Raw genomic sequence first — 121896 nt, forward strand, 5'->3', positions numbered from 1 at the left:
AAGCTTTTATCAGAGTGTTTAAACTCTTCATACCAGCACCTACTTTCTTCTAAATTTCAGGATCAGATCCTGCAAACTTTTATCCTTGCAAATACTGTACAAGTTCGGTTTTGTCAATTTCTCTGGATAATCTCATGTGTGAGAATTTCTCAAGTAAGAATTTTTCGTGTTTCATCTCCATTAGACAATGCTACACAAAACAAAGGAAATCAAGCCCAGAGCACTTTGACACTTGAGCCTTGAAAGGAAATAAAGAAGGAAGTGTATTTTACCTGAGTCTCCACACCTTGCTCAAGTAACCTTTTAGCCTGATTTTCCACCTCAAGCCGAGCTCTTGCAATAAAAAGCAGGTCATTTTCAATTACTTCTATTCCAGACAGGTCTATCCCTTGAGAAAGGTAATCTACAAAGCAACAAAACACTGATAAGCACAGAATAATGGAACATTTTAAACACGCTAAAATATTTTAGAAGTTACAGTTATTTCCAAGGGACATTTTTCCATACAACACTTGACAATACAGTACGTCAAAGTGACGTATTATACAAGAAAAAACTCAAAATCAAAAGATTGCTATTCAAGAAAATCTGGCTATTGAATACATTGAATTCACTGGACTGCACTTCTCTAGACCCAAACGCTGCCAAAGAGGTGCACAGTGTGAGGTTTAGGAACTCCAGAATCTCAGTCACAGGGCAGGAAGGGGCAACAAGTCATCTCCTTGTCCCAAAGGACTGACCAGACAATTAAACTTCTCTAACCTCTAATCTTTGAATAAGCAAAATTTACTCCAAGATCTGAAATTCCAGGTGTATTATGCATTAATAGATTTACATTATACTCCATATATTTAAACTGCACTTCTAAACATTTGGGATCAAACACAGAAGAATGGCAAGAAAACAAAACAATTTTTTTTTTTTTTTTCATTTTTGACCACAGAAACATCACAAAATTTATTATAATCAGGGAAACCACCATCAGAAGGGTATCTACAGATTACTGGGCTGGACTGGAGAACGCAGCTAGAAAAGTTATTCAAACTCAAACTTTTGTCACTAGCTACATAGATTTGGCCAAATCACTTCATCTTTCACTAATAGTCATCTAGTAATAAGAGCAGTCCAGCACGTAGAAAACCCAACATTTCATCTCCCTTTATCAAAGGAGATGTGAATATGTGTCGTCCTTTCTCCCAGACAAAATTAGTTTCTTTTAAAGGGGCCAACATTATAAAGTTTACTCTTCGGATAATTTAGGCTTTTCACAAGAGACAATTTTAGATTTAAGACACAACCCAGGGAGTAAAAATGAGGTTTTCGCCCTCCCTGAGGTCCCTGACATCTAAGTTCTCTCCCGTTGGCTCTTTGCCCAATCTTGGTCTCCTAACCTGACCTGTTAGTGAAAGAAGGGCTGGAGGATGCCTCTTACCAGGTATTTTCAATTTGTTAGTAACACTCACTTGGAATGCAAGAACAGTATATTCAGCTTCCTACAGCTTACATTTGGCTAGAACTCAAATAATTCAAATATTATGCAATTACACCCGTAACTATGGCACATTTTTGCAAATCAAACCAACTATGGCCACTGCTCTGAAATCCATATTACTGGAATTTGAAAGCACAACCTGAGAATATCTAATGCTTTAGGCTCTTCCAAGAACAGATACACCTCTCCACTTAAAACTCTGAATTACAACATAAATTAGGTGGGAACTGGACGATCAAATTTTTAAAACGAACACTTCTGAACATGTCTGGGTGCCTTAGATTAGATCCACAGAGAAATGAAAAGGCAGCCTAGGAAGGTACCCAGCGAACCTGAGGAACATTCAAAGTTAAAATATTCTTCTTTTTTTCCATTCCTTTTTTATCTTTCTAGATTTAAGCCTTCCCAATTCCCCATCTCAATGTAGCCTAGACCTTTACACTACTGCTTATCTCCAAGATAACACAGGACCACTCACTTACACATTTTTCAGGATTCTGCGCAATCAGGCAGGTCTTCCACTGCTGCTTTTGAAACAACCAATAAAACTAACAAAATAATGACCAGGGCATTTCACCTGGTGTCAGACACTTCCACCATCAGACAACATTCCACTATTTCTAAATAGCCCACTACAACTTCCTAATGAAGTTATCTTCCTTTTATGTCCTCCCAGTAAGTTCATTAAGGCATGGACTTAAATTCCACCTAAGCTAACTGAACTTCTAAATCTTTGACAAATAACCTTTCACTTTAGCAGCCTAGTATTTTTGTTTATTCACAAAAAAACTAATCTAAGCCTCAGATTAATTTTAGCAACCACATGTTCACAACTGAACACAATATTCCAAGTGAGTCACTTCACAGCTATGCAGAGAAGATCATCCCTGTACCTGCATACAAAAACCACCACATAAGAAAACAAAACAAAAAGTTTGGAGAAGTACTACATAAAGCTTCGTCAGGCGTAAAGGAAATCAGCTCTCTTAACAGTACAGTATGTCTAATAGGTTTTAGTCTACTAAGAACAGGCCTGCAAATGCTTTTGGCCATATGTGTTTGTTTAAAAATGGATTAGAGAAGTCAGAGGGCAGCCAAGCAGCAGGACAGCACGTCCCCCTACTGCCAGGGGCTGCAGCGGCCCCACTTACCCATCACCTCCTCGCACCTTTACACTGCGACCCAGCTGCATATCTACAAGGGGCCTTGCATATGAACCGATTAAAGCTAATATTAAACTCCCACCAGCTTCAATGAGCAAGTATGTTGAATATGAAGACAAGTCTTCTGACCCCTTCCTCTCAGCTGTACAGGAAAAAAAAAGCGCAAAGAACTACTCACAGAATAAGCCTACTGCCACAATAAATGCTTTCAAATTCTTGGCAACATGTGGTTTAAAAACTTGCAAATATAACCAAAGATCTACATACTCCACAAATACAAGATCTGCTACGGGGTTCATTTATATCATTAAATCATATTCCGCAACCGCAGGCTGCTTAAACAAAATAAAATTAAAATATGGTTCTGATCTCCTAAACACACAGAAAAATTTGTGGAAGAGAACTAAAAAAGAGACTGCTTCTCCCTGCTGTACCTTATCTCAAAATCGAAATTAAGCCATTTTAAATGCTAAAAATCTAATCCTTCTGATGGTTTTAAGAAAGGAACAGAAAGGCCACGCTGCTTCAGCTTATCCAAATACCTCCATCTGCGCCTCAGACTGGCAGCCACCTCCTGCTAAACTGCCAAAATGTGCAGCTTCGCTCCAAATTTCCTGCAATCCTAGCAAAATACTTTGAGACAATGCATTTCAGCAGGACTTCCAAACAGAGGGCCTTTCTGTGGGTCCAGTGGCTAGACATGCTGCTACAGATGCTCTGAGTTGCTATTCTAACCTGTAGGGAAGCCCCAGCAATCGTATTGTACTGTAGTGAAAGCAAAAGCAGTTTTCCTAGGAACAGCAGGTCTGCAGCAGAAACACCTGCAAGTGTTTTCCTGCCATTCCTATGTGAGAGCAGAAGCTGCAACACAGGCAGGAAATGTGCCTTTGGATAGTTTTTGTCATCTAAACAGACAACATAATGTTAGGAATCTCTGCAGTTGCGTATTCTCAGGAGCGATGCTGCCATCGCGGACAGCACAACGACACCCAGCAGAAGGGCAGCTGACACAGGGGCGGTCAGACCATGGCCAGAGCCACGGTGCATCGCAAATATTGCAGGGGAATATTTTAGCTAGTAAAGAAACCGCGCCACATGAAATACAACAATTTTACTACCAGTTATTAACCCAGGGACCAGCAAATGTAGGATTTTGCCTCAGGCTCCTGTGCAATCATTATTCTGTTTCTTGCTGTGCGCAGTCAGTCGATAAGACCATAGTCACGATCAGAGGTGAGGGTGACACGGGCCATAAGCTACTCGTGTCTTCTTCTCAGGAATTAAGCAGACACAGTAGTTCATCTCCCAGATAGCACAGACTCTGGGGACTGGGGCCCAGTTTAAAACTTGCCAGCTTTCCTTCTGCTTTAACCTTACTACGCTAACCATAAGAGATTTAGTGAGTATAGTATTTATAACTGACAGCTCTATCTCAGCAGATTTCAAAAGCACAAATATAACATTTTATTAACTTTGAGAAGACGTGTGCTTTAAATTAATTAGGACCTAAATATCCTGTACCACCACACGGCAGGGCTGGATGCAGCCAGGATGGGCATCTCCCTCACCAGCATGGGACACTGGTCAGTTCTGCTCAGTGGAGCCCAGGAGGAAATTAGGGGAGGGAGATACAGTCCTACAGCCATCCCTCCACCTCCCGTCCCTCTGATAATTCTACCTCTTTATATAGGTTCATAAACATAAAAGACAATCTGTAACTCTCCCATAAGGTGTTGGTATTGCTTCCCTTCTAACTATCACACCTTATTAAGTTTGGAAAGCACAGCTGGAAATGACTTTTTAAGGACTTCAAATACAGACTGCCTGCTGAATCCTCTTCCCGAACAAAAATACTATATGTCAAGGCAGAATAGAGTGAGCTCCAGGAATCAGTGACATTTATAATCTACCTCAGCCTAACAAAGGGTGTGAACTTTATATTTCTTAAACAAAAAAAGATTTTGGTCATTAAAATTCCAAATTTTCTTGATTTACTAAACCTGAACAGTTCTTCTAATCCACTGGCTGAGATGCTACTTAAAAATGCAGTTTTTAAACCAACATTTCCCAGATAGTTAAGTAAAAGAAGTTTACTAGACAAGAGATAAATCCAATATGCATGTGGTACATTAGACAGATAAAAAATACTCTGAGCAAAACAATTAGTATTTCTTAATATAAGTGGCTCAACAACGTAGAATCTTTCTACTACATTATTTCATTTTTTGACCTCAAATATTGCTCTATAATAATATATAATGAAGATAGGATAAAATCTGAATTGAAACTTTCTGTAGGTACTAAAACATGTTTTGGAAAAAAGATAACTATGAAGTTAGCATTCCTATGAGCTTTTTAAAAGCTGTATTATGCTCTTTATTTAGGCTGAGTTGATTTTGAGCTTCTGCTAGAAACTAGGGAAACAACAGAAGTCTACTGAGGACAATCAGGTGCACCAACAAAGAGGAAACCAGGTCAGTAATAAACCAGCGTGATTAGACTGCATCACTCAAGAGGCTACTTGAGCCAAAAGATAAATCCTTCTGTGCTCTGAGAAGTAACCTCAGTGACATTAATAAAGAAGAGGAAAGAAGGAAATCAGAAGAGTTAAAGTGAATTCCCCAGGGGCAAGCACCTCAGATCAGCACCACCCCTCCCAATGCATAAGTAGCAAGAATCCAATGATAAATGAAGAGGTGTTTCATTTGGGGGGAGGGGATTAAATGAAATTAAGCCAAACCTGAAATTCTAAATTAAAAGATAAAAACAAAATCATAGGTTTTTGTTTGCCAGCTTGATGAAGGTTTGTGGCTTTTTTCTTTCGCATGCGTCATTTGTTTCATTTTGCTTCTGCAGTCTTAGTTATAGAAAAACGTTGGTGATATTTGTACTCTAAGGCTGTTCTTTTTCCATAATGAAGAAAAATTACAATTTTGGAAGAAACTAATAATTTAAATTCTAAAAAGTCAACAGGTCCAAATGATACTCAAGAATTCTGCTGAGATTTAAGTATGCAGAAGATGAGAGGCTACCAAAACGTGATTAAGAAATACTGCAGAAGATTGCTACAGCGCAAACATTACAATGCACGCAGCACAGCATTTGTACTGAAAATTTCTCTAGAGGTAATTTAAGCATCAGAACAAATGGGTTGAAAGTGCCCATCAGAAATAGCATATTAAAAATAAAGAATGTCAAGATGGAGTAAAACCACAATGTCATTATTACTTTAAGCTGATCTGAGCACAGGCTGCCCTGAACAGATTTCCAGCTTTGTGCCCCTAACCTGCTGCCCCATTCTTTCGCTCCACCCCAGCCTCCAAGTTTCAGCACTCGTAAGAGTTTTTCTGTTGAGTTAGTTCTCACGTCAAGCCATTCTCTCCTCTGACTCAGGGTGCAGACGGACGAGCACGGGGAGAGGGCAGGAACCCACGTGCAGGACACAAGTTCCCCTCTCCACAGAAGCTCACGGGTGCATTGGTAGAAGATGCTCATGAATCTGCTATTCGCAGTATTTATTTCTGTTACACAAAATTAGAAGGGACTAGACAGATATTGTAAAACCACATAAAATCTTTCCTACGAGGGAGAAGCATTCAGTAATGACAATCAATTTCAGTTTTGAAAGGGGTTATTAAACCCTTAGTCTTTGGTCCTCCAGCAGTGCCTAGATACAAGCACAAAACAAACAAAATGAGTGGATTGATTTGTTAGAACTGCTGAGGACCTATTTGAATTTTTTTTCCATCTGCTTCTAAGAAACCTCAAAGTAATTTACTAATTCAAATGGGCCACAAATCTAATCTAGCATGGAAACTCCCACAGTCCTAATGGGAATGTTAGTTATGGCACTAGCTACTGAAAAGGAAGGAGATCCTGTTTGCCCCAACAACACCGGATGTTAATGCGCCTGAATATGTCAATTTGTTTATTTTTATCAATGCAGGTAATATGAAATGAAAACCAGTCTTAGAAAAGAGCCTGAGATTCCAATACCTCAGCAGAAACCCAATGCTCACCCTTCAGTGAAAGCAACCTAACATTTGATATTACATCTTTTTTCTCTAAGTGGAATAGGCAAACACCCTGAACTTAAAGAACAATAGTCTGGTTCTTAGAGTCACTCAAATTTTTCTTGCAATTGATGCACAGAGCAGATGGAGAACGGCAAGAGCAGACACATTTATAGGTCTTTAGACTGGAAGCTACTGGCTCCAAAAAGAACCTTTCTCCATGCTCTTCTTTAATCAGACTAATTCTCCGCATAGGCTGAAATCACTGCCCCACAGTCTGCATCAGTCACCAAAGCACTTGCTGAAGAAAGGATTATATTAAGCCTTTAAATCAAGTCAAAGAGATTCTACTACAGTTACTATGAAACAATATCTTACAGCCATCTTATGCAACATGAGCTCTTCAGTAAAATATGCTTATTCCTATAAAAACTGCATAGATTATGGTGCTTTTTAAAGTGTTCAAAATAAGAATGTCATTGCTCTATACCACATGCTGTATGCAATATGCAATACATTTTAGATATGCTTTACAAAGTGATTAATTTTTAAAATTTTAAATGATAAATTTTTAAAATTTTCTGCAGATATCAAGAATTCTTTCACAAAGAGGAATACATTTTTATTTTACTAAGATACCAGTTACTTACAAAACTCCTGCAACTTTTCCTTCCTTTTTCTACAGGACAAGATTCTTTCCAACTTTTCTTTTGCTCAGTGAAACAAATGAGAATAAAATCTCTGTCACTAAAACACCATTAAGTTCCTATGAAAACTGATCTTTATTTAGCAAATTTCTACAATCTTAAAAACTAACTGCTTGTATGCATAATATATAAGGTTTCATTTTTCAGCTGTTTGAGCAACATTAATCGAGGTGCAACTGTCCTGCTGGAGCCAGAAGCCGAGTGGGGCCCATGGCGCTGTATTTCAGTTTGCTGGCTCGGACAGCGTGTTAACGTGCTCCTGCTGGCTGAGTCCAGAAAAGGAAATAGGATGTGTTACACAACCAGGTATATAATAGCTTCTTATAGATGTCCCTAGTGAAAGGGGACATTAAAAATAAAAACAAAGCAAAACACTTCTCAGTTTTTTATACCAATCACATGCCAAGACTGGTTTAGTTTTAGAAAAATGAGGTCAACAGTACCAAAACCAAACTGGTGGATAGCACATGATTCGAAGAGAGCAAAACTTGAACCACTCATTCAAATACAGATAATTATCTTGTACTGTAAAACAGACCTATCATCTATATTGTACTATCATAGAATCACGGAATGGTTTGAGTCCGAAGGGGCCTTTAAAGATCATCTAGTCCAATAGACAGGGGCATCTTTCACTGTATCATGTTGCTCAAATCCCTGTCCGACCTGACCTTGAACACTTCCAATGACGAGGCATTATCTTATCTGATTAAAGCTTTACTGCAGAAGAAAATTGAGAATTCAACACTTTAATTTTAGAGATCACATAGGTATGAAAGAATTGAACTTTTTCTAGCATGTTAAAACAAAGGGGAAAATTTTAGGCCTACAGTCAGGTTGGAATAAGAAGGAATGAGTTGTCATCCTGCACTTGGATTCAGCTGTATTTCCTCCAAATTACTGCAGCTGAGTTTTTTAAGGAATATGGTTCGTGGTAAAACATTTAATAGTGCTTTAATTATCATCTATGATCAATCCTATCTACAGAAGAAACTTGCTGTTTCTCTCCAGACTGCATGCATAAAACTCAAAAAACACACCCAAAGTTGATATGAATACTGGAGGAGTAGTGAGGAAGACTGACTAGCTATTTTTAATATTATATTAAAGCTGCATTTAAGTTGTCTTGACGGAAGAGTTAATTCCTACTGCTCTCTGGGCTGGAAATCAGATGCCAGGCAGGATCTGGAATTGATGGAAATGAGTTTGATATCTATTTTTACCATCATCACTGACTTAACAATGAGCACCATATTTTAGAGACATTCCTGTGAAAATGCCATGATTCAGAAAATAGCTTGACACGCCAAGACAAACACTACTTAGGTCTAATCACAAGTTATACCACACGACTCCCACATTCACTTAGGCCTAAAGCAGGAGTTGCTGAACTCCTTTAAGGTTCCCCCACCCACACACCATTAGATCTCCCCCAGGCCTCCCCCTCACCCTTGAGCACAGACTCACAACCTCACTTAACCAAGACCCACTAAAGCTGCTCTGTGCTGTTTTCCCCACTGTCTCCTCAGCTGCCTGGCCTGACAGGCTCAAAGGGGAGCTGATATTGTTTAATATCACTGTTAACAATCTGGGTGATGGGACAAAATTAACCGTCTGTGAGCTTGCGGGTGACAGCAATTTGAGGGAGGTGCTCAGTACGCGGGAGGGCAGGGCTGCCACGCTGGAGAACCTCAGTGACCTTGAGAAATGGACAGACAGAAACATCATAAAGTTCAACAAAAGCAAATTAAGGCCTGTTCACCTGGGATGGCACGACCCTGTGCACCCCAGCAGGTCAGGTGCTCCTCCGCTGGAGAGCAGCTTTGCAGAAACCGAGCCAGTTGAACGTAAACCAGAAGTATGTACTTGCGGCAGAGGCATCCTACCATCTACTGGACCAGGTGTAGCAAGGGTATAGACAGTGGGTTGAAAGAAGCGATTATTCTTATTATTTGGCACTTGAAAGGACACTGTACTCCATACCACCCAGTACAAGAAAGACACTGACAAACTGGATTGAGTCCAACAGGGAACCACCAAGACAGGGGATTGAAGCCCACGAGTAAGAGGAGAGGCTGAAATAACCAAGTCTGTTAACCTAGAAGAGAGACGATTAAGAAGAAATCTAACTGCTGCCTTCTGCTGCCTAACAGGTGGTCAGGAGAAAACAGAGCCAGATCTTTCTCAGAGGTGCACATGGGCAGGACAGGAGGCCAGACACACAACCTACAGCACAGGAAATTCTGATTAGACATCTGGGGAGAATACCATATTTATGGTACCATACACCTTACCCATGGAGGATGTTTACCTGTCCCTTCCAATCCCTAACATTCTGTGATTCTGTGAATGCACACATTAGTTTTGAATATAATTTAAATTGGCAAAGTGTGAAACATTAAGATCTGGAACTCTAAAAATCAGCCTGAGCTTAAGCTTTCCCTCAAATTAAGCTGATTTGAGAACGTTCCTTAAGACCTCTCAAAACATTTTTAGTAACTAAAACTGCATTTTTCCTAAATTCTCTGTGATAACAGACTCCCAAAGAACTGTAACATTCATATCACTCCTCGTCTGCATTTGGATGGATCTGAAACAAACTCCATCCTAAATATCGCATTTGAGCTATGGCCTAGAAATCAGAAAATATTCAAAAGAAAATTTCTTACACTGATACCTATAAATTACAAGTACAGCAGGTCCATAACATGGAGTAAAAGTTACAATCATGAAAACAAAAACAATATCTATATCATTCATAAAGGCTACATTTAATTCTTATAATTAAGATTGTCCATTGAAAATAAACAGAAAATAAAAAACCCTTCACCATAATAAAGTAATTGAAGTTTAATTTAGACACTGCACAGACAAGGAACTGCTCTTCAGATGTACATGGACTTTCAAAATAATATTTATTGTGCCAATAAAGCAATAATACCTTCACAAATCAATACCCCTCGTGGGCTTTTTTTGGAGCTAAGTAAAAATAAAAGAACGTTGCAGTAAAAATCTAGTTGTCCTATTTCTGTTTTGAACAGACTTCATAGCATCACAGATGCGAAGCAATGTGTACAGCATATGTGAAAAAGACAGAAACAGAAAGGAGGACAGAAAGGTATAATACGGAATAGAAGAGAGATGAAGGTCAGGTGGGGGATTACGAATGAAACAAACTTATGGGTTGAAAGCTATGAGAATGATAGCATGCTCAAATATAAGATACAGAAAAATATGAAGGGATGTAACTTGTGAAAGGATAAAAATACAAATCAGTTCATACAGTTTGGTCTTATCAATCTATAAGAGTAATTTAATGCCACCATCTGCATTCCACCTGGGCAGCTTCCTCCCACCCCCACCCAAGCCCATAGCACTGCACCGCCTGCTCGTTACCGATGCCAACCGCGTTTCTGCTCAAATTGCAGTAGAGCGTCCAAAACTGGGAAACAAAGGGGTGAACAGAGCTTGTTTTTAATAAATTTCAAGCAGACATTCATCAGGATTTTTGCTGTCAGGAAAATGTTTCTTAAAACCTCAACAGGTGAACAACAAGCAGTCTTCCTTGAAATGGAGCATCAGATCAGTATCAAAATGAAGCAGGATGAAAAGACATGTACTCTCATATCTGCAAGAGATAATTGCATTGAAAATATATTGCAACTGCATCATAAACCCATGTAAAGGAATTATGCCTTTCCAACTATATTACTGGAGCGGCTGAGGAAATCCCTCTCTTTCCTGAACAAACATGAGGACTCATCTAAACAAAGGTATATGACTTCAGCTCTATCTTATTTACCTAAGTTTGCATCACAATTAAAGCCATGAGAGCAAGCATAATATGAGTAGATGGATGTAAAAGATAACCTACATTTACATGTTGGCCTGAAAATACCAGTATTTTTGGCAGCTTTAGTATTATGAACATGCTATCATTCAATAGCTAGGTAGAATCTCCCAATATAGAACATTATGTAAAGGTACAATGATTCAGTTTCCATCAGTACCATGCCATGTTGCAACAGAGCCATGCAATGATAAAAGAAAATGAAGGAAAATGGATGATGTGTTTCAAAAAATCTTAGTCAAAAATAACTGATTTCCAACATCCCACTGGCTGCTGAGATGGCAAAGATGGCTGAGTCCTCGCTGAATCAGTGCCCTCAAAGGGGGGCAGAAGAGATGTTAGTTCATTTGTGTGTTAATCACCTAATTCTTTAATACTTTTCCATCTAGATAAAGGTATATATGGACAGTCACAGACTTAAGGTGTACAAGTCTACAATTACCTTACTGAGTTAGTCATCAAAAGCTGCACTTCATTTTTTTCATTTTGGTGAGATATATCCTACATTTTTTTGAGTTTTTATCGTACTTGTAAATGTCAGGAGGTATTTTAAGATCAGTAGTGCTAGAGGGCTGCAAAATCAAATTTATAAAAAAAAAAATCATGCTATTAGCTTGGCCCCTGGATAAGGAGGAATACTACTTTTCTCTTTACTACATATATAAGCTGCAAAGATTTCTTTCATATTCCTCTCTCCTTCTGGGTCTCTCCTGCCTCTTTTCAACACCCACTGTTCACCTCTTTCATACTCACACCTTCGGGAAAATATTTCTGCAAAAGCTGAACTGCATTTTCTTTAGTATCAGCTATGTTAACTCCCTCAGTACTTTAGAATATACATAATTTGTATCTTTAATAAATGCATATTTAATTCCTCCCACCTCTACCCTGGCATACCATCAATAACTTCCTGCAATTAGCTGCAGATTTACTTGATTTTTTCATCTTTAGAGTCAACAGATGTTGCATAGGCTATAAATCACACAGGTTTTATGTACCTCAAATACATTGTGGAAGAGCAAACTGAACTTTGTATTATCCAGAGTGCTTCTGTAGACAACTTGAACATAACTGCAAATTTTAAAATATCATCTAATATGTCTTATCTCTAACCGAACAGCCTTTTTAAAATAAAGAGATCAGCCTATGGCAGAAATCTGCTCAGTCTGCCAGAATTCTCACCAATTCTTCTAGCAATAATAAAACTTAGCAACAGTACTAAAAAGATGGGCAAGAAAAGAATGTTGTTTGAAAGCCCCACTGAATGTAAGTGTTCAGATTCCAAGTACTTGCATTTAAATTTACCTTCCACAGGTGCCTGCCTTTCAACTTCCCAATAGAAATATAAAATATCTAACCATGACACAAAGACTGACAGCAGTTACCTCTGATGATGCTTTAATACCTTCTATCTTGTACAATTTGGATAGTGAAATTGAAAAAATAAAACAGCTTTAATACTTTCCTCCCCCTCGCCCAGATTTGTTGCAATTTGGTAAAAAATTACGTAGCTACAAATAAGTAAAATACAAGTCTCACCCTTATCACTTGCTATAATGTTTAGCTGTTCCTGCAGTAACAAGAACTCCAGGAAGCTGAGGGAAATGCCACATCCATCCCAACCCACCCTGTAGCGTCCGCTGGAGTCTCCAGACCCACCAGGTGACAAACCTGAGCCGTCGCTCGCCCCCAGACACCATCAAAAGGGCCTGTAAAGGGCAAACCTGCTCGGCTGCTCCCCAAAGATGAGGCAACAGGGGACAACCCCAACTCCTGCCTCGGGTCTGCCTCCCGACAGCTGCGGCACCACAGCTACCTCCTCAACGACATGAAAGACTAGTACGATTTATCTTTACTAGTCTGGGATCTCTCATGCATACTGGCCATAATTTTTTCCAAGAAAAACATATTCATATTGTTAAAATTAGGAAGTACACACATGAAGGTTGAAAATTACCATGAATTAAGATTTCACATAAAAAGGGACTTGTCTTCTTAATATGATTAAACATCAATGTAAACAGAAACCATAGTTTTCTTCTGTTATTTTGAAACAGGCAAAAAGGAAGAGCTAAGTCTTCTCAAATGTGGTACTGATGACAAGTTTGAGTTCTACTATCATTAATGCCATACAGAGACAAAATTAAAAATTAATGTCTTTGGTAGCAGAGTTCAAAATAATGAGCTAAATGCTAAAAATATCAAGAACATTTTTTTTTTTGAAGACTCAATATCCAAGGAAGCAAACACGTTCAAGCAAGTCTTTCAGTTGTTAAAGACACAAATTGTTAACAGATGGGTGATAACATTTGATTTAGAAAATAATTGTTATTAAATAAATAATGCTGATATTGTCTTTGTAGAATTACATAATTATCTATGAGCCAATTATTACTACCTACATCTGTCAGCCAATTATATCTAATAATTGACACAAAAAGTTGAACAGACAAAAAAAATTGCTGCTTTAAGGATAAAAGATGTTTAGCAATTTAATACTTAAAAATAAAACTGAGAAAACATACAATCATATAACTACACAATGAGTCTGTATCACAATTTTTACTACTCTTCCTCTAATTCTAAACAATATTTAGCCTGACAGCAGATTTTTCTCAAGTCTCACAAAGCATAATTTGTGAAATTCACTGCTGATAGTTATGAATTATTTCAAGATCAGGAAAGAAACAGATTCCTCTCTAAAACGAACCTTACCCTTGTTTAAATTAAACACTTCCTTCAGTGGGGAAAAAACTTAAAATAAAAATTAATTTAAAAATTCAGGGGAAAAACAATTTATCAATAGTATGTACTGAACTTTCTTATAGGAACCCAATCCCAATTGTTACACTGCACCACATTTTTCCAACATCCAGAAAGTGTATTTTGCCAAGAAAAGATAAAAATCAAGAAGTAAAAATAACTATTTATCTTAAGCAGAAAATTAAGTAAAGATTATCAATGATCTTCAAAATTATCGGTATTAATAGACTTATGACCACTTATCAGTTGAATACTGGAAACCAAGCAGCAGTAGCACAGAGTCTGGACTGGAAACATGACAACATCTGCAATTCTAATATGTAAAACTCATTTCTGTCAAATATATGTTGCTGTGAGATCCCTGCAGCATAAAATCTCTAGAACTGGGTAAAACAATCGCCAGCAGATCCTAAGAGACGAGCTCCTGGACTAGCTGTAGTCTCAGATATTGCCTTCCATGACTTGATTTGCCCTCAGGACGGCCAAGCTCATCTTCCAAGCTGGAGTACTGAGCCCCAAGCACACACAACTTGGAAAGAAGAAGCTCTACAGAGTCATAATTTATGGTTTAGCAATATTATGAGCAACAGTACTGCTACCTTTGATAATCCTGAATTTCTGTTTCTTTTCTGTTAACGATAAAATCACTCCTTGAACCCATGGAAACGTTTAGCAATCACTGCTTTCCATGACAACTGAAATGCACGTTGCATGGAGCAGCAACTTTATGTTGTGAACCTGCCACCCGACAGTTTAATTCAACACCTTTTAGTGCCTGTACTGGAAAAGAGAGACTGTAACGTCTCTTTACTTTTCCCACGGCATTCATGATTTTATATAACTCCATCCTATTTCACCCTCAGTCATTTTAAACTAATTTACAGGGGGGGGGGGGGGTGGTGGCCACTGTGGTTGACCTGTCCACCCTCACCCTACTACAGGAGCATTGGCCATGCACTTCTGCATTGGATAATCTTGAGGGCAGCAAGTTAAGTCACAGATTAATCACATGCTATGTAACTACTTCTCTGACGTGAGAATCTCAACAGAGAGTGAGGACAGCTGGCAGGCACACTCACTAACCACAGCAGTGCCAGCGCAGCACTGAGCCCGACCCTGACCCCTCCGGGCTCCCACAGACTCGTTGTACCATGCAAGGAATGAAGTCGCAATTCCTACCAGCTGAGGAAAACAACAAAATATTTGTGAATATCCTTTCAAATAAAACTCTTGATTCACTTAATCGATTTTATTATGTTCTTTGCCATTTTATTTGCAAACTAAGTATGTGAAAGGGTACTCTTTTTTTAAAAAAAGATATACATTGCAACATGAACATTTGTAGAAATATAGGAACTCATAAGTACTTTGGGTATAGTTTAAAATTCCTTTCTGTGTGTTGGAACTTGAAAAAAAAGAAACAAAAAAAAAAAGAAGGTTAAAAAAACAAGTCAGAAATGGCCAGACAGGGAAATGTTAAAAGTTCTAAATTCGGAAGTATGTAACACAGAAATACAGATGAAGCCTCTCAGTTGTGTGGCTCAACATGGCCAGAAAGTAAAGAGCAATAATAGCTGCTCGAGGATACCAAGTCCCCCAACCCAACTTTCAATAAAGCAGCCAGAGCCACCAGTAACTGGTCAGTCTCGATATGAAGGTCTGCCTGATTTCCCAGGGGAAGCAGCTACACTGAGTAACTACTCACTCTGCACAATGCCCTTTGGAAAAGGAAGAAAGATTCGCAATTTGGTTTTGAAGACACTGGTGTACTTACTACACATAGCACTGGATTGCTGAAATGGTGAGAAAGTGGCAAACAGGAGGGCCTTAAGTTCCAACTACTCCCGAGGCACCAGCAAGACAGTGCTACACCGAGGCTCAACACTGGTCAACCATTCTTGGTTCAAAAGTGTTTCAGTGCTTGAGAGCCTGAAATACTGACAAGCGCCAGCTCCCGAACATCGTACATGAACACAGCTGTCCTGGTACTTGCATGGCAGCGGAGTTCTGCACCAGCGCGGCCCGGAGGCTGCGGCAGAGTGGGGAGGCAGGTGACAGCCGCTGCAGATGGAGACAGTCGAGGAACACAGTGTTCTGGCTGCAGCTTACAGCAAGAGTCTTCCCACTGTGCAAGCTCTATTACATTACTACTTTATATGTCTTGCTGTTTTCTGATCCAATTAAGGTCATTGTAAGTAATTAAAAAGGCAGGATTAGCTGACTGCTTTTCAGGAGACATTACACAGATCACATTTGTAAATAAAATGGCATATTAGGACCGACTGAAGTAGAGGAACCTGGCAGAGGCAGCCACGGATCAGCGGCGCTTGGTCCTGCCCATGACGGCCACCACAGCCACCAGTGGGCTCCTGCGATGGCCCTGATGGACCTCAGCTCCTTCCATCACTGAGAACAAGCACTGAAGAGAAAATAAGGCTCTAGGACAAGGGACTACTTGAGTACAAATATAAAAAATTAATATTTAACAGAGTTTCTCTTTCTTCTACACAAAAGAACTAAGAATGAAAACTGCAACCTCTGCAAGGCACTGGCTTTTAATTTTTTAATCCATGTTTGCATGCTGTTACAAATGAGAATTCAAAACTAAAAGCATTGTTTTATAAGATATTTTAATAACTGTTTGGAAGCAGCTATTGCTTCCTAATTAAAAACAAATATTTTACTTTTGTCATATTATGCTATGAAATAATTTGAAGGGGAAAAAACAAGTAAGGCCTATCCAGTTTCAAAGTACACATCTCTTCTGATTTCTGTTTTGCTATAGTTTTAGATTTGTCATGAATTGGCCAAAAAACAGATTTCAAAATGTCAAACCTTCCCAGAAAGCAACAATTTCACGTTTCATTTAACTCCTCCTAAGACTTATTTTCATCCACAAAGTTAATTATGCTTGGTCTGACTTTGGGAAGCAGCATTAGGGATCAAGGCAAATTGCTGGAGTAAGGGAAAGCAGACAGGTCTTCAAAGGCATTCTAGGTAAGACAGAGCACTCCTTAGGAGCATCAGGCTTCAATAATAAAATTTTGTATTTGATAGCAGGAAATGGGAAAATAACTTCATTGTCTTATTTAGAGAATGTCAGGTTTCCATCTTCTCATATACGATTTATTGGCTAGACATGAGGAAGAACTGTTTTTCAATGAGGGTGGTAAAACACTGGAACATGTTGCCCTGAGGTGGTAGATGTCCCATCTCTGGGGACATCCCAGGCCAGGCTGGAGGGGGCTCTGAGCAACCTGATGTGGTTGAAGATGTCCCTGCTCATTGCAGGGGGTTGGACTGGATGAGCTTTGAAGGTCCCTTCCAACCCAAACCATTCTATGGTCCTATGAACCACAACAAGTAGTGGCTTGTTAAGAAAAAAAAAAAAGGCATGGATGGGCATATATTTACAAATCAACCCTCAAAATTCATACACCACAACGGAAGGCAGAAAAGTTTTGTATGAAGCCTGTTGCAGAGGTAAAATGGGCTGAAAAAAATTCCAATTTTAGAAATACAACGAGATGAAAAAAGTGAAATTGACTATCAAAGGCCTTATAGCAACTGAGAGATGGGCATTTGTCTGGGCTCACTGAGGGAATGACATTAATAAAATGCACAAATATTTCTGAGAGGAGAAAAAAAAAAAACCCAGAATAATAAACAAACATTCCTCAGTCTGATAAAGCAGAACATTTGAGAATACTTAGTATAGTCACGCTTCATGTCTTTGTGGACCCACATTTTGAGTGTCTAGGGACTGTTTGCAGGTATGTTCTTCATTATACCTGTACTCTCCAAGTAACCCTTCGAGCTGCTGAGAGTCTCAGCGTCCCTCACAATCTGGCCCAAGCAAAGCCAGAAAATCTGGTGTATGGTCAGGAAAGAGGAAGCAGAAGATGGCAAGATGGAGACAGGCACCTAACCACTGCTTCTTTCCCTGGAAAATGACAGAGAAGGCAAACAGCAGCAGCAAGTGTCAAGAGCTCAAAAAATGAGTCAGCCCTCAAAAAACCACGGCATAGTTCTAACTTGTTTTAAAACAACATTGAGATGTATATTTTACTTGGTTTCTCTGTTTCTAGACTTCTAGCGAACCCTGGCTTTGCATTCCCAAGGTTTTCAGAAGTCCTGAGAACTAAATGGGATCTTTAAAGTTCAGACTCTCCAACATTATCTTGACAGTAGCATCTGAAAATCTGGAAATAGATATATATTACAAGTAGCATGAGATTTTCAGTCCTACATTGCCACAAGCTAGCAACGTACTCGCGGAGGCATAGTACTGCCTTTCCCTTTCCCAGAGAGCGTGTAGCAGCTGGGCCAGATCTTCAAAGCAATTTTCTGAAAGAGGGGCACAGTGTGAGAAGTCTGGGCCTGATAACAAAGGAAGCTGTAGTAGCCCCACTTGCAGGCGATATGCCTTATGGAGAAAGGTTAAGAAGCCGTTTTTCAGCTGCACTTCTCTCACTGCCTCCTCCTGAAAGTGATCCCCCTTTGCTGGCTCCTCAAGCAAAGGCTTGAGAGGAATCAGACGGTTCACCAGTGAGAACGGCATGGAGAGCCTGCAGGCAGAGCTGAGAGAGAAAGCATCTTAACGGTAAAAAAACTGCAGGCCAGAGATTTTTCTTATGTAAGGGAAAACATACTGGAGACACGGCAAGGGCTTGAGAATTACTGGACACTGGAAGAACAAGAAGTCACAGGATTCTGCCACCGCTTTTCACAGTGTGGACACGAAAAAAGATCCCAAAAAATTACATACACGTTTCAGCAGGATTACAGAAAATCACAAATCCAAAAAAAAAGTCCAAATCTCTCTTGTTAGATGGATTTTGCTTTGCAAATGTGTTTAGAAATTGATAACTACCTGACTCATCTCCACCACAGAAGAGTTATTTCATGGTGTATTATTAGTCACCTGTTATCAGCAGTGTCCTTTGAACCCATTTTGAGACTACAGAGCACAACATAAATCTGCCACAGCTTTCTGGCACCTGCTGCCAAGTACTTGCTCATACTCTGAAAAATTATGCAGACTATTAACCTTACATAAATTTTAAGAAGCTGGATCTTCCCAAGGAACACGCAGAGGGCAGACCTTCGCAGTTCGTAATAGCTGTGATCAGGACCAAAACAGATAAGGAAGAACCATTAAAAACCTCCACCTGAATTCAGGCACAGCATTGCTGTGCAATTGCTGGAGAGGAAAATGAACTGAAATAAAGTCTGTGAAAAACAAAGTGTGTTGTGACACCTTAATAACTGTACGAAATGTCTCTTGGAAGGACAGCCATAAACCTTATGACTCTCTGTCTCATAATATCTGAGCACTTACAGGAAAGTGAAAGCACAGCTCATTTTGGATTCAGAAATAAATTTAGCAGACAATCCTAAATATTTTCAGTATGAAACAGCATACCAACCCTGAGAAAGATTTTCTTTATCTTCAGCACAAGGTTCCTAGAAGATTTAAAAGTAGTTATCAGAAAATTTATACTGAGTCAAATATTAATGTAAATATTTCTAAGAACTCTTAGCTTCTAGTTTCAATTTAATTATTTTATAGACTTGCTTAATATGTTATTGCTTAATATACTTAAAATGTTTTGACTAGTTCAGTCAATGTTGAACAAAGAAAAAAAGAGTGCAGATGACTTAAGAAAACTGTTCTTCATTTGGGAACAGTTTTCCAACACACGCTGAAAGGTTTTCTGCCCATCTGTTAAACCAGCCCCATCAAATTGTTTTGAGGACAAAAAAGGGGGATAGAAAAAAATACAGTTCTCATTATGACTCATGCAGTATTTTTCACTAGCTTTGCTTACTAAGTGTAACACAGTTGATTCTATGTTCTATTCTTTACTAAAAGAGTTCTATTAAATCCAGCTCTAGATTACAAACTTCTCCCAGTGCAGTATCATGTTAATGAAGTAAAAGGTCCACAGTATTTTTATACTAGTAAAAAGTGTAGAAAAGTGCTTTTGCTGATGTAGTTTATCCCACGTCACTCAGGACTAAACAGTCTGCACTGGCAAAAACACATTTGCACCACTACACGTATGCTGGAAGAATTCTCTGGAAGAGCCACACCAGCAAAACCTTTCTAGTGCAGATGAGAGCAAAGCTACCCGGGCACCTCCGCACTGCGAGAGCACAACAGCGGAGCACGCACCATCTATTTTGATTTCCAGCTAGTCCCCGGAGCACGCACCGCCAGGCAGACAGCAAGCTGAGAATTAAGAATGATGCTGCCACACGGCAGCGCATGGGCTGCTGCTCAGCAAAAGTCTGTTCTAAGCAAACCCATCTTCAGCACTGCTCACACTGCAATCAAATTGTTCTGCTGTGAATTAGTACTTCCCCGGTTTTCAGAGTAAAAAAAAAAACAACCAAAAAAACCACATTTAAATGAAATATAACAAAACAAACTAATGGACAATACCCGACATTTTGAAGTAGAGACACTGAATCTGTGCAAGTTCCTCAAATAGGGCAGATCGTTTAACCTGAGACACTTGGCTACAGACAGTTACCTGGTTTTGTAGATGAGCTATTTTTATCTTAATGGCAGCTAATAGTACAGACATCCAGTAAATGACCCCGGTATGTTAAAAACAATGTCACAGCAAATGAAAATAATTCAAACTACCCCATTTAATGATTGTACAGGTCTCATAAAATGAAAGCACATTAAATAAGCAGAAAAGATCAATACGACCAAGAGGCACCCGCATATTGATCAAGGAACAAAATAGAAGAGAACTATGCCTGATGCTTTGCCCTAATTCGCTGCTGCTGCTCACGCAGCAGAATTCATCCCCATGAGTCCCTTACACCCCAACCCTGCAACTATACAAACTGCCACTCTTTCTCATTCTTCTCCCATCCTGTGAATTTTTAAAATAGCATTAATACTTATATGAGACATACTACACTTCTACTGTTTTATGAAATTAAGATGTAATTATAAATTCAAAAAAGTAACAATAGGTGCTCGGTGGATGGATGAAGAATGGAATCATAAGTCAGCTTCTGACAGACAGGGGATATTTTGTGCTGAAATAAAAGCTAATGAAGAATTACATAAGAGTTTAAAAAATACATTACAAGGAAAATTACAATAAAAATTAGAGGTGTTAAAAACAAAACAAAAGTTATTTAACATACTATGCACACAAAAGACTTCCAGCTCAAAGATGGAAATGGTTGGAAGGCTTAAGAAGTCTTCAGAACTTAAGATGGAAAAAATTCTACGAAAGAAGACAAAGATGAAACCATTCTTTTTCAAGCCAAAGCTGCTCTGCCATTGATTCTATCTTATTAGTTACTAAGGGTTTGATTGGTTTTAGAATTTACTTGATTTTTTCCTTAAAGTTATTAAAAGGCCTACAGAACTCAATAGTGTTAATAAGTTTAAGCTTTATCAGACTTGTAATCTTACATTAAAAAAAAAAAAGATAGTTTATTACCTTTTATTAAACTCTTTCCACTTGTAGTTGCAGAAATTAAGTGACAAAGGGTGGTAAAAGGATCCTGCAAGCTTTGTTAGCAAAACAGCTGTGTTCAATGCTTGTCTCAGAGTCTATGCAAAATTCATTACTTAATTTTCTCATTCCCATTTAGAAAAAGTATTTAAAACCATAACATAAACCACAGCAATCTCAATCCACAACACACAGGTTACCCCATACCTATGTGCGATGTTAAAAGAATGCTATGACAATAAAGATAAAGCAAAAATTAATTGGCAAAAATTATTTTCAGGAGTATTGATTAGAATTATGATTGCCTCTTTTACTTGTTATGTCCCACATCATTAGTCAGAAACTATTCTGTCAAAGGCAAATGCTAAACTGACCCAGGTTATGAGTCATTGCATTTACCCCTCCTGAGTCGTGCCATAAGGTCAGCTTTCTCCCGCTCCACTGGAATTTACCGAGTGTTCAGAGACCTCTAAGGGAGAAGGGAAGCAGTAATGATTCAGACACTCACTTGTATGTTATATGACCATACTACAGATTTTAAGAAAGGGAAGATACTGAGATCTGGCACCAGACCCAGGTATCTTGTGATGCAGTTTCACATCGATTTGTGCTAACTATCTGAACTTGTGGCTCCCTCCCTCCCTCCCTCCCCATCTCTCAGCCACATTGTCTCCTCCCCTCCTCCGCATCCGCACAACGGTCCTGCTGAACGGGACCCCAAGGGCCAGCAGCCAGGTCAGAGCCTTGGGCCAGTCCCTTGGGTCAGAGCCTTGGGTCAGCTGGACTAGATGATCTCCAGAGGTCCCTTCCAACCCCAACCATTCTGTGATTCTGTCAGCCCCTTGGGTCAGTCCCTCACTCCTCCGGACTTACGTGCACCAGCACCTACACAAGGAACAAGTACTCGTGCATGGCAGAGATGCAAGGAGAAAAATAATCACAGGAGAACAATGTATATCAGTTAACCAGACACAGAAGCCAATCTTTAATCCACTGTGTTTGTGAAGCTCCACAATAAAGCAATAATTTACAGAACCCTGTAAAGTTTTGGTTCATACTGGCATCAACTTTCTACCATCTTATTCAGCAATTACTATATTTGCTCTATTTATTCTACTATATTTATTTCCATTTACTCAGTAACTAATTAACACATGCACAGAACATATAAATAAGCGAATACATAAATTAGTACTGGCAAAATCACTCAAAAATTTCAAAGCTGAAATGCAAATTCTGAAGAGAATGGAGTTGAGCAAAGTAACCAACTTAAGAAGACAAAGGGGCTGAGAGAGCTGGGTCACTTTAACTTGGAGAAGAGGAGACTGAGGAGTGACCTTATTAATGTTTATAAATATGTAAAGGGTGAGTGTCACGAGAATGGAGCCAGGCTCTTCTTGGTGACAACCAATGATAGGACAAGGGGCAATGGGCACAAACTGGAACACAGGAGGTTCCACTTAAATATGAGAAGAAACAACTTCTCAGTGAGGGTGACAGAGCACTGGAAAAGGCTGCTCAGGTAGGTTGTGGAGTCTCCTTCTCTGGAGACATTCAAACCTGCCTGGACACATTCCTGTGTAACCTCATCTGGGTGTTCCTGCTCCGGCAGGGGGATTGGACTGGATGATCTTTTGAGGTCCCTTCCAATCCCTGACATTCTGTGGTTCTGTGATTACTTGGTATTGAAACAAATACCTTCAGTAAATTCCATGTGGAAAAAGTAAAGAAGCTTTTTGAGGGCAATTAGACAAATCCAGATTATTCACATAATACTTACAATCAGTCTTTTTCAAGTGTTCAAACACTGCCCTTCACAAAAGTAGCTTAAGTGGCTCCCCAGTATATTCATAGTAATTTATATATCTAATTCATCTATTTTCTCATGTTTTGGGAAAAGGAGAAGGCTAATGCTATACAGTCTTACAGGCCAGTGAAGAGCAGAAGTCCGTGAGCGCTGGAGCATTCCCAGTGTGCGGAGCGACGATGCAGGGCTGGCTCTGCGGCGGGCAAGCCCCGTTCTCACCAGTCTGTCCCAGTCCCACACTGGGCTCTGTGGATGGACTCACCCTGGTGGGCTTGAAGGTTATTAAACGATTCACATGCACAGGTCTCATCAGGGTTAGGCCTCCTATGTATGTCTAACTGCTCCTAAGAAACTATTGAATACATGTATATTGATCCAAAGTATTGATTCAGTACATATTAACACGCTAGTCGAAGAGTAAAAACGAAATCCAGCACCGCCCCCTTCCCCAGCAACTTGTTGGGTTATTTTTAAATTTTACATGCATAGCTTTATTTCAAACTCAGGTTTCTCCGAGCAGATAAAACCCTTTACTAATCAGTAAGGGCTATGTTTGGTAAATGTGAACGTTACAGACAAGTATTCTGGCAAAATAATCTTCTTAAATTATATAAAAATATATCATTCAACAAAGAGGATTCCCTTCCCTGCTCTAATTACATGTAACCAACACAGGTGACATCTTTTTCACTCCGGTATTTTATTATGGGGGTGGGAGGGAAGAGAGAGAGAGAGACTGCTACAGAGACTGGATTGGGAGTAACACTTCTGGCTGTGAGGGCAAGTGGAAAGGCAAGAGCACAACAAATATGAGGATGCAGCAGAAAGGATGATGACCAGGTAAACAGCAAGCACCATCACCGAGAAACTGAACGAAAAGTTCAAAAATTACAGTACATGCTAATTATGGGATAATTTTAATGAACTTGCAAAGACAGTATTTCAGACTAATTTAACCCAGGAAAACGACATGTAATCTCTCTGAAATAAAATAAGCTATACAGATGGAAGTCTAGTACTGTGGGTTTTACCTCTGGGAGTTGCAGCCTGCAAGATTCTATTCTTTCATTACAAATCTGTTGTGTGGGGGGCGGAGGAGGAGTAACTGTGTTACAAGGATAAAAAGAATAGCACAATTGTTGTAAGAACATCTAGTTTTCTCTATGTATTTCTATCCATCACAATCCATCTCCAACTTCACATCTATTTTTCCTCACTACCTTGCCCTATACTGTGTCAGTAAAGAATATTTTAATGCTGCAGGGAAGCACTCTGTAAAGAGAAGCCCCCAAACAGGACATCACAAATTCATTAGCAATGGTCATTAAACAGTTTTCGTTTTAAGAGAATACAGAAAAACAAAGCAAGCTGATCAAGCTCCGTCAGAAGGACTGGCAGGAATAGCAGCTGCGCTCCAGCTCAGATTGGACTCGTGTTGGCAGAGCTGTGAAATAAAGCCTGCAACATATTGTGCCTTTATCAATCCTGCTTCCCCAATAAAAGACATCCAAGGAATTTAATGCTTATGTTTTGCCTTTCATGGGCTACTTTACTTAGGAGGGTTTGTATATAGCTAAATTTATACAAGTCCAAGTTGCATTTATTTAGATATGCCGCTCCTTCCAACGGTGCCATCCAACACATACACTAATATAGCCTCATTCATCTGAGCATCTCAAAGTGCTTCATAAACACCAATTCAGCAGATGCCATGAATCTCAGAAACATCCCTGCTTGAAAATTTTCTGCTATCTGACTTTGTTACAATCACATGCTTTATTATAAAGTAGAAAAGGTCAGTTCAAGGGGAAAAGTCTAATTTAAGCTATACATTTAACAGCATTTTGTATGTATAATTTTTTTTTCACAATTATGCAAGAGTCAAGTTCCTCCCTTGCCAAGAAAAAAGCCCTAAAAATTAAATATAAAGACTCCTTTTTCTTACAAGTCAAATTAAGTAAATTTGTATGAGATGTCTACCAAAAACCTAAAATTCAGACAAATACAGAGATATATGTTAAGACATAGATGTGAAAAAATCCATTTTCTTTTCAAATAAATGTGAAAGTGAGCACTTGGGATCATATTATATAGAAATTTATGAACAGTTGTACATTGGTTAAATAAAAATATTATTGCCTTATTTCACCGACCCTCTCATTTTTGGGCATAGAACACAAAAGAGGAAAGAGAAAACTAAATAAAGGACAGTAGGAAGATATTGAAGTACACAAATATGGTATTGTTCTTTGTGTTCCCGTATAGAAAGTACAAAAGTAGGTCACTTGTTATGTATTAGAACACAGTGACATAAACCAGCTTCTTCTCTTTAGACTACCTTGAGGGGGGGAATCTTTTTGACTACAAGATTACATAATACGTGGTGCAACTACCTCAACCTGCTTTAAATAAGTAACACTTGAGAATTTGTGAATCTGATGAGCCAAAACTTTCACAGCTCAGACTTTCAGGTCTGAAACTGGGGCTAGAAACAGAAGCTCAAGCCTGGAAACTTCAGGAGTTCAATGACTTGTTATTTTCTGAGCAAGAATTCAGAGAACTTCCCTAGGAATGGGATCACTGCACTCGTGTCTTCTCAAGTGGGATCATTTATCCAGGGAAACTGAGCAGCACAACTATTCTCCTTCTACATGTATGTATATCAGTCTATTTTTCCATCTGCTATCTTTCTGCATCAACCTCATAACCCTGATTTCTGTGCTGCTATAGCACAGTAGACAATTACTTTATAAATAAAGCTTCAGATCAAAAAGACATATGAAGAAAGTCTCATTCACCACCATTCACGGGGGGGTGAAAGGGCTGCAGCATAACATTCCAAGACAGAACTGCCTTTTCTTTGTGCTCTGCTTGTATCTATGCAAGCTGCCAATTTATTTAATCCATCCACAAATGAAGGGAAGAAGGATTTGTCCAAGTAGAAATACAGTTATAATAAACACAAAGTAGAAACTGTAAGATATCTTTGCCTATTGAACTCCCTTCGAGACTAAAAATAAACTTCTCCAGACTTAAAAATGCTCTAATTGGTTCCAAATCCAGCCTGATATGTTCAGCCTGAGAACCAGATCAATCTACACAAAACTCAATGCATAACTATTGTAACTGGAATGGAAGTGTGGTGCAGCAGTGTAACAGAAACTTTAAATACATATACAGAAAACCCTACCATCCATAGATCTGATTTATTCAAAGGTTTTACACTCACCAATATGAGAACTATCTGTAATACTTAGCATTTTACTAGAAAGCTGACATTGTGCTTAAGATTTCACCACAGATAGATGTGTTTGCTTTGGTACTATATCTATAGTACCAAAGTACAAGTAGCTATTTTGTATATCACAATGGCAGAATTATAATTTCATCTCTTATATTACCATGCTAAACGATGAAAGCATCAGCTTAAGGCAGACAGCAGAGAATTCATTCTAATAATTATGGGTGTTAGTGCAACAATTCACATTTTTTGATGCCTCAAAGATCATATCTAGATTAGGAGAGTGTGACTTCAACACCATTTCTTCGCTCATGCCTATTTGAACATGAGATCAAGTAATAAAAGTCTAAAAAGAACTAGAGAAAAATATAATTTGTTCAGTTAATTTTAAACCAATGCACAACTACACAGAATGATTTACACTCAGAGGTTTTCCTCTTCAAGTGTGAATAAAGTGGCCTTCTGTAGGAAAACATAAAGGACAGTCTACAAATCAAACAAGTTCATATTTCATAAATAATGAAAGATAAATTTTCTGTGAGTTTCATGCATTGGTAATTTTTTCAAATCATTGCAATTGGTGCAATTGGCTTCGAGTAATGGAAATTTCCTCCTTGCTGCTATTTTTGCCATTCCAAAGGTGAGGGGCAGACTTGTATATTTCATTATTATTACGGGAGAATTACTTAAGACTACTTATAGGATATTCCATTAAAAATCTTGTCTTGGATTTGCAGTATTTGAGTCTATCCAAAATCTAGTTTTCACAGTAATTATTCCTCGAGTCTTTAAAGCTATCAATATTTACACAGCCATTCATGCTCATCTTCTAAACAGTTAAGGAAAGGAAAGCACCACATTCAGATGCAACTGCTACAGTGCTTTCTCGTGATATTTAAAAAATCGTATTGATGCATGAAGCCTGAAAGTGAAATCCTTTCCCCTACTGCTTTTCATTCATCATGCAAGGTTGTAGTTTGTGAAATTGCTCAAAAATTACAGACTATATTTCTTCGATTACTTTTAGTAGATGGCACTTGCCTACAGTTCCTCTTCAGATCTCACAGCATTTTTGGCTACTGTTTTAAGCATTATTATAAAGGGAAGTTCAACACTGAGTAACTTATCCAGGTAACAAGTTTACATTTAAACCAAAGTTAAAACCCAAGTCCTGTGAACAGCATTATAACAGAAGCATAATTCTTTTTCTCTTAACTCAAACTGCCGTGGGATTTTGTCCAATGCTTCCTCCATTCCCAGCCCATTAATTAATTTTTCCCTGAGTTTTTTTTTCTTTTGACTTACTTCTGCCCATGAGTACAACCAACTTCACTGGAGAGTTATGAAGTCTTCCAAAGTGAGGGAAGGTGAAGAAAAGAACTTCCTTACACCTTCAACTACATATCTCTATTTTTTTAAGAGGTGGTTTGATTGCACAAATGAAAATCTCATATCATGAGAGCCCCTCTTTATTTGAAATTAATTTTTCAGATTAAAAATGTAAGAGAAAACATGAAAACATACTATCCTTTCATTTGTACAAAAATCTAAATTTCAGCAGGGATTGATCCTAGTACTGTAAATAGATCTGTGTTTGTCTTTGCTCCTTCCCAACCCCCACACATATCATGATCCTTCTTCTGATATATTTAAGCAGAAGTAATGCCAAAAGAAAAACTTTGTTAATTGGAAATTGGAATTGGGGAGGGGAGGAATAAACTCTATTGTGAAATAAAATCAGGGTCAAAATGTCCATTCAAACCATGGCTTGAACTGATTTTTCCATTGCCATTGCAGCAGACCCATCCTTGGTGAAAAGCTCGTTTTGGAAAGCCTCTGGGCTGAGGGCACATTATGTCAAATTCAGCATTCTTGGTATCTTTTTGGAAGTAAGATGCCACTTTGGAGAAAGCATGATTGGGTATTTTAGCAAACTGTAGAAGGGAAGTGGGTTTTGGTTCTTTTTTCTGGTTCATTACATTAAGTTGGGTAATGGTAGACATTTATCAGCCAGCAAGAACTGTGAAAATGAAAATGAGCAGAGCTGTGATGCAGCTCCGTGCTGTCCATCTCCTGCACACGGACCAGAACTATTAAGGGGTTCAGCTTTTCACCCCCCTCCAGCACCAGCTAGAACAGCCCGTTTGCCTGTGCCTTCTGCTGCACTCATGGGTGCTCAGCCCTTCCCCCAGTTCAGACAGGGGCTCTCTTGACCTCAAAACTGCTCTACTATCCTCCTCCCACATGCGACACCTCTGCAGAGACTGCATCTGGCGATAAGGTCCTTAAAGAAACATTTACATTAGAGTTCACCAATTTAAAAAGTGTCAGCACCAAAAATTCTACCATTCCCAAAACCTGCTGAAGAATCCAAAATGATCAGCATCTATTCCAAAATGCTATGAGCAGAATTACTTGCAGATGTTTTAATTCTTTGAATGGAATAGTCTTTTCTTTGTTAATATTTGGTTGACAGTAGGATACCTACCTTCTTGTCTGAGCTTGCTTTTTCTTTCTCTAAATATATAATGAAATTTCCCTTAATGAAATCATACTGCAGTGTTAAACACATAAGTCACCAGAAAACAATTTTCATGAGCAAAAGATTTATTCATTGATTCTTGGATGCTGGAAGACCAGGATCAAGACTTCCACAAATCAATTAGAAGCATGAAACAAACAGTTTACTGTTTGTAATTATTTGTAATGTCAACTCTGACAGAAAAATCTGAAGGACGTATGCTAATTCCTGTTAAGTGGGCACTTAAGAGATGTAATAAAGCAATCAAAGCAAGACAATTCACTGCTGTCATAGAACAACTTTGGAACTCTGTTCCAAAGTGTGCAAAGACATTAAAGCTTTTGTCACAATTAAAGACCATAAGAGGAAAAAAACTGTTAGACATCAATTTCTCAGGCTACAGTTGCTACAAAGGCCACAGCATCAGACCAACTGATTAAATGACATCTGTTTCTACAGAAACAATTATAGCGTTTCTGTTGCCAGAAAGAGTGCCATTCACACCACTTCTAGAGAATTAAAGTCAATTTTACAACTAAGATTGAGTTCTTTACATGCAGTCATACAAAATACAAATATGGTCTACGTATCATAGTTATAGGAGTTATAGCATAACTCCTTTGTCCGCACTGTTCAGCCAAGCAGGATGGGCTGAGGGTGAGCACTGCCTGTCAGTGGCAGCAACGACATGAGTTTTAACCAAGTTGAGCAAGCACGGATTTCTTCAAGAGCAACCCAGAGCGCCTGGTTCCAGCTGTGCCAGCACCCGAGTCCTCATGCTGGGCCAAGGGTCTGGGGCAGTGCTGAGAGGACCTCGGGAGCTGGACACAGTCCGCACTTGCAGCAGCCCTATGTTTACCAGAAAAATTGAAGAGCAAAGAGCTGGGTACTGCAATTAAAACTATTTGGATACTACTTTGTCCTCCCAGAAGCAGCGTAACAGGATTTCCTCATTAAAAGTTCAAATATCAAATACCAAAGCAAATAACTAACTTACTAACTCTGTAGGAAACCAAGAGCCAGCAGGCAGAAGAAAAAAAGAAATAGATTTTTCTGTCCAGAGGGTAAAGTAATAGCTGCGCCGCTGCTCTCCTGAGCCTCAAAGAACAGGGTGGCCCAACCTGCGACCTGCTCACAGCGTCAGGCTGCTTTGATATCCAGCAAGCACTTGCTAGATAATAGCAATCAATGGAGATTACAAGCTGTACATTAATCTGGGAATGTGGAATATTTGCCAAAAGAGAAACCAGCATCTTGCATTATTTTGCAGGTGCTAGAATTTTTTAAAAATCATAAATAAAAGCCCAGGCTATAAAATTCAGATAAATTCAGATTTATTTCTAACTACTACTATTATTCCACCATGTCAGTAACCAATAATACTATCCCAGAGTAGAATACTGCTGCCAATTTTACAAGCAAGCAATAAAAATAGTTTTTTGCCAGAATTAAAACTGCATTTCTTTCCATTTATTTATTCATCCGACAGATGCATTTGCCAAGATGCTGCACAAGAACAGAATATTAAATTTTATCAGCTGGATGTGTTTCTAAAAAGAATCTAAAAAATTTAAAAGATTAGTGATTTGGTGAATTTGTTCAGCATCTATGACTTGCAGCTCTCAGCGATCTTAAAACATACTTTGAAAACATAGATGCTTTCAGGCAAGAGCAGAAAGAGAAAACAAACTTTGCATCGTAATCACAGATTTAAACAAAGATTTAAAATTACAGATTAGCGATTTTATGTGGACTCTCTACAGTCCACAGTTCCCTCTGCAGCTGCTGGTCTACGAAATTTTTGGGATCGATCCCATTTCCATTCTCATTTCTTTGTGTTGCGGATGTGCAAATCTACTCAGGGCTATTCTGTGCCCAGCTGATGACAGGATGCTAACCGGCAGATTGCCATACGTGGCAGCCGTACCCAAAGGAATCCTATTGTGGCACTAAAGTGAAGAGGTAGTGATATTGCTGAAAAGCTTTTTAAAAAAAACCCAAAACTTAAAGTAATGGTTACAAGTCAAGCTCTTAGCAGCTTGCTACTAAAGCAACCATGAAATTCAACATTCAGCATCCTCTGTCTACTTATAGCAAAAGATCATTAAGAAAACGAGCAAAGCCTTATTTATAATTCTGAAGAGCAGCTCAGTCACCCTTGCAGCAATTCTCACAACTTCCCTGTCCTCGCATCTGACTTCTTCAGTTCTCATCAAAAATTAATCCTACCAGCTCCACATCTGGCCCATCCTAAATAGACATATCTTTTCTTCTTTCTGCCATGTCACACTTGCACATAGATAATACGTTATACTGGGAAGGATAAGAGAAGGAGAAATGCACCAAAACATGAGGCACCTAATATATAAGCATAAAGTTTTCCAGCATGGCACAATCCAAAGTAGCATACATAAAACACTTTATCCAGTTTGTTCTATTCATAATATTGATTTGTAGAACTGTTAGATCCTATATGATTATGGGTTTTGTTTAGCAAATATCTTCACACTTAATTTAACCTCCTTGCAAACGTTAGAAGCAACAGCTCCTGGATGTCAAAATCCAAATGAAATGTTCTCCAAATGTGGTTCTACATTTTTGTCCTGTGCTTAATAATCTTCTGTGCATGCCGCAAGGCCTGTTTCCTTAGAGATGGGGGGGTTGTTTAATTTTGAAAAGCTGGACAATGAAGTAGAGAGTTCTATAGTGTTTCATCAATATATTTTTTAAATCTCATTAATTATTTGCACGTTCTTTGGGTTTGTTTTGCTTCCTCCCTTCCAATGCCGTTGAGGCCTTAAAGCAATCCAGACAGAAGTCAGGTTAGTGCAAGAAATAATTTATATTCTGGCTTTGCCAATACATGACTTTACAAAAAAAAAATCAATGTCCTGAGAGAAAGATTTAGATACATTAACTATTTTTCCGCTCAAACTTCAATTTGCTTATTATTACTCCAAAGCATAGCCTTGGCTTAACTTTCTTTGTCAAGTCTAGTTAGACATAAAAAAAAAAAAATCTGTGCTTAAAGACCTGAAAAGAGAATAAATGTGGAAAATTTATACACTCCCTGCATTTTTTTAAAAGAGAAATTAGTCTTGTATTATAGAGACTGGACAGATTCATTAAATACAGATGGACCTTCCAGATCCACCTTAGGCTTCTAGCATGTAGCCAAATTGTTTTCCTGCAGAACAGAATGATGCGAAGAGAAACTACGAAGCAGATCCAAGATGTGCAGGTATTGTGGTCACAGACATTGCACAGGCAGCTAAAATCCTTAGCTGAAGTGTTAACCCCCATTATCTCTAACTCTCCATGTAAAATTGTGCTAGATTAAGAGTACTGAATACAAAGTAAAGTTTCTGTGATTAATATCAACCCTTATTGCTCCAAAGCACACAGTAATAGCTGCTTTGCCTACAGGCTTCAAGATTACTGAGAGCGGTTTTTTATACTCTCACAAAATGTATTAAGTACTTGCTATTATCATAGGCTGTAATATTCATCAAGGTCTGCATTTAACTGACATCCAAAGAGCCATACAGTCCTTACATATAGATGTACCGAAACACCCCTAGAAAATTCTCCTTGAGGTACTCTACCCTAGACCAAGGTACGTATTGTGATAATCCTGGCTTAAAGATTTTTGGAGTGGGAGTGTTAAACAGGGTATTATCACGAACTCAATAAACAGGTAGATGACTAGAATTTTTTGATGGTAGTGAACAAAATAAGTTTCTGAAGAATAAATGAAAAATCTGTAGGGGAAAAAAAAATGTTACCCTGGGGGAGAACAGGAAGATCTGGCTGAGTTTTTCTTTCTCGTGTGAGAGCAGGACAGTAGGTATCACAACGTAAAACAACTTTAAAGTAAAACATTTCCAAACTAACCAGTGGCAGGCTCAAAGGAGTAACCACTTTCAAAGGGCAAGCTCTCCCTTCCATTCTTTTCTCACACGAAAACTAATTTGCTTGATTAGTAAGAGAAATAATGTTCTCCACATTCAGTTGTCTCTCAGGGGAAGCCATTTCTCACTGGGCACTGTATCTACTGTGGAAAGAACAAGGGCTAGAAAAGACCTTTATTGTATCAGAACTGCAATTTCTCCTTTAGAAAGCCAGCGTGGTAACAGGCAGAGTCAGTAAGTAATAACTCACGCGGTTTTCCGGTTGATGGGTTGTAGCAGTTGCTATGTCTTCCACATTTCCTCCAGGAGCTCCTAACCGTAGGTATCAATTTGCAGACTTGCCAGCCTACCCAGTAATATTGAAGCTTCTCACTTTGAAAGGTACTGGAAATAATGCAAATAACATTTTTCCTCTTTTCCACTCCAAATACACTTTACAGCTCCTATTGCTACAACTCATTCCACCTATACGTTTTAATTTCTTAAGTAAATCATCAGTGAAGTCTGCTGAAGAATATGGCAAGTTTTTTCTCCATAAACACCTATTTGCTTATCATTCATTGGTGTAACAAAAATGTCTCCACCAACCACTTTCATTTTCTTGAGATTTTATTAGTAAAATAAAACCTAGGCTTCAAGCTAATGACTGTAAAGCCACTTCCAGGCATCGACACATACAAAGCAAATCAGTATTCTCTTCCTCAGACATCCCACTGACGCTTGCTCTCAGCCTTCCCCAAAAAACAGCAAATGAAAGCATTTTTCTAACAAGCTCTGGTTTGCTTTAGTACTACAATAAGTGATTTCAAAGACAGCAATTATGTAGTGAGGTTAAAAATACTTTAGGAGACAGAAAAAACCTCAAACTATGGTTTAGGCAAAAAATCCATGACATTTGAAAGCTTCATAGATAAAATTAGTTCTTCATATGTATGCATTTTAAACACAGTTTAGATACTTATTTTGGACTCTAGAACTAGAGTATGTATGTTTTTAAAACAAAAAATGAGCAAGTATTCAATAATCAATAATCCCAAAGAATAAACTATATTACAGATACAAATGATGGAAACCAGCACACACAAACAACAGAGGAGGGAAGAAAGAAAATAAACTGAATATGACACCAACACAAATATGAATTTAAATTAACATACACATCAATCATATTCTTTTTAGCAGAGGAAATGGTGAATCCAGCACACTGGACTGGCTTAGTTCAGTTTCCTTACTATTATGCATTTATCATTATAGCTTATTACTTTTAAACTTCTCTCACAGATCTTTTTATGGCACTACATAAAGAGATCTTCTATCAGTTTCCTTAAACAACCTCGTAAAAATAATTACTCAAGGGCTAAGGTGGCAAAGAGAGGATGAAAGAGTACTTTACCACTAAAAAAAAAAAACCAGACAAGAAAACACATGGTACTTCATTTAATTTTTCAGATTCTGGTAACTTAATGTGAGGAATATCACCACTATCAGACTGATGTGAATGTCTTCTTATGTTTGAACTGAACACGGGGGCCTGACAGATGGTTTTAACTACTTAGAGCAGTCGTTAACAACTCAGGAGTGAATCTAACTACTGCCCATAGACTTTATGTTATTGTCTGAAGAAGGCAAAATATGCTCCTGTCACCGTAGCTATATGGAAATATGCAGAGTTACTGTGTATGGTCACTGAACTTTGATTCTAAAGGCAGTAAGCCTGCTGGATCCTTTTCACACACTTTATATAGCGCTTCCAAACCAAATGAGCCAAGGGGGTAACTGAATAATAGAATCAAAGAGTGGTTTGGGCTGGAAGGGACCGTCAAAGCTCATCTAGTCCAACCCCCTGCAATGAGCAGGGACATGTTCAACCAGATCAGGTTGCTCAGAGCCCCGTCCAGCCTGGCCTGGGATGTCTCCAGAGATGGGGCACCTACCATGTCTCTGGGCAACCTGGGCCACTGTTTCACCACCCTCATTATAAAATATTTCTTCCTCTTGTCTAGCCTGAATCTCCCCTCTTTTAGTTTAAAACCATCACCCCTTGTCCTACTGCAAGAGGCCCGGCTAAAAATCTCTGTCCCCATCTTTCTCATAGGCCCCTTTTAAGTACTGAAAGGCCACAATAAGGTCTCCCTGGTGCCTCCTCTTCCCCTGGCTGAACAACCCCAACTCTCTCAGTCTGTCCCCACAGCTGTTCCAGCCCTCTGATCATTTTTGTGGCCTCTTCCAAATGAGGCTTCAATGTATAAACTCAACCCTTACACTGTGAGCGATCTTAACAAAACAAAAAGGACACAGTTTATGTTGCGATATCTATTCACTTTGTGTTTGCTCTTTACTCACAGGGCAATTAAGATCATAAGACTTTTGTTTCTTAATTTCAAGTAGAAGAATACTCACTACCAGGCACAGCACATGAATTCCTTGTTCTAATCAAGAAAAACTCATGTTGCCTTCCTGTTTTTTAAAATGACTAGAAATAAAGTCTCTCCAAGGTCTCTGTTGAATCAACAACTCTAAAGGAAATCTTCCTGGTTTCTTGTTTTGTTTAACATTCACAATTCGACTGCATCGGGAGGTTGCACGGGGGTAGCCGGTGCAGCTCCTGCTGCTGCCCATCCCGTGTACTCTGCCAGACACAGTGCCCACAGCGCCGAGTATACAGAACCAGATCCTGACGTTTAAACGCTACACGTTAAGTTCAGCCGCCTGTGAATCCAATTCAGTGTTCTAAGCCAGCCAGAAAGCTAACTAAACATTTCTGTCGGTGTCGCTCTGCTGTGTACCCAGCACAGCACCATCACGAGCAAGGCCCTGGAGATGCCAGGCGACGCAGCAACCCCAGCAGCAGGGAAGAGCACTGAAAACTTCTTCCAACATCCAAAATATTTTGATGACAGCAAGGTAAGCAACCACCTGGGGCTTGAAAACACGAGGTACTATTTCCTCATTCTACAGCCACACAGTGCCAGCACTCCAGCTCCAGCAGCCTTCAACCACTGCGCTGAACTGCTTCCCAAGTCACAGAATCAATGTTCTTGCAGGCACTTCCACAAGCTAGAACAATGCAAGCAGGTGGCTTTTTTCTCTTTATGTTTGAAAAAAACCAGAAGATATGATGTCAGAACTCCAAACGCCTTTCCATAATAATGAAAACCCTCACTGAAATCCAGTAGCAATTGCCATCTTACTTCTAAGGATACTTTATAAAAGCAGGAACCTCTCAAATTCTCAGAGTACTCAAAGTACAACATTAATGAAGGAAAAACTAAATTCACAGGAATATTGCAATTTGTATAGAAAAATAAAAACTTCATCTTGAAATTTACAGTGACTATTTAAAATTTTACCAATAACTGCTACAAGATAGAGCATCATTCATCATGAATGCTTATACTAGAGGACAAACCACTTCCATGCAGAAAAGCTTCAGTCAGACTGATGTTATTCAAATTGCTATTAAATTTAGCAGTCATACTTCCTTCCTGAAGATAACTGATATTCCTTTTTTTCTTTACTAAAATGCTTAATTAATTGTGCAATAATGCACCGGGATCATGATTTAACTACATCACTAAACCAAATTTACTGTTATAATATGAAAAGGACACCTTCTCTGTATATGAGTGATATTCAGTACTGATTCTGTAATTCTTCTTTGACATCACCTCAATGAGCAAAACTACAAGATTTCAGTATTAATTGTATTAATTGCTAAAGGGCATTCCATAACTTACACATTTCCTCATGAGTACAGGAACTTCCAGTGCTGAAAAGGTCAACAGTTGAACATGGAATACTACTGAACAAATAACCCATGACTTACAATTACACAAAACCAAATGAATCTTATAAGACAATTCTTATTTCATAACATAAGTAGGTAATTTTTCCATACCTAAGCTGCTATGCTTAAGTTAACTCTGCACCTTGAAAATTAATATAGATATATATATTAATATATTGAATATATCTAAAAATAGAAAATATATCTAATATTATAATGTATCATATATATGGTTTATATGCAATATGTTTTGTATCTATTTAAAAATACTTGTCTTTGTGTTACTTCCAAAGGTGTAAATCTTTGCAAATAAAAGAGGAAGGAAGCACAATGAAATTATATGTAATTAAGCTGGAAAATCCAATTTGTTTTAAATCTATGAAGGTAATTCTGCAATGGAGAAACTGAGATCAACAACATCCCATGGGTGGAAATGTTTCCTAGGAAGGGAAAAATGGAAGTTAGAACCAAAATGAAAAAAAAGCCAAACGCGCACACACAAAACCAACCTAAACAAGTCATTATAAAAATAACAAAGAAAGCTGTATGGCAATCAACAGTCACGGAGAAAAGAAAATAAACATTAGGGATTGGACAAGGAATAGAAAAGTAATTTTGTGGATGTCAGTCTTTACTACAGGAAAGGAATAGCGGTCTTAGAATCATTCTCAGTAGATTAAAGAAATGAGAATAAAGTACTTGTGTCAAAAGAAAGGAAAGATTGCATTACCATCAGAGTCAGAATTGTACTTACAAATTCTAGTAGAGTTTTTGACATTTATTCAGCATATGACTCTTAAACAATAATAAAACCCTTTACAACCAGACTTATGTACTGGACAGGAGTCAGAGTCACACCTTTTCAACATAAAAGCATGCTGCAACATTATCCAGGCCAGCAAGCCATAACATTAGTAGCAGGTACAACAGAACAACTTGACAAATCCAACATAACAAGGGCACATCAGTTCAACACCCACACGCAAACTGCTATTATCCACTGTTTATTTTTCCTTGATATTATAAAAGTGACCAGATTTTCAACTACATTCTACCAAAGTTCTTTGCAACTGTTTCTTGAGCAAACTAAGATGCAATGAGGTAAAAATCACATTTTAGATAGAACAGTTACAAACAAACTACACAGAAGAGCTACACTAGAATGGGGAATCCCACTGACCAGGGGTGGTGAGTGCAAGGTACAGGAGGACCCATTCAGCTGGAATTGTGCAGGTGCACCTCGTAAATAAGAACAACCCCAGGGCAAGATGGCCAAAATCACACAATGTTCATTTTCAAAAGTGACTTAACCTCTAAAGAGATTATGTGTCACTGAAAAATTTGTATGTGTTAGGAGCCCAAGTCTCTTGCAAATGTGAGAACAGATGACATTTCTAGACCCAGAAGTACTAAAATTCTAACTAGCCACTAAACGAGCAGCAAGATTCAGACTAGGAAACAAGATGTGCAGCCCAAAGAAAGAAACAGAAAGTGCTGCTGAAGCACTCAGGGGAGATAACTGTAGAAACTGAAAGAAGAATAATTCAGAGAACAAGGGAAGTAAGCAGACACAGTTTCCTAACTGTACCAATAAAGATCTTCATGAACGTGTCTATTCCATGACACCTGGATGTTAAGACAGTCTGTGACAGGTTTATGTAAAGTTAAACCCTAAAGCACATTAAAAGAATGTTAAAGCTCCAAAATCAAGGACTCTGACAGAAAACACCAGAACTGAGTACTTCATTTGACCCTGCTAGACCTTGTGAGCCTAAGGAGCCTTCATAACCAAGCAAGTTGTTTTAAAAAACCGCGGGGTAAGAAGCTGCATTCCAGATGATCTTAAAAACTCACCGGTGGAGTTTAGACCTCCAGACCTGCAGAAGACCTACCGCTGTTTCAGAATGCAATAACAGTCAACACTAGGACATTACCTTCTGTGTGTAGAAAGTAAGAGAGTGGATAAAAGACAGAGGAAGACCAAGAAACACTAAAACATCCAAATTTTTGGACTTCCTGCTCTCAGCAAAACAGAAAACATATTCTAACAGACAGTTATGACTCCTGAATTAAATTTAAAAGTACCACAGGGGCGTATGCTATGGCAGTTGCAGTTCTCTCTGCCCTGCGCACCCGTGTCTGTTTACACGCACCTGGCTCTGTTCTGTTCTGCTCCGCTCTGCTTCAGGCTCCTGGCTCTCTGCATTCATTTTCTCCCCACATCAGACCCAGGAGCATCAACCCTTCACAGTTCTATTCCCAGTCACATTCTGGGTCTCCCTCTACCCTCGTGTTCCCATTCTCAGTCCCAAGACCCTTCATCACCAATCTCCTGGTTTAAGACACCTGCTGTTCCCTGAGATTTCTACCCTCTAATTACCCTCCCACCCCAACTTTTCGCTCCCCTAAAACCCAAAATATCAAATTCCTTCTCTTCCATTCTGTGCTATACAGAAACAGGTATGAGAACAGCATATTTTTCTGCCTCTTTTGCCCACTCTTCCCCGTCTACCCTTTGAGGATGATGTCATCTGTTCACACCATCTCACCGAGCAGCTGCACAGCCATGGCTTGTGAGCATGTCTATCCATCCACCTACTCCTCCTTGCCTCCATATGGTACTGCTGCGTCTCCTCATTCTCTCTCCAGAAAACTTAAGCTTGGTATGTTCACAACTCAGCTCTTTATCATTCTCCTCAGACAGTTTTTGCAGATGAAGCTTCTGCCATTATCACCTCCTGTAATACAGGGAGTCTTTTGTGACCCCTGTGCCCGTGACTGAACCACATATCCCTGCTACATCCAAAATCCCGCTACAATCTTTCTCCGTGTATACATCTTTTTCTTTCTAACAGTACAGCTCATCCAATAGCTCCATCTTTGTTCAGGCACACACTGAAGAATTATAAAAGGAGATGAAGATTCATCTGTTTAAATTTAGACAGGCTTCCCTACTTATCCTAAGTCATACTGAAAGTGAAGCAAGTAAATCTCTTTAATATATTAGTATTTATGCTTTCATTTCAGGAATCCTCTTTATCACGTCACCCTTAAGAGCTCTGCTGGTATCACTGGTTTCAAGCTCTTGCGAGGCAGACGACACAGAAACGGCTCAAAGAACTCGGCGTAGCCAGCTGGTACCTACCGAGTCTGTGATCTGTGCTCAAAGTTTCTGCAACCTTTATCTAGGTATTTTCTAAATGTAAGAGAGTGCGGAATAGGAAGCATGCTAGACGGATATGTAGCCATTTTAAAAAATAAAGTATTAATAAAGAAAGTTACCTAAAGATAAATAATATATTGGAAGGCTGTCTGAGAGAAAAAGAGAAGAAATTCAAACATCTGAGTTACAAAATCACATTTTATCATTGCATTAACAACTTAAAAACAGAGGACCTCATCAAAATTTGACAAAAGCTGCCATCTTAATAGAGTTGCTTATATAAGATCCATGCTTTAACATTTAGTACTTTATCAAACTTTAAAAATATATAAATCTTTAAAATTAAGGAAAGGAAAAAAAAAAGCCCTAAACCCCACACTTACTTGAGACTAAAAACTACCAGCAGAGCATTTTATACTCAGGTATTCTCAAATTACTTGCTTGAGCAAAACAATTTAAAAAAAATATTTGGGATTGCATACTGAATTTGCAAGGTTTATTTTAGCATAAGTACTAATTAAAACAGATATTGTGTTACACTTCTCCTATTCCTCATGATGCGGTTGTGAGCATTGTTTATACTGATAGAACAGATTGGGAAAAATAAGTTACCAAAAAAGAAAAGTGAAAATAAAGACACCTCCTGCCCCCTGCGAAGTGAAGGTCAAGAGGATCACGCAATATGTCCTTACAAAATGCTGGGAAGTCTCTAGCAAAATTCATGTGGAACATACAAGATTTGTTTTTAGAAGTTAACATTTCAACAAAATTATCAACCTGCACTACTATACATACATTGTACGTGGTAACAGATCCTAAAAAATCACTCTTTTCTTATTCATGAATTAAAATTAATTATTGGCCCATTTTGAGGGTCTGAATAATCTTTGTGAAGCCTAATAGAAATTTTCCTTACATACATGCAGGTACCAACTTGTCCTGAGTATAATTTATTCAAGTCAAGAGTTAAATGTTCACTTGCATATAAATCTATCAGGTGAAATTCAGCATGGCTCCAAGAGGCAGTTTTATGTCAGAGATGTTCTTAGAATAACAAAAAAAAGGCACAAATGGAAAGCAGGCAAATTCAAATATAGATTGTTGGAAGCTTTTTAAGTGATAAACGTTTAATCCCATTTTTTTCAGTGTCATGTGGTTTCCAGTGTACACAAAGTAAAGAGTGAAAAGGTAAAAATAAAACTGCCATCCCCTTAATATATTCCAGAATTCATTTGTAAATTTAGTCCCTTTATAAAAGAATCCTTATATAAATCGGGGAGCGGCGGGGGGAGCATCGCTCCCATATCTGAAGCACAATTTAAGCCCAGCATCGCTGACCAATCACAATTAGTGAACGCACTGCATCTCTCTGCAGTGAGGAGCAGCCACAAGGTAGGCTGGCATTCTGCACAAGCTGCCCCTCGCAGGCTCTCGCTCAGAAGCGCTGCTTTTCTTTTTCAGAAAGCCTGAATCCCAGTGGTGTCTCTGGAGACAAGAAGCCTTCAGTATGTTAAATTACTTTCATTATGTATTTTCAGATGCTTATTGATTCTACCGTAGGAAGAGCGGGAGACTGCAGCAGCCTGTAAAGCAGAACTAAAGCAGTGTATACATTAGCAGTATGCTGAAACAATGGCACAGTACAGGCACAAATTCTCATTAAGGTCCTTTTTTGAAGATATGCTTATTACCCTCTTTCCCTTCTACTCTGCTAACAAGTGAACAAAATGAATCCCTTCAACCTGGAACTGCTTCACCTGCATCGAGAATTTATCAAATCTTTAGTGGAGGTAAGATCTGTTCCTTATTATGGTATGCAGAATAAGCAACATTTAGCAAAAATATGAGAAAAAAGGGAAGAGATCAGATGCCATTTACATTAAGCGCTAGTATCTTGTTATGTTTGAGACCAGGAAATATTCAAATGCTATTTCCCCCATTAAAAACACAGTGGTAGAAAAATGTTATTTTGTATGAAAGACTTGTAGAATATTAAGAACCTGTTCTGTTCATGCAACGTAAAGACAGTACAGTTTTGGCTAATACAGTATGGGGGGAAAATACAAAATGCAACTGGGAATACGATTTCCTCCCTTGGCAGTATTTTCAAATATTGGCAGCTGAATATGTTACAGATTTATTCAGTTACTCTTTGAAGGATCAGATAGTCTATAATTGGTGTATACTTATTGCTTTATGAAGGCTGGCTAATACGACTAATCTCTGCTCAAGAAATCCTCCTTTTTTGTTTGACTGTTTTTTTTTTTTAAAAAAAAACTTATTTCTTTCATTACCATGTACATTTCAGCCATTTATTAAAAACACAGATTTGCTAAACATTGATTTCAAGAATGGAAATTGTAACAGTGTGCAAATTAAACAAAAGCATATTTCCTATAAAGCTCATTGACTCTGTTTAATTTCTCATTAGAAGAGAGTTGTATGTATAAACTACCTGCTCACAGGAGCTATAAAACTACATTTTCTAGCTCTGGTCACAGACACTCTACGTCCAACAGTTATTGGTTCTAGTCAGGGTTTTTGTAACCTGCACTATTTGCAGAACAGGAAACCTGCCCAAAACACTAAATTCATGTAAGCTGCCAGAAGAATGACGTGATTTTAGTAGCAAATAGTGAACACACTAACTGATTTTCTGTGTAATCTATAAGATCTAATTTTAGAGATGTTTTATTCATTAAATAAGTGATATTAGAAAATATATTCTTGCATTATTTTATTTGGAAATTATAAGCCCTACTTTTAACCTTTTTTTTCCTCCCCTTCACAAGGGCATGCAGCAACTAATTCAGTTTTACAACTGACAATACGAAGAATGCAGTTGACCGGGTATCTTTCTAGCTGTATGACCTACAAGCAGCAGGATGCATCACTAAAATGTATTCTTAAGACATAAAGGAATTAGAAACAAAACATGGAAAACACTTGTATCACCATTTACGTGCACGACACTCCAGCAATATACATGGAAGACTAACACATCTGCTCAGATTTTCATTAGAAGAAGAGTGCAATGATTGATTCTTAAAATGGTGAGCATTTCTTAAAGAGGGATTTATAATTTAAAACCAGAATTGTGGAAACTACTGATGCATGAAGAAACAATGAAATATGAATTCCCAAAAGGAGCATATGCATACTTCACCAGCAAGCTGAATAAGGGTCTAACCAGGCTTTTTCTATACTACTTATTAAATAACTTATTTGTCATAATGACTAATGGATATTTTTCTCTCCATTTTATGGTCTGTTATGTATTCTCCTTAAATGAAAATAAACCAAATTAGGTAACTCATGGTTACTCTCAAAGCACATGAACTGGATTTTATGCTGTATAGCAACTTCTTTGACTAAGCCATCACTCAAAAGTAATGAGCAGGAATATTACAGAAAGAAATACGCAACCATAAACTGAAGGATGTCTACATGCACTCTGAACACAGAGATCAGAATTCATTTCTTTTAAGACCTGGAAAATAAAAACAGGCTTCTACAAAATGCAACAGGGGAGAGAAATTAACATCTCTTAAAAGAAGGTTTATTTGTTATTGCTGGCTCAAAACTCAGAACAGACACGCAGAATATGCACTGCTCTGAACAAGTATCTCAGGTAATTAAGACGTCCCCGTGTTTAATCAATTTTTGCTGCTGAACTGCTGGAACAAAACAAAAAAAAAGAAAATCAAAACAACCTGCAAGGAACAAAATAAGAGCCCAGCTACCGCTTGGTTTCCAGGTTACAGTGCATGTCAATATCTGTCAGTGACACCGCGTTTCAGCCCATGTCACGCTGCTGCGATGCTCTGAGGGGCCGCTGAGCCTGAGGGACCAGGTAGGTCAGCGCTGCCCCGGCTGCTCCGGGTAAACCGGCTCCCTGCCCTCCCTCGCCTGCGTTCATTTAACTGCAACCTGACCAGTGTGACAAGGAGGGGATGTTTAGCCTGTCCATAAGACCGAGCATATCTGAGGCTTCCTGTTTTCACAAAAATTCAGTTATCATAATGTTAGAGACAAGCTTGTCATTTGTTTTAGCAGATCTGTGTTTGATTTCCTCCTGGCTTTTGCTAATGCATTTATCCAGTAGTGCATTTGGAATGGTTTCTTGAAATCCAGTCACAGCCAGGACAGCAACCACAGAGGGAATCGCATTCCTGAGGGTTAATACAAACCTCACAGAGGTTGCCTAAATTAGAAATTAAACAAAGCTTTTGAAATATTTCTTGTTTCATTTCACACATGAGACTAATACGTTCTAATTTACATCTTTTGTATTTAAGAGGCACATGTGAAATAACTGTTGAAGCATACCAAGAATTTTCATCCTACAATTTGCAATTAATAGTATTGTGCAACTGAGGCTTTCCAGAACTGCAGATGAAATCCATTTGCATATTGTATCCCAAGTGTGCTTAACTCATACTTCCATTTAAAAAGAGCTCATTTTTGTTCACCTTAGTGCTATCTATTTTTAATGTATTCAGAATGAAACAAAGGTCCGCATTTGAATTTATTTTCATGCCAAGTACGTCCCCTCTTAAATTTAAAGGTCATAATAAGAAATTGAATAATCTCTATTTATCCAGTTCATTACAAACTCAAGAGCTGCCTGACAAAATAAATAATACATACATCAGGTATTACATGCAGATGCTACATTTACAACCTATTGGTATGTGTAAAACAAAGCAGAAGAGCCACAAATATTAAAAAAAACCACCTAGATGTAATAAATGCTACTTTTTATGAACCTCACTTATTCCTAAACCAGACATGCTATTTATATAAATCTGTTGGATTTAACTGCAGTGTGTATGGAAAAAAAAAAATCCCTGAGACTATATTGGTTTTAAATATTATTTTCTAAAATTATTCCCTTAAATCTATTCTGGAATAAAACTAAATACTCTTCTATTTCATGGAGGCACTGATTTATTGAATAAATTGAATATTCAAATCAGAAAAAGGAAATGTAGTATCACAAATTTGATTCCCCCAAAGCCACATAAGTTTCGCACTTGAAATTATATATACTTCTATAAAATTGTTGTAGTGGCTTCATACATGTAGATGCACACAAGATAAAAGTGAACAGAAGTCTTCAAGCTCCATAAAAATCTGCTGAATTCCAGACCTTCAAGTTTCAGCCCACAACACTGTTGCAAACTCTTCGTAAGAAAGAGGCTGCTAAATGGCCATAAATAATTTAAATGTTCTTTTAGTGATACATAAGCAACAGTGCTCCATGTTCCTATCACTTTCAAGAGCCTTTTTAAAATGATCTTGAGTACTAATTTGTTAATACTTAACAACATTCTTCTATAAATGACCCTCAATGCAATACAAAGGCAATGCAGGAGTATAGTTTATTCAACAAATGGGCCCTTTGTAAAAACCACATCACTATAAATAAAGCCTTGTCTCCCTAAGTGGAAGCTTTTCACTTTTTTTTTTTTTAAACAAATCCTGCTTTCCTTTAAAAAGGAAAGACCTTATTCTAGATCCTCAGGCTTTTGAGTCCATGCCAACTAAAGGTCTAAACATACAGTAAATCAAGAGTTCAATAAGAATAGATGCTTTTCCTCCCTCATCCTTCCCCAGCATTTAGCTACAATAAGTGTTAAAAAAAAAGAAATCAAATAGTTTCATATTTTATTTCACCTTTCAGGAGAAAAAACAGCTGCAACAAAAGAATGTGTTTCTCCCCCATTCTGGACGTCAACATGCAGTCTGAATCTAACATCACCGTCCGAGATGCCATTGACGACATCGACGCCAACATGTACCAACCACTGTCATACCCATTAAGCTTTCAAGTTTCTCTCACTGGATTTTTGATGCTAGAAATCGTTTTGGGACTTGGCAGCAACCTCACCGTGCTGGTACTTTACTGTATGAAATCCAACTTAATCAATTCTGTCAGTAACATAATTACAATGAACCTTCATGTACTTGATGTAATAATTTGTGTGGGATGTATTCCTCTAACTATAGTTATCCTTCTGCTTTCACTGGAGAGTAACACGGCTCTCATCTGCTGCTTCCACGAGGCTTGCGTCTCTTTTGCAAGCGTCTCAACCGCAATCAATGTCTTTGCTATCACTCTGGACCGATACGACATCTCCGTAAAACCCGCCAACCGAATCCTGACCATGGGAAGGGCTGTGATACTAATGACATCAATATGGATCATTTCACTTTTCTCTTTCCTGATTCCTTTCATTGAAGTCAATTTTTTCAGTCTTCAAAGCGCAAGCACTTGGGAAAATAAGACGCTTTTGTGTGTGAGTACAGACGAGTACCACACCGAGCTAGGAATGTACTACCACCTTCTCGTTCAGATTCCAATCTTTTTCTTCACAGTTATAGTAATGCTAATTACCTACACCAAAATACTCCAGGCTCTAAATATTCGGATTGGCACCAGATTTACAACGGGGCAAAAGAAGAAAGCGAGAAAGAAAAAAACTATTTCTTTGACCACTCAGCATGAGACTACGGACGTGTCCCACAGCAGTGGAGGAAGAAACGTCGTCTTTGGCGTAAGGACTTCTGTGTCTGTCATCATCGCCCTACGCAGAGCTGTAAAACGGCACCGGGAGCGGCGAGAACGGCAAAAGAGAGTCTTCAGAATGTCCCTCTTGATTATCTCAACGTTCCTTCTCTGCTGGACACCCATCTCTGTTTTAAACACCACCATCTTATGTTTGGGCCCAAGTGACCTTTTGGTAAAGTTGCGATTATGTTTTCTAGTAATGGCATACGGAACAACTATATTTCACCCTCTACTTTATGCATTCACGAGGCAAAAGTTTCAGAAAGTTCTGAAAAGTAAGATGAAAAAGCGAGTTGTTTCAATAGTGGAAGCAGATCCCCTGCCAAATAACGCTGTAATACACAACTCATGGATAGAGCCTAAAAGGAACAAAAAGATCACCTTTGGAGACCACGAAGTAAGGCAGAAATGTTTAGTACCTCAGGTTGTCACTGACTAGATTTCAGTACTCACCAAAACTCATCAAGCAGAATATTTGAACAAATTGTAAAAACCTACTGCCAAATAAGAAAAACTTTTTTTAACTATTGGCGAGACTGTACATTTTCAATATATATGTTAAATAGAGTAGGTCTTGTATATTCAATTTCTTCATTATGTAAGATATATGTTGCATGGCCGTTTGTTAGCGTAACACCATGTGTATATTTGTCAAAAATATTCAAGTCCTCTTTTTTAGAAAATAAATAGCCTTAAAGAAGTGCAAACTTTTAAAAATATTTGTATGGTTCGGTTTCTCTGTAGGTATGAAAGAATTTTTAAACAAAAATTCCACTTGGGAATACTTTTCTAAAGCACAAATACAACATTTTGCATGAGATGGTAATTTTAAATTTAATTCATAAACAGTATTGATCGGAGATATTCTGAATGCTATACAGCTACAACTTCGACACATTTTGACCTCATATTTAGATAGCTACTTATTTCAAATTTCTCCAGCATGCAATTACCATGCATGTGTAGACAAAGCCATTTACATGATATCCTTCAAGTAATGGTTCAGAATCAGTTAATTTTGATGGGGGGAAAAAAATCACGTTGGTCCAAAAATTGACAGTACTTAAAAATAAAAAATAAAAAGGTCTTGCATGTACAATCTTAGATCCTTAGTTTCTACACAGAAAATACATAAATTTGAATAATGACACAGGAGATGTTGAGAGGGTAAGGGGGAAAGACAGGCTAAATTAAGGCAAAAACCACAGAGACAAGAAAGTTATTGGCCTCGATGCTAAAAGACCAGCAACACATAAAGCCATTCTGGTGCAAAGGCTCAGATCTTCACACTGAAGGGGCAGAGAAACAGCCAGACCTCTAGTGTGACACGAGAGCCTTTTATACAGAGATTTTTCATTCATACCAGATACCTACACAGACAGAGCTGTCAAGTGCCACAGCTAAAGTAAAAGATTGTTTTCTTGCCCTCAATAACTCTCGTATTATTTTGACTTCACTTCTTAAGCAATGACATTCAGTTCCAGCCATGCGACTGCTTTGTCACCAGCTGATCACCAAGACGGCGAGTTACCCTATTGCTGTATGTCCTGGACAACCATGCTACATCATCATGCTATACCCTCTTTTTCTATTTCATCTCATACCTGTCAAGAAGAATTAAGAAGCCACCATCATCCATAGCACTGTATGCAAGAATTAAGATATTAATCTGAACAAAAGTTTTAGTGGTTTGCACTATCCCATGCTTAAAAATTCATAATTTCAATGAACAGTGGCTACATTCATTGATTTAGTTGCCAATTATGGGGCAGAGGGGAGGGAAACAAAACAAAAAACGATAACTAAAAGGCTAATTCTCAATAAGTATTGGCTGCTATTAGAAAAAAAAAAAAGGAATATGAGAGCTACTTTGACTAAAGTATTTCATAAAAAATAAGGATTTCTAAAGCACTTTTCTGAAGTTTAATATTAAAAAATGTAAGTTTAAGAGAGGAAAAAAGATTTTCCATCACAACATTAAATTATTAATCATATGTGTATTTCTAAAACTGCTTTTGTGGTTAAAAATAAACAGTAGTATTTGTAATGTAGTTTACTTAGGCTCATGCATTAGCTTACCAGAACAGAAGATCAAAAAAATAATACTAGAGCTCCATATTCCACAAAGACCAGCCACTAAAAATCATAAAAATTCTACCTAGAGGTTTTATTATCTTACCAATAATAATTTCTTAACTAGAATTACTGTGTAGCATATATTTAAACATTATTCCACTGCCTTTCTTCTATAAGCCAGCCCAACCACGTCTGCAGTCAACTGAAGCCACTGACAGTGCTCGTTTCATCCAGGCTGTCCCTGTCTCCTACAAGAACTGAAATCCTTCCTCTTATTCGAGAGGTTGCAGGGAGAAGTAATCTTAATGGTTTTATGCAAGAAGCTCTTTTTCTAAATCCCATATGCTCTGAATTTATCACTGCAAAAACATTATTTCAGGAATAAGCTCTTCTGAAAAGAAATGTGCCCAAAAAACCTAAGCAGGAGCTACTATTTTTTCTTTTTTGTAAGACTTTTTCCTTTCTCTGCGCAGCTATCCTCTGTATTCTGAACACTAGAAGGAGGAAAAAGTGGAATCTCTAGACTTAATGGCATAATATGATTTAACTGATTTCTTATCTTGCAATAAAGCATTCTTAAATAAATTCTAAATGCTATTCATTTATTTTAAAATAATTTTCAAAATAAGAAATTATAATGACCAACACATGAATAAGCTTATCCATGTCCTTATCTGAAATAAGCATTAAGGGAAGCTTTCAGACTTGAGAGGTTTCTGACAACATGACTTGACTTTTCAAAAAGAAATAAGTCCTCAAGTACTACATGTTTAGTGTTAAAAGATTATTCATTAGATTCAATGAAGCAGTACTTCACAACAAAGAGAAAATACAGCCTAGGAATTAGTCAGAGAGATTAAGTCAGGTTTTAAAGGGTATGTTGATCGCAGACATTGATTGCTTTTAAGAATCTAAGCAAGTTCATTTTCACATTTAATATTCATCTTTCATCAAATGAAGGGGAAAAAAAAAAAGAGGATATACACCATGTTGGAGTACACTTGAGGTCTGCAGAAGAAAATTCCACATAGAGTAGGGAGCAATACAAGTAAGGATATGTGCAATCCTATATATATTGCAAAACAGAATCATACATGATCTGTACCACAAAGACAACACAGATTTAACACAAACAAGATGAAATAAAGAGTAACTAGTGTAGAAATACTGTATATTCTACAGATAGAGAAGAGGATTTGAGGAGGGATATGAAGGTGTGCCGTGGGTGCTTGACAGACAGACTAAAACAGAACGCAAAAATAGGCATCATCACTGGAGAAAAAAGGGCAAATACATGCCACAGTATTGTACAATAAGAAGCCCACTACATTCTTAAAAATGATCTCAGCACAGTGAGTCATTAGTTCAATTACATTTCACACCGCTCAGCCTAAGGCAAGCAGAATTGTACAGGACTCACAAAATATCAATTCCCGCAAATACGTTTCAGAAACACAAGCAACCAGCACCATTTTCCACATGTTTTCTCTCCTTAAAGTGTCAGCTGTTATCTGAATGTGTTCTCCACTGCATCTCCAAATGCATCTCCACTCAATTTTACATTGTAAAATGAGGTTAGCCCACACTAAAAAATACAAAAAAGCTCAGTATAGTGCCAGTATCTATTAGAATTTTTAGGAAACACATCTTAACACACTAGTACATCACAAACCAGTGAAAAAGAAATGTGACTACATCACAAATATCTAGTTCCAAGTTGGCAACAACGGATAACAAGGCACTACTACACAGTCAGAAGTTCTGTCTGCTTCACTAGTGCCAGGGGAATAGGAATCACTTCAATGATTTCTCAGTGTATTAGATTTAAAATGCTGTATCTGGGTACATATCAGATCAATACACCTCTCTGCCTTCATTGTTACATAAATACACACATGTACATAATACATAATTATTATACATCCACACACACCAAAAGTAGAGTTCAACATTAACATCTATTTCATACTTATATCCATTAGCATATATTTTATATTTACATGGAGGGGCTTTTGATAATAATAGCTCTGAACTGGGCAGACAGGCACTATGCCCCACCACACATAGACTTGAATGCCTTCTCTTCTCGACCACCACCTTTTTCTCTCTTTAAATGAAATAATACATTCAAGAAGATACATAGTTTACCTGGGCACAAGGAAGAATTTTTCTGCTCTCTTAACTGCTATGTGTATCATATTGCAATGCACACAATGGTCCTTTTTCAAAACACTATGTGCTAGTCATCAGATTTCTTTGATAGCTGAATATGTTACACTTAAGTTTGTTCTCTCTGAAAAAAAAGCTGTTTAGTTACCAATTGCAGTAAAACTCCCTTCAAAGGAGAGAATACAGCATTCTTTAGCAAAGTTTTGATGTAGTATTAAAAAAATATAGAATAAACTAACTTAACCTTCCTTCTCCCATTGTTCATATCACTAAGGATAATCAGCTTCTGTCTTAACAACCTTCCAGCTTTATGACAGCCAAATTCCACTTCACACATTCTGCTGTAATATCACTGAATTTATTTGTCTTACACCAAGTGGAGAGAAGAATGATTCTGTAATTACCTTCTCCTTTTCCTACTTCATAGAACACTCGAGCAATTCAAAGAGGAAAGTTAAACACAGGGTTTGGGATTTGTTATACTGAGGGGGATTCTGGAGAAGAAAAAAAAGGAAAATCCAAATGGACTCATACCCACAGAGTGCCAGGGAAGAAGGATGTGAGGTAGGTGGAGAGCAGAGGTCAAGAGGAAAAGAGGTGAAGGTGGAAGGAGGGACCACAGAAAGGTGGAGGGCAACACATACCCGCCAGGGAAAGAATCCTAATAAACAAAAGTACAAGAAGAACTTATCTTTGAATCACCAAGTGTGATATGTGGTTTTATCAAAATTGCTGGGAGGAGAGGGGAACATGGCATGAACAGCAACTCCAGAAAAGGCTTTTGATTTAACACATCACACACAGGATAACAGAAAAACCAAGAGAGTGCTTTATTCTATCTAATCCATCTAAGCCTATCCCTTTTTCTAGAGACAACCTATACATTTTACCAAGTACAAAGTACATATAGAGTACATGCATTCCAAACACAGACCTGAAAAGAAAATGCTATTAGATGTCTGTGCCAGTGATAAATTTTAAAAAGTTATATTGAATTTTCTCTGAAATTAGTATTGGTCAGATATCTTCAGTTTGTCTTGATGCTCTGAGTGTGTTTCACTACCACAGTATGTTTTCAATTACTGCTTCTTTATCTCAATTTAATTATTTTTGTAGAGCATTGAATTGAAGGAGAAATATCATTAGACATCTTTATGTTATTTGCTAAAATTAAACTTCAGTGATTACTATAAATTGAGTCAGGATGGAAGAAATATCTTCCTGTGTCTTTATTTTATAGACTTCTGTAACAGCTGTTTTCCTATTTAACAAAGAAATTCTCACACTATGAAATGAAATTCGGTTAAAATGAAAAAAACAGAAGATTTACAGTGAAAGTTTTGTGGTAGGTACGTAACCTGAAATTACTAAAATTTGATTTACTTTCTATAGCTTGAATTAATTATATCCTTCGGATATGCGCATTTCTACATGCTCGTTCGGATTCCTGAGGCAAGCAGGCAGGCAGGCTGACGGCACCGAGCTGTTGGCAAACAGCGCGTCCTTGTTTCCTTTCCAGGCTGGGTTTCTGGAAATACGCTTTTGGTTTCTGTTACCCTGCTGTGATCTCTAACTTCCTATCCTATCTTGCAACAGCTTAACTTGATACCATATCTGATAAACAAATCAATGTCACTGCTGAAACAACATTATTGCTGTAAAATCTGTCACTCTGGCTATGTCAGACTGTTATTAACAGAGCAATATTAGCACAGCTTTACTTTCAACTGTACTAGGATCTCTCACAATCTGTTGTGAGATTTTACTTCAAAATAAACTCAGTTTAAACTCAACTAGTAGGGCGAGAAAGCACAATAACTGATGACAAGCTATTGCTACTCTGTACCGTGGTTTTCTTCCAAACCTCATTTCAAGATATTTTTCATAAACCCCTGTCACAAATAAACAGAGAAGGAAGAAGTAGAAAAAAAGGACAAGCTTCCCACATTGGTCAGTTATTACAAATAACAGTGACACTTTGTGCACCAGGTTGCATTTGCCACTGCACTGAAAACATGCATAAGGAAAAAGAAAACGGGAAAGGAACACTATTTGCAATGTATGTATCATCGCAAAACAAGAGGTGAATGGGAGCACTGCTGTTGTACAACACTTTAACAATAATGAAAAAGCTCTAATGCCTGGTGAGACCTATCAATGAATGAGAACAAACAAAACAAAATTCCTGAAAGGAATTTGTGGGCAAAGAGAAGGTTTTAACACAGTTTTGTGGCTCAATAACGACAGCAGCAGCTTCTACAGTGCTGTTAGTAAGTAAAGTTTCATAAGAATTTTTCTTTCAGATACAGCACTTTCTAGGAGTATATTTGCATGCAACTAAAGAAGTGTTACTCAAATTATAAATTCATCTTCTGAAAGGATACCAAGCAAATATCAAATCGTAAGAAATTTCCAAATTGAGTGAATCACTTCATTTCCTTTTTTTAATCTGGAATAAAACTTTACGTTTAATAATTTTGACCATATGACGATATATGCCCATAAATATAAAATGGAGCTATACAGGTCATCTGCAGTCGCATTAAAGATGGATAAAGCACCAAAAAAGTGCACATGAAAACAACCTGAAGACATCTTTAAAAAATAAATGTATTCAGAAGCTTCTGACAAATCTTTCCTCGGTTGTACAGCTTACAATGACAATTCCAGAAGCAGTTTAAATAGAGTGGAATAAAAGTGGGGAAACTTTTAAATCAGTCACTGAGACTTTGTGATGCCCCAATTTTGTTTCAGTCAAAAATCTCAAGTTTCTCCTACATCTTTAGTTTTCAAGTTAGTTCAGCTAAAAATTGGGTGTGGGTGGGGGGAGGGTGGCATAGAAATCTTTGGAATTGTAGACAATCTGCCACAGAAACAGAATGTTCTCAAAATAATAGGATGTTCCTTCTTTTAATGAGGATAGGTCTTCACATCTTTCCCCGAAATTACATGAAAAGACATATGAGAGCACGCTGTTCTTCAGCTGAAGAGGGTCCTACCTTTAAGACAACAAAGCCAGTAATCAGATTTGGTGCCTGCGAGCAATGGAAGGTTGGAACCTGAATAGTAAACAAAAAACCTGGACTACTTGACTTTTCAAACCATAACTGAGTCCATAAAAAGAGAAAAAACTACTCCTATGAAAACAGTCTATTTTTAAAGCTGTTTCCTGTGTTCAAGAATTAAATCTTACTCTCACTACTCATTACTTTGTATTACATACAGTAAAACCTCCACTGATCTTTAAGGCGAGGCAGAATTGACAGTTACAGGAATACTGGCTCCCATCCAGGACTTCAACAGAGATTAGACTTCAGTCTTCTTTTCATAGCTATTTGCTTAGATTTTTTTAACCTGAACTGGCTCACACTTTAATTAGAAACGAACAGGGTAAAATCGGTTATTACATTTATGATTTGAACAACCAGTATTTACTTGAGGAATTACAACAAAATTGTGGACACAATCTCATTTTTCAATTATTTTATACTTCTGAATTTGCCAGGCATCACTTTCCAGTCCTTAGCTCTTGTCATTTTTTTCTCTGCTAATCAAAGAGCCCTTCTGCGACCCTTTATTTTCTCCCCATGAATGCATCTCTACAGTTTTAATCTTCAAGAAAAAGAGCCCGTTTAATCTCCTACTGTGACGTGTATAATTGTATTTATTCACAGGTAACCACAAAACTATGTTTTTATCTGTACAGCACAATTCCCTATACCAATTGCTGAAGTACGGATTTGCCTGACACAGCTGTATGAATGCTAAAACAGAAACAACCTTGGTAAAGCAATCCCAGCATGGATGCAGTCCTGTTCCAACACTTGACAGAGGTTTACTACCATATTTTCATATTTGTAAAAACAGAAATCATACTTTTTTCTCTTTTTTAAAAATTGAAAAAGCATGTTCTGTGCACGTATTGAACTTGGAAGGTGCTCTGCACATTCAGAGCTGCTTCTTCTCCAGTAGTCTGCCTTAACCTGAGACATACGCCCATAGAAAACTACCACCACTTTATTTACCTCTCTTCCAGCTCCTCCAGCAACAAAATTATCCACCAAGAACGTAGAGCAACTGTGAGGTGAGAAGATGGCTTATTTAAATACTTACTTAGGAGAACAATATCTTAAGGGAGATTTAAGTCATCTAAATTGCAGATTATGCACATAAGATAAATCTATAATGCATCTACACAATTTTTTTGATCAACTAAGTAATCAAAACACACAAATTTGTTTGACAACACATATTTTCCATAAAAATGTAATTGACTATCATTAATTCAGCTTTACAGCCCTGAATTCTTATTTAAAATGAATTAAACTTCTCTACCACTTTTCTATAGCAGCTTTGTGTCTGACTTTGATTTCCACAGAAATACCCTGTTGCTCTTTCTGAACGTTGGAGCACCACAAGTTGGACTTTTCCCCTCCCCATTCTATAAGGAGTTACAAACAAAAGACTCTGGGAAGTTAGTACATGTGTGTAACATCCTCTTTATTTATTGCTGGATTACAAGGTGTCCTTACTTTATGGAAAAACAAACTACCTCACCTCCAAAAATAAAGCAAGAGCATTTACTGAAAAATCCTCCTATTTTAAATCATTATTAACAATCTGGAAACCTGCATATTAATAAGATTACTCTATGACGTGTCCTTCTGGTTCTTGCCAGCCATGGATTTTTCTGCAATATTTTAAATTTATCGTATCAATACACTTGTAATTCATTCAGTAGTGTTTACGCATTGTTTTTCAATTATACTAGTTGCCTTTGCATTGTCATTACATTAGAACAGGCCTTAGCCAGGACTACCCTCTTTCTTGACTGCCAAAAAGCCAGTATTTCAGACTCTAATGTAGTCTTCTCAGTGAGTTGTCAACTTTCAAGTTTGTCCAAACTACTCTTTCAAAAATGAAATATTAAGCACTGGGTCTATTCTCAGTTGCATCACAACTTGCCGCTCTCGCAACAAATGGCTTCCAAATCCAGTAAATTTATTTATTGTAAGAGAATCCAGAATAATGCTTCTCCTTGTTGATAATTCCTGTGTTAGAAATAGGTGATTTTTTACTACTTCCCATAGAGGACAAATAGTCTAGGCTCCCAACACCATCCTTCCATGCATCTCAGAAATATCCTCAGACAGCAATGCTACCACTTTTCTGGTTTAATTCGGTGGGTTGTGAAAGTAACTTCTTTTGGATTTTGTTACCTGTCTCTCTGATCTATGCACATTTACAGATATTTCTACTGTAACCTCTCATTCTGTTACCCCCAAATGAATTTTCCAGACAGGATTTGCTATCACCATTACTTGATCTTCTAGTGAGCATTCTAATCAAATGCTCACTTGTCTTCCTCGGTGATCACAAGTTACCTGTCCATTTCACCCACTTCTGTTCTCTCTCTTCTCTCTGACCATTTCTGAATCCGATTGCTCAAAAGAGAAGGAGAAAAAAACAACTCTGTTTTATCAGACATTTAACACCAAAGTATTATTTCTGAACTAACCATGTTCTTCTTCAGTACACCCACCAGGTTATGCACTAATAAATGCTTCAGTCCCAGGAGAAAGAAAAAGATTGATATTACTAACTGCTTCTCTAAGTTATTTCCTTGACCACTAATCAACTGATTTCACCATTGGCCATAGGAAAACAAAAGGAAGCACACAAGTACATGTCCTCACAGGTACCACAGCCAGCTTCCCTAGAGAAAACAGCTGTGACATCTCTCCACACCTTCCCATGGCGAAGTGATTATCTAGTGACCTCAATCCAGTGAGTCTGATCACCTCTGAGATCAGGACTCTGGCTCTGGGAGCACCAGCGTGCAGCTTACTATTGAATTTCCAAGTGTGTAAATGCTCAGGCAATGAAGAAAACAGAGAAGGTTCTAAATGCCAGTTCTACCAGAGCTTCAGTCAGTGCATATGCAGACCTGCCCAAAACATCAAATTGTCATTTCTTGCAGAACCTCCACACAGAGCAGAACACACAACCAGAGCTGTGCTCTTTCATATGTATCATTCTAGCTGTAAATGGTGTCAAATGCTACAGAACTGAATTTTTCGATACCAGTTGTTAGTCTCACTGAATTGTTTCTAATAGGTACTGAGTCCTGTCTCTCAACCGTTTTCTTGAGCTTTCATAGCTATCGAAACACAGTGAGAATGCGCGAGCACTCCATTTAGAGGTGACATCTCCCTGCTTTGCTGATATCCCTGTATTCACTTATTTCAAACTGTGTAATCCAACTTGTCTTTATCTCCATGAACACACAGACACCTATGTGCAGATACCTTTTTCTTTGTTTATACACCATGTAAAATACACTACAAATTATTTTCAAACTCTGGCCAGCTACTCTTACTCTCTACAGTGTATTGATAATTTACAAAATGCAAAAAGATCATCTTTCAGAGATTTACAGCTAACCTACGTCTCTCTTCTCTCTCAGCCAAAAGTCATTATCTTAAACTCTTTTTGCATCTTTGGTGTGCACCATTTTTTTTTTAACTAATACAACTTTTCAAGTCAGTGCACAGAAAGTTACTGGATTCAAAGGCAGACAGAGCTTGCAGGTATCTTTGGGTCTTGATAACTTTTGTATGTCACCTGGAAGCAAAACCCACAGCTTTTATTTCTAATTTTAATTATGTAGTTTTATTTTTAAAAGTATGACTACCCAGTAACATCATACTTAGTCTCCAAACTCAAATATGCCCTAAGATCTGTACTAGTTACACAATTATGACTGTTTCAATGTAATTAAAAATTGGGAAAAAAAATAAAAAAACAAACAAACAAGCCACCTCTGACATTGTATTTTTCCTGTATTTGGCTGAACATAAGCATTCACAACCACAAGAGTATGTATGTTACTGGTTCTTCCAAATCCTTGAGTATCTCCCCTCCCATGACACACCCTAGCCAATAACCACAAAAATACTTACTGTTCAAATGCTTAAAATGATCAAGGGTAAAGCAAAAACAAAGTCCAAACACCCTTACTAGCTGGGATACATCCTTCTGGTGGAGAGCATGTATTCCTTAACAAGACAGAAACAGGTTTGCTATAATTCCCCTCTGCTCTACAGAGATACTTTGAGAAGAAAACAGAAGGGGAATTTTGTTATTAGAGAAACAGAATGAAGTATAGTTTTCAGATTTCAGAACCACACATTTAAATTCATTAATTGCAAAACAAAGAAACAAAATCTGGAAAAAACCTACCTTACAACACATGGCCTTTACATTTAAGCTCATTAATGAGAAAAGACAGGACAGAGTAATTACCAAGACCTTCTTTCACAACTGCCCTATTCTACCACTCTTTCTGCTTTTCATTTCTAACCAGTTCCTCTTCCAAAATTCCCAGGCCCCTCTGTTTCAGCCTTACCCAGCCCAGGTGGGACTCCAAAGCCCTGGCTCTCAAAGCCCCAGACCGCCTGACACATTACCAAAGCAGACAGGGCAAACACTACTTGTGCCTCGTGCACAGGACAGTACACAAGACAGTTCAAATGCACAGTAACTTATCAGCTGCATGACTGGCACAGCTGCTCTGCTGTCCTGACAATAATTCCTCTCCTAGCAGAAAACACGTTCTGGTAGTCTATCCCACGCCCCCTCCCCTTCCTCAGTTCTTGGGCACTATCATTTCTTGCCCACTGGAGTCATCTGAACTGTTAAAAGCAAATAAATCAAGAGCTGTCAGGCCCCAGATTTTGCTCTGTACCTGCTGAAGCCTAACTTAATGTAATATTGGCCTATAACCAAATCTTCCATACCTTAGATCATAATAATAATAACTGATATTAATAATGAAATAGTAGCAATCAGGTTCAGAGTAACAGATGACACAGAGGCTGAAAGAGCAAAGCTTTCCAGAAATGTAAGGAACAAAAGGTGTGGACACTTGCAACTGGGAGCCAGAAAGAGCAAAGGACAGAAAATAGTCCTTGATGAGACTGAAATCTGGATAAAAACTGTTAGAAATACTCCACGTGCTACAGCAAAGGCAACTTGAACACACTGTAACTTCTGACACAGCCTTGCTAATGGGACAGCAATAACATACCTCTCAGGAACAGGTTAACACCTCAAGATAGAAAACAGAGTACTAAATCCATTTTTAAATACGCAATATAGAGACCTCTGGCAAGGTCTATATCAAATGCTCAATAATACAGCAAAATCAAATACTTTGAGTAGTTATAGCTAAAAGATTAGGCTCATCAAAACCAGAAATCAACTTAATGCTAACATGAAAAAATAGTTTCATAATTTGAAACATATTTATGGTCACTTAAAGGAAATTAGGCATCGAGGAAACCCACCATTACAATTATACATGGATTCATTTTTTAGAGCTGTCTGCATAAAGAAAAATAAATTTCAAGAGATCAGAACAGTTAGAACTTTGGAAACAGTGACACAGCAATGAAACTACAATGAAGCTACATTAACAGAAAGCAGACTTTTAAAAACCTGAGGAAATGTAAATTCAAGCCCTAATAATTTAAAGGTTATGTTGAAAAACAAAATTCCAACAGGATTTTTATTTCTCTTGTACCCAATCAAATTTAGTCTTTTCTCTCATGCACCTGTAATTATTTAGTGTCTTCTATTGAAAATGGTTAAAAAAAGAATGCATGACAGAGAGTAAGTAAAACATACCAACTATCTACATAAAATGTTTGGTCTAACATAAGGTTTCCAAGCTACGAATCCTAATCACAGCAAAATGCAATTCAACGGTAAAATCTGTATGTTCTGTCTGCCTTGTTCAATAGAGGATAAAGAGGTCTTATGCTATTAGCCTCTTAGTAACGATAAATTGTATTACGTTTTGCAAGTCATTTTGTTACAGGCACATTAATTCAGTATCTTATAGTGAGTAGTTCAAATTAATGAACTTGTTATATACTATCAAGATTTTTCTTTCTTTATTTCAAAAGCCAACAAGAAATAAATTAATACCCACAGAAGCTTCTTAACTCTGCATAAACGGTCAAGGTGGCATAAAATAACATGGCCCAGAACAAGATTGTTGTTTGCATAATTGAAACAGAGAAAGAAATAAGCAGGTGGTACAGCAACTACACAAGAGCACAAGGACCAGCTTCTACACTCATTACACAAAATACTCGGTTGTACATCATAATTCATGAAATAACGCAACTCAGCAGAAGCCTGAGTACCTCTTCCTTTCACATTAATTCACAATAAATCAAGTAGTGACTTTGGAAACATGAAGCCAGGAGCAATATTAAGAAAATAACAAGATCATCTTAGTAACCAAGAGGAATTTGTGTTAGCGCTAACTATCCATAGCTTGCACAGCACTCCTTTCCTTGAACGGGCAGACCAACTAATAAAACCAGAATCTTTATAAACACAGTAAATTGAGGCAGTAAACATTTTGCATCAGTTTTAATTTGGAAAAATTAAGCTTTTATACAAAAATGAGTTCCCAGCTTCCAAACAGTTCAAGACTCTGTTTTAAATTTACAAATATTAAGGCTTTTAAATTATTTGTCTGTCTGCTTGCACCTTCCCACCAGAGAGGTTTTTTTTGGCCTGGGATACTACAAATAAAACTTTGCAAAACAACTTTTTGCAAAATCTTCCATCTTACGGTAACAGAGCTTCAGCAGGGAAAAAAAACAACACACGTACACAAACACTCAACTGAAAGGAAAAACATGAAACTGCTGAACATGGAGATGACACTCAACTACAGAAAGGCACAGGGTATTTTAGCCCAATTTCAGTGCAGGTCTGGCAGTGCTACTGGTAACGCCACCAGGGACAAGAAAAATGTTTTAGCAAGGTATTTGCACTTACTGTGGATGCAGATTGTACCACCTGAAGCAGTGACATTCAGAAACAATGCAGATGGCTCTGAGCCAGTAATACAATTCAGTCATTCTCAGCAGGACTAATTACCCCAGGCAAAGCATCATGCTAGCATGGCCGTGTAATTTCTTTTAATCAAATCAGTTCACTTACCCCTACAGACATATGCTCTATGATTTTGGAGGATACCAGGTCTTGCACAAAGCAGTAAATTGTAATGCATCCAATTCCTTAAGCAAAAGCACCATGAAAGCAACTTTTCCATCCAGATTCAAGTGTGTTGATTCTTATGAGAAACTCCACACGGCAATATTAATATCCAGCAAATCTGTCTGCACTGTGTACTAACAGTGAAAGACCTCACTGACATGACAGTAACCAAGTCCTTCCTCACTTTAATTGCAGTCAACACCAGATCTGGCTTGGCAATCATACACTCTAAATTTTTCCTTGGAATAGAGGAAAAAAAAAAGGCACTAATTTCATCACTGAATATGATAGAAGAAGAAGGCAGCAGTGACAGATAACTACCATAGTACCTGTGGCAGCTGCCATAAAACAAATAAGTATGAACGCTTACTACTAAATTTAATCATTTCAGTTTTCAACAAATTAGAACTGTTGTTTCCTGAACACTGACTGGCAATTATTAGCCTTTTGATAAACAAAAAACAATATTCATCATTGTTCCCAAATACTAAAAACTTACAGGAGTAAATTAATATATATTTATTATATTTCTTAAAAACACTTGGGTCACTGAGAAACAGAGAGCTTCCCTTCCTTCCTGGCAAAGGAAAAGAAATTAGATACATGACATCTACATTCACAATAGTCAGCACCACCTTCCTTTTCCTGCTCACTGCATTCTCCTGCAGAATATTGACATAATAGTTTTTGAGGGTCAATTTATGCAGCACTCCAGTAACATGATGAACTGTGTGAAGTTAACTTGAATGTCAGTCACAACCAGAAGCGAAGTAATTGTGTCAGAGGGGTGAGCTGAAGGTCTTTGAGGAGATTTATCTATTTCATCTAAAGGAGTGATAAGAACAGGCTGAACTAAAGTGATGGCAGAAATTTTCCAGTCACATTATCCTAATACTCCAAGAGGTATCTGGGCACAGCGCCCAACAAACCAACTTGTGGGAAGAAAATTTTATATCAAGCAGATCAATTAAGAAAAAAAAAAAAAACAAAAACCATACCATATCACACCAAAATAAAATAAAATAAAAAAAAAACAAACAAAAATCACACCACCATCACACACCAAAACTTCTCTATAACACATTTTCTATTTACAGAGCTGCAGGTGGAAGCATCTCAGAGAGAAACAAAGGACTGGCACCAGGTCAGCTTACTCAGCCCTCCTCCTTCAAGGCAAAACCACCTGTATCTCAACTATTCCTGATACGTGTTTTGTCTAAACTGCTTTTAAAAAAGCTTCAAATACTGACTTCGCAGCTCCTCTGAAACTACCATTACTGGCAGAAACCTCTCCCAACATTTTAGATATTTTTTTTTCCCCCTCATTTCAGGCCCATTACTTACTGTTTCAATCACAGTGGATATGGAGCCATTAGTCCTCATTTGAAAAACTTTTACTTAGCTAAAGAATGTTACTCTGCCTCTCAGACTCCTCTTCTCCAAACCAAAGAACCAGACACTTTCAATTCCCCCACTCACCCTGCCACCATGACTGCTGTAATTAGGACTTTCTCCAATTAATCTACCTCTGCCTTGAATGAAGTGCCTCTGAAGGGACTTGATACTCCAGCACGAATAAAAGGTTTGTTTCAAGTGCCTTGCCCACAACACCCTTATAAAGATCAGTACAAATTTCATTGCCAACAATATCATGCTGCTACAACACAAATGAACAAGTGGCTTGAACTCAATTTGTGAGGAGCTCTCAAGCCTCTCTGCAGAACTGTTATCCATACAGTCATTTCTCCTCTTCCTGCTGGTAACTACGATTATTTATTGCTGGGACTTTGCACTTGTCTGAAAGACAAATGAAACCAGTTCAGCTAAGACGTACCTCCAATTTGCTCAGAATATTCTTCATTCTAACCCTGTTTCCCAACATACTTTCCATTCTTCTCTGCTTGATTATTACTTGTAAATTTAATAAGGATATACCATATTACATCACTCAAAACATTAATGAAAACATTAGCCAGTTGCAGCATACATTTTAACGAAACCCCACTTGATATATTGCACAGCAACAGTGAACAGCTGATGATGAACTTTGGGGTACAGCTTTTTCAAAACTTCTGCATTCATTACACAACATTTTCATCAGGATTATTTGCTGATCCTGCTAGTGTGACATGGTGTCAAGAGCCCTATTTAAATCAAACTACAAGACAGTCATTGATCTCTCTAGTCCTAGGACGTATTATGCTGCCAAGAAAACACAGTTGGTTAAACAGGATTCATTCTTGATAAATCTATGTGGCCTACTATTTAATAGCACTTTTATATTCTAGACTCTTACAAATTTTTAGTTTGAGTTGTCTAAATAAAATAGGAGCCAATGACTTCTATTTTCAATAAAGCAAGCTCTCTGGTCTCCTGGAATCTCATCTCTTCCCCCCAGGAGTCCCCAAAGATGACCACTAAGAACAATGAGATTACTCTAAAAGGCAGCTGAGATACAATAGGATCAATATACATATTGTTTATATTTGTATTTATAAATATTTATAGACATACACATATAGACATGCACACAAAGGAACACGCTCTCCTTTCCACAGAATAGGTCCCTGTTTTAACAGAACAGAGAAAAAGAAGAAAAAAAATAGTCTTCTTAGATATATAATATTTGGACAGATCTTGCTCTATTTAATGTCATAAGCATTTTCAAAGACAGGGAAACCACAGACCAAATGACATTACTACAACACAGAACTACAAGAACAAAATGTAAAAAGAAACAGTGAATTTTCACAAAGAAATTTAATTCTCTCCTTCTATAAAGCATTATTTTGTATTAGTGTATGACACAAACTGGATGATGAGCTGCAATACTATAGATAACTCCAGTCTTTACAACAGTGTTCCCTTTCAGTGGAAACTCCAGGGTATTACATACAGTAGGAATACTAGAAAAGCACACTGCAACAGAGAAACCTCAGCACTGGATGAGACAAGGTCCCACCAACGCAATCCCCATAAAAACAGGTAGATGAGGTCATTTCCCTCCTCTCATTTCCTCCAGTTTTGACCTCTAACAAAGATATCAGCTATACCCAGGCTTTTTCTTGTTTAAATTACATCATGATTCATCTTGTTTACCCTAGAAAGGTCCTACATCCAATTTTTTCTAGCCTCCACAAGAGAATTTTCAGGCCCAAGACCATTGTCACCTTTGTGCAGATGTCCCTCGTTCTGGAGTGCACTTTAGAAGACAGTGCTACCACCACCTACATTACCTCAGCTACAAAGAGGCCATCTAGGCACAGCCAAATAACTTCTTTCAAATTATATTTACCCAGTGTCATGCAGATCTGAACTAATTGCAGTTTGCTCCATCCAAGCTACACTTCTCTACAAGGATGATCAAAACTGAGCTTTATTTCTTCAAATTTCCCTTAAGGCTTCTATGGTCAAATTAAGCCTAAATAACTGTAAGGTAAAAAAACTGTGTAGGCTTTGCTCCCTCTTTATAAAGAACACAATACATACATGGGGCTTTCTCCATTTTAGCTAGAGTTCTGTAACCAACAATATTTTGTCTTTTTTCTATAATTATTTAGCTTCAAAGTAAGGTCATAGTCCTATCTCACCTCATTCTCTCTTATCAAAAGTTACACGACAGGCATTATTGTGCTGGAGAAACTTCCACATTGAAGACACCCAAAACCATGTTTCAACAGACCCCTTCCACTTCATTTTATGGTTGCACAGCTTAGTCACAGACTAACTCTGAGTTTGCAAAAGAGTAAAATTATGGCTGCTGCAAGAACCTGCCCAGAAGTATTATATGCTCACAAGGTCATTCAAGCAAATAAATTCATTTGCTGTGAAATAAATTATAATACAATCATATATAGAGACTAAGAGTATATTATAATTAAAAGAACTCTAGGCATTTATATGAATAATGATGACATCAGCTATAGTTATTTATGAAGCAAAAGAGATAAATCCTTTGTCCAGAGCCAGCCCTGAAACTGACAGATGGAATTAACAACCTGCCCACAGCCAAGCCAGCCATTTACTGCACAACCAAGAGATTTTCACCTTCATCTGACCAGTCACTGGCCACTGTCGCCGACTGTCATTTCTGCACACCCATAGAGAATATAGCAGATTTTTTAATACCTGCAGAATTTCTCCTGTGAAAGGGAACTGTATACAATGTACCATTTTCTTGTCACATTCTGTTGTTTAAACTTGCTTAGCAATGTTTTTCACTTTATAAAATATTTGTATTAAAATATCACCAAGGAGCATAGTCAGGGCATGTAATTCACTGCATTAGACACTGTGTGACATTTGAATATGCCATTTGTTTTACCTGTACAAACACTGACTTGGATTGTGTAGTATGAAGAATCACCACTAGAGAAGCAACTAATAGCTTATTCAACAGACTGTCACGACTCTGTTTCTACTTTGGTAGAGAACCCAAACAAGTGTGTTAGGAGGTTGTCCTGATTTCACCTGGGACAGAGTTAATTTTCTTCCTTGTAGCTGGCATAGTGTTGTGTTCTGGATTTAGAATGAGAATAATGTTGATAGCAGGGTTGTTTTAGTAACAGCTGAGCAGTGCTCACAAAGGGTCAAGGACTCTTCTCCTCCTCACACCACCCACCAGCAAGTGGGCTGGGAGTGCACAAGAAGTTGGGAGGGGACACAGCTGGGACAGCTGACTCCAGTGACCCCAGGGATACTCCACACCATATTTTGTCATGATCAGTATATAAATTATGGGGAGAGCTGGCCAGGGGGTTGCTGCTAGGGGACAGGCTAGTCATCAGATGGTGAGCAATTCCATTGTGCATCACTTATTCTGTATATTCTTTTATCATTATTATTATTATTTTCCTTCCCTTTTCTGTCCTATTAACCTATCTTTATCTCAATCCACAAGGTTTACATTTTTCTTCTGATTCGATCCCTCATCCCACTGGCAGGAAGAGTGAACAAATGGCTATGTGGTATTCAGCTGCCTGCCTGATTAAACCACAACAGAGGTGGAGGAGCTGCAGAAGAAAGTTTGGGGTTTTATATATATATACATATATATGCACACACACACACATTAATCACATTTAATCTCTAAAAATTACATAGGGAATTGTTTCTTCTTACTGCGCCAAAGTGGGAAGTTAACTTCAAAGAATGTAAAAGTCCAACACGGAGGAATTTTACATCTACTTTAATTTTAAGTAGTGAAAATATTACCAAATGCTTTCATACTAAAGTTCCTATCATCATCCGCTGAAGCTGGAGATCTGCAGGCTACTAGCAACTTAACGAAGTGTCCAATAAAAAAAATACTTCGCAATAAAAGCTACTGTTTTTTGTAGTTCCTCTGACTGACCCAAGTTTCTATATAATTCCAAGATTTTCTATTTTTTTATATCTTTTCCCATCACTGTAAAATGAACTTCAAGGCACAACTAAGTAAAAGCTGTAAGTGAACTAATATAGATCTGCAGAGGAAGTACACATTGGATACATATACCCAAATGGGCATACACACATTTGTGTCCCCCAAACATACACACAGAGAATAACAGCAGATAAAAATAAATGGCCAGTTATACCAAGATTCTACTGATAATAACCTGTAAGCAATAAAAGGTATATTATACCATAAAAAGTGCAAAGCTTTCACAGTAATAACACAGTGCTGCTGATTTCAACAGAGCAGAAATTACATTGGACCATACGCACAACAGAAAGGTAACAAACAATGGTAAGAATTTTTCCCTGAATGAGAGACAAAAGGGATATTCAAAAATATCTGGCTAAACTCACAAACTAATATTAATACTGGCCATGATCCCCAATCCAAAAGCAAGCCTCCATGACACAGAGCCCCCTATCCAACACCAGGCTTTCACACTACTCAGGTCTACCACCTATATACTACCATCAGAAGCTGTAGTACTTCCCAAGTTCTCCCAAAGCTTTTGCATCTCACCACTGAATAACCAATGCCCAGTGTCTTCTTCCCACGCCTTCCACCCTTCCAACACCATCACATTTCCCAGCTTTCTGAAATCCAGCGTTTCCTCAACCTCACCCCAAGTCACCACAGCTTCACTGCTCTCCTGCCCCATGCTGCTGTCACCACCACCCCCCAAGTCTTGCACACATCCCAATGTTTTCCAAGGCCAGAAGTGCAAAACACTGCTGGCCTATGCACACCCCAAAATCCAGGCTCCCTGTAACATGTACCCCTGCTCCTGACTCCTGCTGCGGGACCCTGAGCTGTGTTAACTCCAGCCGCTGTACAGCTTCCTCCTCTCCGAACAGAGCCACCCATACCCAGTAACCCACCACACCAGCCACTCCTCAGTGGGGTGTTCCCACCCCTTGGGTGCTGGGTGCCATGGCCAGCTGAAGGCAACGAGAATTTGCATCAGGTGGGCAGCAGAGGATAGCACAAAGAACAGAAAGCCAAAACATGTAGGAAGAATGAAGATGGAGAGGTAAGAGAGAAGAAAGGAAGACACCAGAGAAAGAAAAGGAGAGAGAGATGACAGTAGACAAGGTATTTTACCTGGTCATAAACCATCCAGAATTAAGGATTAATTAAAGATTAAATTAAGGACCACAAGCCTTGGCTCTCCCCTATGGTCTACAGAATGAAATTCAAAACTGCTTCCTAAGGGTACATGCTTCCCTTCATCTTTAACAATAACAATGACTGAGACTTCTCTAAGCTTCAGGAAAAGACCAAGTATTTGCAAACAGGAAGACAGGTTGAGAGAGCTGGGGTTGTTCAGCCTGGAGAAGGCTCGGGGGAGACCTTATAGCACCTTCCAGTGCCTAAAGGGAACCTACAAGAAATCTGGAGAGGGACTTTTTGCAAGGCATGTAGTGATAGGACAAGGGGTACTGATGTTAAACTGAAAGAGAGTAGATCTGGATTAGCTATAAGGAAGAAACTCTTCCCCATGAGGTGGTGGGGCACTGGAACAGAGTGCCCAGAGAAGCTGTGGATGCCCCACCTCTGGCAGTGTTCAATGTCAGGCTCGACGGGGCTTTGAGCAACCTGGTCTAGTGGAAGGTGTCCCTGCCCATGGCAGGCGGGTTGGACTAGATGAGCTTTAAAGGTCCCTTCCAACCCAAACCATTCTACAATTCAAAAGACCATCACACTTTAACAAAGAAAAGTGCAAGCTCTTTTTTTTTTTTCTAATGGTGAAAGGAATGGAATAAAGAGAGGAAGGAGAATAATAAAAGGCATTTTTTTTAAAAGAAATAAATCCTAAAAACTACACAAGATCAACATCTCAGATTTTGCCATTAAGTTGTACTAATTATTTGAACAGGATCTAGCATTCAGATTAATCCCACAAGACTTGTAATTCAGACAGTTAAAAGACAGTATTACTTTATATATTCTGAAGATGTGAAGGGAGACCAAAATGGAAAGAAAATAAAAAACTAGAAAAAAATAGAAAATTAGAAAAAATATTATATCTTAGAATGCTACAATTGATGCTTAAGTACTCCAGTCAAACTGATATACTAAATAAATATATAAATTTTCCATTTGCAACACAGCATCTGCTAATTATAAGACTAGGTCATTGTCTAATAATTTTTTTATTATATGCTATAAAAAGAGCAGTGACAAATATGGACAATAAACATCAGGATGATTCTGAATGTTTGATAGTTCAGCCCTCCCACAACCTATTTTTGGAAGCTTAAATTTGAATACCATTAAATCAAAGGAGAAACAGCTGGCAACACCATATTCAACACCAAGGGCTGATCTCCAAGCTGGAGGAGGCTCCTCCCTGCGTCCTGCAGCATACTCTGGAAGTACCCGAGCTAGCTAAAGAACGAAAAACAATCTAACAATCTAACATGAGCCACATGAGAACTATTTCATCATCACTCTTCCTAGAAGCCAATAAAATACTGGATAAATTAGTCACTACTGCAGCAGAATGCTTCCAGTGTCTTGATCAGGTCAGGTACCTGTATATCACATCACATATGGCTTTCATAAAGGTCACACGGCCAATAATTTTCTTTTAGAATATAAACTGTAATTCAAACTATGCCTTATTGTAGTGCAATTTCTTCCAAAAGCTCAATATATATTTGCTGCCTCTGAAAGCGTTTTATACAAACACAAACCAATAAGAAATTAATTTCATCACAAAAAAAAAAAAAATGTTGCCCAAAATAACATGTTCTTACCATAGAATTTTCTTGTTATTAAATACCCTTATCTAGAGAAGTCATATGAAAAAATTGAAAATACTCATGAGTTCTGTATACGCCATTTCTCAGTTCAGACTGCAAGAACCACAGTAAAAAGTTTTGGGAGTTTCTTTGTTTTTCAAGCCAAACACTAGTGTGAGCCACAGGAATGCAAGCTAAAAATGCCTCTAAAAGGAACTAAGAAGGACTCACCAAGTTCATTGAGACTCTGGGCAGCTTTTGTTATCTCTCTGCTTCCTCCTTGCAGTTGTCCTTGAAGCCTCTTACTGAGATACAAGATGCGTATTATCCTCCGCAGCAAGTCACAGGCAGCCTGCAGAGAAATCACAGCATTAGGGGATATTATCGGTACATTATGATCACATAATATTAGGCCTCAAATATGGAAATATTTTAACCAAAAAAGGAAATATGAATGTGAATAAAACCAATGAACTTTAGAAATATCTTTTTTTCAGGACTTTTAAACATGATTTTATGCAATATAGACCAATAATTTCTAAAGCTGGTAATTCCACTCTCAGAGCTACTGAGATTTTGTTGTCATCACTATTAAAAAAAAGGAAACTCGAAACCCTATGAGAGAGACATGTTCTATTTCTAACTAGAAATGAGCTTTATTTGATACTGTGCATCTCTCCTCAGCACTCCCCCCCTCTGTAAGCTTTAGTAAAATTAAGAAGTTGGCCTTGCCAATCAAATATTGATCCAAAATAAGCAAAATGGCAGCACACACTTCAGAGGACAATAAAACTTAAAGGCTAAATTGTTGTCACAGATATGGACTATTACAGCAGAAATACATGTAAAAACTCATCCTCAGCAAAACTTTCATAAGGCCAGTCATCTTCATTCAGCCAACTGTTAGTTCACACTCTTTCACAGGTTTATTGAAAAACACAGCATTCTTGGCTAAAAATTAAAAAGGATACATTTGTGTGTATTTTTGTTAGCAACAATGTAGAATAAAGGCATTGCTGACATCTAAATCAAACGTAATAGTGTATTCATTTTTCACTCAACTAAGATCTTGAAAGAGGTTTTCTCCTCCTACATAGTAAATAATTGAGACAGAGAAACAGTAGGAGTCACATCAAGTGTAGAGTTCCTCTAGGGTTGAATTGGGTCACTGGTGTTAGAAGGTACAGGCTATAGGAGCAACAACATTCTGGAGTGGATAAGATCTAAACTAGAATTCAGAAATGCGACTCAGGAGAAGTTAAAAAAGTATGTGGATTTCAGTACAGTCAATATTCAGTGGACTGCACAACTCGTCAGTCTCTTCCCTGTGCCAGCACAAAACAATCAAATCACAAACATTTATAGTTTAATTTTATTAAAGATCTAGACAGAACAAAAAGGAAAAATCAGAAGAAGCTCCACTGAGGAAAATCACCAAAAGCACGCTTACTCTCGCCGCCTTTGGCTCTGTATCACACAGTCTGCAGTGCAAGTTTCCTAAGTATTCTAAGACAATTTAACCACATGATTTCTATTACCATTAGGGAGAACCAAGTGGGGCTTATCCTACTTTGAGAGATTAACGTATTAGTTTTTATTAATTCATTCGTTTAATTAGAAAAATCTTGATCCACATATCACTTTCATCCTGAAGAAATTTAGTTCACCGATATGAATCAAAAATAGCTTTTTATATAGTGCACTCTGCTTCGCCAGATAAGAGGGCATAGTATTACTACTTTGTGTTCAAATGTAATTACTCTCTCATCCAACTGTGTAGTTTTTCCCAGGAATTCAACTTCAGTTATCTTCTGGCCTTATTTTACTTTATATGCCAAAGATCATTTATTTTCCTTATCTCCTATCCCAAGAAACAATCTTTTAAAAGGCCTATCAAACTCAATAAGAGACGGGAAAAGGTATATTTAGACACACGAGTGAACTTCTGGCCCAATGAATTAGGAGGAGAAAAATCCAAAGACACTGAAGATACACTGAACTTCACAGTGAGCGCTACTGCATTGCGTCCTTGACAAAGATTCTCTTTCACCCAAGTATTTCCAGGTACATGAGTTACTTGACTTAATAAAACTCTTAGTCACTGTAAAAGAATGTAATATATGAGGCCCGTGTAATGGAAACAAAAATGTTTTTCTAATATTGGAGTTGTTCACAGACACTAGATCCTCTAATCTGCCTACCTGCATAACAGAAGTCTGAATTAATTCTGGAAACATTGCTTTCCTGAGGTGGTACAGTATGCTTTTCTAAAAGAGAGGCTTTTATCCAAGAAGGAATGAATTCCACTGTTCAAGCAAGAATTAATCTGGAAGAGGCCAATAGCTTGAGCTAGTCCCAGTGGTTTTAGTAAAATTAAAAATAAACCCCAATTTTTATGGATATTACATGCTAGGTATCTCCCGAAATTTAAAGCAACATATCAACACTAACAGATATTATTTCTACAATTCAAGAAATCAAAAAGCCTCTCACTTTGAATCTCAAATTAATTTTAAGAAATTCTTGAAAGAGGACTTAATTATAAGGACAGGACCACTTGAAAATGTGCTGGTGCATAGCTCAAACATGCAATTGCATATATCTGCTAAATCATAATGTAATTGAATGTACATGTAACAGAAGCCTGAGGAAAGATGAGACAGTCCACTATCTTCAAACTACAGTTATGGTAGCACCAGGATGAAATCTGCTACTAGTGAACATTTTAAAGAGAGAATAAGTTTAAAATACAGAATTATTCTTTTTTTTAAAAAAGGTTTTTAAAATTTTGATATTGTAAGGATTTTTAAACACCGAGATATCCAATTAACAGAGCATGTAGAAACACTTGTTTAAACAGAGCTGCACAGAAAATAACCCTCTGAAGGACAAACAGGTAGACTCTGTCTACCTATTTCAGCTGTTAAATATTCCCATTTAGCTTGTGATCTACTATGGGAAGACTCAGGAGAGGACAGCATGATTTAAAGTAGGAAGTAAGCTTTGTGAGTCTGTTGCTCCCTTGGGATGTCATGAAGCTCTCAGAGCAGAATGAGACATAATATACACAAGCACACAGCAGAGATTTAGAATTCAGGACTAGATTTGAAGTTTGACAATGAATCTGCAGTGAGAATGTTTATGAAAAAGCCAGACTATATTAAAAACAATTAAGGATGGCAAAATCCAGCTTTATGGAAGCCAAATATTCCTTCAGTTTGTGAGCAGTCCCACAGCAATCAATGGAGAAGCACTGAAATAATACCATCACAAGTACAAGAGGCCCTTAAACACCACAGTGGTCAGCAAAACATACCTGCCAACCCTACAGATTTTGACAGCATTTTGAGCAATTTCATGTCATAAGCCCTGCCACCATCAGGAAATGAACTGTTTGCTGTGCTGTTGCCCTTCCTTCCTGAACAAACAAGTCAGCCAGGTAAAGAGACACCAGAGCAGATCCTCTCGGAAAGGCAGGAGGACTGAGATTTCAAAGGCCTGTTGACTCAGCTCACCATAAGACCAGCTCCATTTCATAATTCAGAGGTCCTGACCCTCAATTTGTCCCAGCAGCGTAGTGCAACATAGAGCACTCATTATGTATCTGCCAAAGCAAGAAGGGACAGCAGCTCTCATGCCAAGGATGGACTCTCACTGGCAGAGAAGCTGGAATCATCATTCCTCTTTCTACATTGAGGCAAGTGGATGTGGATGCTAGGAAGTGTAGCTTAGCAGGCTCCCCTTGCCCTGCACATCTTTTTTCTGACTTAGAGCTAAGAAAAGCCAAATATTACTAATTCCCTGGCATGGGCTGAGTAATGCTGACCCTGGATGCATGCTGCTTTCACACCACAGGAAAATCCATGTAACCCTGCTATAGCAAAGAGGAAGCAAAGAGCATCCAATAAACATTTTCTAAGTTCAGGGACTCATTCTTCTCAGACATCCTTCTGCAGCTTGTTTTTGAATAAGCCAGGACAGAAATTATCTTCATCTTTAGCTCCAAATTCCCATAACCCTTTCCACAGCTGCAACATACACCAGCAAACAAAAAAAAAGAACCGCACCTAACCTGCCACATGTAAGTCACAAAAGTTCTGTCCAGTGGCATAAACAGTAACAGCTGGAGTTGAAAAGGAGAAGCAGCTGGACAAAGTGTCTGAACAGTGTTAAGAGCCTCCTGCTGAACTTCACTGCTACTGGAAGTAATGCAGAAAATAGAAGTTCAGCCAAGAGACTACTGCAGCTGCTCCAGCGGCCCCCAGACTGGAAACTGCACAACAGTTTGCAGGTTCATTTACTCTGCTGTACGACAGCAGTCACCTGCAGATGGCAATCAGCTGGAGTGTATACCCACAGCTCGAATGTCAGCTACTGAAAGAGAAATTCCTAGCTCTGCAAAGCCAAGGTAAATTTGTGAAGACAACAGTTCAAACAATAATTCATTAAACACTTGTGGATTTGGAGTTGTGCTGCTTTTCAAACCATAAACTGAATAGAAAGCAGCTACATGACTGAAGATGTATGGAATAGTTTTCAACTAACAGAAAATTAAAAATGGAAGTGGTTCACACTTATCTCACCATCACTATGATAAGTTCTCTCCCACTGCTATCCTCTAACAGAAATTCACATTCTCCTGTAGTCTCCACTTATAGTCAAAAGTCAGGGACAAGTATGTACCTGAGCTTATAAAACTCCAGAACAACAACTGGCACTGTAAATTGCATCCTGACTGTTTTTAAAGATTTAACTCCCAAATTTTTTATTAAGCAGCAGTCAAGCATGCATTTACCTAGAGCAGAAACGCCCCTTCTACACAATGCTACCATAACATTAAATACCCAAATTACACAAATAATAATGAGAATCTAATTAATCTGTACTCAGATAACCGTTCCCTCTTCCCTCCATCTCTACAAAAACTCAAGTAAAGGTCAGTTTCCTACTTTGCAATAAAAAGCACTTCACAAAAGCTCATGAAGAGACACACAAATACTGATTTTCACTGAGAAATACGAACAACGAACTACCCGCTACTGGAGTATGAAAATTCCACCCACGTCTGACAATTGGGAAACAACACACATTCAAAAAGATTTTTTTAAAATACGTTTTTAATACAACTTACTTGAAGTTTTGCTAGCTGAGCTGTGCGAGACACTATTTTGTTGTAGGGGTCAACAATTTTGACTCTAATTCTAAAAGTAAAAAGATAAATTTATTTATAGCAGTATTAATAACATCATAGAACAATTAAGAATTTATACTTTCTAATCATATAATGAATGGCATACCTATCAACAGTACTTTGTAGAGCACCAATCCTAGTCTGCATCATTTGAAGGACACCTGCAAAATAAAGAGATTTTTTACATGGAACACTTGTAAATTATAGGAAGAACTATTCTTCAAGTCATAGTAACTACTGTGGACTACTTTAGCATATAAAAAATGTTTCCCCCCTTGCAACAAAGCATTCAAACAGATTGAAAGGAGTAAAGCACAACATATTTGGAAATAAACTGAGCCTGTAGTAGGTCACTTAGAATGCTATGGAAAATTTATTGGTAAAGAACACAAACCTACAGAAGAAACATCACTCTGAAATTCATTAGATGTTAACTTTCAAACATATTGCCTTAAATATTGTATGATGATCAGGACTGCTGTTCAAAGGCATATAACCTGCTACAAACACCTGAACATGATATACAAAAATGGCACAAACTATTTAACACTATTTAACATAGTGACTAGACAGTTCAGAGAAACCAATAAAGAGGACTGAGAAGACAATAAATTCTATTTTAAAGTTTTCTTCCTGTGCATAAACATCTTTAGCAAAAATTAAGGTATCAATGTCATCATGAGGTCATCTAATTTAGATTACAAACAGAGCAAAGTACCCTAATCATGTTTGTTCCAGATTAGTTTGGCAAATCAGCACAAAGAAAGCCTACAAGCATGTTTGTTCTTTTCTTGTTAAATTGCAAACGAAGTAGTCAAGGGTAGCAGTCATTTTTGCAATATGGAATCAGCCTGCTGAGAATTTCATTAAGTTATGGATACACAGGCCTATGAAATTATTTTTGTCCCAGTTATTGTTAGGATTGTACTACATTTTTGTAAAGCCCTGTTTACAAGTATGTCATTATTAAATTGGATAAAACTACCAATACAGTAAGATGGAAGGTAAACATAACTACTGCTAATAGTTTTATTCAGCTTGTCCTGTTGTGGGACTGTATCTCACATATTTTGTATAATTATGCCAACTTCCATCTTCTCCATATTTCAGAATGATTAGCTTGGCTTAGTGACAGACTCAAGAGTTCTCTAACATTTATACATGGAATTGTAGACATCCAATTCTCACATATCAGAGGACGAAGATAAGAGATACAGTGAAAAGTTGGCAAAATAGGCTGAATTTTCTACTCTACATTGCAATAATGAGGGAGGGCCCATCACATGACATTGCTCCATCTATGACTGACACTGTTGTAGAGCATACAGCAGGCCTCTGGCCAGAAGGCAGAATTAGGATGGGTGAAAAGGCAATCCAACCCTTCCATCTGCTGCGTAAGATACAGGATGATGCTATTTAGCCTATCTTGAGCTAGCAGGTAGCTCAAGATATCTACTGAGCTGCCTACGGACGGAAGAGAGTCTGTATACCATATCAGTGTACCATTAAAATAAAGTCCACAGACCTAAAAAAGAAAGGACTCAACAAGTTGGGTATATTGACTTTAAATATTTAATGAGATTCACTTTCGCACATCCAAATGATTGTGCATACTGTGAATTAGTTCCATCATCTTCACTTACTTTCTCGATAAACGTATCAAGAGACGTGTTTCTAACTTCACAATTAAAGTTTCTATTAACATCCATTTTTTCTTTTTCTTATGAATGTTGACTCAGTATTTATTCTACAGTAACCATATAACACACGTAGCACAAGCAGGGCAAAGATAAGCAAGTTTTGCAAAACTTAAACCATCATCTTTGTGTGCATAGACTATCTCAATGCAGTTAAGAGTATGTTTTAATGCCTCTTCGGTTAAGATTTGCAAACTGTGGAACACATGCTTATGCAACATGAACAAACTTGGTACTTACAACAACGGATATTAATGTTCCAACAAAATCAAGATTATTTAGAAAAATACCTTTAAAGGCTTAAAAGACCTGATTGCTAAAGTTGCTCAGAACTGATTATCAAAATACATTTCCCTATGAGTTAGTTACTCCAGAGAAGGAGCAGCCAAATCTTCTCCCTGGAGCTCCATCTACTGACATCAAGAAAAAAGATGCCACATGTTACTCCTCAGAAGTAAGATCCACAGCCTTAAGATTAGGGGCCAAAGTTGGCAGTGAATGACATTCCCTAAACAAATATTAAAAGTGCTTCCTCCACTATAAGAAGTAGCAAGCACAATATAACAGTACCTACCTTCCAGGGATTCAATTCCAGTTGCTTGGGCCAACAGGTCTTCATGTCTTGCAACAACCTTAAAAAAAAACAGAATAGAGAAATCAACACAGAAAAATGGGGAGGTTTGCCCAAAAGGACTAATAATATTATCATATTCCTACATTAGGCATTAGGTAGGCACAGGAAAAAGCAAGCAAACCTTAAAGATTACAGGGTTTTCAGAACACGTTTTAATTCACAAAAGCAGCAAGCTCAGAATGAAGAGGGTCAGTAACTGCAACATAGCTGACATCTTAATTAAAGCCAGCAGAGCAATCACATTTCAACACACCATGTATAATAATAATTGTAAATGTAAGCTTAATAATCACAGAGTAATAATGTATGTTCACGTTTTACATATTTTCTATTTATGACATTTAGAAGCTAGTTCCCAAAGAATTTACCAATTGGGGCAGGGGGAGAGAGGAAGGTTTTCAAACCACAAACTTCGCAAGTGTTTTCATTGCAAGGTCCACTGTGGATGCACAGTGTTTCTATAGATTTTACCAAAAAGCCTCCTACTATCCAAACTCAAAAGCTTTCCTGAAGGTGTGGAGGTGTGCTAACAAAAGTTGTATTTGCCCAACTAAAGGTAAGCCTAGGCTACTCTCCAGCACAGAATGAAAAGGTGTAACTTAAATCACTCCCTGTCTTCTCACAATTGTCATCCCAACACACAGGCCAGTGCTTCTGACAGCTGACATGATTATTTGAAGAGTCAGGGAAGATGCTTACAAGGAAGGGCAGAACCTCCATGTACCCAGAGGTCAACTGCCAAAACTGAAAACGAAGCAATACATGGCTTCTGGGTAGGAGTATTAAGGGTAGGCTTGACTTAGCCAAGTATCAGATTCATTACAAGCTTTGCTGCAAGTTGTGCCTTTAGTTTCAGAAGCAACAAGATCATAAGATAACTAAGCTTTTGACTAGTTTATATCAATCACCCCAGAATAACAAGTATGCTTTAAACTTACTTGTAAATGAAGCTCTTTATCCAACTGACTAATACCTTGGGCAAGTTTTGCTAGTTGCTCAGCTATCACAGCCTGATGGATGGACTGGGAAGTGTAAGCTTTCACATCAAAATCTTCTCTGAAGAAGTCAGCATAACATTCTGAAAAAGATTAAGACTTTATCTTCATGCTTCAAAACAGTTAAATAACATTTATGGACCTAAAGCATACAGTTCTGTGACCTGCTGTTTCTCCAAATATAAAAGTATATATTCGCTACATCTCATAATTCAATGAAACACCGATTTGAGAAGAGACCACAATCAAGTTTGGAGATTATGACTGGGGGGCTGGGGAGGGTTGTAAATGGTGAAAAAGACACATGTTCCTTTATTCCCGACATCCTTTTCTTGAGTAGAATACATTAAAAAGCATTGACACCTACTTCTTCAAACTTTACAGTGTAACCAGGGTGAGGCTGTTGAGGTTGTAGCCGTTCTCAGACATGCACTTCTCACCTTCAGACTGCGGAGGATCGAAGCGGCATGAGACACCACTCCAGGAAATAATGCCGGACGCTCATAACGGTATTGGTTTAAAAACACTAAATTAAGGAGCGATACTGCAGCGATGACTCTGGATCAAGCAAGACCCGGGTTTCCGGACGGCACACACCGGTGTCACCAAGCACCCTCGTCTCTCAGAGCACTTTTTGTCCCCGCCAGGGACCGCGCTGTGACAGTCCCTGTGCCGCACCGGGGGCTCCGGCCCGCGCGGGGTCGCTCGGCAGCAGCCCCGGCCCCCCCGCCGCCGAAACTTTCCGTCACTTCACAGCGCGGGGGTTCCCCGCCATCCTCGCCCCGTCCCGAGCACCGCGGCCTCTCCTCCGGCTCTGCCCGCCCGGCCCAACACCGCCCTCAGGCAGGACCCTCCGTCTCCTCGGGGACGGCACCCCCGACACGGTCCCGCCGGCGGGAGCGCACCCAGGCGCTGCCTCCCCCCGCTGCCGCCGCCAAGCCAGCCCCGCGCGGCCCCCCCGCCGCCACCGGCCGCGCCTCACCGTCCGCCAGCAGCTCAGCGAGGGCCGGGGCCGGGGCCGCGCCGCCGCCCGCCGCCTCCTCCATGCTGGCAGGTGCCGGGGACGCGCGTCACTCCCGGGCGGCGGCGCGCGGCGATGATGGCGAAGGTGCGCGACGGAACGGGGCCGCCCCGCGAGCGGGCGGGCGGGCGGCAGCGGCAGCGCGCGTGGTGAGCGCGGGGCTGGGCCTGGCGGGGCAGCGCGGGCGGCGCGGGGCTGGGCCTGGCGGAGCAGCGCGGGCGGCGCGGGCGGCGGCGCCCGGAAAGCTCCGGCAAACGAGAGCGAGCGCACGCCGGGGTGGTCGGGCCGCAGCCCCCGCCGTGCGGGAGAGGCGGAGGGAGCTGGGCCTGTAGCGGGAGGACGGGAGGCAGCGGACCTGGACTAGCGCAGCGGCGGTTCTCGCCGGACATGGGGAAGAACTTTCTCCCTGAGGCCCGCGGGCCAGGGCTGGGCAGGGGCTGCCCGGAGCGCCTGGTCCAGACTCAGGGCCGGGACCTGCCTGGCGGCCCGAGCGGTCCGTGCTGAGAGAAATTAAACACACCGGCGGTACCGCGGGTGTCACCAGGTACAGCGGTACAGCGGGTGTCACCAGGTACAGCGGTACCGCGGGTGTCACCAGGTACAGCGGTACAGCGGTACCGCGGGTGTCACCAGGTACAGCGGTACAGCGGGTGTCACCAGGTACAGCGGTACAGCGGGTGTCACCAGGTACAGCGGTACAGCGGGGCACTTCTGGTGGCAACAGGCGTGTTCTGACACTGCAAGGGAGGGACAAACTTTTTAGCAGGGCTTGTTACGACAAGACGGGGGTAATGGTGTTGAAGAAGAGAGGTTCAGACTAGAAATGGAAGGAATTTTTTACAATGAGGGTGTTGAAATACTGGCCCAGGTTGCCCAGAGAGGTGGTGGATGCCCCATCCCTGAAGACATCCCAGGCCAGGCTGGACGGGGCTCTGAGGAACCTGATCTAGTTGAAGATGTCCCTGCTCATTGAAGGGGGGTTGGACTAGGTGACCTCTGAAGGTCACTTCACCTTCTTGCAGGATGCTTTACCGAAAGGCAAGTCCAGTTTAAGCTCTAATGCTTTGCTGTGTGGCCCATGAGAAACAGCTGAATTCCTTATACTGCAAACACTGTTTGTTTTTCCAGATGCTGAAAGGATTGTCAATTATACATGATTGGCGACATCGTAGAAACTGAACAATGCCAAGTAAAGGATCCCATGGATTTGTTTCATTCTGGGCAAGTTGTAAAAATATGTGCCCCTATGGTCCGCTATTCAAAGTAAGTAACTGTCAACTATGTCAGGTTTTTTTGTCTGAGGAAGTTTATCTTGACTGGAAAAAGAAAGATTATTACCTTTTTCAGTTATTTGAAACAGAGATAGATGTGGGACATGTTTTATCTTATTATTATAATTGGACATCCCCACAGTACTGCATATCAGAACAGCTTTTTAGAATAGCTAATCAGAAAAAAATTCTTTACTATCTACCTCTTAATTTTCATATGTCTGCAGGTTGGCTTTCAGAACCTTGGTTAGGAAGTACAGTTGTGATTTGTGTTACACACCAATGATAGTGGCAGCTGATTTTGTGAGATCTGCAAAAGCCAGAGACAGCGAATTCACAACAAACAAAGGTATTTTTTTAATAAATCATTGCCTTGTCAGAATGTTTTATGTGGTGATAAGCCAAATTGGCCAAGCGAATGAAGTCTGTCACACGACTTGACATCCATTAACAATTTTGATATACGATCTGATGGATTGTAAAACAATAGAAATATTCTAAGTGACAGTAAGCACACCCAAGTGATAGTGTGTTAAATGAAATAGCGGAAAATCTTATCTCCACATGAAATCGGGGCCTCCAAACTGATTTAGATGTGTGGTGGTTTGATCACACATAGCTGGCCAGTAGCTATGCACCCACACAGCTGCTCACTTGTTCCTCTTCCATGCCCCCCAGCAGCACAGGGGGAGAATAGGAATCACAGAATAACAGAATGTTAGGCGTTGCAAGGGACCTCAAAAGATCATCTGGTCCAGTCCCCCTGCCGGAGCAGGAACACCCAGATGAGGTTACACAGGAATGTGTCTGGGCAGGTTTTGAATGTCTCCAGAGAAGGAAACTCCACAACCCCCCTCTACAAACTCCACAAACTCCACAACTCCACAACACAATTTCTGTGTCCCAGCCCCCTTTCTTCATCCCTTGCTGCTCCAGTTTTATTGCTGAACTTGATGTTGTGCAGTGTGCAATATTCTCTGGGCCAGTTGGGGTCAGCTGTCCCAGCCGTGTCCACTTCCAGTTTTTTGCCTACCTCTGTCTGTTTGCTGGGGATGGGGAGACAGAGTGAGAAAAGGTTTTGTCACTGTGCAAGTACTGTGTAGCAATAGCCAAAGCACTGGTGCATTATCAACACTGGTTTTGTCACAAAATCAAAAACACAGCACCATACAGGTTGCTATAAATATACTTCAAATACAGTTTAAAATTAACTCCATCCCAGCCAGAGCCAGTACAGGATGGTAGGAAGATTCTTTTCCCAGCAATTGCTGTTTCTTGTGTCTTTCAGAAACGAAAAGTTAACTCATCAGAAAAAACTTTCTGGTCTCTAACAAAACTAAGGGGTTGCTAAAGATGAAAAGATTAATAGACCAGACATTGATACAGTGGAATCAAGGACTGATAAAAGAAGCAGTTTCAAATTAGCTGGAGTAGAAAAGTGGGAGGGGTTGTTGGTGGACTCCTTGAGATTTTGAGAGGGTGATAAAAAGGAGCAAGAAGAGACCAGGAGGTTCACAGAATCACAGAATGTTAGGGATTGGAAGGGACCTCAGAAGATAATCTGGTCCAATCCCCCTGCTGGAGCAGGAACACTTACACAGTGAGGTTACACAGGAATGTGTCCAGGCGGGTTTTGAATGTCTCCAGAGGAGGAGACTCCACAACCCCCCTGGGCAGCCTGTTCCAGTGTCTGTCACCTTCACTGAGAATAAGTTTCTTCTCAAATTTAAGTGGAACCTCTTGTGTTCCAGTTTGAACCCATTACCCCTTGTCGTACCGTTGGTTGTCACCAAGAAGAGCCTGGCTCCATCCCCCTGACACTCACCCTCTATATATTTGTAAACATTAATAAGGTCACCTCTCAGTCTCCAAAGGTTGAAGGCTGAAGCATGGCCGGGGTTGATGAGGAGAAGCAAGGCTTCGGGCATGGTACAGAAACATAACCAAAACACATACAAAAGGAAGGAGTATAAGGAGTTGTACAGAGCTCTGGCTGTAAAGCAAAAGATGAAAGTGATGTGACAATAATGGTACAGATCTGCTGGCCTGAAGTGGCTGCAGAAGAAAAGTGTAACAAGGAACACACAAGCATAGGCCACAACCGCAGGAATGAAGAGAGCGCTGCTAACGTGCTAATAAGATCAGCATGCAGAATCTGTGAAATGTGATTATTTAATCTATTCAGACCACTGAATTGGTGGTTTCATAAGTGTATATATAATAGCAGGGGAAGTACATATTGTTATTTTGGCACTGGCTGTTTACTGTTGTGCATTATTCAAATAGAGTAGAGCAATTCCAGAGAGAAGTCACATTGGGAAACACAGGTAGACTCTCTTATTAGTAGAATACAACTTTTAAAAGCATGAATAATTCTTTATGTGTAAAAATAAATAAGAACATAAGTAACAATATGTATGGCTCAAAGCTCCACAGAGCCACTAGTTTTCCCCCTTTGAATTTACTTATATTTCCAATCCACTCAACAGCCTGTGGCAATGAAGTTCCACACTTTGGATATGTAGTGTATTCTGGGGGGGTGCAGGGGCAGGGAAAGAGGAAATTCTCCTTTATGCTGTAGCTTTGCTGCCTGATAACAAGGGGTGCAAAATGAAATGTTCTAGTGTTTCAAACATCTTATCGCTATTCACTTCTTTCATGCTGGCCTTAATTCTATAGGCCTCTAAAACATTCTGCCTCAGACAGCTTTGTCAAGATTATAGTATTTATATTGTTAACTTTTATGATTTTAACAAGTAGCTCCACAACAGGTTGTGAAATTTTACTGTGTTTTTCTGTTTAACTTCCTGGCTGTTTGGGATTTTGTATTCTTATTACTGAAGTAGGTTTGGAATCTACAATTGCAATTTCTGTTTTCCATTTTCTTCAGCATTGATGTTTCTTTGTTGCATATTTCTCAAGCAGAGGTAGCTGTTCTTTGTGGCTGCTGCTAAAAAATTAATATGGCTAGACTTGGTATTTTTATTACCTAATCCTCAACCAAAAAAATGGGAGTGTGGGGTTATTCCATAATATTAGGTGTAACAATATAAATCTCTTTCAGCTGGAGCTCTGTATTAAATAGATGCTGTTTTGAAAATATGCAAGGAGTTGTTTTTTGCTTGCTGGATTTTTAGGTAACTTCTAGAAGTGTTTCAGCTTGATTGAGAGGGTACTGCTGCCCTTTCTGACTTAAGCTGCACTACTTCAAGAACTACTTCTTTTTCACTAAAACAGAAAAATCTTCAGAAGCACTTGTGGTCTTTTCAGTACTAGAAGTGCACTTGCTTCGTGCACTTGCTTTATACATTTGCTGGATCATCTCTTTCCATCAGGGCTCAGATATCCCGCTTTCTCTTGACTGCAGCAATTGTTTATACGGTAAGTGAGTGCTAAGACCGTTTGAGATATTTTTAGATGCCTTTAATGTAATGCAGTAGCTGTAAAAGAGGAGAGCGTGTTCCAAATGACCATCTGGCTCTCTGCAGGGGCTTAGTAAACCACAAGTAGTTCAGCAGACCCAAGTTGAGGAGCACTGACACTTTGGTTTCCCACTTGAGACAAAGCTGCTAAAGCTGCCTGGGTCCGTGTGTTCTCATTCCAGCTCTGCATATCACACTGTGGATAAAAAGCAGCCATGTTGGCACAGGAGGGGGAAAAGATGGACGGGGATAAGGAAGGGCAAAGCCTTTGGGGTTTTTAGCTCCTTTCTGAAGGATTGGTTCTGTAAACAGTGTACTGGTTTCAGCTGGGGTAGGGTTAATTTTCTTCCTAGTAGCCGGTATAGTGCTGTGTTCTGGATTTAGTATGAGAAGAATCTTGATAATACACTGATGTTTTGGTTGTTGCCAAGCAATGTTTATACCAAGTTGTCACATCCCGCCATCCGGTATGAGGGGAAAAGTGACTCAGGTTTGTGGGTCCCCCCTCATTTGGAAAACAGTACACACAGTACTTAAGGTCCACAAACAAAAGGCTTTTATTTTGCACCTTGGCCCAAATGGTATTTGATTTGATGACAGAAGGATTTACGTTATTGTAGATTTAATTGGTAAACATAAAAATTTTGCGGCATATGCAGGGTTGTAAATCTTATGTTACTATGTTACTTATAGAAGGGAAAGCAAAAAAGGTAGAAGTATCGGAAAGAAAGAAAAGAGAGATTTCACCATCCATATGGCTCTGCTTTATGTGTGATGGAGTTCACAGTCTTGGGTCCAGCAACATGTGGCGTCCTCTGGTGTCTTGTTCAGTTCATGTGGTGAGACTGATGGGCAGAGTGGTCCTCAGGATGGTGGGTGGGCGCCACCAGTGCTTGTACAAGGTAGGCCTTTATAGCCCTCTGGGTTGCCTGCTTGGGTAACTTCTGGTCTTTTCTGGAGATGTTGTTGTGAAAGAGAGAAAAGTCTGGGGGGAAGGGGTGATTGTGAAAGATTGACAAGTCTCCAGCCATGTTGAAGGGTCTCAGCTTTTCCCTTTGTGCCACGCTGGGCGTACCAGAAGGTGGAGCTATGTGCCCTCCGGCACATGTCCCCCACCTCCTGTACTGACCAGCCAGACTGGTCTGTGGCTTGTCTTTGATATGTAAATCACAATTCACCTAATTTACCTTATACTGAATATATCATCTCCTGTGGCGGGATGAACTGGTTTTGCCACAATGTTTCAGCCATTATCCTTATCAGTACATGACACAAGCCAAGCACTTTTCATTTAGAAAGCTGCAGGTGCACAAGAAGCTGGGAGGGGGCACAGGCAGGACAACTGACCTAAACTGGCCAAAGGGATACTCCATACCATAAGATGCCATGCTCAGTATATATTTGGAGGGAAGAAGAAGGAAAGGCAAGACGTTCAGAGTGATGACGTTTGTCTTCCCAAGTAACCATTACATGTAATGGAGCCCTGCTGTCTTGGAGATGGCTGAACACCTGCCTGCCCATGGGAAGCAGTAAATGAATTCTTAGTTTTGCTTTGCTTGCGTCTGTGGCTTTACCTGTTAAACTGTCTTTATGTCAACCCACAAGTTTTCTCACTTTTCTGATTCTCTCCCGCATCCCATGGCGTGAGGAGTGAGCGGGCGGCTGTGTGGTGCTGAGTTGCTGGCTCAGGTTACACCACAACAGCAAGTTTCCCACCTGGCAAGACAGACAGCTGTCTCAGCGCAGCAAAGACGCAGTGTTCAGACAAGAAGGGACAGGCTAGAAGGGGAAGCACAATGGCTGCTGAAAAATAAGGAATACTTAGTTTCATATATCATCTTTGTGAAAGATAAGCATCTAACCAGTTTCAATCAGAAAAAGTATAAGTTGAGCCAGCAGCAGCCATCTAGGCCACGTGTTTGTCTGAATTCCCACCTATCTCAATAGACATACTCATTTAGTAACCACTGGTCAGCTACCTCTATTTATTTGTAATCTGGGGCTCATAGGATCACAAAAAAAGGAAGGACCTCTGTAGGTCATGTTATCCAGTGTCCATGCTCAAGCGGGGTCATCTAGAGCCAGTTGCCCAGGAGCGTCGCCAGGCAGCTTTTCAATATATGAAAACATTAAACATTTAGAATTTCTTCTTTTTATTTTGTTTGTTTGGTTTGGGTTTTTTAATCTCTAAATATCTTTTCTTTGGAGTAGGTGATCGTCCATTGATTGTTCAGTTTGCTGCTAAAGAAGCACAGGTTTTGTGTGATGCTGCCCGTATCGTCTGTCCTTTTGCAGATGGAATAGACCTGAACTGTGGCTGTCCTCAAAGGTAAAGTTTTGAAAAAGCTGGATAAATATGATGAAATCATTTGAGAATGAAGAATGCTGGTCTTCATTTTCATAGTAACTTCTGTCTTAACTTAAAAATAGACTTTGACAGAGAAACAGCTTTTTAACCTGTCAGGAATGTCTCTGTGGCAAGGCACTGTTCTGAATGTTCTGAGATGCCTGTCACCATGGTGAGACTGGGAAAACCAGATGTATTTGCCAGCTTGCCTTTTTTCACTTCTGAGATATTGAGTGTTGGCTCAGAAGGAAAATGTCCATCCCTTCTCAACAGCTGTTAAATATGCATTACCAAAAAGAGCTTGCTGCAAATAATTTGGAGAGTGTTTTCAGAAATGATGTGGCAATTCCCAAAATAACGAGGCAAATCCCTGATGTCTCAGACTTCTGCAAATGAGGGATAGTCTCTAAAATATAATTATACAGATTATATTATTCTGGAAGTGCTGAAAATAATTTCTTCCATCTTTTATTAGGTTTATAAGTACAGTGACTTAGTGATCTACTTTTCACTTAAATTGATTAAGATTTTGTCTTAATAGTGAAACAAAGTAGTAATGCATAAACGAAGATTCTTGTGAACTCATTCAGTTGAGAACTATTTCTTACATGCTTGTCAGGCAGTCTTTTTCTAAGTGAAGACCTCAAAGATAAATGTAGGAAAGCAAAAGAAAATACTTAATTTGTCTATTCTAATTAGGTTGTCTTGACTTAAAATTATAATATTAAAATTATAGTATTTGAGAAAACTTTTCTGGAGAGATCTCAGACTTCAGAATGGAAATTTGTATTTTTTTCTAAGCTAACTACAGTTAAGTATGCCACACTGTAAGTTCCTTTTAGGCAAAAAATATATGCTGACTTTTGAATCCTTTGTTTCCTGTGTGTGCTGGTTTCAAAATAACCTAACTTCGTGCACTTAATCTGCCTTTATTAGAAAAAAATATTTAAGAAAAAAACTGCTGCTGCTAAAGCGAAGCGAAGATTATTCCTGCCAATCAAAATAAAGTCTTTTGCAGTTGAGGGAAAACAGAATATTACTGAAATAATATCCTTACTTGCACTCCAAAAATCTTCCTTTTCAATCCAAAGTAATTTTCTGTTTAGAAGAAATCCATGATCCAATGGAAAAGGAAACATCAAACTATTTTATATATGATCTAAACCATCATTGATTAAATGCTAATTTATCTTGTGACTCCATTTTGTGGACAGAAAATTGAACTGGAAGAGATTAGTAACTTGTCCAAAGTTCTAACAGCACAATGGAGACTGAATGGGGATCTAAAAGCTGGTGTCAAACAGCCAGTACTATCTCTGTTTACTCAGCCACACATTCTAAAGGTCCTAAGGAAAGAAACTGATCTATTTGACTGAAATAGGTTTGCATTTTTTCAAATGTAGAGAACAAATGTTCTTTTTGTTTTAAAGATGGGCAATGTCAGAAGGTTATGGTGCTTGCTTAATAAATAAACCAGAGCTCATTCGAGATATGGTGAGACATGTACGGAATCAGATTGACAACCCTGGATTTTCAGTATCTATTAAAATAAGGTAGGTCTAACTTAAGTGCTTCTTACTACTTCGTGGTACATGGAAGAATCCTTTTAACTTTTTTTTTTTAAAGAAACATATTAGTGTAATAGTTACACTATATTTTAATATATCAAATTCTATTATTACACATTATAATTATTTTCTTACATGTGAAGACTGCTGAGATTTTTTGACCCCAGATGGTGGAAGAATATCTGGGGCAAGCAATCCCAGGCTTAGATAGTAGAACCAGCACAGCCTTTGATGGCTTACCTGGATAACCTACTGGATGCTGGAGTTTTCTTGCAATCCAAACAACATGAAAGCACAAGCTAAAAGATCTAGGGTTCCATACAAGAAAAGCAATGCATGATCTGTACTGTCACAAGGATTTACTTTGTGAGCTGTTGGAGGCCACAGTTGCCGTTGGCTATAAAAGGAAGAGTAACAAAACTAGGAACTGGTCCTCACAGCTGCTGTAAGGAATACATCCTGCTTCCCTTCATCACTTCCGAAACTTCTGTAAACCACTTCACCAGCTATTTATCCATACATCCCCTGTGGCTTTTGCATATCTGTCAGTTAAATTTCAACTGAGTTTGCAGTCCTTCAGGAAAGGGAAACTAGTATAAATCGGATTTTTTTTCACAAAATACGCAAAAATAATGAAGTTTATTTTATAGAATCTTTTGGGCACCCTTTGCTTAATGTCTATAAATTTTACCATGTGTATTTCAGAGATGCAATTTAATTAGGAAGTGCTAAATTAAATAGTGGTTTCAATACATTACACTCATATGTCTTTATTAAACAAAAAAAACCTCTATATCTTCCAACAGTAGTATTTTCTTTATTTATACTGTTATACAAACCTGTGGTAACTCCTCCTTAGGGATGGGGCTTTTTGTACAGTTCAGGTAACTTACTATCTAATGTTTTCATTCCTTGGAATTTTAGGATCCATGAGGACTTAAAAAGAACAGTTGACCTTTGTCAAAAAGCCGAAGCAACTGGTGTGTCATGGATTACAGTACATGGGAGAAGTGTACAAGAAAGACATCAGCCTGTACATTATGATGCAATTAAAATAATTAAACAAAGCATGTCCATACCTGTTGTGGCTAATGGAGACATTAAAACTTTAAAAGATGCTGAAAATGTTCATCATTTGACAGGAGCAGATGGTAAGATTATACATATTCTATTTTCTAAGTAAACTTACAAATCAGATTTCAACGTATTTATTTTGGCTGTAAGTAGGACATGATTTGAGTGCTTTTTGCTCTTTGAGGAGACAAATGAAAGAGGATATTTTAGATGACTTTGGATTCTCATAAACAGAATCACTTGTAATCATCAGAGCACTAGAGCACTGTTATTCAAAGCCACAAATAATGATTTCCAAGGCAAATTACAAAAGCTCTTTGTTTAATTATGCTGTCTCATCACTCAGTAGTGGAGTTCAGTTCACTTCAAATATTCATTCCATCTCTTTATGGAGCTGATCATCTTTTAAAGAACTGTAAACTTCCACTTAGAAATCTCTACTTCCTGCACACGGAGCAGATTTCTTACAGCTAGAATATGCCGGAAAAAGGAAATATTTCTAAGCCAAATCCTTAACAGTTAAGATGGTTAGCTTCAAGGACATGGTGAGTGTTTGCACTCTCATATCTGTATGTATTTATGTCATCATACACTTCACTGGTAGAATTTTGGCGTAAAGGATTGCCCTGAAGTTATTTAGGCAGAATAGATTCCTGCAACTGTCTATGGTTTCAAGACAATATGAAAATTCAGTAAATGTTTTGAAGGGGTGATCTGTATCTATAAACTTTGGATCTCACAGCTAGAGAATAACAGGACAGAGAACAGTAGCTAGTGTTACATGGAAACGTTCATGTGGCAGGTCTCTTTTGACACTATTGATATTTAATGGCAGCAATAAAAACTAGTTGAAGAGGAGACTAAATGTGATAGATTATGTGTTGACAGTGCAGGAAAACAGAATCTCTTAATCACAGAAAAATTACAATAGAATTTCTATGGGTTTGTCTGACAATTTGGAATTATAGTTGTAAATACACTTCAGAAAGATTTACTGCAGATCAAGAACCCTGAGATTTATATAATTGAGACATTGAGCTCTTACTGGAGGAAGGATTCTATGTCAGTGAATCAGCTGAGTTGCACTAAAAATAACTAAATTTAGCATACTACTACCCTTGTGTCTTTCCATCATAATTGTATGTTAAAAAGGCAGGCTTGTGTGTGTGTAGCAAATAAAAACAAAATAGTATTGAATTGTGGTTTCAGAAGTAGGGAAGAAAAGCTTCTGTGTCCTGCGTTTCATTTCAAAATTTCTGGCAGGATATGTCATCAAGTGGAATGCGTTGACAGGTATTGTAGTACTCTGAAGTTTGGATCATTTCTCTGATACAGCTATAATGATCATCCCTGTTGTTCTCCCATTGCTTGTCTGTAAGCTTTGGGTGGTTGTCTACAGGAAGATCTAATGTAAAATTTAAACTATAATGTAACTTACTTTCATTTCCAATTTGAAGGTATAATGGTGGCTCGAGGACTCTTAGCAAATCCGGCAATGTTTGCAGGATACGAAGAGACACCTTTGGAGTGCATCCAGGACTGGGTTGACATTGCTCTTGAGCATGGAACTCCTTTTACATGTTTTCACCACCACTTGATGTACATGATGGAACGCATAACTTCAAAACAAGAGAAAAAAGTTTTTAATGCTTTATCAAGTACCTCAGCAGTACTAGATTATCTGAACAACCATTATGGCGTGTGATAACTGAAAGTATTTTAGTTCTATGTAAACTTGTATTTTGCAATTGTCAACACATTGTTGAAGTTTTAATTGGGTTCCTACTTATAAGTCATACTCATATATTGCATATTTTCAACACAGCATAACATTCTGATCAGGATAATACTTTAGTATTTTTATGTCAGCATTTTTCACTCCAGAAAATATTCCAGATTGCACAAATGTTGTGTTCTATTTAAAATGCACTGCTACACAGAGGATTATTGTAAGATTCCAGTAATTTTTTTTCACCGGACAATTGCTCACAGCAATGTGTTGGCAAAACTAGGGCCTTTCTTATGTGAAACCTCCCAAATTCAGAACAACTACTCATAAATAACACCAAGAATTTGAGACCAAAAGAATATGAAGGGAGCAATTATAGGCATTTTTGCCTTAACTGACATAAGCTGTACCTTTGAGTACATTTTTCAGGTTTAAAGACTGCGAGGCCTTGTGGCCCAGCATAGTATCCTCTTTAAAATTAAATGTTTCTTTTGCAGTTTTAAACTTTCTAAACTTGCTTACGACTCAGAAAAATTCCACACTTCATATAGTGAAAGAAGCCTAGAACAGATAAATGACAGAAAGAAGGAAAGAGTAAAATGAAGAGGTAGTTTAAAGTAAGTACAAACAACTGAATCTAAATTAAAAGACTTGAAAGTTCAACCTAACTAAATTCAGGTTTGTTTATCTACTGTATAATAATTATATAAAAGACTAAATCCCTGTCATATACCAAAACAGAACTTTATAGGTCAAAGAAAAGCTAACAGATTCTCTCAGTGGGGCTCTTACAGTCCTTTCTGCCTGCTGGCATGTTGCTTATCAAAGCATGACAGCCACTTGGCTTAGAATCTTTGTATAGGAGGGAAATCGTGAAAATTAGAACAAGATAATAGCATTACAGACCAGCTGCATTTGTTCTGCAAGGGAAATTTCACAAATCTGTGCAGTACAATTATTTGTAATCAAATAGTTTGTTTTCTTTAAATGTTTACACATAAATTCATACCAGAAATTGCTTAGTTTTCTGACTCTGATACTTCTGTGAATATACAAGTAAATAGTTCTAAATTTTCTAAATAAATTACTTGGTTTTGTATGCAACTGTAATTTTTTTTATTACACTATAAACTGTAACAACCTGGGGGAGGGATGGTTGCTTTTGATGGTACTCCCCAAATCTTCTAATCATTCAACTACCTACATTCTCACAATTCTTTTAATGCAATGGCGTAAAAGACTTGATGATTTTTTTATAGCTAATATCTTCCAATTTAGGCACATGAACAAAAGTTTGAAAGATACAACCATCAAGTCCAGGTGACTATTTAAGACACTGAAGTTATGTAGCTCTTCTGATGTGGTCACCTTCCTGATGTGTTAACAAATGGAAAACTACAGACATGCTTTGCTGTCCTAGGCTAATTGACACAATCTCTACAGCCTTTTTTGGTGTGGTTGGTTCTCCATTCCTTCGTTCTTCTGGATTGTAATGTTTTCTTCACACTGGATGAGCACAATTATGTATGGCATTTCAGGTAAAACCCCAGCAATGTCTTCTAATACTTTGCTTTTCCTCAGCTAATATTCATCATGTAATTTATGAACTCCCAGTTTTACAGCAAAAGTTCTTATTTCCCAGCTGCATGACATTGTGTTTTGTACTGCTGAATTTCCAGTCTCAAGTTCATCCAACTATAGTGCAATGCTCAGTTCTCCTCAGTTCTGGAAATGCCTACAGCCCTCTGCATCAAAACTGAAAAGTAAAACTATACAACTGGGTTGTAGAAGAAAGGGATTCTTGAAAGTATTAACCAAGCCCTGTATTAGCATTTTCTTAAGATTTTTATTATTTGGCAAGCAACCGTTACTTGCTGTGAAGTGTCTCATTGGCCACAAGCAGCAGAACAGAAAAAGTTATTTATTATAATCAAATAACATAAATGTAAAGTGTTTGGATTTGGCTTTTATTTTGTGTGTAATAGCGGGGAAACTGAATTTTTGAGGACTTTAAATACCTTGACCTATTTAGGAACTGAATACTTGGTGATTTTGATGGCAACAGTTGTTGTGCCTGTGTGAGATCAATCAGAGATTTCTGCCTGAAGTATAAGACCTAGGTTGCTGTTAATATCACTCGTAATTAAGGAGTGCTTGATCTGGCCAATTATGCATCATAAAAGTCAACAGAAGTTGATCATCCTTTTTTGAGAGTTAAATTAATTGTATGTCTTCTTCCTTTGTGGATTTTGTATGCATCTGAACACTCTTCACTGTGTTGACATAGAATAAACTGCAAAATTGGAGTCTTAAAGCCACACTCTTAACAGCCATACTGTTCAAATATACATAAATTGCTAAAGATGGGAGCTAGTTATTTAGCTTCAACTGTTGTTTTACAGTGTAATCATATATCTCATTATAAGCCATTTGAATCGCACAGAATCACAGAATGCACTGGGTTGGAAAAGACCTCAGAGATCATAAAGTCCAACCCTTGGTCCTACTCCAGTCCATTTACCAGATCATGGCACTAAGTGCCATGTCCAATCTCAGTTTAAAAACCTCCAGGGACGGTAAGTCCACCACCTCCCTGGGCAGCCATTCCAATGCCTGACCACTCTCTCTGTGAATAATTTCTTTCTAATATCCAGCCTAAATTTCCCCTGGCAGAGTTGAAGCCCATGCCCCCTTGTCCTATTGCTGACTGCCTGGGAGAAGAGACCAATCCCCACCTGGCTAGAACTTCCCTTCAGGTAGTTATAGAGAGTGATGAGGTCACCTCTAAGCCTCCTCTTCTCCAGGCTAAACAAGCCCAGCTCCCTCAGCCTCTCCCCATAGGTCTTGTGTTCAAGTCCCTTCACCAGTCGTGTTGCTCTTCTCTGGACCCGCTCCAGCACTTCAATGTCTTTCCTGAACTGACCACAATACTCCAGGTGTGGCCTCACCAATGCAGAGTACAGGGGAAGGATCACTTCTGTTGTCCTGCTGACCACCCTATTTTTGATACAGTGCCATATTTTCATAATACCTGTACTTTCTTGCAACTTCTACCCTGCTGCACTAAAGTAATCCCATCTCCCTCACGCAGCCTGCACAATCCCATTTTCCCCATTCCCTACCATTGTTTCTTAGGTCTCTTCTCTGTCTCAGGTTGATAGTTGGGCAAAGCGTGTGATTAAGAGATAGCTGTCACACAAGCTGAACTAGAATGGAACAAGTTTGAACTTTCTATTTGCCTTTTGTTCAGCAGAGAATTAATCATATTTCTGTCCTCTAACCAGCTTCTAATACACAGGCATTTCATATTTCTGCTTGTGAATATTTTGTCACCTTACTGGTGGGAAAGTATTCATTTTGACTGTAAATTTTAAGGTTCTTGAGTATTTTTCCTAAAGCAGCCAGCTATTATTTATATTGCATAGCGTCATATTTATAGCGCTGTGGTTCACTGTAAGATATGCAGGCTTAGAGCGACAACCCAGACTTGTACAACTTCAGTTAGAAGAACATCTTCCAGGAGTGGCAGGGTGCTCAGCAGAAGGGAGGTCTGACAGACCTTTGCAGGAGGCTTCTCTCTGACCCTCAGGTTGCGTTCCAGGTTGGTGTGGAACACGCGGCAGCCGCAGGGGCAGCGCACAGCAGTCCCCACAGAGAGAATCAGTCTGAGATCTTACGATGCTCCCGAAGTGAAAAAGCAGAATCAGAATCTCTGGCAACAACGATGTGCAAATACAGCCCCGTCATTGTGCAGCTAGGAAGAGGTAAGTGAGCAGCTCAGAAATGGAAACTGCTCTGGAAGTAAAGTCTTTAATAACATTTTAACAGCTTTGATAAAGTATAATGGCTGTAGGCCAATAGCTAAAATGCAATTACTGGGACATACTAAGAGGTTATGTTTTGTCTATGCTTCTGATTAAATATGTTTATGAAAACATGTGAGAAATACTTCTGAAAACCCAGGCTGTTTGCACTGTGTAGATTGGATTGAAATGGCTGGTTGTGTCACTCTCCAATGTTTGCTATGCATAAACAATTATTTGGGATGTAACCTTTCATCCAGACATTGCTTGGCAGCAACCAGGAAAATGTTAACACACTGGCTCCATCCCCAGGCCACAGACCTGGGAAATTTTAACTGTAAACAATTTCAGACTGTGAGCAGCTGCAAACAACTCTGCTCAAAACTGCTTATACAAGAATTTCCTACCCAGTTTCAGTTCGGATGGATTAGAGTAACAAAAGCTACTATTCACAGCATTTAATCTGTCTCAATTTGATGGAAATTAATTGGGACTGAATTCCCAAAAGCAGGCACCTGTGTCAAGAGGGCTGGTGATGCCCAGCTAGACCAGGTAACCTCTTCCACTAGCAGCACCTCATGATGTTAGCGGTGCAGGCAAGTTGAGAAACCGTTGAGTGGACCCTGGCCTGAGCTCACTGAACAGGGTGCAGGAAACTCCTGAATGTGACATGAAGCTGCTGGTTTTGACATACAACAGCGTGAGAAGGTGGCAAAAGCCACAGCTAGCACTGGAATGGATGGCTGGATTTCACGGGTAGTTAAGAGGGAGTTACGTCAAAAACAAGTGAACTAGGCAGATAACTGGAGAGCAGTCTGGGGGAGTCCTTTCAGGACTAGAAACTTGCAGGGGCAGGAGTGCCCGATAACCATATCAGTACCTCGGTAATACCACACAGGGCCAAGGCTGTCCAAGTAACGGCACCAGAAATACTGGATGTGGGTACAGATACAGCAAAACTGGGAACAATGTGGAAAAGGGATTATGGTTATGCAGGGGCAAATAAGAAGAGTTGCAAGGGTGACGAAAGAGACCATCAAGAAATGGCAAAATGGGTACCAAGGTATGGAAATAATGTGCTCGGAGCCTCGTTATGCTGATTAAAAGCACCACACGGGACAGCAGGATGGAACAAGATTTTCTGGAGGAATATTGTTTTATTCATGAGGTCCAAACAGAACTGTTTAACAGTGTTTGAGACTGTTGTTTGGTTGTTATTTGTGGTGTCTTTATGAATAATGGCCCTATTTTCATTGAGAAAACACAATATTTTAACTAAACTTCAAAAACTAATCAGCATGCCACAGAGTCGAAGCCCTCGATTGAATAAGCTCGAGTCATGGAGCAGTGGGATAATCACTGCAAGATCCTGCAGCAAAATGCTTACAATAATGCCTTAAACTTGAAAAATACACTAATTTCAACCTTTCTCCACGTCTAGATCCCTGCACTTTCCTACAGAGTTGTAGCGTCTCAGTAAATTCCCGCCTACCGTCACACTCTACTCTCCAGCTGCCCCACACAAACCCCTCGGCAGCCGCCACTGCAGAGCCCAGGACGCCGGGGCGGCAGCCAAGGGTGGGCTCTGAGGAGCGGGCAGGACGGCGGGGAGCCTGCAGCTCCCCCGGGTGAAACCAGAGGCGACTCTCCCGCCAAGCCCGTTCGCCCCTCGGCGGCCATGCCACTCAGCCCCGGCCCACGCCCTGCGGGCGGGGCAGGGCTGGCCCCCGCCTGCACGTCCGGCCCGCGGCGTGCTCGCCCCTCAGCACCAGCGAGAGGGACCGGCTCGCTCGCTTCCAGCCGCGGCCCGCTCGGGTGAGGCCCCGCTCCCCGCCCCTTCGGGAGCGGCTTGCCGTCATCAGGCTCAGCCGGGCGACGAGGAGGTTGCGAAAGCCGAGTGGCTGTGAGGGGGGTCGGTAGGGGCCCGGCGCGGCCCAGGCTGTGCAGGGGGTGTGGGGGTGGCGGGCCGCGCTTGGGGGGCGGGGGGAGCATGCGACCCGGGCGGTGTTGCGCTCTCCTCACGGGGTGCCGCCAGCGGGCCCCGCGCTGCCCGCCCAGCCGGGCGGTGGTGAGGGACCCGGGCCAGAGCAAACGCTCTGCCCCCGGGGCCGCTTCGGGAGGGGAAGTCAGTACAGAGGGACACCGCCATCCCCCCCTAGTTGCGGTTAAATTGCTTAGAAATACTTCCCTTCGAAAGCCGGCGGGGAGCCGGGGCCCGCGGGAGCTGCCGCGGCCGGGCCTGAGCTGCGCTCTCCTCCGCAGGTGTGCGGGACCATGACTTTCCAGTGGACCGCAGCGGCCACCTTCCTGTACGGGGAGATCGGAGTGCTGCTGGTGCTCTGCCTGCCGTTCATCTCCCCGCTGAGGTAGGACTCCAGCCCGCTGCCCAACCCCGGCTCCGGCGTCTTGTTTCACATTTTTCTTTTTGTAAACACCAAGTTCTGCTGCGTCTTAAACTCGCAGTGAGCTAAGGAGGAGGAGTGCTGGTCGGGACTCGGGCACCAGGAGTTTCTAGAACCGTGAGGCTCTTGGAGAGAGCTTTATGTCAGCTTTCCACACGCTGCTGTTTGAGCCGGGAGGGGCAGGGGCCCTTATTGCTTCGCCTCCAAGCGGGACGTTGTCTTCTCTTGGGGGTTTTGGGGTAGGCAGAACACCGGAGAGCATCTGCCTTCCCATGACATGAGCTCAGTTGGAAAAGCGAGGGTCCTGCAGCCTTTTCATTAGTTGTTATGTTGAGGAGGAGCAGCAGCTTTACAATGTCTTGGTGTGCACTAGGCATTGTGGGTGCTGAGCAGATAAGAGATATCTGATATTCGGAGTTAACAGCACACAGGATGTGTAAGGGCTGTAAGAAATTTGTATTTGTTTGTTTAAAACCCTCACAAGGCCTCTGTAAACTTATATGTAGATTTTTTGAAATAATAATACTTCTTGAAAACAAACATTAATAAAAATAATTCATTACTGTAAAATAAATGCCCTTAGTAAGGGAAATGAACAAAATGTGTTATATGCAAAGGCCTGGCTTTCAGCATTATCTTGTTTCCTGTAAGTGAGTAAGCTTCCTCAAATTTGGTAATGTTATTTTTATTCTTGCACAGGAAGAAAGCTAATTTCTCTAAAAGAATCAAGAGAAAAAGTTGTGATTTCATTATTTCCTTCCAGAATATCAGTAATTTGTAAAATAAATAAATAAATAAAAGATATGATGAAACCTTAAAGCTTTTCAAAAAAAATTGCTGCTCAGTGTTGTCTAAAAACTGTTACGATTGATTTCCTGCATCTTTAGATATATTTGGAATAAAGAATGCAGCTTTTACTGTAATATCTTTAGAACCAAATCCTAAAAGTCTGCTGTGTGAAGAGTCAGAATTTAACTACTTAAACCTGTGGGAGAGTCTTGGAAATGGTTGGATTCTTCACAGCTGATATCAATGATTAGTAATGTTGCCTCAGCTTCAGAAGTTGAAACTGATCTAAAATCTATTTTAGTCTTTTATTTTTACAAGCTGGCTCGTTGGGAGTTCAGCATTTCAACATAGATCATTGAGTTCTCATAATTTTTCTTGTTTTCTAATCAAAAGTGCATCTGTATGTAAGAAGGGAGAAGTATTATGGGAGCTATAATTATCAGATTAATAATGGCTTATGTGAAGTAACTTGCTGCAAGAATTTCTGCATGCTGATGGCACATACACAGTACACTGGGAGTGCTGAAAGAGGTTTCACTTACAACATAGGATGTGAAGCCAGGCTTTGTGGCTGAAAAGCAAATTCGTCACCTTGAGTCTTACCAAAATTTATTCAAACTTTAAGCACAATGCTTTTAATTACATACAAAGGATAGATTTTTGCCTTTGGTTTGTAGCATTTGGCTATTCCTTTGGACAGTGGTTTCTGAAAGACTGAAATAGCTTTATCCTTCAATTGTCTTGTTAACAAAACTGTCCCAGGAATCTTGTGCTCTGAAGAATTTGGATTATACTAAAATATTTAGATGAGGTTTGTGGACATACAGTGCTACAATATTTTAATTCTTGTTGGTGAATAACCAAAAGGAGGTGATGCTACAGTCTAATTTAAATTAGGTTCATAGTAGCTTGGAAACTGCTTTGTTAAAGGGCAAATTTGAACAGTCTTCAAAAAATGTAAGTACGCTTAGCAAAAGGGAATTCTACCTGATATAATCAGATGGTGACTGTCATGTCTGTTACATCCCTACTGACATGACTTGGTATTACTTCATTTTTGCAGCAGCGCTGATTCTAACCTGCAGAAAGGACAAGTAGCTGTTCTGTTGTTGTCTCTTGTGGGTTTCAGTTCATCTGAGCACATCAGGTGTTCTTAATTTCTGCTGCAAGTGTGAATTCTTGCAGAGCCCTCCATGCACTAATATTGAATAGGCAACTGATTGTTTAAACAAAAAAAAGTGGTCTTCAGCACCACTGGGCCTCTGAAGTTGCTTCCTTAGCCAACAAATTTATGGACTTGGAAGAAGTTTTAACACGTGACAAAATATAAACATAAGTTTCATCCTTTTGTTGTCATTTGCAATTTAGAATGTAATAACAATCCTTGTACTTTATGCAGACTCATCAACATAAAAGATGAGCCTTCTGAAGAAGGCGGATGGAGTCAATCCTAATTTGTGAAGGGTTTTTATTTTACTTGGCAACAAGGAGTATAAGTGGATATAAATAAAAATAATGGAATGTGTTTTTACAGTCTTTACCCCATCCCTGACTTTATCGTAGTCAGGACTGAACACAAAATAATGTTAGCTAAAGTAAAAGCTAGAAGAAAACACATCTGGAGAGTACCTGCTATCATGAGAGAAGTTTTCAAGTTGAACCAGCTGTCTTTGCCTGTATTGACAAGAAACAAGAGAGATAAGCAAGTTGGATTATTGGAAAAGTTATATATACCCAAGTTACATTGCAATTAAAGCAGCTGTTTAGAGACCTTATGTAAGTCTCCTATCAATAACAAGGCTCTCTTCTGTGAGGTTATTATGCTTTTCTTTTAGTGTTTAATTATTTTTGAATAACACAATGCTATTTTACAGATGGCAGAAGGTTTTTATGATTCCTCTATGGAGCAAAATGGCAGTTTTGTGGAACAAGATGTTTCTTACAATAATAGTTTTGCTGATCGTCTTGTTTATTGGTAAGTGTTAAATAATTTCTCAACAAATGGAGAGAAGAAACCCAGTATGTGGTATTTGGGGCAGTAGATTAATGGAAAGAATTCAAGCCTAATGTAAATCGGCTAATTTGTTTATAAGTTCTACAATAGAATGGAAGAGGTGAAGACTTAAACTGCATCTGCATTGGGAATCCACATGCAGTAATGATGTAATAGAGAATGAGGAGACAAAACGGAGCTTGGCCGAGGCTGCTGTTTGGTTTCACTTTCTCACACAAGTGAACAGACTTTAAATGTTTGATACCGGAATGGGGCTGAGCTGCTCAATATGCAGCAGATGGCACTCTTTCTCTTGGTTGCTGTTGAAATAGAAGACCAGAAGAATGTGTCGAAACACTGGGCTATTTGAGTACTTTTGCTCAGCACAGATACAAACCAGCTGTTGGCCACATTTGTTATGAATAGATCCAAAGGTGTATCAAGTGGGAGTAAAGCTTCAGTGAAACTGGAGCTTAAATGGCAACCATATGCCTGATTGACTTAATTTAATGTCTCTCCTGACTCCTTTGTGTGGTAAGCATCTCCCATATTTCAGGGATGGAAATAGTTCTCCTTCATGAATAGAAGTGTTTCCAGAGTCTTACAGTGAAAATGTTATTTAATTCCAAACTACTTTAAATACAAATAAAAATTGCTTGGTTTTACTGGCTGCTGAGAGAAACATACAGATACGCTGCATGTATAACAAAGTCACACTAGACTGCAATATGATATTTCTGATATAAAAAGGTACTGGAAATGCAAATTAACTTTTTAAAAATTATCTTTAGTATTATCCTTAGAAGTAGGTCCTTCAGTAAATGGCTTAAGATTGAGAACTGATGGATTTCATTTACTCTTCTTGAACTCCTATCAAAAACTTGGACCAAAGCTTGCTTTTGAGTTGGTGATGGTCATTGATTTTGCAGAAAGACAGATCTGGGCTAAAGTAAAACAGTGATGAGATGCTTGCCACATAGTGTAAGATGACAGGTTACTGCAGGACTAGAATCTTCCTATAGCACAGGGATACAGACTTCTGTCTGGTCTTAGTCTTTGTTGCATTGTTTGGAGTTTCACTTCAAATATTTTTTTTTTCCTTCTAAATAAAAGAGACAGTCATAAGTGATGATATTCACATGTGCTTTTCTTTGGAGTTGATTTTGTCTGGTTAGATAAATGCAGCAGCAAATTAATAACACATAGCCAAAATATTCTGCAAGAACTGATCATGTGTCATGAAATGTGTATTTTTATTGATGTGCTGGAGGAGGTTTTAAGTGTTGTATTTGCCTTAAGTATGTATGATGACCTTAAGTTTACAGATTATAATATGAACTCTTTAACTGGGTTAGGATTTGGGTTTATGTGGATCCAAGTCCTGATTAATTATTTTGTACTTTGAAAAGTGTTGGCAGTGTATTGGCCCTTCTGCAGAACTATTGAGAGTATATGGTGGATGAAAGGAAGCTGAAAGATGGATGAAAGGCAAATGAAAGAAAGCTGAGGTTCTGTTTATGTTTGATGCTGCTACTAGAGTTTCCTTATTTTAATGGATGTTATAGAAATAATTTTCTCCCTTTGTGACTCAAGCATAAAGTAGACACTTCTGTCATTGCTAAAATACATGCTTATCGAACAAATTCCATTGAGGCAAATACTTCAGAAGGCATTTCTTTTTTCCTTCCTGTTCTTCTCACTGTTTGTCCACTGACTGGATTTTGATTCACTTGTCAGCAGTGACATTTTGACATCTTCCGTAGAGTCTCTGGTAACATTTGTAGAATGTGTTGCTTTGATGTGATCCCCGGTGGCTGGGTGCAAATGTTGGAAATGACTGTTAAGCATGTTCTGAGTAATAGTTTGGCGTATCTCTGGAAATGTGCTATTGCTTCAGTGATTTATCAAGACCTATGTTTGAATCGTATGGATAACAGAAGTGATGTCGCTGTCCTACACCTGTTCGTGGAGCAGAAATTCTGAATACCTATTTCTGTTATTATATCTGGTTTATCATACCTGCATACCCAAAGATGTGAACATGCTTGTTTCCTTTGCAGATGCTGTTAGAGAAGTTAGGAAGTACTCAGCTATTCATGTGATGGAAAAGGCTGTAAATGTCAATGCCAATGCCTTTGATCATATTCAGATGAAACTCTTCCGATCGCAAAGAAACCTCTATATCTCAGGTTTTTCCTTATTTCTTTGGCTGTAAGTATAACTTTTTAAAAAAAATTCTATATAGTATGTTTCTTACAGGAACTATCTCACAAGGTAATGCAACTGTAAAAAAGAATAGAAGGACAATTTCACGAGATGAAAGAATTAAGTGTGAACAGATTAGCTAGGAGTCAAGTAAGACCAGGGAAAATAATATCTTACAAATGTTTGAAGGTTGGAAGAATACATGACCAACATGTGGAAATAAACATTTTGAATGTTTGAGAAAACGTGTCTTTTGCAGGAGAATTTTCTTCAGGGAATACTCATTTCCTTCCTTAAACTTGTGCCCTATGTTTTGTTTGTTTTGAACATGGAAAACTGGAATAAAAAAATCCTTCAAAAACTAAATTACTGATAAAATTTTATGTTGCAAGCTGGTATTAATTGCATCCTGCTGTGTTAAGCAACAAAGCTTGAATCTGACTTGAAGCAATTCATCTAAAGCTCGAAGTTAGGAACTGCAGGAAAATGTTCTGGCTTCTGAGAAAGTTTCAGATATTACTTCAGGTCAAGCACTTTGTGGCAACTGGCTTACTATGATATTATGATCTTAAGTGCGGTATCCCTTTCAGGATGTTTAAACATAGCTAATAAAACAGGGTAGGGTAAAGGACAGTTCTATACTGCCCAGCAGTAGAAGCCAAGACTACCAGTGAATCTTCACAGTAACCACACATCATCTCAGTTGGGCAAGGCGCACGTGAACTAATTGGACACAGATAATGTGAATGAGTGGAAACACACATGTTGGTCAGACAATTTTATATCTGGAAAAACATTGGGCAAGGAATGCTGGCCTTCTTCTGAATTCCTTCAGTGAACTGCTTGACGTTGCCTAGATAGGCAGGAGAGGTGTGTAGTCAGAGGTTTCAGACAAATTTCTTCCCCTTAGAGTGACGTATCACCATTTTAGCTGATGATTGATGAGTATTCTACATAAAGAAGCATCAAGGAAAAATTAATACAAAACTTGAGCAGGAAAACCTTAGAAAAAATGAAGGTGGCTAGAGCCCTGCACAATAGTGATAGGAATACTTTATGTTCTTTGTCTTCCTTCAGAAAGGTTAAGTAAATATGCAGAAATGCATTTGTGATCTCTGCTTCAAGAGAGAAAAAGCTGGATTGTGTCTTACGCTAGACTTGAAAGCTGGTCTCCCAGGATCCTACTCCCACTCAGCTTTTAAGGAAGAGGACTTGTCAGGTGGACCTAATAGATTTTATTGTGCATAAAAGTTCTGCTCTTGAAGAGGTTTGCTTAAGGCCTTTTTTGGACTACTGGCCTTTCACCAAGATTTAGAAGAAATCCGTGTTCCTTCAGTAGTGGTTAGATCAAAGGGCTTTTTGTAGTAGAGCACGTTTTCCTCCTTCTCTGATAAGACATGCCTGTTTAATGGATAAGCAAAAGTGCTCCTTCAGTTGCCTTAACTTGGCTGGGTAACAGTAGTATCAGTGTAGGATGAGACCATATGTAGGCACAAATGGGTATTTGGATGCCCCTAGTTCCTTCTTTGGGTCAGTTTTGGTTCATTTTAGCACATGAGCCAATAGGAGAATTCCAGAAGAATGGTAGATGGAGAGTCCTGAAATGGAGGAGACTGGAAGCTTGTCAGTTCTGGCAACACAACAAAAGCTCTTCTCCATCTGCAGTTCAGCAATTGCAGAACACTGGGTACAGGTGAGGAAAATGACCACTCAGTGGAGGCGTTGGGTCCAGCTGAGCATTCACGCACTAGCTGTCTGCACAGAAAAGGGGAGGGTTGTAGCTACCAGAGGCTGTTCCCTGGGTAGGACAGAGGCATTCATCTGCTAATTTGATCATGTCTTGGGAGATGTGGAGAGCCTGACAAGGCTTGTCTGGCCCTCTGTTACCCCATGCTGAACTAGAGAGGGATGAGAAGAGCTGAAAATGAAAGGAACGCTAAGGAAAATATGGGCCCACTGCTCAGTGGGGCAGGGACCGAATGATTAAGGATTTGGAAAACAATGAGACAGTGTCTTATTACCAACCTTGCATGGTTTCTTAGCGTTAAAGACTGCTGTTTGGCCTCCCAATTCTCTGAGCCTGCTAGGAGAGTTTATGTTATGAAAATGTTAACGTTACCCACAGTAGCGGAAGGTGCTGCTAGGGAGTGCTTAAACAGATTTGGCTTATGCAGGTCCGTGACATCCTAGGATGGGATGCACCCTTGTGTGCAAAGGGAGTTGGCCAATGTCATTGCAAGGCCCTACTCTGTCATGTTTGAAAGATCATGATGATGAAGGGAGAGGATCCTGGTGACTACAAAAAGGCAAACATTACACCTATCTTCAGGAAGGACAAAAAGCAGGATGTAGGGAACTAGAGACTAAGCATCCTTGCCTCAGTCTCTGGAAAGGTTATAGAGCAAATCTTACTCAAAGCCATTTCCATGGACATGAAGGATACAAGGACTTGGACCAGCCAGTGCAGGTTTACTGAGGAAAAGTGATGCTTCATCATCCCTATTGCCTTCTGCCATGAGATGACTGACTGTGTGGATGAAGGGCAGAGCAGTGGATGTTTTGTGCCTTTAGCGAGGCCTGTGATGTAGTCTCTTGTGGTATCCCATTAGCGTAACTGTAGAGGGATGTGGGCTGGAGAAGTGGAGACAGAAGTGGGTCGAAAATTCCCTGGGACTTTGGGCTCAGAGGATGATAGTAATGCAGATTCCAGCTGGTGCCCCTCAGGGACTGGTACAGGGCTCAATAATGTTGAATGTCCTTATTAACAACCTGGGCGATGGGATTGAATGTGCTTTCAGCAAGTTTGCAGGCAGTACCAAATGGAGGTGGTTGATACCTTGGAGGGCAGGGCTGCTGTTCAGAGGGAGATAGACGGGTTGGAGAAATGTGCTGCCAGAAATCTCATTAAGTTCAACAAAGGCAAATGCAAATTCCAACATCTTGTAGGATAACCCTGCACACCATCCAGGCTGAGGGCTGGCTGACTGAGTAGAAAACAGTTTTGCAGAAAAGGACCTGGGGATCTTGGTAGACAGTCAGTAAAGTATTGAGCCATAATAGCAAGAGTGTAGCCAGCAGATCAACAGAAGTGGTTATTCCTTTCTTATGTGGCACATGTGGTACTGCAGCTGCAGGACGATGTCCAGTTTTGACTCCCCAGAATACTAAAGTACTTCAATGGGGCGCCAAGAAGGTTGGGAGCTGAAACAGACCTGTGAGGAGGGGATAAGGGAGCTTGGCTTCAGCCAGGGAAAAAAAAAAGACACCGAAGCGGGGGATCCTGTTGCTTTCTACAGCTATCTAGTGGTTGGATGTAGAGAAGACAAAGCCAGCTTTTCTCAGGAAGAACAGGAATGACAGAGGCAATAGGCCAGGAACCTGAAAGATTGTAGAATCTCCATTGTTAGAGACAGTGCGAACTCAGCTCGACAAGCCTCTGTGCAATCTGCTTTACCTGTTCCTGCTTTGGGCAGGGGCTGGGACATGATGACCCCTGGAAGCCCCTACATGATTCTACAGAATCATGTAGATTCAATGTTTTACTGACTGCTGCATCCATAGGTTAATAAGCAACATTCAGACATGCTAACCCTTGGAAAAGTAGTGACATGGGGACCTTAACTTTTTTACTAAAACCAAAAAAGTAAGAAAATGAGCTTTCAATGAAAAGGTGGTGAGGAGGGCTTACCTTGAAAACCAAAAGTTCTATTAATGCACTTTAAGTTATGAAAAAGGCAGTTACTTGTGTTTTCAAATTTATTATGAAGAGCAGCTGCATAGTTGTATTACAGGAATTAATTTAATGCAGTGTTGCTTTGGCCTTTCATTGATTCAGCAACATACTGCTTTGGAAGACTCCAACATGAATAATGAAAGTAGAGTCACACAAGGAGGTAATCACTAGATCAAATTAAGGGAGGCGTTTTCAAGCTTAGATTTGAGGTGCCATATGAGTGCTGACATTTATGCAGGTTCTGATTTATATGGTATTGACAGAGCACTTTGAAGATTAATATATTCACATTGCTGATTTTGTTCTTGTAAGGCCTTTTATAAAGTTGTGTTGGTTTGGTTCTTTTTGTGTGCATTGTACTCATTGCCATAACATATTCCTTGGCTGTTGTATTCAGAGATGCATCCTATTTAAAACACAAGGTCATGTAAGTGTATTCAGGCTTTAAGCAAGCAGGTCTCTGACCCTGTAACGGCTGTGGGGTTTTGGGAGGAGGGGGGTTCTGTATCAGGTAAAAATCTGATTTTTGATGAATGAAAATATTTTCCGTGTCTTAACTAATGTTTGTCATCGATGGGCCTGGATGTTTCCTTTCCAGTGTTTAAACATTCCTCTTGTGGTTTTGTTTTCACATACAATGCAGAGAGAGAAAAGGGGTTGTTTCGGTTTGTGTGTTTTCATTTTGTTTGTTTTAAATTTGTGTTGTGAATTACTCTGCTGTTCACTGTGTTTCTTCACCAGTGTATTGAGGCGTACTGTTACCCTTCTTACTCAGCTGGCAAAAGGAATGGCATCTCATGCAGCTCTGGAAACGCAAGTAAATGATGCTACTGAAGCAGCCAAAAAATACATGTCTGAGAATGAAAGGCTGCAAGAGGTATCTTTGAACTTTTTTAGTTATTTTCATATACAGCAAGTAGTTAGTACAAAGTACTCTGGAGTGGTTTACTACTGAATAGTGTTCTTTTTTTTTTCTGGTGGAAAAAGGAAGAACAATGTTCTTACAATATGTAATTCAGAATTCTGAATACAAATTTCAGTAGCACTTTATTAGCAAAGGAGACTAAAGTAATCCAAATAAATAAAGTTCTATCTTCCCAGTACTAATTTCATGCCAGTAGTAATATATTCTTAAAATATCTCTTTTAGTTTAGTCATAGCAAGAGGGAGACACTAATTTTATTCTTTTTATCCTAAAGAGTTGGCTTTTTAGGTCAGATCTATAGCAGCCCAGTACAGAAAAGCCTACAGTATAGCTGTTCTCATGCTGGCTGTTTCTTCTGTACAGGATTTGCTCCGGTCCTGAAATGTCTTTTCTAACTTGCGAAATCAGTCTTTTCTATTTTGTATTCTTGCATCTATTTTTATGGTGGGTCAGCCAGTTTCCTAATACCTTCCTTTCTCAGTAAAGCACTGCTGTAGTATTAATAAAAATACTACAAAAAATTTCCTACTTAAAAGAACTGCCAATGGATCAAAGATGTGTTATTGTTGTGAGAAGAATGGAGAAAATTAAGTTATCATTTCTCTGTTGTGGTTCAATATGCAGTTGTAAGCAGGGAGGGAAGACAACAAAGATAATGAAGATAAATGTATGAAATCTTTCCTCATAATTGGTTAGTTTGACTTCTGTTGGAAGAGATTGGACCATAAGCTTCAGTCTGGCACATTGCCAAAACAAAACTCACAGCAGGTGTGTACAGATTTTCTTTCAGTTTGTCTGGAGCAGTGTCTATGGTTACCAGCACTGTAATTTTTTGGTAATACATCTTCAAAGAGAACAGACTCTGGACAAAAAATACTGTAAAGGACACCAGAAATCCAGTTGTTTGAGAGGTGTCTTAAAACAAGGATCACTAGAGTGCGTATTAGGTATTTCCCAAGTACGAAATTATTCCAAAGTTTTGGGATTTGATATGTTGGAAAAATGATCCAGAGTCCCTTCCTCAGTCCTTTCCTGTCTCTTTACTGCATACTGGTATTACGTTTTTTTCTTCTCTCTGTCTTGTTGGGATTTGGCCAAAAGTCCTCTTTTTATTCTGCTTTCACATTCTCTTAGCAACACATTCTCTTAGCTGCTTGTAAGCAAAAGCCAGAAACTGGAAACGGCATTGCTGTCTGTTCCTGTTTGTGTTTGATTGCACAGTTTGCAAAAACTGTGGTAGCTCCAAGTACAGCCAGCACGCGGTGGCTGGATCTCCATTGTGCTGGAGAGGCAACGTGTGCAGAATTGGTTTATTTTCACTTTATAGAGGTGATATGACTTAATTTCCTCTGTGGCTTGGGCCCTGCATTTCTGTTCATTCACAAGCTGCTTTCTTCCCCATCGGAGAGAGGCAAGAGCAATTGCACACAGGGCAATAGCTGTGCATATAAATACTGTAAATTTACTCCAGTGTGTTAGGTCTGTGCTGTCTCTTGTTCAGTGGTTCCATGGAGCACAGGACTTCAGATAAAAATGGAAAGAAATAACTACTTTTGTATTAATAGAAAGAGGTGAACACAAAGTAAAGGAGGCAATGCATGGCCAGTTTTGTGACAAAGTGGCTATAGTTTTGTTACCAGCAGTCAAATATAATCTCTGCTCTTTGGTTAAATTGTTTCTGGAAAATTTTCTTCGGCTCTTTTATTTGGATTGTTTTCCAGTGTTTATAGCCAGTTCTTATTATTCTTCCTAGAGTAGTCTTTCCCCTCTGTTCCCACCAGTGCCCAGTAAGCTCTGACATCACAAGTTTTTCTAATACTGTTCATCTCAGTTGTTCAGCTTTTCTTTTTCCCATTAAACATTTGACTTCTTTTGCCATTTTCATGACCAAGATGATGCTTGGTTGTATAACAGAGGCTGTATGAGTAAAGGGTCTAATTATGAGGTCTAACCTGTAACATTAAATACTAAGCCATCAATACTAATTGCCTTAATTATAAGAGTGTGCATTAAGTATAGTAGTGCCAACAATCTTAGAGTACAAGGAGTATACTGCTCTTGTGTCTGGTACTTACAGGGCTCTTACTGAAACCTTTCCTAGTTTATTTTCTTAATTTCAGTGGAAGTCAAATCTGAGTATTGAGGTATTCTGAAGATTGAAGAAGTAGCTGCAAACCTACAAGGAGGGATTTGTGATATATTACATGACTTGAATCAGAATAACTTACTAGAACTATTTGCACATAAATATGTCAGTGTTCTGTCACTTGCAATCCTGGCAGTCTTCTGGTAAAGCCATTTATAACCTCACACAAATTGTGGGCTTGATACAGAGATACAAAGTACTCTTACGTGGGAGGTAATGCCATACTATTACAAGTATACCATTACTAAACACTGAGGGGTTTTGATTTTGTTTTTTTCCTGGAATGAGTATCTGTCAGTGTCATGTCAGCATTTGAGAAAACGTGTCACCTTGAAAGATCAAGGCTGACATTCTCTGGTGGTTTGGTGTCAATGTCAGACAAATTTAAACAAAATTAATTGTAGCAACTGTGTTTTTTAATAGGCCTTGAGTGAAAAAGGAAGTGATAAAAAGTCATCGGAAGTAACTGATGAGAAGTTGAAGAAGGAGGTTGAACATTTGAAAGCAGAACTACAGAAGACCTCAAATGGTAGGTGTTGGTTAGGACTTCTTTGCAGTTAAGACTTCATCAGAACACTTGGATTGGGGCTTTTTCACATTTGACTAGGAACTGGAAAAACATGCTGTTGCCATTCCCATATTTTAGTAAATGTTTTCATTATAGAAACATGTATGGTGTAATCTGAACAAATTGATTACATTTTAATTATTAACAAATTGAACTATCTATTTAAGTGGTGTTGGCTCATCTTCATCAATGACATAACCAAGATACGGAACCAATTGCAGGTTACTTATAGGCCTCAGACTGATCTTTCATGTCATATATATCAGCCACTCTCTCTGTATAAAATGGGGTGGTTTTTTATAAGGTAGGGTATTGGTCAGCTAGCAGGAAAGGCCTTGGCTACTGTTCTAAATTTATATATCTCCTGCAGCAGAGGCGTTGGCATTTATTATTGTAATCTTTCTTTTTTTGGTCTACAGGGAAACATGCCTTGCAGTTTGTAACATAATACTTCTCCTAGCAGCTTCCGTGTTTAGGTTGTCAAAACTGCTTTCCTGGCAACCCAGATTAAGATAGAAGCAGATTTTACCTGTTTGGTTCTGTCTTGCTGGGATCTATCAAGGTGTGTGATGCTTATGAACACACACTCATCTGAAATTAGTGTTTTTAAGATAACACGGCTTGTGACCTTGCAAGCATTAATCAGATGTTCGGAATGTAACAAAATACAGATTCTCGTGGTACCAGATAGCACGTTGTCATCAAAACATAGTCCTGCTTTCATATTGCATGTCACTGCTACAAAGCTCTATAAATAACAACAAATGTTTCATAAATCATTTCTCATTGTGCACTGGGAACACAAACAAGAACTGTATAACAGCTGTTTTCAGCTGGACTAGAGGCAACAAGAGTCTTTAAATAGCAGGTCTCATTAGTTCACATTCCCAGGCACGTTTGATTCTGGGTTTTCCCTCTCCTGCTGTTTTCTTAAAGAAAATGGGGAAAACTGCCTTTGAAGTGACAGGATCAATGAAAAACTTAAATGCATAGGTTTTATTTAAACTAACTGGTGGTATGTAACACTAATATAATGTAAGCTTTTCAGTCAGGAATGCCAGAGAAAGCTAAGGAATAAATAGTTTTACCTCATGCTGTGTCAGCTGCATTCTCCCTGTGAGCTGTTGTCCATCCAAAAGATGTATAAATTAAGGCATGCTTGAGTCTTTTGTTAGGGGGAGAGGGGCGTTTTAAGGAATAAATAGGAAAATATTTACAACCCTTCCCTTAATGCTATCCCCCTCATTGCCAAAACATGGTTACCTTAATTACCATCGTCAGCTAGACGGTCTATCTTACTTTTTTTAAATTTTCTTATACATTATTTTGAGCAAACTGATAGCCAAAAAGCTTAAAGTACTTGATAATAAACACATCTGTAGACACAGCTTTCTGTGGAGTGTTAGAGATTTAGTGTGAACTGAATTTACTTTCTTTTTCTTTTGAAACTTTTGCAACTGAGCAGGCGAATGTCGAGTTTCATGCTCACTAGGTGTCAGCTATGCATTATACAAAATCAAAATTGAGATTGAAACACTTCTTTTAACTCTTTTTAACAGTTTGTTGCGTGCCACTGAGCTCATGTGACCAAAGTAATCTTTCTGTTGTGTCCACAAAGTCCAATTAATGAAATTTTGGGGGGAGGGGAAGGAGTGAGGAGTGTGGAGGATGTTACCTAGTAATGAAACAAGGCAAAACTCATATAAAAAGGAAAACTTTACTGGTTTGGGTTTTGGAGGTTTTCTTCTTGTTTGTTTTTTAGCTGTAGTATCAGTATAAGTCATAAATTTGAATTTTGTTCTTCTTTGGTTGGGGTTTTGGCTTAATTTACTGCTTGGATTAAAATAAACAAGTCTAATCTTTTTCACAAAGCAGTTTCAAATATCCATTGCTCTGGTCTGAACATTTGTTTAGCTACTTATGCATAGTGATAGGGTGATACGTTACCTTATATTAGGCCATGTGCTGAAAGGTGAGTTACTTCAATAGAGTGGCACCCAGGAGGATTCCTAAATATGTCTGCTTCGCATGTAAGTAATGCAGTTTAGTATCAGATTAGTGCTGTGACTTCAGGGGTGATCCACGTTTTCTCTAAGTTTTTGATCCAGTATTAACTTCTGGCAAAGAAAATACTGTATGTCTCCTCTTTCTAAAATTCTGACTGAAATTATAGTGTAGACCATGATTATTGCAGACTGACAGGAGACTCATCACTAGTTCTTCAGCTTTCTACCTTTTACAGGAATTGCAGTCTACCTTATTTGTTTGCCCACTTAACTGTAAGTGAAAACCTAAGTGAAAAAGACATTTTGCCACTTAGTATGCTCTGGGCAGGTGAGGAGGAAGAATGAAAATACAAGATGGATTGAGTAGTGAAATTACAAAAGTCTGAGGAATGGTTGGAAATGAGTGACAAAGATTTCAGCCACATTTTTCTTTTCAGACTTGACTTTCCTATCCCCCTTGCTGCCCTTTTTCACTTTATTATGGAAGTGAAGGAAAGGGGGCTAGTTCTTCACAAGTTTATTGCACATCCACATACTGGGGGCTTTATAGGCACCCAGCAGTGGGGCTAGCATTTCCAGAGCCTAAATCCATTTTTAGCATACCTGGACATGTAATAACATGACTGTTTAGAAACCTTCTGAGATGATATTTTATTGATACACTTGTATATTATGAAAAAGTCTTGCTGATACCTAGAAATAAATACACATACTCCTAGGAGCACCCAGTGTAGATGTGAGAATGTTTCTCCTGCTACACATTGGATGTATTTCTAACAAAATATTAATTCAGATAATTATCGAGTCTCAGTATGGCTGCCAGTCTCAGACCTAAAGGAATTTTCTGGGGAAAGAAGATGCGCCATGTTATTGTTTCACTTTGATAGTTTTTAAAATTATCCGAAAAGCTACAATAGAGCAAACTATCTGCAACTGGACATGAGGTCAGAGTCTTGGAGAAGTTTCACAGAGCAGCTGTCCTTACAGTGGTTCTTAGGGTGGGGGCAGGAATGGGACTTTTGGACTTTCTTTTCTTGCTCACAGATTCTATGTTACGGAAATGCTGATGTGTGAAATGTCCATTTGTTATTATGGGACCCTTTGGGCAGGAAGGAGACTTTTGCAGTACTGTTCTGTTTCGCTTTCTTCCTCGGATCATTTTTTTGGTGACACTGTCATAGTGTATAATAAAGGCTACAGCTTTATTTACACAACAGAAATTTATACAGAACAGCTAGTATTGATCAAGTCTTGCATCAGAACACACTGATGGCAGAATTCTGTCCAGCTCGTCAACCCCTCGCTCTCCTAACAACATTTCATGGCAAATGACAAGCACCTAAAGCTTCTGCCTGCATCTGATGGAGCATGACGGACATCGCAGTTCCCAGCACCGGTGCACAGTTACTGACCTGTGACTTTATTGCATCTTTGAGCTGAGTCTGTAGCGCCACATTGAGACAAAACCCAAAGACCATTTCTTTGTCTCTGCCATTAGGATTTTACTTTGCGAAGAAATGACTTGCCATAGCCATTTAGGTGCTTTTGAACTTTAGTTCAACTTTTTCTGAAAGGACTCTATAGTCTATTTATATTGTTGTCATAGGCATACAGTAGGACAGGAAGAAATGCTGATGAAACTTCTGTGCATCCTTTAATGAGATTTGTTTTGTGTACAGAATGTGTCACAAGAGTGCTTTTTGTTTCATGGTTGCATAGTGTTGTAGGAGACCGTAAGAGAGGAACAATTCATGTGGGGAGCTGGTTTGGAAATAGCTTTTAATTGTTGACTGTTCTAGAAAGAATGCGTGTACAGATGTAGAACTCTCACTTGAGTGCTAAGAGTATTAAGGAAGACGTAAACAATACAGACACTGGGATACGTTTCATATAATAAAACTGTTGCTTCTAGGGAGAGTTCAGCTCGGCTTTTGTGTGGTGAGGCAGGCTAGGGCCAGGTATGAAAATTAGATCTATATTGAGTTCCACTGAAGCACTTCAGTTTTTAGAAACAAACAGTTGAACAAAACAAACAACAACAACAAACCTTTCAGCTTTCTTTTGTGAGCTGGGAATAGGAGATACAAGTTAAGAGTTGGCCACAGTCTTGTGTTAGTTAGGCAATGGGAGAGGGAGGTTTAAAAACAAAGTCCATCTTAACCTTACTTTTTAACTGCGAGATCATAACCTTGGTGTGAGCCATTGCATAATGTCATATGCCACAAGAGCTGATACTCATATTTGTTGACTTGAAGGGATGGCACTGCATACAGCAAGCATGGTTTTGTTACATAAAGCCCTTTGTGCCATTTGAAGGATGCTGTAACATGCTGTAACAAAATTTAGTTTGAGGTTGTGAGAGGTACTTGGAGCAAATTTTTGTTGGGGTTTGTTGGGGTTTTTTGGCCCTGCCTTCTCTTTTTAAGCTTCTTCTGACCATTACACCTTAAGAAGAGAATTCAGAATTGGTATGGAATTACTTGACTGGAGTTGTGTTCCAAGCTTTATAGCGTATTTGTTGGCAAACCTCTTGTCCCGTCAGTGCCTAAATTCTTAAATGTGAATAGCTCTTTCTCAACTTGAAGACTCTTGAAAGAGAAAGATCTTTCTTAGTCTTAAACTAGTCCAAATCATTTGGGTTTTAGACTTGTATTGTGAGCAATGCTAATTTAAGTTCCAGATCGTTTCCTTAGTAGCAGGCACTGTAACTCAAGTGCTTTAGTCAGATCAGGACTAGCAGTTGTGCTGGGAAATGCTCAAAGAATCATTGGTTGCTTTTGTTGCAGTTTGGTTTTGTTTTACTGTTCAGTTCTCCATCCAATGCAAGATAATATAAATGCTACAGCTGCTGGGCTGTGGTAACCTCATCAGAGCAATTTTATTCCTCATCCTTCTTCAACTTAAGAGGAATCTGAAGTAAACTGTCTTTCCTGGAACAGGATACAAAGAATGTGGTAAGGGAAGGACAAGTTCTCTACACGTCATGTATGACTGGGAGTCTATCAACTAATGTAACGTGTACAATCTGGAAGAAGTAGAAGAATAAATTTTCCATGTCTTCTGTTGATACACTGCCCTAGGAATATTTTTGTTTTTCTTTGAAGAGAAAGAATGAAAAAGGATAGCCCACCTGTCCCAGTACTGAAGCTGGATTCCAATTTGGGGACTTACTGACTATACCTCTCGTTAGTTGCAATAACGCAGAAGCAGGATTCTCGCCTCTGCCTGCTCATGCATTTACTTGGTAGGAACAATCAGCTGTTGGGTTTTACTTGCTGCCTGTCCAGATGTCCTGTCTCCTGGAAAGTAACAGGCCAGATGGAAGCCAGAAATAATTACTGGCTGTATTGTGCACACAAAAGATCTCCTGTTTTTTGCTGGATCACTGTTCATATGATATGATCCATATGACAAACAATATACCTGTACAATCAACCCGGCTGCACTGCGGTGTTCTTGCAATGGCAAAGTAGTTGAGCAGTGATGTGTGGATGGTCTCTGTGTACAAGAAGGCATGCAGAGAAGTTGGCACTCTAGGGAATTCACATTGTCAAAGATATTATGCCTTTTTTTTTTAATTGTGTGACCTCAATGGGAATGAGTCTGGGTTTGTTTGGGTGGTGTAGCTTTTGGGTTGTTTTTTGGTTTTGGGGTTTTTTTAAGTTGGTTTTTTTTTTGTCCTTAGCCAAAACAGGCGGAAAGGACAATCTGTTCTTCGCTTTTTCTTCTTCTAGGGTTAGGTGAGGTTTTCCTGTCACACATCTGTTTTGGTCAAAACATTGTAACAATGCAGCAGCTTGTTTGCTTTCTTGCTTTGCAGATACTTTTAGATATTTCGATCATGTTTTAAAGATACAGTAGTTTTTAGTTGCAACTAAAGTACTGTGCTGCTACTTGTAAACAGCTAAATAGTATCAGTAACATTAAGTTACAACTTCTGCAGAAATTAGATATTGTTAGTTTTTACTGTAATTATGTGCAAGAATGTTTAAACAAAGGCTAAATCTAGCTTTCTAATTAGCAGATTTTTGAAGAGGCTCAGTGACATATGCATGTGGTTTTTGCATACAACTTAAAATACAGAAGCTTATCAAATTGTCACAAGTGGAGTGATTTTGGAGTTATTTCCAAAGTTTACTCTTGAATGTTTTAAACAATAGGAAGATCAGAGAAGAGAGTAAGTGCAATGGATTTTATTGTCAGTTGCGTGGAAATCTTTGTTATTCCAAATACCAAAACCTTTAGAAAACATTTTTTGCACTGATGCTGTCAAGAGTACATTAAAGGATGAAGAATTTAAGAGTATGGAAATGAAAGGATGTAAAGAGGTGGGATGAATTTTTGACCATGTTGGAATCAGTGGGCATAAGTGAAATTAACTTCAGTATACCAGAATTTCAGATTAGGTAAAAGTCCTGTTATTGGAAAATCACTTGCAGACTTTTAAAATGAGAATGATCTTGAATCTGTACATACAAATTAATTAAAAATTGTAGAAAAGCTGGGGTGGAGTCTTCCTTTTTGCTTGTAGAAGAGTGGTCAAATCTCTTGTGTCCTGATGCTTCAGGAACCTTGTGCTTGAGGAGAACCACGGTTCAGAGCAGAGTGCTTGCAGCTGGGTGCTTAACAAAAAAAGACATCCAGCCCCTGATCTTTTGAGAACAGAGGTGCTTACATAGGTGCTGCAATTCTTAGAGGTCCCTGGGAAAGAACAGCCTGTGTCAGGCAGCTCGCAGTCAAAGGATAGATCCACATTTTTGGAACAAGGAAAATTGTAAATGTTTATTTTTTTTTTGTTTGTACTATTGAGATTTGTTTCTTAAATATGGCTATGTGAGGCAGCCTTATAGGTTGTTAACAATGTTTCTCTCTTTTAGCATGAATAAATGAAGTTTTAGGGTATGCTTGTGCTACTACACCAGAAAAAATAGATTAAGGTACCTGAGATATCTATAGCAGAGGAATATAAAAATGTGTAAATGACCTTACTTGGATACTTACATGACAGTTTAGGAGTAATGGCATTGTGAAACTTTATGCTGATTTGCCCTGCATTCCAAATTAGCCCCTACAGAATCCTGGGCAGCTTTGTAGTGCAGAATAGACATGCTCTTCATTTATTGCTGTTGAGATTGCAAGTAGAGTAATAATTACTTCTTGTGTTAGAAACCTGTTCAGAGTTGTCTGTCTTATCACTACTATTTCTGCCTTCTCACCCATAATGTGATGCTTCTAATGAATTAAATCATGCATAGTAAAATACATAATAGGGTGAAAAGCAGGAGAATCTGTCCTCCTATAATAATATATTATCTCTCTATTTTCCCTCCACATTTTATGGACTGCCTCAGTTGGTTTGCTAAAATCTTGCCGAGTGCTTGAGTTCCCTCTTTGTTTTGAGAAGGCTGACAGTTCTGGGTTTGGGTTGCAGAGTTTTGTTTTTTCTAGCAGTGTCTTCTGCAATGTGACAGAACACTGTAGTCATCAGTAACTTGTCACCTTTGTCAACAGTTTACTGATCTTGCCCTTACCTTTCTTACAGCCCCTTCCTGTTCCTTGTGCTGCTATTTCTGAACACGAGGCATTCTCTTTCCCCTCCCTGTCCTGCACATCTCTTTGTGTCCATCTGTGATGCTCAGGTTTAAATTTAAAGGGTTTGGTTTTTAGAGGAAGGGCTGTCTAGTGCAGTGGAGCCCTAATACATAACTAGGGCTCTGAGGAACTGCAGGAATACAAGTAATGATTAAAACACTATTTCTGATATTTTACAGCTCTCCATAAGGCAAATAATGAAGTGATTGCGGTTAAAAAGCAGTCTGAAGGCCTAAAAAGAGAATATGATTGTCTGATGAAGGAATATGAACGGCTTCAGGTAGGTGGTTCTGGATTGCTGTATGAGCACAATCTTCAGAAATTGTACCAGCAAAATTCTGCTTGCTGGGTATTTATTATGCAAGAGAATTCACCAAAATCTTTTACAGCATAAAGTTACAATGGGCAGCACTCCTTAAACTTATTAAAAATAGTAGAATTTTTTCTTTTCAAGGACTGGGCAGCAAAGCTATTAGGATTTTCTTTTTTGCACTTCAGGAGACAAAGCTCAGGTCATCGTTAGACTCTATTTTGCTGTCACTTGGGAGATGGTTTTGCATGTGATGATCAAACTGGAATCTTGTAAGAAAATGATAGGAGTAGTGTGTGTGGTATATACATCATTTGTAAGAGTAATTTTGTTTGCTCTTTAAACATGGTTTTGCAACACTGGATTATAAATGTTGCAATACTGTTGATGCGCAAGAGAAAAAAAGAAACCAACAACAAACAGCCTAGACTAAAAACAGACTACTATAAAAATTCAAACTGAAGTACAAAAATTTTTTAAAAAGCAAACAAAAGCTGAATTAGCGATTTGATTTGGTTTGAATATGCATATGGCTATAATACGTATAATATATACAGTAATTATTTCTGGTAGAACTGGGAGCCTTGCCTGTTCTTTAAGTTGTCTGACAGGTGTTTGTATATTCCATGCCTAACATCTGTGTCAGAATTCAACAAAATTCAATAAAAATGAAAGTTAACCTGTCTTGGGAGAAAATATATGATTGATATGAAAACTATGGTGACCTGCCTTTCAAGAAGAGCTGTTTGCTGGTCATGTATTAATAAAATAAAAAAGGACAAATTTGAGCTGGTTATATTTTTCCTATACCCTGTGAAGTCACTGAGTGCTTCCCAGCCTCACTTTATGCTCTCACAGAGATTGCTCAACTGATCTCTGTGTTTGAATTAAGACCACCATGCATGTCCTGTCTTTGTTGTGCTTTCCTGTGTAATGACCCATGGTAGTCCTGCAGCATTTCTAACAGTCTTGTGGTCTAGAACACACATCCTTACAGTTTTCTGTGTTTGTCTCTGAATGGAAAGAACAGAAGGTACTGAGCACACAGTAGGTGCTGCTCCAAAGGATAAATCAGCTCATATCAGGAAATGTTTTCTGATGAGTTTGCTGCACAGTTCTGCTGTGCCATGAGCAGGGAGCAGCAGGGGGGTGCCTGGCTGCTACTGTACTGGCATCAGAAATGCAAATGTTATGTGGGGTGGGATTGATGGGACTGTAACTTCGAAGGGTGCAACTGCAAGGGGGCAAAATGTGGCATCTGGAGTCAACAGTTTCTAATATTACCAAACATAAAATATTTTTAATCTCTTTTCTTTTTCAGAAGAGTTTAAATGAAGCGGAAAACAAGAAAGAAATGTAGGTGCATCTAAGACTGGTGGCATTGGTATGATTGCTTCAATGTGAAAAGTCTTGTGCTGTTTAGTTACCTGAAGCAGATCTGAAACAAAACTTGATTTTTCTGAAAAATGGTCACTGTTCAGATTCCTCTGATGTATCTTGGTTGCCAAAATATTCTGTGTGGCAAATAAAAAATTAAGTGGCTTACCCAGTTTACCATGGAGTTTGTCACTGCTCTTGTGAGGAGAAACTTGAAAATCGTTCAGTTCCATCTGGAGCAACTTGACTGTTCTCCAAGCTTTTGCCTTCTGGAAGGGGTAACAAATCATGCACCATTTGCTTGTAGCACTTCAGTTAGGTTGTATATTATGCTATATCACAAAAACACAATTACCTGAACCTCCTTTGCAACATCTGTTTGGAGTCTTCAGAAATTCGGGTACTGGTGAGTTGAAGAAGGCTGAAAGCTTTTCATCAGCCATTCCACTTCAGTGGAAAATTGAATGACAATCAATCAAAAAAAGATAAAGAAGAAAGACTATTTCTGAATCCATTTTACTAGCTTGTGCCTTTCACTTGGCCACATGGATGAGTGTATATTAACAACATTTTGCATGCCTCTGGATTATTTTTCTTTATTGGTTTATTTCAATTTTCATAACCGAAGTGTGGGATCGGTTGATATTAACATGCTGTATTTTTTTACATTGTTGACATGTTTACTCTGTATGTGCCACCTAACTTCTTTTGCCTTGCTAAGTAAAAATTCTTTTAAAATGTAGATAGTTGGGTTTGTTTTGTTTTGTTTTCATGGATACGATACCTCAAATAAACGTGCACTGTTTTGCATAAGCCCTTTCTGGCATTCAGAAAGTTGGTTTGAGTTTCTTTTCTGTTGGTTCCAGTGGATATTTGAAAGTTGGATATGTTCGCTGTATTAAAGGAGTTGCTTAATTTCATGAGTTTCTGGGTTTATTCATGTAAATCTCTCCCAATATGCTGTCTCATCTGAGTTAATAGGCATATACACAGGGTACAAAATACACTTCTAACTTGGTGATGTTTAACTTCTCCTGGAAATACAGCTTTCTTCATAGGGATAGTTTTGATTTATCCAGAAACAGAATTTGTTTAGCTTAGAATTTAAACATGATATATCAAGTACTATAAAGCATATTAACATAGCATAGTAAATAAGAATGCCTATGTTTTTAAAAAAGACTTCATCCTTGCTGAAGTAGTACAGAATGTGTTCTTGGAGATTCTGCGGCACTGGAGATTCACTTATTCATATCAAAACTTTCAGGAAAAGCTACGTACTTTAATACCCATATACACACAGGTTTTGTGATGTAGTTGAATGGTTGAATGCTGCTTTTTCTTTCTCCCTACCTCCCTTCTGAAATATTTAAGTTTATGGCAGAGTATTAACTACAATCTGATGTAAAGACTGTGGTTGGAAGCCTTAGAGCAGGGGTGATGTGGCCCCTGCTGAAAATGAGTTTGACGCCCCCGCCTTAGAGGTATAACAGTAACTGCTGGTTTGAATAACAGAACTAAAAAAATCACCTTTTTTTTTTTTTCTTATTTTAAGACCCAGAGCAAAAGCAAATATGAATTAGTATTTACTGTTGTTATCTATTCATTAAATTTCAAGCATTTCTTCCTATAATGCAAGTAAATAACTATGTAGATAAATTAGCAACTTAGAATGAAAGACATCATGCGCTGGGCTCTTCATCCCTAAAAAATTATCTTAAAAAAATAACATAGGATGAAAAATGGATACTTGTGACTGCACTCATAGTATCAACAATTCTCCTTACGAAGGAAGTCTGACCGCTTCACAGTGACACTTGCTGTGGAGCATGACTGAAGTGTGCAGGAGCGCATCGTGGGATGTCCTGCTCCCCCAGAAGCTGGAATCATGCCTGATATTTTTAAACATATGATGTTCATTCAAGATGATGTATTTGCATGCTGTGCTGTGTAACTGCATCAGTCACCTCAGCCTGGCAGTGTCTTGCAGGTTGCGTGGAAGATGGGGATCCACTGGGTGAGAGATTGAGGAGACAACAGCTTCAAACAAAACATGCTGCAGATCAGGCTACAGAGGATGTTTCCTTAATTAAAAATTAGAGATTGCATAAAACTTGCAGATTTCCTACTTTGACTCCAGTCATTTCTTCTGTCATGTCTGTTATTTGTATCACTTACCAGATGTCCCTGTCATGGTAGAACGTGGCCATCAGCATTTTTCTGGTTGTCTGTTGTGGAGGGTCACACACATTTGACTCAGTTGCATTATCACTTGCTCAGCTCTTTGGAGTCCCAGATTTGTCTACGAAAAAATAATCTTTGTTACTCAGACTGAAAATACTTTGCAATATCTGATTTGTAGAACTGTGTTCTTGGAAAGAACATAGGGGTTTTTCATAAAATTAGAGGTCTAGTATATCTGGAAATTCCAGTAAATGGCAAGCCTTTCAGAATATTTTGCATTCGTATCGTTCCACAATACTTTATACTTGTTCAGAATCTGCAGGAATCTGGGTTTATCAACTTCAAGTACAGTTTTCTCATTACTAATGCTTTAAGTTATGGTTGATATACAGGGAAAGAGTGAATCAGAATTTTATGTTTTTAACTCCTGATCTTTCAGGCTGTTTGGTCAGATTTTGGTTATATTTGCCTTGATTTGTAGGAGAGAGCTGAAGAAGTAGTTAAATCTCCACTCATACTGATGGAATCAAAATTACTTTTGATACCCATGTTTGACAGTTGATTTAATTCTAGTTATGTCTCCAGAAGTAAGAATTTAGAGCTCTTCATATAACGTCAAAGTAATTTTCTGGTTGTTTTGGAGCTTTTTTCCCTGTTTACATAAGTAGGAATGTGAATTTTCAATTCTTTAGTGGAGAAGCATAGGAGAGAGAATTAATTCTAAAAATATTTGCTCAGGTTTAACCAATAGTTTTCAAATACAATGGTATGTGTTTTCATGTTTTTTTCATAAAGTCCATTTTCTGCTTTCCCTGCTTGTTCTCAAGAGTGAAGGCTCTGGTTTTCACTCAGCATTGAGAATAATATTTAAGTTTGTTTTTCCAATTGTGAAGTTATTGTGGAAGTATTGCTTGATTGCCTCCATTTCCAAGTGTTTATTGAAATACTGAATTTCCTTTGTAAGCTCTTTGGGACAGAAACCCTCATTTTGCGTTGCCTTTGGACAGTGCTTATCCCTGTGGCAACTGTAGTATGGGTCCCAATACAACCTGATATGAATCATTTTACAAAGTTAAGTTGGCAAATGAGATCTCAGTTATGTCTTTCCAGTACCCTGGGCTGAATGTTGCTGTGTATGTTAATTGTATAAGGTCTAAAAACATAGTTCTGGAACTGAGCATCCCTGATTCAGGAAATGTGGAATATTTTATTTTCTGTGATAAAACATAAAACTTGTGTTTGGCTCTTGAGGCAATGTTCAAATAGAGATGGGTGTTGCAAGGTGTATTTGTGAGGAAAACAACAGAGTCCCTCTAGTTTTGTGTCCATCACCCTGAAATACAATTGTGGTCCACAACAAATTCCTGTTATTATCTGCAAGTCTGCCCTAAAATGTTGCCATTCCACCTCTGGCTTCGGGAGAGCTGAGTGGGGAGGGAGAGGCTGCATCCCTGCAGAGCAGCGCTACACATGCTGGAGGAGTCCCTTCCCAACTCTGCCGAGGTCATCTCAGTCTGCATCAACACAGCCACGTCTGGGATGTTCCAATTCCCAAACACACTTGAGTGCGTCAGCGTTTAGCGAGTGGGAGCTTACCCCTAGTGCCGAGGGGGAGTTAGATCCTAGCGCTAGCATGTCCATTGAAAGTGAGGAGATGCCAAAGCCCACTCCTAGGAAAAATGAAAATGAGAAGTATCTCCCAAAACTCATTTGTCTGGAAATTGGATACCAATTGCAGCTGTGATAAAAGTATCTCTGCAAGACCTGCAGTTTAAGCTGTGACTCTGTAAGTCGTAGCTTAAATTCTTTCCTTTATTCTGAGATCACACTGTGTAGTCGATTGGGTTTTTACTCTTCTCTTTGAAGACATAGCCAGAAGAGGCAGTAGTTTCAGTGATAATTGTGTTTGGTGAGGTAGCTTAA

The 121896-nt window shown here is 38.9% G+C and overlaps 5 protein-coding genes across 12 annotated transcripts in view; 3 read left to right on the forward strand and 2 right to left on the reverse strand.

Annotated features, from left to right (window-relative positions):
- The window catches only part of COG5 (component of oligomeric golgi complex 5), a gene marked incomplete at both ends in the record, with an annotated part of 114786 nt that extends 96237 nt beyond the window's left edge, over positions 1–18549 (reverse strand). Inside the window, 3 exons of the mRNA XM_080363321.1 lie at positions 273–403; positions 2651–2797; positions 18261–18549. Of these exons, the coding sequence (XP_080219447.1) occupies positions 273–403; positions 2651–2797; positions 18261–18549 (567 nt within the window). The remainder of the gene's footprint in view (positions 1–272; positions 404–2650; positions 2798–18260) is intronic.
- A 4744-nt stretch (positions 18550–23293) lies between these two features.
- On the reverse strand, positions 23294–78663 carry LOC308039213 (conserved oligomeric Golgi complex subunit 5-like). 5 transcript variants are annotated; one of them, XM_080342339.1, is made up of 7 exons: positions 78491–78663; positions 77452–77591; positions 76454–76511; positions 74289–74343; positions 74123–74192; positions 69223–69343; positions 23294–23556 (listed from the first exon to the last, which is right to left on the reverse strand). In XM_080342339.1, exons 1-7 carry the CDS (start codon positions 78552–78554, stop codon positions 23501–23503), a joined length of 564 nt encoding a protein of 187 aa, XP_080198465.1. In that variant the 5' UTR covers positions 78555–78663; the 3' UTR covers positions 23294–23500. The 5 variants fall into 5 exon arrangements, with proteins under 5 accessions (XP_080198465.1, XP_080198466.1, XP_080198462.1 ...); XM_080342340.1 differs by lacking the exon at positions 23294–23556 and adding an exon at positions 33014–33342; XM_080342336.1 differs by lacking the exon at positions 23294–23556 and adding an exon at positions 37036–37185.
- GPR22 (G protein-coupled receptor 22) lies at positions 45620–46921 on the forward strand (the record flags this gene model as incomplete). Its single annotated transcript, XM_080363663.1, has 1 exon — positions 45620–46921. One exon carries the CDS (start codon positions 45620–45622, stop codon positions 46919–46921), a length of 1302 nt encoding a protein of 433 aa, XP_080219789.1.
- DUS4L (dihydrouridine synthase 4 like) lies at positions 78619–91044 on the forward strand. Of its 2 annotated transcripts, none has more exons than XM_080342295.1 (7): positions 78619–78678; positions 79658–79792; positions 80028–80149; positions 85434–85551; positions 87000–87122; positions 88062–88288; positions 89669–91044. In XM_080342295.1, the coding sequence occupies exons 2-7, from the start codon at positions 79683–79685 to the stop codon at positions 89914–89916; spliced, it is 948 nt and encodes a 315-aa protein (XP_080198421.1). In that variant the 5' UTR covers positions 78619–78678; positions 79658–79682; the 3' UTR covers positions 89917–91044. The 2 variants fall into 2 exon arrangements, with proteins under 2 accessions (XP_080198421.1, XP_080198422.1); XM_080342296.1 differs by lacking the exon at positions 80028–80149 and adding an exon at positions 83136–83181.
- A 4483-nt stretch (positions 91045–95527) lies between these two features.
- BCAP29 (B cell receptor associated protein 29) lies at positions 95528–118582 on the forward strand. Of its 3 annotated transcripts, none has more exons than XM_080342312.1 (8): positions 95528–95558; positions 96006–96109; positions 98809–98909; positions 100988–101138; positions 105607–105742; positions 108360–108465; positions 116282–116382; positions 117734–118582. In XM_080342312.1, exons 2-8 carry the CDS (start codon positions 96018–96020, stop codon positions 117770–117772), a joined length of 726 nt encoding a protein of 241 aa, XP_080198438.1. In that variant the 5' UTR covers positions 95528–95558; positions 96006–96017; the 3' UTR covers positions 117773–118582. The 3 variants fall into 3 exon arrangements, with proteins under 3 accessions (XP_080198438.1, XP_080198437.1, XP_080198436.1); XM_080342311.1 differs by lacking the exon at positions 95528–95558 and adding an exon at positions 95602–95626; XM_080342310.1 differs by lacking the exon at positions 95528–95558 and having other exon boundaries at positions 95759–96109.
- Positions 118583–121896: the final 3314 nt, after the last annotated feature.

Source organism: Nesoenas mayeri, assembly GCF_963082525.1.
Source record: "Nesoenas mayeri genome assembly, chromosome: 1".
Lineage (NCBI taxonomy): Eukaryota > Metazoa > Chordata > Aves > Columbiformes > Columbidae > Nesoenas > Nesoenas mayeri.

What these genes read in the sequence shown, in the direction of transcription:
- LOC308039213 (XM_080342336.1), bottom strand. Translation starts at nt 78,554, where the DNA reads ATGGAGGAGGCGGCGGGCGGCGGCGCGGCCCCGGCCCCGGCCCTCGCT. An exon ending in TGGAATTGAATCCCTGGAAG is followed by an intron (nt 74,344 to 76,453) that starts GTAGGTACTGTT and finishes TTTATTTTGCAG; the next exon opens with GTGTCCTTCAAATGATGCAG. An exon ending in CCAGAGTCTCAATGAACTTG is followed by an intron (nt 37,186 to 69,222) that starts GTGAGTCCTTCT and finishes TTCCCTTCCTAG; the next exon opens with GAAACATTTCCACCCATGGG.
- DUS4L (XM_080342295.1), top strand. Translation starts at nt 79,683, where the DNA reads ATGATTGGCGACATCGTAGAAACTGAACAATGCCAAGTAAAGGATCCC. An exon ending in TCAGTATCTATTAAAATAAG is followed by an intron (nt 87,123 to 88,061) that starts GTAGGTCTAACT and finishes TTGGAATTTTAG; the next exon opens with GATCCATGAGGACTTAAAAA. An exon ending in TCATTTGACAGGAGCAGATG is followed by an intron (nt 88,289 to 89,668) that starts GTAAGATTATAC and finishes TCCAATTTGAAG; the next exon opens with GTATAATGGTGGCTCGAGGA.
- BCAP29 (XM_080342312.1), top strand. Translation starts at nt 96,018, where the DNA reads ATGACTTTCCAGTGGACCGCAGCGGCCACCTTCCTGTACGGGGAGATC. An exon ending in CCGTTCATCTCCCCGCTGAG is followed by an intron (nt 96,110 to 98,808) that starts GTAGGACTCCAG and finishes GCTATTTTACAG; the next exon opens with ATGGCAGAAGGTTTTTATGA. An exon ending in TTTTCCTTATTTCTTTGGCT is followed by an intron (nt 101,139 to 105,606) that starts GTAAGTATAACT and finishes TTTCTTCACCAG; the next exon opens with TGTATTGAGGCGTACTGTTA.